Source organism: Channa argus, chromosome 10, assembly GCF_033026475.1.
Source record: "Channa argus isolate prfri chromosome 10, Channa argus male v1.0, whole genome shotgun sequence".
Taxonomy (NCBI): Eukaryota; Metazoa; Chordata; class Actinopteri; order Anabantiformes; family Channidae; genus Channa; species Channa argus.
Genome location: NC_090206.1, coordinates 25125864 through 25270042, shown reverse-complemented (window position 1 = coordinate 25270042; position 144179 = coordinate 25125864). Strand labels below are relative to the sequence as shown.

General features: G+C 41.0%; 1 protein-coding gene across 5 annotated transcripts; it reads left to right on the top strand.

The window, feature by feature from the left end:
* Positions 1–40476: 40476 nt before the first annotated feature.
* On the top strand, positions 40477–139576 carry glra1 (glycine receptor, alpha 1). 5 transcript variants are annotated; one of them, XM_067518381.1, is made up of 10 exons: positions 40477–40966; positions 66082–66206; positions 74027–74065; positions 93557–93624; positions 101377–101600; positions 106541–106623; positions 107162–107299; positions 116169–116383; positions 119268–119414; positions 134186–139576. In XM_067518381.1, exons 1-10 carry the CDS (start codon positions 40914–40916, stop codon positions 134492–134494), a joined length of 1401 nt encoding a protein of 466 aa, XP_067374482.1. In that variant the 5' UTR covers positions 40477–40913; the 3' UTR covers positions 134495–139576. The 5 variants fall into 5 exon arrangements, with proteins under 5 accessions (XP_067374482.1, XP_067374484.1, XP_067374483.1 ...); XM_067518382.1 differs by having other exon boundaries at positions 40478–40966; positions 134210–139576; XM_067518383.1 differs by lacking the exon at positions 74027–74065.
* The last annotated feature ends 4603 nt before the right edge of the window (positions 139577–144179 follow it).

The window sequence follows — 144179 nt, the reverse complement described above, 5'->3', positions numbered from 1 at the left end:
ATTCAAGGTTCAGTGCGGATATTACATTCTAAGTTTGTGGTTAAATATGTAGTAAATGGGGTTGAGGATGTAGTATTTGTTAGAGTTTTTAAGAGTTAAGTGGTTGTAATGTTGGACAGATGAGCTCAGGGAGGGTTTTTTTACAGGAAGGAAATGGGGCTGTGGTTGTCAAGGTTAAAATGTAAATCTCATAGCAAAGATTAATTTGGATATCTAGCACTTATTTTAATTTCAGGAATAAGCCCCTGTAATCTAACACAAAATATGACAAAATATTAGTTATTGAATTGAACAAATATCAAAAAAAAAAATCAGTTGCAGGTGAAGTACAAGCTTTAAAGGGCCTCGCTACTTCTTTGAGAAACCGATTCTTAAGTTAGCAGATTCAAAAGTTGGGTAACACGTTAAATTACTTCAAAGAGTCAACATTAGATCATATTGAAGGTAAGATTATAGCAGGTATCAGGTATGTCAGAGGTTTTATGTCTCATTTTGAGCAATAATTAGTCAAACACGGTAAATACAGAAATAATCAAATATTTCGGCTGTCATGGCAAATAAAGAGGAAGAGTGAGGTGACACAGGCAAAGACTCCTCAGAGACATCAGTTTCCTCAGTGAGGCACGACGCTCTGTGCTACACTCAGAAATCTGACAGATTCTTGTCTCAAAAAATCTGGCTAAAACAGGAAGCAGACAACCCGTCATCCTGCAGCCAGGCAGGAAATCAGCAGCCTGACAATTAGTCTGCCAGTCAGTCAGGCCCTGGAATAAGAGTGCGTTTCACTTTTTTTTCCCCCCCTCTGGCTTAAAATGAAACGCATGAAGATGATGGGAAAATGTGACATAAAAGCATCTAAACCACGCTGCATCAAATCCTTCATGTCCTTAGCTTCAAAATTCGTGAGCTGTGATCGTGAACCTCACTCAGTCGCACTTTAGACGTTTGTGCACAACATTCAGCCAAGACTCCCGGGATGTTGCAGGCTCCATATTAGTCCAACTGTGGGCTTCTGTGGTTCACAACCAAAGAGCAAAGAGGCGGCCGTTATGACACCAAACCCAAATCCGACTGTGTAACCAAGACCCAACCACAACTGAGGAGCCAATAAAACCAGAGCCAAGACACCGAACCACTTAGCAGATGAAAACTGAGTTGTTTCTCAGAAAACTGTTCAGCGCAATGATCCCACGATGGTGGAACGAGCTACCAAACGCTGCACGCTCAGCTGATTCTCTCCCAATATTCAAAGAACTGCTGAAAACTGAACTCTTCCGCATCTTCCTATGCACTTAAATCTTAAAAAAATAAATAAATAAATAAAAAACCTTTCTGCTCTCTTGCACTTGTATCTCGTGAACTGTGAACACTTCTCTGACAGGACTTTGCTTTGATGTTTTCTCCTTGACTTAGATTTTTGCTGCCTTGTACCTCACTTGTAAGTTGTTTTGGATAAAAGCATCTGCTAAATGACTAAATGTAAATGTAAATGTAAAATGTAGTATAAGGAACGTTGCGTCTCAGATGGTGGACAGAGTATTCAGACATTTTTTAGCCAATAGTAAAGTTTTCTTTGTTCCGTTTCCGATGCTCATGTACTGAGATGTTTTGCTGAGAAGCTTTAAAGTCAACCAACCAGACCATGTGTTCTTAAGTTTTTTGAAGTAGTTTAATTATTTTTAAGTATTACGTTTTTTCAAGGTCCCTACGCTAGTAGGTGGTGATCATGCATTATCACATGCTGCACCTTGGTTTGTCACATGTATCGATGATAATAAATCTCAGGTCCTACTGAACCACAACTAAACAAAAAACAAGAACTGAACAAACCAACTATGACTCAACTAACAAGAGAATTAGCAAATAGTTGTGGTGCAGCCTGCACACACACACACACACACACACACATATACACACACACACACACACACACACACACAGGACGTAGTAGAAGCATTTGTCATTCAGAACATCTGCTGCAGCCACTGATTGTTTATCAGGCCTGGAATGATGACAGAATCTCTAATGACTTGGAGACAATTAAGGAACAAAAGACCCTTTGAAAGATGAAGATTGGATTTTACTTACAAATCTGATTGAGACGAGCACATGGACCACAGCGATGCCCAAGTCTTTGTGATGTTTGTCCATCACTCCTCTCAGCCTCCCTCCCCCCTCGAGGAACAGAAGACAGTGTGGTTGTTTCATTGAACAGTCCTGTAAACAGACCAGGTGGCAGATTAGATCTGCAAGACTGAAAAATAGCGTCATACAAAAAGAAAAAATAACTTCTTGACGGGTGTGTATGGATGTCTGCATTTGCATGCAGGGCTTTTTTTTAACTGAATGAAGCCTTTATTCACGTATCCCTGCACATATTTATGTGTATGTTTCATGCATCATATTCAGTATTCAATTTGTGTGTGTGTGGGATTGCAATTCAGCAGCCGTTCGTGCAAAGAGATATTTGAATAAAAAGAAAAAAGTGAGAATACTGTAGCAGGATGCTAATGGAGTGGACTGTTTCTGGGGGAAATATGTATTCAGCGAAAGCTGGATGGCTTCTATGCATCGATAAATTACTTTGGGGTCTCTGCTGCCTCTCAGGGGCTGATGTATACGGAGAGACAGCAAAAGGAAGAGAGCGAGATGCGAAACTTGAGATGTAAAGAATTCCTGAGAAAAAAAGAGAGAAAAATAAAAGATGGTTGGAGATAAATGGAAAGAAAGAGCTGGTGAGATGATCAGTGTTAGTTTGATGCTCTAGAACTTTCTATGTGGGTTGATCATTATTATTATTATTATTATTATTATTATTATTATTATTATTATTATCTTAATTATTGTTGGCAGTAAACGAATGAGAGGAACTGAGGGTGAAGAGGTGCGAAGTTACTTTTGTCAAAGGCCCCTGTCAGCTGTGCACCACTGACACGGTGCTTTGTTTATATGACCACTCAGCCCCATTTTGGGCAGAATTAAAATCACACGTGAAGGTCAGGAAGGGAAATTTCACTGTGCTCCTCGCTGGTTTAACCTGCCAGTCCTGAATTGTTTTATCTGCAAATGACACATAACAGGGATGGACATTCAGAGGGGCACCGGAGAGCTGGAAGGGGCGAGACTGACTTGATGTGAAGTTAATGTGACTCAAAGTTTGCCCTCGTTGTCAGTCATACTGCAGTGAAGCTCTTAACTCATACTGTGGTCATTCAGTTACTTAGGTATTTGGAGGGTTGGCTGGAAATCTATCACATCAGTTCAATAAGAATCATATTCGTTGGTGTCTCTGCTTGATTGGCTGCTTGCACCTTTGTTTGATGGATAACTTCGTACCATGGAAGCTGCAATGATACAATCCTCTGAGTTGTGTAACCGAAATGTCAGCTTTATATTTCATCTCTTTACTCCGATTTCTATAGTAGCATAACCCCTGGTGGTTTTAAAACCCATAGAAATATCTCGACACTTTTTTCCTACCTTCACTTTCTCGCTGCCTCACTGTCCACCGCTGTCTCTCAGGATCAGCACTTCCTGTTCCTGCCTTCATCCCCCTAGAAGACAAAACAGTGCTGCAGAAGGACTCAGGCAACAAACCTCTGTTATTGTATGGGTGATGTATTGTGCCGCAGTCGTTCTTACAGACAAGAAACAAAATAGGTTTTGATTTGTTTGAATGTGGCTTTTGGCCTTGTTAGACTGTATCAAGAACTTTGTGACAAGCTGTCGACAGCAAGGGGCATTTTATCAAACTGTAGCTGAAAAGCAGGGACGTTGTGACAAAAGACAGCGGGTGACGTTTCCTAAAGACACTGCTTTGATGTCCAGAGACATCGGGAGTTAATGGAAACTCGGATATCAGCGGCAGTAATAACTGAGCCCTCGGTCATGACACTTTGTCTGGTATGGTCATATGGGACTTCAGGGATCAAATATATATTAAAAATATCTAAAAAAAAATTTTTTGACTTGTGGATTTTTTTTATAAAATGTTTTGTCTATTGAGGTCATTTATTCTGCAAAGGATCCAACATAACGAGAGCAACAAAGACGTGTCACGGCATCCTGTCAAATTGTTTTGATGGATCCAGTATCAGTGCTACTGTTACAGTGCAGAAGACAATAATATACATCGACCACATCAGAAGCCACTACAACTGGTCCTACAGTGCATGAAGGACGTAAGAAGAAATTATGTCTGATTGCATCAAAACCGCCCTTTGGCTCTGCCAGCATCTATCAGCAGCACCATCTGATGTTTTAACTTCACTTTTTTCCAGTTTTGAAGAGACAAGTGTGTCATGAACTGTCCTTGATTGGTTTAAAGTCACGAAATCCAAATCTTTTTTTGTTTTGTTTTGTTTTCTTTATTCACCACGAAAACAAAACAGTGCAAATCATCGTAAGAGCATAACAACAGTGTGAGATACAACAACAGGGGCGACTGTGGCGCAGGGAGGTAGAGCTGCAGCCACTGATTGTTTATCAGGCCTGGAATGATGACAGAATCTCCCAATTGTTGGCTCCTCCGGTCAGTGTACAGGGTAAGAGTTTACATACTAAGGATATAAACATGTTCTAAGCGTTTTTTTTTTTTTTTTGTCTTTTCAGCTTTTACCATGAGTACAGCTTATATTGTATAATAATTATTTATGATAACAAGAGAAAACCAGATAAGATAAGAGAGAGAACAAACACACACACACACACATATATATATATACCAAAAATAAATAAAATAATAATGTTAATAATAAGATCAATAATAATAGTAATAATGATGATGATAATAATAGTAATATTAACTAATAGGCTGAAACAAAACAAGGAATAATAAAATAACATAATATCATAATGATGAAAGAATGATTGTCTTGTCAATTTAAAGCAAAGGTTAACAATTGAAAAACCGACCTGAGGTACAGTCCCTCCCAGTCCAGCTGCAGCTCACTTTCTTCTGTCCAGTCTTATCGGTTCGTCCTTTACACTGGTCACAAATGTCCACTTGGTGGAATGGAATTTTTCTCTAGATGTCCCTCACATGTTCGAGTCAGTTTAATCCCAAGTCCAAAGGGATGTTTGTGCCAAAATTACAGACGGTCCCCTCGAGGGGTCCGGAGATATCGCTTTGTTTGAGAATGGGAGGCATAAAAATGTGACAGTGTTATTCAGTATAGTCACAGAGTTCACAGAGGGATCGTGCACAGACAGAATCGAGCGCACAGAATGTAATATATTCCCTGACCTATATTTCAGTCATTACGATAACGTGCTCAAACCCAAACCATGGTCTTTGCCTCAACGAGTGGTTTTCTGCAGTAGCTAAACTCTGACAAAAGGTGAGATCCGTTTGTTTGTAGGAGTTTGGGGGATGGAGACGAAGAATCAAACAAATAGAGCTGCTCTTCAATATTGTGATGTGTGACGTGAAGTTCTTAAAGAACGACATATGTTGTCATTTAATATCGAGAACGTGAGGACAAATAAATCAATGTATTACACGTGTCTAAAACAGCTGAGTGTGATGTGGGTGAGTAATCACTTTGGCCCCTGAACAACAAAATAGCTTTTGTTGCCGCCTGAGGAAGTGTCGTTTTCTGACGCTGCGGGATGAGAATTAACTTTTTAAAGGATGGAAGTGAGTTGGCTGAACTGCAACGCCTCCTGATAAACACACAACCCAAACAACTGGGTTTATTCAGCTGTGAAGCACGAACGCGTGCACAGGAAAGTGTCCAGCTCCTTCTCAAACATGTTCATTTAAATGTTAATACTGTGTATAAATAACTCGTCCATACATCTCTACCTTCACAGGCAAAACATTGCTCAAATTTGACACTTCCACCTGCCGTAGGTTTCACCCTGCTAACATCCAGGGGAGAAATTACACATCAGCCACAGTGTCAAAATGATTCATTTGCCTCTGCATCACAGCATAGTAATCCTCCTCGTGACTGTGCGATCAATCGGCCAAGCCGAATGCTACGGTGAGGTGGGTTCCTCCCATAATACACTCACAACAAACAGCATGACAGAGTCTGGATGCCTGGCAGGGAAAAGAGGGAAGATGCAGAAGGAAAGAAAAATGATTTAATGTTTTGCAGAAAGATGTGTTTTAGAGTTAAAGATATGCACTTACACAAAAAGTTGGTTTCTTCATTCTCAACTCTGTCTGAAAATGAACTGTAGCGGGAATAATACAAGTGGTTCAAGTGATGATGTGTTTAACTGTTCTTGCACATAAAACGTGGTTGAAATCAGATTGTGAAATCACAACAACATGCTTTTCATATTAGAAGAAATGAAATGGCATCATAAATACTGAAAATGCAGATTTAGAAACTGTGCAAGTGGCATTAAGCAGTTGTGTCAGGGCTTCGCAGAACGATCATGAATGAATCTTTGCAGTTAGTTTTTTCATCAAAGCTACTGATAAACTCTGTGCATCAAAGTCATGTTTTTGACAAACTATCTCCTCTGACTCGTTTCTTGTCTTAATTTTTTGAAGACGTGTTCTACCGTCTTCAGTGGTTTTCTGCTCCAAGCTTTTGAAACTTGTAGAATCCTGTTGTAGCAGTCGTGCTTGAACTTCAGGAACAAATATGACAAGAGCAAAGCTCAAAGTAAAAGTATGTAGTATGTATGTAGTCACCTAAAAAGCAGCAGTTCAGGAGAAGTTGAAATACAAAAGTACATGCTCTAAAATATACTTAAAGTAAAACCACCGCAGTAAGAAAACTATATTATAACAGTGTTGAATAGGAGGCTGTTGATGACGAAACTGCAGCAATCTCATCCAGATTATTTGGACATAGTGACAATAGATAAAACTTATGGCAATTCATCCAAAATAAGAGCCATATTCACCTGGCAACTCAGGGTGGAACAAAAATGGCACAGCTGATTATGCTGAAGCTGTTTTGGACCAATTTATGTGGAGCTCCCTTGAAAAAAGAAGCTAGTAACTAAAGCTGTGAAATAAATGTGGTGGAGTGAAGGTAGAATTTTCTCCACTGAAATAAAAGTAAAAGCGTATGTAATGAACAAACTCGGGAGCATCCATTAACGTGTTGTTGACTTATTTTAGTGCTAATTCTGTCACCTTACGTGTTAATGATCAGGTAAACTGCAAAAGAGCAGAGACAGGAAGTTGACATGAAACCAGGCGCTCAGGCCAGAGACCGTGACAGCCAGTACTTGTTGAAGTATTACAGACTGGACAAAGTGACAATGGCAGCTAAAATTAAAAATAAAAATCAATTTTCAGTGAGAAGATCTTTAAATGTTTAATCAATTCACCACTAACTACCCGTGTGAGTACGAAGACTGAGGTTTTAGCGCTGTGATTTATATTTAGTTGGTTTAACGTGGACTGATAAAGCAGCAAATTAGATTTTAGTTTTTTACCTGAGGCAAAGAATTTATTCCCTTTTTCAAATTGAAAAGTTCCAACAAAAATCAATGGTTACTTTGATTCATGTAAAAGATATTTTTTAGATTTTAGCATCCTACAGCAGGAATCTAGGTGCAGACTGGTTTGATTACTGGACACTAACAAGAGTGTGTATTTGTGTGTCTGTTTCACTCTGATGACACTGTGCACTAACCAGCTCATGGCAACGCTCAGCTTCATCGCCAATAAATTACATATTGATTTTACAGTGTGGGCAGAGGACTGTGGGAATAGGCTGCGCTGCTGAATTGACTATTTGGTTTTCTCTGTCAAGTGATTATTGGATTCCTGCTGTTCTCTTCTCGTATGCAATCTGCCCGCGGTCATCGTCTACCAGGGGGCAGCGTGGCGGACAATATTTAACGTCTGCACTGTTTTTACGTGTCATTTAATCTCTGTCCAGTCAAAGAACATCTTGGGAGCTTCCAAATCAACTATGTCTCGAGGTTGATATATTACATTTTCTCACTATTCTGAGAACAAAATTCCAATGGTGACTCCTTCATAAAAGCTTCTGTGTTGGGAGCTCCAGTGGTTTCCAGATGACATCACTTGGAGGAACCTTCTGTTCAGATTATGTGATCTTGTTTCTCACACTATGGAGTTTGAAATCAGGGTCAACCTGCTTTTCCCGAGCTCCCGCAGATGACATCATCTGAACTCCTAATGATGAAAAACTCCTCCGAGTGATGTCATGGAGGAGTTTATCAGCTAGAGGCAGAGAAATATTTCAACACAAGGAAGTTAGAGAGAAGTTTGAAAGCATTAATGTACACTGACCCTAAAATAAAGCCATAGAAAGCAAGTTGGAAATTGGTGAAGTCCCCCTTTAAAGTAAGAAGGACAAAAAACAAGAAAAGAAAAAAAAGGTAATTAATATGTAATAATTAGTAATAGCTTTTGTAGCAATGGATAAAAGGAAGTCAGTAACACACAGGTAATAATGTGAAAACTAACTAACTTGTTTGATTTTGTTACTTGATGATGGAAAAAAAAGAAAAACAGTATCTTCACAGGTGACATGAGGTTCACTGCAGGAGCTGGGAGGGAGCAAAGCATCATGTGAAAGGAAATTTAATAATGTTCCATTTGTTCATTCATTACAAACATCAATGCTGCATCTACCTGCAGAGTCCACAACAGGTAGTTGTGTATTTTACCATTGTCTTTCATAGTTAATACATATAAATGACCATGTGTTTCAGGTAATAACTGCAGGTAATTACCTGTGATATGACTGAATATATCCATTGCTTATACTAAGCTATTATCTGGTCGTGACTTTAGCAGAAATGAACAGCAGTTTGCAGTATTTCCCCCCGACCTTTCTGTATCACCACAGCTCCCTGGGAACCTGGGTGGAGGTGATACCAAGTAGTTCCAGCATTCACAACTTTCCCCCAGTGAAAAAGCAAAAAAAAGGCAAGTAGAGTCCAGCAGGTGAAGCAGCTTTAAAGACTGTGTGCATCTTAATTTAGCCCATGAAAATTCTAACTTTCCTACAAGAGATTAATATGACAACAAGAATATTTGTTGTTTGGATATTCTGACTCTAATAAAGGCACCGGAAAGAACTTGAATCTGTTTCCTTTGTACTGTGCTTGCTGCTCGTTCACACAGCTTTAGTTTGTATGTGTCTGCACGGCATGCAGGCGTATGTGTGTGTCCAAACATGCTGTGTGTGTGATTACAACACACCTTGCAGAAGTGTACTTAGGACATCATGCTGCTCACCCCATTCGCAGGGATAATATGATTAAAAGCCACCTATGGCGCTTTGTGAGTGTGTGGGATTGTGTGTGTGTGTGTGTGTGTCAGTGTGGGTTGGAGGGAAACTGGTCAACTGCCATCTTAATATGTGCTTCCTGCTCGTGCTCCTGCAGAGCTGTAGCAGTATGGCGCACGTGTCACGCAGAGCTTTGCCTTCAACCTGAGCCAAATAATCAGCTATCAACCCGCACAAGGTTACATTAACACTCTGAGGCATCCAATCACATACTGGAAAGTTCAGTCGCTAAGATTAAAGCTCCCAAATACTAGGAGAGAGAGCGTCAACGCCGACATGGCAATTTCCGCTGTGACTACGTGTAGACCATATTTCTGTGTGTGTGTGTGTGTGTTTCTTGGAAATAATTAACGTAAAGTATTAAAAGTGATGAGATGAATCCACTTTATACATTCAATCTAATAAATCTGTATGGCTATAAAATATGATGGGGTTTAATGTAAAATGTTGCGATGCTAAAGATGATATACAGCCATATAAAATATTAGAGACACTTAGTTCATTAGGTGTACTGATGAGGACGATTCAGGTACGGTACAAGTCTTTATTCCTAATAAATTCCCCTCATTAAATCTGTAATAATTAAAAAGGGGGAGATGGAGATAAAACGTCAGAGTCATTAAGAGAGGATTTTTTTCAGCAGCAGTTGGATATTTTGGGTGGAATGTGCTCAATTCCTTGTCCAAAAATCTATATCCATTTCATGTCTGAGCTTTTAGGTAGAAGACAACTTCCTTTGTTCAAAAGTCTTAATAAAGAAAATCAAAGCAGCAGTGTGGAGACATTGTCACTGTAAGGACACTGTGAAAATGTCCTGGCAATGTTTGGTTAACTTTACTCACTTAGCAACAACAGGCCCTTTTTACTAGTTATCATCAAGTTAGAGCTATAATTTCAGGGCGAACAAACTCATTTACTTGTTGTTTTTGAGTGAAGTAACAGTAACTTAAAACACTGAAGTACAGTAGCAACAAGTGAGGAAATGATAGTGCTGCACCAGTGAGGAGCAGCAGTTCACAAAGAGGGGCTCAATCTGCCCCATTATTGGGTCCAAACGTCCTTGTGCAGCTCATAAACCCAGTGCAGTTGACCATTGATCTTTTTGCCTTCGCAACATCCTCTGGTGACAGTTGCTAACGATAGACGGAGCTAATTGACACAAGAAGCTCTCACTTGTGCGCAGCAGAGAAAGAGAGAGACGGGGGGAGATTGAAGGGGTTGAGGGGTTGGAATTGCAAGAGCTTAGCTTAGTACTATAGCCTGTAATAGTGCAGTATTGTGGAGTAGTCTGGTAATGCTTCCATTCTGGGGGGAGCGTGGTTACTGGAGACGATGTGCATTCTCACAGGCCATTCAATGTTTTAGGCGGCATATCTGAAAACAGCCTGTGATCTTACACAATTGATCATCATGAGCCGGTTTTCCACATGAATGTTGCTGAGGTTTGGAAACGCTGAACCCAAAACCACAGTGATGCAAAAAAAAAAAAAAAAAGTCCCTTTGTGCATCACTCCAAGAAAAGAAAAAATCATTTAGAAGGAAAAGAAAGTCCAAGCACGTCCTTTGTTCAGAACACAGGCTGCTGCTAACGCAAGGTCAAAAACAAAGTGAAAGGTCACTTTGTTTTTCTGTCTCTAGGAAATGCACTTGTCACAATGAATGAAGAAGAGAAAAGCTCCTCTTGTTTAACATGAAGCTCTGTGTGTTTGCAAGATTCTCATCAGGGAAACACGTTTTCTCATGGTGTCGGCTTCGATGACAAAAGTGTCCAAAAACAAATAATGACGATCATTTAATAAACTGTCAAACCCCGCATCAGTCCTTCAGCCTGCTCCACCGCTCATCCGACGTGTCAGCGACAAGAGTGACAGGAGAAGAAGAAGAAGAAATGTCGTTTTCCCGACTGTGTGACACCACAAGTTTCTCCTGCGGAGCAGCTGTCATCACACGTGTACCACTGATTCATCATCATCATCATCGTGTCCCCGTGAACCATCACTACACCGATCTCTGAGTCCTCATCATGAAACATCACCAAGTTCATTAACGGAGCCGTTTTTAAATCCACACTGGTTCTTCTTTTAATAAAAACATTATTGTGACTTATTTAATTGTTATTATACTTATTTAGGCTGTCATCATTTCGGTTTTAATATATGTTGGACATGAGTATAATCAATCAAACCTTTATTTATAACCTTCTGAGACACGCGTGAGATTTCATTGGAAAGGCCTGGATGTCCTCTAATGAACGCATCATGACTCGAGCTACAGTAGCTCCAATGAGTCAAAACCAATGACCACTACAGAGGACATAAATGAATAGGCTGGGTCTCAGGAGGTCAGGGGGCCAGGTGGCTCAGTGCAAAAGGTCGCAGGCTCGAATCCCACCCCACCATGCTCGGCCCCGCCCAGGCACCAATGGCGACCCTGGTGCCGGTCCCGAGCCTGGACAAAATGGCATCCGCCAAAATTCCCGTCAAAATCAAAGCCGTTGTTTGATCTCAGGAGGATAAAGCACCTCTCGCACAGATTGATGCCATTCAGAAGGACTTTAGAGACGTTTGAACGTTGAAGAAAAGCGTAGCAAGCAAAGACAATAGCTACAGACCAACAAGAGAATAAAAAACAGTGAAGCCGTAAATCCGTCTTTTCACAGACGATCCCTCAGTTTGCAGTAAATAGGGTCCTGTTGTGATGACCACTACTAGAAGTGAAGAACAGAAGATCTGGAGAAATGGAAATGAGCTGCTGATTATGCATCACATTCTTTTAAAGTAATTAAAGTAATCAATAAGCAGTTAACCCACAAAGTGATGACTCTGCAAATGCTGCTTGCAGAATGTGAGTTTATATCGAGTTTTTAAAATTACATTTAAATTAAAGAAATTATAAAATGATCAGGTCTAGTTCCACCTACACATGAATTGTTTTTAGTGTAAAAGGCATGTTCCTGCCTTTTCACATGCTCTGCTTCCCAGCATTAATAACACTTGTGTAGTTTCATAGACGGTGCACAAGATTACAGCCTGGTTTTCTGTTTGTGTAGGTCATTTGTTGAATCCGAGACACTGACTGCGTTTACATGCTCAGGCCATGAAATCTCTGTATACATGCGGCAGCAGAGGAACCTGATTTGTCCTCCAACTCAGACTTGTTTTGGAAGCCTGGCTCCCAGGTTTGAACACTCGGGAGAGAAAGGAGACAAAGAAGTGCAGTTTTTTTCCGAATCACGGTTTTTGGTTTTGGTCCCCGGATCTGTTTTTTTCCATCGCCCTTTTGGCCGCAACTAATCAAACCTTCCTACCACCACACCACCTCGCACCATCCCTTCACTGGGGTCCCATCACACACAAAACCTGACAGTATCACAGAAAATCCCAGTAAATGTGTACATTTGTAGTTGTAATGAGACAAAATTTCAAGGGGTGTGAATACTTTTGCAAGGCTCTGCATATGTCTTCATATTCATCTTATTGTTGTGCAGCACTCTTGTTGTTTTTTTAAAGTGCTGTGATTTTGCTCAACTAACTTTTTAACAGTCCTGTCGAAACAAACTGAGAAAAAAACCGAGCAGTTTTTTTCAAACTCTGTATCCACTGTCTGACTCTGACACATGAAACAAATCTGCTCACTGTTGGCAGCCAGCTGCTTCCTGAAGGCCCCTTCAGACTTGACTTACACAACGTACAAAAAACCTGTTTAAATAAAGTTAGATCCAGAAAAAGACGACGCGTAGGCTTCTGCTTATCGCGAGTCACACAGTGGTTCTGGCAGTGCAGACTCATGCTGCTCAGCAGATTAATGAAGGACGAAAGGAATGAATGTGCAGCCTGGGGCCTAAACAAAACATGCAATAAAGAGTTTTTATGCATGATTGTTGCAATTTCCATGTATGTAGTGTGGATGCTCAATGTAAGAAACTGATGCCCCTCTGAGAGCGTTTCACCCTCAGGGTAACTGATGACTTCCTGCTTTGTGCAGATTGATGATGACGTGACTGAAACCTCTTTGTCTTCTGTGTTTTTGTTGTCCTCTTTTCACTTCCCTGCTGTTGGATTGTTTTTCATTATCCACTTAATGCATTACATCCTCATAAAATCATAAATCTCTCAGGAGCTGTTTAATGGCTTTTTCTCCTAGAACACTCACACAAAAGCATGAAATGTAAAAGCGTGGCGTCTTTGAAGGTGGTGCGTGGACGCAATACGAGAAGGAACAGAGACAAAATGAACTGTTGGAAGTTTTTAAAACGACCGACTGCCGCTGGTTGTTGGCGGCTAAATCTGCTGTTGCCATGGTAGCGCATGTCGCGCTCTTACTTAGCATTTTGAGCGAACAGCCAATTTCATTTTTTTGTCAAATGGGATTAAAAGTCTCATTTAGCCTGAATGAGCAACACGACGTACTTAACGTAAATGAAGCAAGATTTCCTCAAAACCATCCTAAACCAACCCGTATGACTTTGTGCTTAAATCTGTCCAAACTGTGACGTTTGCACAGTTATTGTCCAGCATGTTTGACACTCAGGGAAGAGAAGCAGCGTTATTCCAAGGGCCATTTTTACTGCCTGGCAGTCTTTCAAAAGCTGCATGTTTTTACTGCTTTCTTTCCTCTCTCTTACTTCCATCATCACTTCGTCACTATATAAATGTGGATGTGGAGGAAATCGATTTCTGACAGACGTGAACAGAGGATTGAGGAAGTGCTATTGTTCAAGAGAACACGCGTGGCTTAAAATAAACCATGTGGCCGAACTGATGTGCGGTTACACAACAGCACAATTTTACAGCATAAACTTCTGCTGGTTACATAGTTCTGTAAACAAGGGAGAAACATTGTAAAAGTTCTTCCTCTTCTCCCAGTTTTCTGCAAATAACTGGCAACTTTAATGTTTCATATGGAAACAACCAACTACTTTTACATTATCAGAGTTCACAGCAGTTCTGTTGCTTTGCGTAAAGAAGGCAGCAGGAAACAAAATCAAACTCATTTTCCATATCGTTGGCCGAACACTGTTTCTCTTTCTAAACTGAGTTGCGGTGTAGTTTCAACTACAAGTGGAAAAATACCTGATCTCAGCTGAGCACAAACAGACCTTTTCTTTTTAGATAAATTCTAGGCAACATAATTTTCAGCACACATGCGTTTTTCATCATCTAAAAGAAAGCGGTTTTGGTTCAGTGTAGATATCATCAGCTCACTGCCTTCGACTGTGCAAAAGCACATTCGCAGAAAAGACAAATATTTTTTTTTAAGCGTTTCACCAAACCCAAAATTACAGAAAAAAAAAAAATTTAGCATTACTTGCCTAAAAACTATTAATTAGTTTACTCCAAAACAAATACTCCAAATATTATAATACAGAGTTGGATGGAGAGAAGGAATGAAACCAAATCCCTTTGAGGCGCCGTGGTCAAATCATTCCAATGGATTTTCACACATACGGCCCTGTGCACGATCATCTCTCCTTCTCTTCCCCCTATCTCTCCTTGATGTTGTCAGCCCTGCTATTTCTTGCTTTATGTCCTCTGAAAAGCAAATCCAGTGCCATAAAAGCAAGCAATAACAGCATTTTACAACACAGCAGATGTCACCGTGTTTCTGGGATGCAGCCTCATTTTGCAGCTGTGAGCACAGCAACTCTGCAGCATCATTCTGTCCATCATTCGCTCTCTGGGAAACAAATGAGGAGGCACATTTCAGAGATCCAAGACCTACGAATGTGATGGCTCTGTTTACAAAACCCATGCTGACACATGAACTAATAAATTCTGGAACTAGTACTTTGATTGTCTTAAAGAAGGACATGTGGGTTTACATCAGGTCCGTGTGTTTGAGAGTTTCTGAACCTTCACACTTTGATTGTACTGTAATTTGTTTTAATTTCAGTTTCAGTTCGAATTGTTTTATTTATAATGTTTCAAGCAGGTCAATTCAAAGTGTGTAGTAATCTCCATATAGTCGTCCACTTCAGCACCACGGACAGCACCACAGCCAAAGGCTTGGACTCGCAGGTTAATGCTGCTTAGGTAACAATCGCACTTGGAATCAGTCCACTCACAATGCTAAATGCTGGCACTGTGTCCAAGGTGTCCTCTGGTGTTAGCGTGTGACAGCCTTGGCCTTCTCTGATTGGTTCTGATTGGCTCTGATTGAGCCTCACTCAAATACCTTTACAACTACTAAGAAATATTCAACAAAAACTAGACACTGCGGCTTCAAGGTATTAAAAATTAAATAAACTAATATGAATAATCGGTACATTTACAAGTAATTAAGACCTTAATCAAGTGCTCTGTGTCTAAACAGAGTAATATGTTTGATCTTGTTTAGTTTCTGTGTGCTGAGAGTGCTGTGTATTGTAAAGGCAATTAACAAATCAATTATACATTTATGTTTCGTTATTTTGCAAATCACCAGATGAGCTCTAATAAATTCTCGGCATTAGGGTGATTAAAGACAAATCAAGCCAGATGTTTTGGGTGAAGTACATTAGTAGCTTTTCTTCCACCCTCGTGTTCTTTGTGGTCGTGTCTTGTTTCTGACTTGATGCTTTACGTGTTCGTCCAACCTCCACATTGTGTAAATATGCCACTGAGGTCACAGCATCAACCAAACTGAGACGAACATATGGTCTTTAACAGCTTTCAAACATTCTGCAACAGATCTTCTTGCCACGCCTGATTTTCTTAATGTTTAGATGCAGCTTTTTTGCACCACCACTCTCTGTTTCCCTGCTCCCCTCTTAGGTCTAAGCCACAGGAAAACCAGAGGCCAACTGTACGTCACGGTGCGTGGATGCAGACGGCTGCTTATACGATGTACAATTTTACAGCAGACAAGTCACAGCCAGAGTGGAGGCTAACAGGGTGCACATTTGGCAGAGCTGATTCCAGTGTAATTCACTGTAAAAAGTGTATCGATAAGAAGAGAGAAGCAATCTGCTCACAAAATTCACATCCCTTTCTCCTCTAAATCAGTTCCTCTGACGTTGCCCTTTACTTGCACCCTAACTAGTTCCTTTTCTGTTGCAAAAGAATTCTCTATCCTGAGCCGTGTGTCCTTAAAGCTGCATATTCTTTTTGGGGGGGGAGGGGGGGGGGGTGCAAGGAAAGTCCACAGAAAGCTGAAAAATACACATCCAACATGTTATTGCCAGAGCAAGTTTGGCTTTAATTTGAAGCCACGTTTGTGTCCAGCCAGCTTTTGTTCTTTCAGCTACAGTGTGGATCGAACCATCTCCTGAGAAAAAGACAATTTATTTACCTGCCAGATGCTTGACTGTATTCAGCAGCTATGCATTTGTCTCCAGTGTTGCTTCCGTGTCGTGAAAACTCGTTGGATGAAAGTTACTGCAGCAAAAAAGGGCCGAAATTAAGAATCCAAGTGTATTGAATGAGCAATGATTCCTGTTTTTATATTTATGTTTTATATCATTTGTAAAATTGATACCTAGCACATAAATGAGCTAAGAGACGCTTAAAAAAAAAACTCATGTTGATGCAAATTGATAATTTGATTCATGAATAATCTTCCGAGCACAGGAGGAAAATTCCGACTGTGAATCACTGCATGTTTGCTTGAAATGCAAATGGCGGATGCCATCATGTGAACACGGAGTTGAGCATCTTTGTTGTAATCCATGTTGCTACAAGTGACAGGACTGACATGAAGCTAGTATAACACTGCGGCGACAACAAATACGAACAAAACCCCCACACAGGATGTTTCATGAGACCCAGGGCGACGATGAATGAGTCCACATCATGTGTCGTGTCAGGCGGCACATCTGGAATCAGGCAGCTTTACATCTTTCTTTACCTTTCAGATGAAATGCACCAGACAACAGAGAGATTTCAGTGTTTTCAGGTCAAAAAAATAAATACATTTCACTTCTCTGTAGGCATGTCTCATCTTTTCTCTGAGCAACATATGGCTATTACTCAAAATCGGCCTCTGCTGAAGCTGAGTAGACGGCAAGAATTACATAACAGGTTTACTCATGGTTTCCCTGTGTGTGTGCACGTCTTTTATTTCATTTTATATCCACAAAGCTGCACATACATGAGGTCGTTAGTGGGGGGGGTGAGGGCATGTTTGGATTTAATAAGGGGATTGAAGATGCTGCAATGTCTTAACTTCCCGACACCAATACGTGTAAATCTCCCGGCAGTTGGATTTAACAACCAGAGTGGTTTCAATCATGTGGCTCAGTCATCTCCTCTGAAGAACAGCTCAGCGTTTCCCTGTGAGGTAGCAGCCGTTATACGCAGCGCATTAACAGTAAAACACAGAACATCATTTAGACCTTGTTGTGTGTCTCACTTTGTGCCAGTGCTACGCCGTTAAGCAGGTTCTACAGCTGCCACAGTGACTTAATTACCTGCCACCGTAAGCAGGAGCTGGTGTCCACACGAGCTGTCAGGTAAATGTTATAATTGAGGGAGTGAAGAGCCTGATGTGTTATCTTTTGTGGCACCTTGAGTTTTCCTGCATGGGCAGTTGGTGCCTGAAGCTTCTGACCGGAGACATTAAGGAAGAGTTCTGAACAAGGAAGCTGTTACAACAGGGCTTCAAAAAGGTAAATTAGTGTCTCCTACAGCTTGAAGTTCAAGGAGTTACTCAGTCCATTTCAACATGTTGGTTTAGAGCGAAAAATGACACGTAATGTGCGTATAATCCTAAACAGTGTGTACATCTGCATAGCATCTATAATAAATGTGTTTATGAACGGTAAAAAAATGAGGAATATACTGTTTATATAACTTTGCAGATTATCAGTCATTCAACCATTTTGGCAATAATTCAAAATACATTTGTAAGTGCAGGGAACATTGTAATTACGCTTTCTGGATCCTCAGCTCCTCAGAAGGGTGAGTGCTCGCCGTCCACAACCATCAATGTGTTCGTATTTACAGGAGCTGCGATCTTGTTCACACCGTTTCCCTCCAACACGGCCATCGGTTGTTTGGACGAGTGTGTAGAAGAAGAAACCAGTCAAAGCCACGTTATGGCTTCACAGTGTCGGTGCCTGTGCTGAGTGCTGCTCTATGTTATTGTTGGTGCATGTTTAAACGAGGCGAAGATGGGAGCAGTCGGTACGAGCTGTGATGTATGTGTAGAGACGATTTAACATTTGTGTAGTGATTTGCCTGGTTCCTCAATGATTTTCTAATGTAGATATTTAAAAGATGACAATAAGTCAAAGTTCAGCTGTTAAAGCAGCAGCTAAACTGGGAGGAGAAGATGGAACAAACCATAGAGGGTGTGAGTCACTGCATGAGCTACTGCACCTGATAAACATGGCCTGCATGTGTGCATGTGTGTGTGTGTGTGTTTGTATGTGTCTGTGTCTGTGTGTGTGCGTGTATGTGTGCGCATGTGTGGTGTTGCGTGACTGCCCGGTTTTTCTTCATCTCCAACAATTTAACAGTCACCAGTCGTCCTCTGTGCAGCCACAGCACTGAATTATAATTAAGGTGATGCCTGCAAGGGTGTTCACATGTGCCTGTGTGTGTGTGTGAGTGTGTGTGTGTGTGTGAGTGAATGTGTGAGTGAGTGAGTGAAAGAGAGAGTAGAGAAACACTGCTACTTGTTTTCCTTGTGTGCATTAGGACTAAGCGTGTATGTTTATTTGTGTGTGAAAGTCAGTGAGTAAAGTGACTTACAGATTGAGGAACAGTGGATGCGCATGTGCAGAACGTCTTTGCAAATGTGTGTGTGTTAGCGTTGCAGCGGAGAGGAATCCATCATCGTCAGGCTTCTATTGATGTGAATGTCAGAGTCAGTGAGGACTGATCACACTGAGATGCACTCACTATAATTACACACACAGGCACCGGCACACATGTATGCTAGTATGCTGAAGAACACTCGCACACACACGCACACACACACATAGATGCAGGTCATATTTGCACAACAGCCACATCATTCACATCACAGTGACTCAGAGCACTTTCTCATGTTAACCAAAATAAACAGCCTTGTCCAAAGTCACTTCCAGTGCACTACATTCACCTTGTAGCATCACACGCGAGTGTTCCAGCTGTGAGGGCATAACTTCCGCACATTCTACAACACTATAGAGCATTATCTCTAGGGGCAGAACTCACAACCGTGGGTGAATTAATGAGAGAGCCTGCCAGGCTCTGGGCCTTCTGTGTGATGTGATGGAGACAAAATGAAAACCAAGAGACAAAAATGACCAACGACACAGAGACAGATACTTAAATGAAGAGAAATGTACCACAAAGCACAGAAAAACACACAAATTGATCCACACTGTGAACCTGCTACAATGTCAATTATTACGTAAAGACGGGGTCGCTGGTTCAATTCCCTCTTCCCCTCAGCCACATTTTGAAATGTCCTGAAGCTCAATCAATATTAATCTGTTAGTGTTTCTTATTAGTGAAAAATGTTTCTCTTTCATGCTCCCATGGACAAGTGCAGATATATTAGTGGGGACAACTGACTCGCACAGCTTGTAGAAAGCTACACACTCTCGAACACAGCTGCGTGTCCAGGCCTGTGTGTGTCTGTACGCGCCGTATTTACACCTACAGCATTTGTGCGGGAACAGTTTGTAACAAATTATTCATGTGCAGGTTTGTGTTTGCATACAGTATATTACTGAACAGTCCACCAGCTTTTCTAAATACTACGAAGGAAGAAGCTCTGCTCAAAGTTTGCCTGTGGTCATATTAACATTTCGGCATTAAACAAAACACTTGAAAATACAAAATGTTCTTCTTCTTTCTTTTTTTTAACAGTTGAATTAGAGGAGAAATCTCAATCACTGCAGGGGAAAATGTCTTACAAATATTAATTTATGCAACTAAATATTCAGACAAACAGACAAAATGTCCTGTGAAGCATAAAGATGAGGATGAGAGAGGAGGAAGGAGCCACTATAGCCCGGATGAGTCATAATGTGATATTGAGATTGTATGTTATGTTTTCTTAATGCTTCCTCTGTTTAATTTCTTTTGTAATATTTGAGAGTCAGATTTGCAGAATGCATCCAGGCTCCGGTTCTGGATTCTCTGTGCCGGCTACATCTGTTCTCTCTGCCCTGCGGGAATACAGCTGGGCCTCGGCCTTCATAGGACAATGCAGAGGAGAGGAGCGAGCGAGGCAGAGAATGAGTAAGAGAGAGAGAGAGAGAGAAAAAAAAGAATCATTTCTGCTTTCATAAATCCCACGTGTCTCGCACACAGAGTCCCAGAAGTCAGTGGCCTAATGTTGCTGTAATTTAGATGAATACACCGTGAGGCCGGACAGATCCGCCGTGCAGATGTTTGCTGGGATGAACTGAGTTCACTGCTGCTGCTTCACCAGGCCTACAAAAGGTTTGACCCAGGAAGCGCTAGCAGATCCAAAAACAAGACAAAGTGTGGGGCAGGGTATAAGTCTAACTAGGATGAGGGCAACAGTCTTTCCTGATTATCAAATCGCCTTCAATCTACATGATTACCACTCCACAGTCTGAGCACCACTTATGTGTTGAATAGAAATTCCAAGGACTGGTGCCTGAGTGCTTTAGCGGGAATAAGATATAAAATGATCTGGGTCACATCAGACAATCTGTGGCTTTTGAGCATAAACGGCTCCCCAACAGAAGTTTGAGGACAGCAGTTAATACACTTTCCTCAAATAATCTGTGTTAATGTTCCTGGAAAATGAAAACTTCGCCTCTGATCCTCTAAGAGACTCTGAGAGGCCCTAGACAAAGAAGACCTTCAAGATCCCTTCAATTCTGCCCCCCTTTGTCACTTCTCCTCCTCTTGTCCCTTCGTGTCCACAAAGTTAAGCTGCTTTCATTGTGTTCCGTGTAAGGTTGGATGTATGACACTCACAGGGAGCTGACTGACCGTCCTAACCCCCGTTATTCACCTGCTATATCCTATGTAGCCTCGCAGTGGCCCCACTTAGTGGGTTTTTGGGGCGGCTGTGTTCACTGTATTGTGCCGTCATGGGGGATTTAGATGTAGTTTGTAGCTGTTGTTGCAAAATGTGCCAATACGAGTGGCCACAAAGAGGAGGAACCCAAACGTTGGATTAAAAGTTATTGATGGCAAACTTTAAGATCCGGGTCTATTTTGATTGATGCCCACATCCATGAGGTTGCACCGTGTCTGACATCAGAGACCAGAGATAAATGTTATTCTCTGGCCTGTGTTGGAAAGCGTCTCCTTCTTCACAATGCTCCAGTAACAGAAAAGTCTGGGCTATGTTGAGTAATTGCCATAACAATTTCTTCTTGCTGATGGACGTCCAGAATTCATTTGAATACTGTGGTTTTGGTGGTGGTGTGGTTATTTCAAAACAGGACTGTTGGAGCAACAACTGTTGGAGCGATGGCACACGGTTCCAACTCTTGAATTTTCAGTTTAGGAAACTTTTATCCTTGTTTGACTTATATCTTCAAGTACCCAGGCTACAGTCTCACTTCTTTAATTCAAAGAGCAAACCGAACCGAAAATCGCTGCTTGGGCCACTTAAAGAACTCTGCAAATGAAAAGACTAATAGTGTTGAACTATTTAACTCTTTGACTCTTTCCCAGCAGCCCTTTCCTGTGGCCACGCAGGTCCATAAACTCTCCTAAAACTACGCATTATACTGGTAATTTTGAAAACTGGAGACATCGAGGATCAGTTTTCGTTCTGATAGCATTTGTGTTACACATGGCATTTTGTACATAACTACGTGCAGCTCTCTAACTCGATTCACACTCGATTCACGTTCTCATCCCACAGCGTCAGATATTGACGCCTACTAAGGCATCAAATTGTGCCGCTTTGAAAATTTTGAAACCACCACCACCCTTTGGCGTTACTATTGGACTGTCCAGAAGCACACGACAGGATTGACTTTATGTGCACAAACAAACTACATTAGGGTTAGAGGAAAACAACTTCAGTTGAACCTGTGGAAAAGTCCTGTGTCTTGTACCATCCACCATCCGGTCCACCTCCCTCAGACTTCTTCTCCTCTTATTTTATGTCGCTGATTTTGGCATCAAATATTGCAGTGCAGGGATTTCTATTCAACTACGCTGCAAACCTGGGCACCTTAAACATCACCCTGTAACGCAACATGTACATTTTGTATTTTTTTTTGACAAAGCAGCACTTTTTATTGCCTCGGGAATGAGAACGGTTACACTGTGTCGTAGCATTAAGCAAACGCAACAGTTTTGCAGGATTTCTGCCAGATGAGAGATGTTTGAAGTGCACTTTGACAAAGACCGTGACACATCATGATTAGGCCCCTTAATGTTCAACGATCTGTTTGTTGGAGAAATGGTTTGATTTTCAGCATGTCATATTTTGGACAGCTGCCTCTGTCAGCTCCACACACACTAAGTCCATAAGTCAGACAAGAGGAACGCTTTGTGTGTATGGACCACAGGTCCAATGAATGATAAAAGTTCTAACAACAAGATTTTGAAGAACCTTTTGAGCTCGTAGTTCACAGAAGGAACTTTGTTGGGTGAATTGGAACCATGAGTGACGCTCTTCAGTCAAACACAGAGCTCTTATCACTTTAACCCCAAGACTGCTGCATAGTAAGTTTTTCATTGACCCTTTGAGATTAAGAATATGTGGTCAGTTCCTCCGAATTAGGTCTGTTCATTAATTGGATCTGATGTTTTCAGCTCTGTCAGGTGAGACGGTAGTGATCTCAGTAGTCTGCAGGGCCTGGAGAGCAGCCTCATTTCAGCAGAGCATGTTTTAATTTAATGCTGGATCACGTTCTAAGCGTTTTAAGATTTTAGAAGTAATTGTGGAAGATACAAGCTGGTATCAGAAGTATAATTTGTTAGTGCCACTTGCCTGAAGGGAAACGTTTTATGGCTACTTCAAAGGTTTGCAGACTCATCACCGACCAACATAGGAAAATCAATGCAAATGCAAACAGGAAAGTGGCCGGGGGGCTTTTCTGTGTGGTAGTACTGCTAAAGACAGGAATACGTTTAAAATATTTCTATTTCTATCTATTTTTGTGCGTGATGTCTATACAGAGCAAACCAATGCAATCATAACTATAACTACATGTATGTTTGTGTTTAACAAGAACACGTCTTTAAAAATATCAAGGTTAAAAAAAAGAAATCAGGCTAATCAGGTTACGGCTCACAGAACGGACGTTCAATGCTCGGAGTGAGCTGTTCTGTGACAAACGTGGACGACGATTGTTTTTTTAAATAGAAAAATAATGGCTATAATAAATAGTGGCTAAACGTAGATGTATTATACAACAGTGTACAAGACGTTTTCAGTGTAGGATCTTGTTCCAAAGTGATAAAGTGAGTGTAAACATGACTTTAGCTTTTCCTAATTGCATGGCTCCACTTTCCATTGTCACTTCACTCTAAAGTGAACGAATGAATGAATGAATGAATGAACATAACCACAGTGGCTTCTGGTTTCTAATAGATGCACTGCACAGCCTGTGCTGAGACCAACAGCTGCAGTTAGCTATAAATCAGTTCCTCTGCTGTGGACAGAACCACCATGACACTGTGCAGAAGCTTAAATGCAGGAAAGATGTATCAGTAAATCATGTGCACAGATCTCCAAGATCCACCATGTCTTCATACAGGTAATGAGGCAAACATTTAGGACCTCAGCATCAGCCGGGCCTGAACCTTTGAACGACTATCTGTCCCTGAGATGTAGGGATGCATAGAGCAGCTCACTTTGGCTGGACTTCAGATTCCACAGGACATGATGTAACTCCTTGCTGTGCTATTTTAGAAAAGCCTCTAGGAAGAAAATCTGGCCGGCGTGTTGAAAGAAACAGACAAGTAGATGAGGACAAGTTCATTTACTGGGGATCTTAAGTTATTACAATATTTAGGTTTTTTTTAAATAATGTAATTTGCCTGATGTCACAAAATAGTAAACACTGCTTTGCCTCCGTATCACATTGTATCAACATCTCAGCTAAAGCATTAAAAATCCTCACAGACCAAAATGACTTCATATCATGTGACTGTGATACACGTGCTGCTTAACGTTTTAGCCAAAGTTCCTGTGAGTTACATTGACCCGTTTCATGTTTGCAAGCACTAGTAGGTTTGCATGCAACCCTGAGGCAGAAAGTGTGCACAGACTGCCGCTCTGACACTGACAAGGTCAAAGGTCATTCCACATTGTTCTGTCATTTGTTTTGTCATTTTTCTGCCACAATTAGTTATGTACCTGAGGCTACATTTACGTTTTTATAAAATATATTGGACAGCCAATACATTTCCAATGAAATGGTATCTATTTAGCTAATATTATCATAAATAACTTATTTTTATACTATCATCCTGTCATCACTGTGGCCTCACAGCAACAGTTCAGTGGCATTAATAGCTCAAAGTGATGCTCCACGCTGTAGTGGAGTTTATACAGAATTATCCAGGGAGCAAATATGTAGTACTGACTATTAATGTAATGATTTGTTTATGGCTAAGGACCCAGGAGAGATGATGGTGAAAACGAAAAGGGAAACAAACAGGAAATCAGACTCACTAACTGAGGCAACAATACTCGGCAAACAAACAGAAGTGAGAAAACTATTAATTAGTAATAATGTTTAACCAAGAAGGGTGTGCACATGCAAAACATGCAGCTCTAAGCGATTAACCAAAGAGAGCGAACATTAAACTAAACAGTGGGCACATATGGGAATCGATCACAGCCAGAAAACTATTTAACTGCACACTCGCACGGGGGAGAACAGACAGGGATTTAAACAACCAAATCAAATGCTTAGCAGAGACTGACAGACAGGGACAAACAGAAAACCAAACTCGTGACTAACAGAGACTAAACGGATAAGCAAAAGTAACACTGGAACAGAGATAAACAGACAGAGACAAATAAAGGACCAAACATCAGACAAAATGGGGGAACCAGACTCCAGCTGAAGGGGCCATGAGTCCCAAAAGACGCAAACAAGGTGACCAAAACAGGACTAACAGGCGGGGAGCTGGGTTAAAATTAACAGGGGAGCGGGTGAAAATAATTACGACTAACGAGACCAAAAAAAAAAAATAAAAAGACTTGAAACAGGAAGTGGGGCTGAGGTGCTACAAAATAAGTGTACGTGACAGGAAGTAGAGAGAGAGAAAAGAAAACAAACTAAAGTACAGGATTGTGACAATCAATGCGTTTTTTGTTTGTTTGTTTGTTTGTTTGTTTGATGTCAAACAGGCTTGAGTTCAAGTTTTCTGCATTATTCTGGACTAAAAAGACTCATGTAGCTACATCTTTGGAGTCAACTGAAAAATATCTCATCCCCTCTCATTCTCGTGAACACAATATCTCAAGATGTCTTTAGGGAATTCCACGAAATTGGCAACAAGATAATATAGTTGAATTGTGCACAGGTGAAAATTAATTAATTATGTTATTTATACTGTTTTTGGTAGAACCTGGTCAAAATGTTTCGCCTGGTGGAACATGTGAGATTGTGGATTTAAGTGTATTTCTTACAAATCCACTCGGACTCAAGTATGAACTGACTAGATTGTGGTGGCAAATGCCAGTGGCTCCTCAGATCTCACACCGTCTCTCCACGTCTCCCAGAAAGTCCAGGAGCAGGAATAACTGTACATGTGTGTGCGAATGGAAACTGTCAGTGTAACAAGTTTCCAACAGTGATCATTCTACAGTTTCTGTTGTTTTGATGTTTCACACCTTTCATAGTGGAGTAGATCGATGTGATGTTGGTTTTCTAAAGCAAACTTTTGACTTTGTCAATTTAATATTTTTCCAGTACAATTCAATTCAATGAGCACAAATAATTACCACCAAAGGAAAAATATCATGCCATGTTTTCGGCACAAGCCACCATTCAAAATGCAAATTAAACGACATAAACGACAACAACACACATTAACCGACACAGAAAATCAATACAGGCTCCATTGTTTTCAAAGTCGTGACTTAGATAAATTGATAAATTTCAGAACACTACTACTTTCTATAAAGTATAGTAGTTATGAATGTCCAGACCCCCACAGCAAGTGAAACCTTCCTTATCAGACTAATAATTGGAAGCGACAAAGCCAAAAGGCCAAACACTGGATTATCACCCTGTTCCAAAGAAGCAGCAAAACATTTAAAGCTACAAAGGTCACAATAAAAGCACCCAGTCTGTTTTAATTAACTCCTTATCGAGCTGCAGTCTTGGACTATGTAAGGAAGAAAACCGCCACATAATTATGAAGAACGTCGGGATCTGCTCCCCAGACGGCCCCAAAGTCTCCGGTACATAATCCTAAAATTAAACTTTCTTCCGTTTCTCCTTTCTTGTCCAGCACTTGAGCACCTGAGGGAAATGTAATTGCATCCTCCTCATAGCAATAATACAAGCAGAGAGCGGCCTCATGCATTATTCATGGCGTCTAATGTGGCACGTTGGAATTTTAAATGAGAGGTCATCCTGCGTTGGGGCTCAGGACACCGTGGGAATTGCCTGCTCCACATAAAATGGATGTGTGTGTGTTTGGCTTTTCATTAATCAGACAAATATGAGCATGTGAGTTTCTCTTTTCTCACCTGACTGCACGTGAATGTAGTATCCTGTGTTTGTGTGCTGTTTGTTATCTCCCTGCTGGGATTAAAGCGCACGCTTCTGTTTGCTGCATAACACATTCTTGATATTTGCACCTGAGAGCATATGGCCTCGTGACCTGACTCGTGTTAGAGCACCATCAGGTCACTTTAGTGTTAATCTGTTCAGTCTGGCAGGGCCAAGCACACAAGGTTTAAATACAGGGGGCACAGATGATTGCATCCATTAGGTTTTATGACTTACATTTTCATCTTCTCTCAGTCATGTAGCGTCATAATGAACTAGAAATCATTTGCAGGAAATTTAAATATGGTTTAATTCATGTGTGAAAGTGTTAAAGTTTGTTACTGAGAAAAAAAAAGTTTCGACTCATGGTTCACTTACCATTTGTTCTGCAGAAGCTTTAAGCTACATATACATTTTAGGTTAAGGTAGTTTTTTTTTGTATATGTTAGTGCTGACAACTCTTCTCCGTTTGCAGCTGCCGAAAGTGAGAAGAAGTCATCTGAAGTGGACTGTGAGATTTCATTCGTCATAAAAGGATGACATGGAGTCAGTGATAATATACCGATGTACTAAACCCAAATGAAGAAAATGCTGCATTTTGTCACCGTTAGCTCGAATTATGCCGACATTACAGCTGCAAACAAAGATCAGAGAGTTCTGACAAGACTTTGTAAAGAAGTTGTTAAACTTTAATATAATTGGAACGTTTCTGGGTCTTATCGCCTCGTCATTTTTCTTAATTCTCCAGGACTGGGTTTATATAGAGACAAAAACTGTGTTAGGTTCAGGGAAAACCAGTTCAGGTCAAAGCTAAGTTACAAGACACAGGGACAGTGGCACACAGGATCTTCCTATTGTCGATCATCACAACATCTTTGGAAAAGTCCTGTGTCTTCTATCGTCCACCAGCCTATGAGAATATTTCACTTTTATTTCTATATTATATCTTATATTCTATGTCATGCTGCGAGTGTCGATCACCGATGCAAACGGGAAGACACCTCGGGAAGGAGGACAGGCTAGTCTTGCATAATTTCATTTTTCGTTTTAGTTTTTTTGGGTTATATGGAATGAAGATGATCTGCTGATTAGGTCACAAATGTGCTCACTCCCCGACTATCAACAACATACCCAAGAAGGAAGGTTCCTACCTATATACCTGTCCTCAGTCAGAGCAGCACGTATGCAATGTGACGTACGGTTGGAAGAACATTGAACCAAAATGGACTTTCTGCCCTGACTGGCAGTCTGCCATCTTTGTTTCCTAGCAGCTTCCCTTGCAAAGAGCTGCAAGTAGCTCAGCTTTGAGATGGCATGTAGATTTCTGGATGCATGACATTCAGCTCCCATTCATTCACACACATTTGCACATTGACATAAATACACATACAGTACAAACATGCTGGTGCATGAGCATTTCCCAGCTCCCTGTCAGCCTAGACATGTTTAGTGATTTTCAGCGTGAATTCACACATACAAATCCTGTCAAGCCTGTAGTAGGACAAACCGTGGATGTATGGTCCTCTGTCAACAGCACTGAGCATGAAGCGCTGCAGGACACAGAGCTCCAACACCTGTACGTTCATCCAGCAGCCGCTGGGGTTTTTTACGCCCACTTGGCAGAGCGGCAGGTTTTCATGCAGCGTGTCAGAGCTGAATTGTGCTTCAAGACATGATTCAATCAAGTCTGAGGTTTGTGCACAGGTAGTACACACAGTACGCTGTTTGACATGCTCCGTGGAAATCTGTGGGGCCCTTTGTGTGGCCTGCATTATTTAGCACACACCTCAGGGAACAGCACGAATCATGAACTTCATGACTTTTAGCAGCAGCGGTGTAGAGTAGCTACGTACATTTACTAAAACAAAGTACTCAAACGCAGTTTTTAGGTTTTTGACCTAAAGTATTTCCTTTTCAGGCTACTTCTCATTGTACAGTTGCTAGTTGCTTTTCAAGTTCAGATTAATAATACAAAATTAGACTTTACTGATCCCGTGTTGTTAAAATATGTTGTAAGCTGTAACATTTAAGCTATAAACACATTAATGCATAAATCATATTAATCCATTAACATCATATTCACTAATGTGATTCTGCATAAAGTACTTTTACTCCTTCACTTAAATACTTTTTGTATTGTTAGTTAAGTCAAACTTTAAATGTGTTACTGATACTTTTATTTAAATAGCTGTTTCCTACACCGCTGTTTTGGACGTTAAGCCGGTAATTTTTTGGCACTTTACCTGCATTTCTCACTTCAGTAGAAAAGCATGAAAACACTCATTACTCTTTAATTACTTTAGTGACGTTTAGTGTCGTTGGCCCATAAGTTCAGTCATTCTGATGTTGCACTACTCCTCCATTGTTCCTCTTCTGTCCTTCCTCTTCCTTTACGCTGACAGTGCAGCGGGACGTCAGGTCCTCCTGCTGCTCGTTGATCATGATTTTCCTGGAGGATCTCTCCATAACTCAGCGGGCCCTCATGCACCATGAGAGTGCAATTAGGTCGACTGACAACTGCATTTTTCTCCTCAGGCCCGACCCCTTGATATTAATCTCAATGGAGATCTTGACTGATGTAATGAATGGATGGCTCGCCGCTGAGCTCGGCTCTGCCGTACGGTCGTACTCCTTCAGTTAACCTGAAGTCAGTAAGAAGATCTGAGGAGTTGTGTTTCTAAGAACTAAATGTTTCGAAACATGGTCAGCAGAACTTGAAGGTCGTCACACACAGAACTAAAGGTCAAAGTTTTTTTTTGTGCAGCGCTGGGGCCTTGTGCATGTCTTTTTTACCATGTCTGCTTGAAACTGCTATTACCTGGTTTAGTTCGCTTCACTTTCTGAGCATATCTCCTGTTTACTAAGAGACACGGTGGAAAGAGGACAGTTCTATGCCAGAGTTGTGACTGTGCATAAATCATGGAAATACTGTAGCTGCTCATGTGAGGCGACAGTGGGCTTGTGAAACTGCACTGTGGTGAGATTTGTTTTCTTTAACACAATCATTTAAAATCCATTCTCAGTGGATCAGGTCTGTATACATGCCCTCTGTCTGTGTGTTTGCATTGCAGGTGTCTGTGTGCTAAATGTCCTGTCCTCCTGAGAGCCAGGGTTTTCTGTCCCCACAAGAGGACACTTCATATTTGACCGAGCTTGCTGCTGTGGCTGTGCCTTAAAGAAGACAGCAAATGTCTGGTCTTCTTAGATTCAAAGTTAGAGAATTTTCCTTTTCCTCTTTCAAATTATCTGTGCACGATTAGGACACGTGCACACTACACTAAACATCTGGACTTAACATATTTCAACTCAAAACTACCATAAGAAACATTTGGCAACATCTATGTACAAGGTTCCAGGCTTGACCTTCTCCGATTGGTTAGAAGGGTAAAGCTCTACTCAAAAAGCTTTAGAGGTTGATATCTGGGCCGTGGTGTCGGTGCTGTTCTGTCAGTCTGTGGCACCTCTCCACATTAGGTTATGCATTAAATCATTCCTAAAACACTTTTTTTTTCCTTTAATGAGGTTTCACCTGAAGAGACATGACAAACTGAACACACCACACCGTGAGTAATGCGTAGCATGGAGGTTTAAGTGCTGCTCCTGGTTGGTGACTCATCATCAAGCTGTAAATAATCAGCCTTCTCATTAGTCCCATGCAGCTTTCTGACATGAAATGACCTAATGAATAAATGTGACTTTTCTTTGCCTGAGTGAAACTGTAAGAAACCTAGAATGAAAGATTAACACAAGGAAAGGTGGCTCAGCCAAGTCCAAAGAGAGAAGGTCAGAGGTGACATGCAGCTGCATTTCATCAGTAATTAGCAGCTTCACAGGCTGCAGCTCAGCAGCAGAAACAGTCTCCACCAACACTTTTTTTTCTACTTTTGTGAAGCACATAATTACAGTTCAAATGCTGAATATGCAACGTAAGCACCACTTTCAAACAAACTAGCAAAGACAAAATCAAACTTATATGATGCTGTTGCATTTCTCTTGTTTGATATGAGGTGGAACCGAAGAGTTTCTGCTTCTATTTTGCTGCTTTCCACCATTCAGGCCTTTTTTATTTATTTGTCTTTAAATTTGATTGATTGTCTTAAACTCAGAAGCACCTGATGTTCAGCCATAATATAAACTGCCTCTGTACTGACTCCACGTTTTATTAGTAACAGGAGTGTTTTCACCCACATTACCGTTACATGGTGAGTGACAGTAGTAAATACACTCAGTAGCAGATCATTTGATTTCTTGTTCTGATCAGCTACTTGATGCTGCAAGACAACTAAGGGCATCTCATAATTCTGAGAAATCTCAAGGACAAAGCTTTAAAAAAAAAGTGTTCATGCAAATCCTTAAAGTCTGTTTGAATCGTTTTGGTTTAAAGTGGTGATAACTTGTGTCTAAGAGTCTGCTTCTTGCTGGATCTCATCAGATGTGACTCTGTAAGCACATCGAGGGTTCGGATATTGATTTCGGGAGTTAAGGGAAGCTCGTGGTCGACCTACGAGGAGCGGGTAGCCGCAGGTTACTCTGGCCGTCTGATTTTTCAATCCATGGAGGGAAACAGCCGGCCATGTCAAGGACATCGGTGCGTGGGGAGGGGGGTTGAGACAGGAAAACTAAGTGTGCAGAGAGAGAGAGCACAGGAGTACAATTCATCAGTCTGGCTAAATTAAGCAGATTGCTAAATGTGGTCCCCTGTGTAAATATGAAGAAATGTGCCTCTTAATGTGATTGCCGGTAGCAGCTACGCCATAACTCAAGGTTAAGGTTGGATGATGTCTGTTTGGGCAAACTTCTATGCATCAAAAACCACTAAGATTAAGATATGGAAAATACAATAAAATACACACCACACTGCACATACCACAGTAACTTAGAGTAATACACCGAGTGATTAAATCACACTGTCCAAACTTCTTTGCAGATAAATTTCATAACTTAGCATTCATGACTTGACAGTCAGCTTAGTCGGACACAGCTTCCATCCGTTTACTACAGAAAAGGTTTTGTCTGAGTGAGCAGATTATTTGCAGCCTGCTCACTAAGCTAACGAGTGTCTTTCTGGTGACTCCAGCAGAGCTGGACACATACTTAGTTAGCTAACCTATGAGAGGGACAAAGTTTTAGATGGTCTTTTGCCCCCAGGACCCTGCCATGAGCACTTTTCAGTTCTTTTTTACCAAGAGTGAGTTGTTTGGCTGTCAAAACATGAAGAACTGGTGTCAGATGTACCAGCTGTAAACTAGTCCTCAAACTGTTTTAATGGAACGTGATCTCCTGCATCCATCCACTAAACATCTGTACAGACTGAACTTAACTTCAGCCTCCTGCACACTGGAGGATTCTTTAAATATTAAAAAACCAAAGACATGAAAACAGATATAACTGATTTCTAATGTCATGTGCACATTAGTCTGTCAAGGTCACACACTTAATGTTTATGTTGAAAGGATTTTTAGGCGGAACATGAATCATATATGGAGGCCGTTGTGAAGCCGTGTGGGCCTGAACAAAGGAATCTAAATTTGAAATGTTCTCACATCACACATCGGACACGGGATTTAAAGGACGACTTCATCAACGTTCAACTTGCTCTGTAGGGCTTTGGTTTAGAGTTTAAACGTACATTAATGCTTTGAAACCTCCCACTGATCTCCCTCTTTTAAAATATTTCTTTGCTTCTAGCTGAAAAAACTCCTCCAGATGACATCACCCGGAGGAGTTTTTCATTATTAGAGTTCAAATCAAGTCATCTGTAGGAGCTCTGGATAAGCAGGTGAATTCACATTCAACTCCGTAGTTTGAGCAACGATGTCATCTGGAGGCATTTTTCAGCCAGAATTAGAGAAAGATTTTGATACTGGGAAGTCAATGGGAAGCTAAATGGTGTTTATGTACATGAAATACTCAAACTATATATAAAATCAGTGAAGGCGTCCAGAAAAAAAAAATGGTTTACACCTGCAGCTAAGGGTGGTTTTAAGAAACGGCAGACGAAGCACGTTCATGTTTTCACAACCTGTTGTTGCTTAATCGCTTTTTTCTTCTCGTACAATACACTTACCTTTCGGTTTATCTTGTGAGTTCAGGGTCACCACCGCGGATCATTTTGTCCGCATGTTGATTTGGCACAATTTTTACGCAGGATGCGCTTCCTGACGCGACCCTCCTCAATTTCTAACGTGCTTACGACCGCTCACCAATGGAGAGAAGCTAGTGAAGGTGAAATATGATCTCTCTTGCTGCAGCATTTTGGATTAACTGCAGACTTTTTTTCAGGGAGTTACTGGGGCACCTCGAAAGTAGGGAATTACAGTAGTCCAACCTAGAGGTAACAAATACATGGACCAGTTTTTCGGCATCACTTTGAGACAGGATGCTCCTAATTTTGGAAATGTTCCGTAGGTGGAAGAAGGCTGTTCTAGAGATTTGTTTTATATGTGAGGTAAAGGACAGATCCTGGTCAAAAATAACTAGCTGAAATATCTGGGAGATAATGTCACATCATCTATTCAGCCAATTATCCACAGAAGAAAAAAAGAAACATGCACCGAAAAGCCAAAAGGGCACAGAACTGTAATGAATGTCACTAATGGCTGGTTATTAAAGTGGCCATCGCTGCCGTTTCTCTTACTGAGGTCTGGGACACCCGCAAAACTAAATCCTACACAAAAACTAACCATGAAACCTAGAAACCAAACCATGTCCTTCATACTTCCATTGTAAAAACGGTGACATACTACTAACACAATGCTACACATTGACAGTGATTGTAGAACAAAGTCATCACCAATTACTCTTGTTAGGGGCCCGGGGGCAGGACCTTATCCCAGCTGTCAAAGGGATCCACCCTGGACAGGTCTCCATTCTGTCTCAGGGCCAACACAGAAAGACATACACAGACAAACCATTCACACTTACTGAGAATCAACTTAACATGTCTTTGGACTGTGGGAGAAAACCGGACAAACTCCACACAGAGAGGCTGCAGCTGGATGAGGATTCAAACTTGCAACCTTTTAGCAGTAACCCTTCCACCGCTGTGCTGCCCTAGAACAAAATCAAATAATTGCAAAAGAAAACAGACCAAGATAGAATTAATATGCAGGAACTACTGCAAATCAATGTTAAATACAAACAATACAGTATTAACTGACCGTTGGGTGAAAACGTTTGCGTCCCCTTACGTTGGAATGAGCAAAGGGATGCAAACTAAACCCTAAACCTAAAATATTAATAATGTACATTCAGCTAGTACCAATGTTCTTTTACACGCTTTTGCAGCCAACTGTAAATACACTAAACAGTTACAGCATCACCAATGAATTATCAACCTTCCTCAACCTTCTTGTTTAAAGGTGTTTTAAGGGTGAAGCAAACTTTAGAAACTGACGCTTCAGAGTGTGTGTGTGTACTGTATGTGGGTTTATAGTCTGGAACATGGGCAGTGAATGCTTGTGTGAACATACACTATTTATGTGCGTCTCTTGTGAAATATGTACGAGGAGCTGGTGGCCCAGTGGTACAGCATTGGGTTGGGATGCAGAAGGTCGCGGGTCTGAATCCCACACCACCATGTGTGGCCCTACCCAGCCACCAAGGGCCACCTTGGTGTGGGTCCTGAGCCCAGATAAAATCGGCGGGTTGCGGCAGGAAGTGCGGGCGGCATAAAAACACAGGCCAGTTCAAAGTGCGGAACACGTGGAACTTTGATCGAGTAAAATATGCACAAACCGTTAAACCAATCCATCATCTATTGTTGTGATATTGCCGTTTATAAATAAAGCAATGTCTCCTCTAAATGTGATACTACTACGCACTGCAAATATAAAGGGGGGGGGGCTTTTTCTTGTGTCGTTGACATTCAAATATCTTCCACTTTTCCTGTGAAACAAACCAGCCATTGATTATCTGCTCTGATATGATAAATGCTCAAGTTCAGGCCTTTTCCTGAAGTGTCCCCCTGAAGACAGGGAGAGTGGACACGATGACCTTTAGTAAGAGATAAATATTGCTAAGACACTGCCTCCATTACAAAAACTGTAGCTATTGATCTGTCCTGCAGGCCTGCTGCTGAATATCCCCCTTACGAGGAGCTCGCCTTTCAGCAGCAAGCACAACTGTTAGTTGATAATCTGTGGATAGTATATTACACCACTGAACAGGCAGCACAGACGAATACTCTAACAGGACCTATGAGTAAGTTCACCCAATGCGTTTGTTGCAGACTCCTTAATGATTGGACCACACCAACTCCCGGTCTTCAGTCACACCAATCAGCTGCAAAGACTTTGCACTATTGTTGTTGCACTAAGAAGCATCACATATCCATATGTTTTCCTCCTGCAAACTCCACGGCCGTCTCAGTTTGTTTTAACCAATATGTTAAGTCTCAGGACTGTTTGTCTATCGGCCCTGTTTATGTTCTAGATCATCATCACAGTAGAAAAATATGTATTTGAACTATAATTCATTTTGGTAGAGTATGAATACGTTTTAGTAAGTCCTGCCACAGATTCTCAGTTGGATCTAGGTCTGGACTTCATTCTAACACATGAATATGCTTTGATCTAAACCGTTCCATTGTAGCTCTGGCTGTACATTTTAGGTCGTTGTCCTGCTGGAAGGTGAACCTCCTCCCCAGCCTCAAGTCTTTTGAAGACTCTAACAGAATTTCTTCTTCGATTGGCCTGTAAGCGCAATGATCCCATGACAATGAAAAGCCTCCCCACAACATGATGCTGCCACCACCATGTTTCACGGTGGGGATGGTGTGTTCAGGGTGATGTGCGGTGTCACATATAACGTTTCATTTAGGCCAAAAAGTTCAATGTAGGTCTCATCTGACCAGAGCACCTTCTTCCACGTTTGCCGTGTCCTCCACATGGCTTGTGGGGACGTCTTATGACTTTCTTTCAACAATGGCTTTCTTCTTGCCACTCTTCCATAAAAGCCAGATTTGTGGAGTGCATTAGTAATAGTTGGCCTGTGGACAGATTCTCCCACCTGAGCTGTGGGTCTCTGCAGCTCCTCCAGAGTTACCATGGGCCTCTTGGCTGCCTCTCTGATTAATACTCTCCTTGTCCAGCCTGTCATTGAAGGTGGACGGCCATGTCTTTTAGGTTTGCAGTTGTGCAACACTCTTTCCATTTTCAGATGATGGATTGTACGTTGCTCCATGAGATGTTCAAAGCTTGCAATACTTTTTTTATAACCAAACCCTGCTTTAAACATCTCCACAACTATCCCTGACCTGGCTGCTGTGTTCCTTGGACTCCTAATGTTCCTTGGTTCACTAATGTTCTCTAACAAACCTCTGAGGGCTTCACAGAGCAGCTGGATTCATACGGAGATTAAACGACACACAGGTGGACTCTATTTACTAATGAGGTGACATCTGAAGGCCATTGGTTCCACTGGATTTTAGTTACTGCTATCAGAGTAAAGGGGGCTGAATACAAATGCACGCCAAACTTTTCAGATATTTATTCGTAAAAAAAATTTGGAAAACTATTTATCATTTTGCAATTTGTTTTGATTTTAACTCAGTGGGACAATTTGACTCTGAACGGAAGAAATGTCTTGTGTTTCCTTATCGATATCACTAAAAATGTTAAATAAAATGTAAAAAAAATCTATATCATGTAAACTATTGCATTTAAAAACGTTTTAACATGCATTTTTCATGAGAGTTTAGTAAATTCACCTCACTGAACCACAATCTGTGAGACGTGAAGAACACCACTGCACTAAATATTGATTAAAATGGCTGGTAATGTAGTTAATAACGAGATATAAACAATGTTTACTGGGATGTTTCAGAGTGGGGGTGAAGTGGTTGGAGCTGGTGCCTCGCAGCTCGAAGGTCCACGGTTCAAATCCCCCTTCCGGCCTTTCTGTGTGGGGTTTTTTGTGGGTTTCCTCCCACAGACCAAAGACATGCATGTTAGTTTAACTGGTGACTCTAAATGTCTGTAAGTGTGAATTGTTGTCTGTCTGTGTGGACATGACACATACTGGAGACCTCTCCAGGGTGGACCCCGCCTCTCCCCCAATAACAGCTGGGATAGACTCCACCCCTGAAGAGTGAAAGCAGTAAGAGGTAACACCGTGTCACTAGCTGCTTTTTGAGCACCAACCTGGATACGCTTGGTTTCTGCTTTGCTGCATAAGGGACACACAATCTTCTGCAATGACACTGACTGTGATTGTATCAATGTGGACATGGGCCTTAGCCTGTACTATAAAGTTCAGGGAAATATGTGCTAGTTCTGTTTTTAATGTGGCTGCTGCTGCCAGTGCCTGTGTTGACAGGTCTTTTCAGGTCTGAGTCTTCTTGCAGGAGTTTGAAGTCTGTTTTCCCTGAACACTAAGGTTATGCACATAAGGGTTGTGTAGCTTTTTCCTGGGTAAGCTTTACATCCTGAGCCTGCAAAAACCTTAGATTAATCCTGTCTCTCCTCCAAAGCCTGTTACCATAGTCACAAAGGTGTCTGATGGGTTTGGAGTTTTGGACTTTTTGTGGCTTGTTTTCTTCGGTTTCATTGATGCATGATTTCTATTTTTGTTTTAATGCATTTATACAAAACTGTGGCCCACAAATTAAATTGAATTGGATCTTTATATGAATTCATATATGGACACAAAAACACAATAAATACGGCATGCAGCTCTTTCTCTGCAGCTCAGAGAGAACTAAATTCTTCCACAGAGATCGATTAAAGTTAAATTCATTAAAACAGTGACAGGCAGATGTTTTCCTGCATTCACATTCTCTGCAGCACAATAAACAAATCAATAAAATCTATTCACAGAAATACAGTCAGCTTGTCGATTGAGAAAGTTGGTAAAAAGTTCCCCTGCAGAAATACATTTTCATACAGAATAGCTGCTGAACTGGGGCGAAACCTGAGTTCATTCAGTACAGACTTATACTGGAACAACATACATAAGGAAACCAGTGTTTGGAAAAGGGCTGCATCTATGGTACGGTGGTGTTTTAGATTTTAGGATGCAAAACAGTCAAAACTGAGGCGTTGTAATAAACCAGAATCTATATTTTTTCCTGTAAAAAAACTGTTGGCTCCAAGTGATGAAGACACAGAGTCACAGAGAGATTTTAGAATTCAGGTTTTTTGAGATTTCTGCAGCATCTGAGTCTGCAATGTTAGCTAATTTGAAAGTGGATAGTGTTTCTTCCTGTGTTGAGAGAGTTTTTCCGCCAGGGATTCGAACCCACAACCTTCCAGTCACACGGGAGTCAGACAGTCTCTGCACTGCCTCCGCATGCACCACCTTCTGCAGTGACGGGTCAAGTGGGTGGGTCAACCCTCTCCAAACAGTGAGTGAAGCCAATTACAGCCTGCTGTGAATAAATAACCGCCTGCATTTACATAAAGAGCTATAATGGCTGTGTAATGGTTTAAATATTCATCAAGCTTCCTTTGCTTCCCATTCTTCACGTCCCACTTTCCAGTGCATTACAAAGCTGTGCTGTTGGTGACCAACACAGGAAACTACCCCCTCAGCATTTTAAGCCATTCAAGCTTAACCTGTTAAAGGATACGTGTCATTTAGAGTCACTAGTTAAGCTTAACTGCATGTCTGGAATTGTATGTTAGCATCACTCAACCACAATAGGCATTAGAATCAGAGACATTTCAGTGGACATCTTAGTGTGTGTGTGTGTGTGTGTGTGTGTGTGTGTGTGTGTGTGTGTGTGTGTGTGTGCATGCATGCGTGTGTGTGTGTCACAGACGTTAACAGAGCACCACAGAAATATACTGCAGTGTCACTTTAGAGTCATTTTTCGGTTGAATACCAATCGACTATCGGATTACTTTGTGTAGCCCCATGGAAAACTGCAAAATAATCAATTTTCAGATGATGCAAAACTGCAAGAGATAAAAAACACGACACAGTGAAGGTCTGTGTAATAAAAACATCACTACTGAAAGAAAAATAAAACTGTAAAACCACAATAACGGGAAACAGACCACTTAAAAAATGGTTTTAACATTTCGTGGCATTTCGTACGTCCAAGTAGTGGGACGAAAAATGTAGCTTTTACTGAGACTGATGGTGGGAGAGCAGGAACTGGGTTATTGATATCACATTTTGTGTACCATAATCAATCGTTTTCATATTTTATTATTTACAGTACAAATGAAAATGTGGCCGGAGGGAAGCTGTACAGCTGATCATGCACTTTATAACATCAGCACATGTCATCGGTTAACTGTAGCGAGATATCACAGTTATTTCGTGCTTTAAAAGTCCAAATGTATTTATGATTTGTAAGATGATTCTTTAGTGGTTTTGTGCCTTTTATCAATAACTTGAACTTCTGCACTTTAATTTCTGCTCTTTGTGTAAAAACCATTGGTAAACTGCACTGAAACATTAATTTAATTCATTTAACTGTTCATTTTAAGGGCTGTGGTTCTACAGCGTTTCATGTGATTTCTTTGTAAGTTGTGTTTGTAAATGTTGTTCTGCACATTTTATTCCTTCCACCTTTGGTTGAATACTGCTAATTCTTGGTAAAAGATCAAATGTTGAGCACGTTCGTTCTCTCCCTATAATATCATAGGTCTGTAAAGTCAGGCTAAACTCAACAATAACTTCTTATTACTCGTCTTTTCCTTGGGGGGGGATCAATGCGTTCGGGCAAGAGCTGGAGTCAAGGTAGTGACAGCCCTGTCGGCCAATCAGTGACGGGATCCAGGAGCGCGTTGGCCAATAGCAGCATCCTGTGGGCGTGTCCCTCCCCTGCGAGGTGCGTTTTTGGAGTTTGCTAAATGACTGCAGCAAGAAATACAGTGTCGGAGCGCACCGAGCTCGGCTCTGCTGTCTGTACTGTATCGCTGTGTGCGTGCGTGTGTGCGCGCGCCGGGCAGTGTCTTTGCTGATCTCCTGCCATGGACGAGACTCCACATCAGACCGACGCGCAGGTGTGCTCGTTATTCTAACAGTCGAAGCTCTTCTGGGGGATAGTCCGTTTCTTTTTCGCGGTACCAGTGGTCCGGATGGGAGCGGATGCGGAGCGCAGCAGCGGCCGCCGGTGCGTCTCCAACTTGACCACCACCAGACAATGGGAGTAGCTGAGCCGAGCTGCAGCAGCGCCAAGTGTTTCTACTACTACTCGCCCCTGGGAGACAACTACGAGAAAAAGCAGCAGCAGGAGGTGAAGAAGAAGGAAAAGCAGAGGACGGAAAGGAGGCAGACTTGTTCTACCTGCGGACCTCCGTCTCTGAGCAGCAGAGCCGGGACTCCCGCACCTGCCGATACGCAGCGATCCAAAGCGGCGCTCTGGTCGCCTCTGGGACGCGTGTGAGAGAAAAGCTGCAGACCTGAGAGAAAGCACCGCTCCCGGCGGAATTAGGGAATATGACACACATGCACAGTTTGTCAGTCCTCTGGAGACAGTGAGACGCAGCCTGAACAGCCCGTGATTCTCCCCCCGACACAAGGAATATGTCTTATTTTGGCTTTCACCGCCGTGGATCGCACAGACTGGACTTGAGAGTAATTGGGTGTAATTGCGTGTCAACTATCAGCAGCCTGTGAGCGGATAGCCCCCCTTCTGCTCCTCCTCCTCCCCTCTCTCTGCCCCCCTCCCCACCCACCCACCCCCCCCCCCCCCCCCCTCCACCCCAGAACCTGGACGAGCTTCCTCCCCGCAGCCTGCCTGCCTCTGTCCGTGGACCTGAACCCAATTTCGTTGTGGACCTGGTGGATTTTCTTTTTCCCCCGGCACCGCTGTGGCCCCGGCGCTGGAGGCGTGAGAGCGGACACAAGCATGATTTCATGGCCGGTGAGGTCATGAGCATCCCGCGGCTCGGCACAGGCGACTCCTGGATCTGAAACACACACTCTCACTCACACACACACACACACACACACACACTCACCTTGGAGGTCATTAACCATAAACACAACCCCCCCTCCCCCTCCGCTCCTCTTTCTCCTCCTTTTCCACCACTAAGGGATTTTGGTTTTCCCGGAGGGGAATTCATCCTTTAAAGAGTGTGAGCCCCCTCCCCCCTTTCAGCAACACTTCCACACCCCCTCCAAACAAAATGAGACTAAACGCGCTGGGGATCTATTTGTGGGAAACTGTAGTGTTTTTCAGGTAAGCACAGGCATGAAATGAACTTCCAGAGTACAAATAACGATGTGCATGAAATGTGTGTGCAACAGGAATCAACAGTTTGGATCGATCCCCTCGAAGGGGAACAAACGGAGAATTCAGGTGAAAGTTGCCTTTGGGTTTGAACGTGTTGTTGCTCGTGTGCACGCTTTCTGCATGTTCTTCAGGAAGGATCGTGTGGGGAGCAAACAGCGACCACTCGTGGTGGGGGTCTGCGGTCATGGCGTGTTTCTCCACAGTGTGCGCAGGACAGTCCGACGGGACCACATGTTGTGGGATTATGTGACGGTGGTGTTTGTGACTGCTAAAGATGCGGTCACACTCACATGTTAAGGCCGTGTAGAGGATGTCAGACAGGTTTTGATCACGGTGGAATTTTTCAAATACAGTGAAAATATGAACTTATTTTATTTATTGTTTAGATACTTACTAAAAAATAAAAAATAATGGTGGTCTCACTGGTTCAAGAGACCTTCGGATGTGACAATTCATCACATAACATACATTTATTTTTCTTCCAGTGCAGCTGCCCACTGGCTGTATGTCGAGAATAAAAGCAAAAGAACCAAACATAAATGAAATTATAAATGTAATTTTATTTTAGGTTGCATTTTGATTTGAGTTCATCTCTAATTCCTCTTCATGCTTACTCATGTTTGTTGCCTCCAAAACCATCACGTGCACCTGTACAAGCTGTGTGCAAACACGTCCTCGTGACAGTGACACTGTGCGTTTATTATTCAAAGCACAAAGTTGCAGCAGTGGTTGTAGTGGTGTCACTGTCAGATGGTGTTTCTGGATGATTTACTGAGTTTGGTATTTGGGGGCCTGGTGGTTCAGTGGTAGAGCATTGGGTTGAGATACAGAAGGCCACGGGTTCGAATCCCACCCCACCAGGTGTGGCCCCGCCCATCCACCAAGGGCCAAGCCGGGATAAAATGGGAGGGTTGTGGCAGGAAGGGCATCGGGCGTAAAAACACACGCCAAATCACATTCCGCTGTGGAGACCCCTGAAGGGACAAGCTGAAAGCCGTTGATCTTTGACTGAGTTTGGTATTTGTTGGTTTTGGTTGACAGAGACGTTCCTGTAAAGAGACAGGACAGATGTGTCCCACAATGACATGATCCGCGTTCAGGTTAAACAGTAGTGGCTAATGGGGCGATTCTCCAGTTGGAAAGTTGGAGCACAGTTCTAGAGGTGTTTGGCTGCTGGCCTCTGCAGACTCCCAATGCACGATCAACAAGGTGAATGCATTAAATAAAGAGTGAAAACATGGCGGGTGTCACTGCCCTTCACAGGCTTTCAATTGCTCTGCTGGGACCATAAACGGCAGCAGCAAGTGTTGACGTTTGTTGGGTTCACAGGCAACGAGAAAACTACTCGGTTTCTGAAGACTCGGGATTTAACAAAACGCTGTAAAAACACAACCTGGAAGTACTCAAACAAGCAGAAGTCCCACAAAGATCTTACAGTCAACACGAGATGCATCTAAATGATCTCACTGCCCGAGGTGAAGCTCATCTGAACACATTTTTAAAAAGAACTCCACTAATTTTGCAGTGTTTTGTGTCGTCTGTGGATGTGGAGGATAAACCCTGATCCACTGTTTCCAAAGCTCAGCATGTCAATGGGAGTCAGAGTCAGGGTATCTAAGCCCATTGCTGGATGACACTTTGAAAAATGTGTAATATTTTATTGGAGGAGTCAACCTGTACTATTTTTATACTCCCTGTAAGATTATTATATACAAGATTCTTATATTATTATAAATTAGTGTGTTTCTATAAAACTGAACTGCAGTCACAAACACGTTTTTACAGAGACTGTATTACATTTCCTATTAACATACGTCAATCAACTTAAATGGTAGGTTGCAGAAACCTTAATTCTGAATATATCTATAAACTCTACTCTGATAATCAATGTATTACTGGCAAAACATCCAGTTGATAACTGCAGTCTTTCTCTAATCTTAACCAAAGTGCTTCTGTTCCCTGAACCCAACCACACACCGTGAAACATGGGTATGTTGTCATTTTAATGCTCTTCATCCACCCACAACCTCTGTGTGACACTTTGTATATTCAAAAATATCTTTAATAGGAACATTATTATAATTATCCCATTTCCAGTTTGGTTGCATAGCAACATCATTTTTCATGATACAAAGTTGAACAAAATATGTCCTAAAGACAGTTCACTGATGAACAGGCAAATATTTCCCCGTTTAAACTTTTATTAGATGATGAGATGTAGGACCTTAGAAATGTAAATCTTCTGATCTGGTAAAAAAAAAAAAAAAAAAAAAAACAACTTCAGCCACTTTTGCATCACTAAAATAAGGGATTTGTAAAGCTTATTTCAAGTTAATTTTATTTTGAGGTAGTTTTTTCCTTGGTAAAACTAAAACGGATGCACTAAAACAACAGGCCTGCAACGAGGCCTCCGGTCGTGAAAGTGACAGTGTTCAGTTTTTGCTGAAACAGTTCAAGAGAGGAGCTGAAGAGACTGTGTCATCATGTTGGAAGAACAAGTTTGCTGCTGTTGAACTCAGTGGAAGATGTTTTTCTATCCAATTGCCGAACAAGTTATTATCATTGATCACAGTCACTTAGAAATAGAAGCAACACCTCTGTGTGTGATGCTGCACCAGTGACCATAGTCAAATAAATGCAGTCCAACAAAATCCTATTTACTTCATCTGCATAAATCTACCTGATTGCACTTACACATTTACTAATGTTACTTCTTCCACTCGGCATTTTTCAGTTACTAAATGGACGTGTTCCAATTATTTTTGTGTGGTGACAAGCAACAAACTGGGACATGAGTACGTTTACAGTCGCTTGTTCTTCCACATTTACTCTGAAAGCTTCTCGTATGCAAATACGACATCATTTGTGAACATTTTGGGTGCTGCTTTGCATTTACCCACCTGGAGCCACTGTACACATTTCGCTTTTATCGGATATTACTTCCCCGCGTGGCCTCAGAGGTGTTTCATTATGTGGACTATCAAAGACATTTTCCTACCTGCTGCAGTGACTCCCTCATTTCCATTGAATGAAGCAGCCATGTACATTTGGGACGGATGGTGCTGGTGTCAGCGGGGGCGGTTGCGGGAGTTTTGCATTCAGCACACACGGTTTAGTTAATGAACCAGAGTCAGGATATTGCCATCTCAGCTCCCCGGGCTAGAGCTCTGCAGCTCCCTGGTTAATTGATATCTCTGTCTCCTCCGTCCCGACCCAGACCCCCCCTATTCCACATTCAGCATTATTGCTAAGCATTGATTAGCCTGTCAATGGCTGAGGCCAGACCTGATGAATACACATTTAATGCTCACACATATCTCTCCCCTCTCTCGCCCTCTCTATCCTATTATTCATCAAAGTGGCAGAAGAGGAGTGCTGAGAATTTAGATGGAGATTGAACCTGGAGGAAATGTTCATCTCAACAAAACCTTTCATCTTGTATTCATACTTAAACCTTTGAATTTTGTTGGACAGGTGAAAGAAAGTGGCAGGAAGGTGAGATACATTCCCTTGTTGCCCGCACATCTCAAGTTCTTTCTACTTTAGATTTTTTTAATCAAATGGTATGACTGATGTGAGCACCAGCTAGTTCAAATGTGTGCAGAGAGAATAAAAATATGATTTAAAGCTTAATCCCTGAATGGGATTTTTATTTGGTGTCACATTTAGCTGCTGGATCTTACAAACAAGACATTGGCCTGTGTGAGCTGACAGAAGCACCAACATTTCATTTTTAATAAAATTAAAATCTCCCACCACATTTATAAATGGTGGAAGAAGTAAAAAAAAAAAAAAATATATATATATATATATATATATATATATATATGTATATGTATATATGTATATATGTATATGTATATATATATATATGTATATGTATATATGTATATGTATATATATATGTGTGTATATATATATATATATGTATATATATATATATGTGTATATATATATGTGTATATATATATATATATGTGTATATATATATATGTGTATATATATAACTTGCTCATTGATTAATTTATTGCCATGGAGCAATGCTTAAAGTAAAATTAAAAGAAGTACTAATTTTTCTAATTATGGTGCTTTTCTACCACCAGCTGTTAATCAGGATATAGGTTTACGTGCACGTAAGAAACCTGGTTTCTTATCTTGGAAGCGCGGCACACAGATTTTACCTGTATTGTGAGCAATATTGCTGTTTTAGGACAAGAGAATACGACCGAGGCAGCTGGTGCTCAGTCCGAAGGGTCTGAAAAGCAAAAACTACTTATTAAGACATTGAGGCACCTTATGTTAGAACAAGGTGGCATTGAACTTTAATGCTCCCTTCCTACATTCAGCCTTTCACTCTGCTGCTCACACTGTCTGCAGCCTTTGTTGGGCACATGCACTTTTGGAGAAAGCCGACTAGAAAACCAGCTTTAGCCTACACTGTACATGGCAGGGGAAGCTGCGATCTCTGGGAGAAATCAAATGGGGGAAATGCGGTTTCTCTAATTCCGTTCTGCAATTTCCAGCCAGTTTCCCAGTTTACAGGGAGATGCACTGAGTCACTGGTGTTCTCAACTACTGGATTCATTGGGTTTAGTTCAGGGGAGGAGTGACATGCAGGAGGCACAACATGGGAATATGCTGCAGAAATCTGGGCTGTGTTTGCACCATATTGGTTTCGCACAGCTCACATGATCGAAACATCATCAACACGTCCACCTACTCAGGGAATTCTCCAGACAAATTACAACAGCTTGATAACTTAGTAATCCTGATAGGTAAATTCCTTGTCCGCAAATCCCTCCCATCCCTCGAACCGTGAGTTATTTAAGTAGAACACTATGTTGAATCTTTACTATATTAAAACGGTTGCAAAACAAAACACCTCATCAAATGATTGACGTTTTTGAAGAGGCATTTGGCAAAACGTAGCCTTGATCTCTCTACATTACTCTTGATTTACCTTTACTTATTTAGGTGTGAATTTTTGTTTTGTTGCTCCATTTTTTCCCTCTCTCGTCACTTTCCACTCACCCCAACCGGTCGAGGCAGATGGCCGCCCACCCTGAGCCTGGTTCTGCTGGAGGTTTCTTCCATTAAAGGGAGTTTTTCCTCTCCATTGTTGCCTATGGCTTGCTCAAGGGTTTTGACTTTATTGTGTAAAGTGCCTTGAGATTGTTGTGAACTGGTGCTATATAAATAAAGTTGAATTGAATTGAATTGTCATACTATTCAAGTGCTTCAGACATTTGCGTTCTCAGCTCCTCTGGGTGATGTCTAGATAAGATCAGGGTTCCCGTGCATAACTATAGATATGTAAATTACAGTACGTTAACCTTTAGGATCTACTGAATGACTTATCAAAGAAGTAATGCTAAGATACTGCAGCTAGTTGGATAACCAGTTAACTTCTTACAAAATTCAATGCAAATTTATTTCAATTCAACTATATTTATATGGCGCCAATTTCCAACAGTCAGTTGAATGGGTAGTGTGACTGTTATGTGGTTGATTTATGCAGTCATACTGTACGTTACCTAAAATACACCACTGTTTTACATATCTGAGCCACATTTGTAGAATAGGACCAGACTTCAAGGTGAACGTGACACGCTCATCATTCTCCGACAGTATCGACTGCTCATGCAGGAACGATCTGTTCAAAATGGTCAGCGATGCAGTGAGAGAATGCACACTAAGAATAGCAATCAGTCAGTCAACGTGATTGACAGGCCTTCCAACAGCTGCTGACTCTGCATTTACTGGCAGGGGGTGGTGGTTGTTGGAGCAGCAGGACAGGAAGCTTTTGGGAAGACCATCCTCTGCAACCTGATGGTTGTTTGTGTTTTTAACCAGGTGACTTCTAGATGCCTACATTCATATGTACATGTGAGTGAGCCACCAACATTTTTTGTGTTTGTGTGTGTGCGCGCGTGTTCGCACTTTGCAAAGGAGGTTTATGCTAAAACTGGAGCATATGTAGAGTTTGTCACAAATCCCTCTCAGGGGAAATTTGTACTCAGTGATTTAGATGCAATTATGAACTGGGTTTATTATCTCACAGTTGAGCTGAAGTGGGAACAATAAGCAGAAGCTTGTACATTTCTGTTTGCACCTTGTGTTTCTGACAGAAATCTGCCGTTACTTAGCATTTGTGGAGAGGCTCTTGTGTGTTTTTATGGCTGTTGCACTGCGACAAATGAAGTATCTGCAGGTTTGCAGAGCTCATCTCCAGAAAAACAAACGTTTCCTTCCTCTTGTGTTTGGATGCTTTGCTTATTTCACATGCACCTCGCTGTGATGAGGCAGATTGATTGCCCCTCATGTTTCCAGGCGATTGCACGGATCGTTACCACGCACACAAGCATGCAAACTACCCATCTTCACCGCAAACGAAATATGCACAGAGTAACCTTTTCCTCTATAGATTTCGATATTCAATAAAACTTTATTCCCTCAAGCGGGAACAGAAAGAAGTCCACATGGACACATAATCTGAATAATTCACCTCTGGGCTAAAATATGGCCGTCACTGATCTTTATCGGCAAAGCCATCAAGTGCCTGTTGAAGGGGTAAATATATAGAAAATCTATAGAGTTAATCTATAATTTGTCTTAGCTGGGTGAATATTTAGTTGTGCTTGCAGCCGTTTACCTGTCTGCTGCTGCAAGGTAACCTTGAGCTGGCCTTGAAAAAGCAGCTGCAGGGAGGAACACACACAAACACACACACCTCCAAAACGTCAAAGGGTAAATTAAATATGAGTGCACCAGTTTATGAATGAAATGGATGTTGAAGTGTTGTGATTCAGAGGGAGACGTGCATCAACTTCCTTAAATTATTTCAAGAAAAGAAGCTCGTGATGTCAGATACTGCAAGATATTAAATACAAGTCCTTGTCCTAAGCTGGCAAACTGGGACAGGTCTGACTTTTTACATGGAACAGGGTGCTTTGTTCATTCAGAAAACACAGAACAGTGACAGTATGACGCCATCATGAGTGATAATTAATCATTAGCTGCGGATGTGTTGTGAATCAGTGTTTCTGTCATCAATATTTAGAAGTTGCTGGCTTTCTTCTGTTTCCTTACACCCAGATTGTAGGTTTGACCTTACAACTTAGAACATGCTGAACAGCAGGGAGTCTCTGTTCGCAGTTGTTTGTGTGAAGCACAAGGTCGAACCTGAAGTGAAAAAGAATGAAAAAAGACTTTTTCCTCTGGCACTGTTGCTCACTGGGGAAAATGCAGCACTGTTGCTGCTTTTATATCATATTATTGTAAATACTGCAGCTGTACACTTGAGACTCAAAACTGAAGACGCGAGACTTGACCTAGACTTGACTGCTGATGCTTGACTTTGTTTGACTCCCTATAGACTGAATGTATGAGGCAGTGACAGCTGTGCTTTGTATCAACACACACCAGACTTTTTTATCTTGACTTTGGGTTTTGAGAGGACTCAGTTTCAGCTGCAAAAAATAACTTAAACTCAAATTTTGCATTTGACTTTAAAATTATTAACATTTTGCTAACAAAGACGTCACTTGAGACTTGGGTTAAGAGTTTCAAACATACATGATACATGCAAGCAGGTTTTTGTGCCAGTGTTTGTTATTTTGTCCATTTGTCTGTCTGGCAGTTGCTCGTTATTATTGAATCATTTCGCATCTTTTTGTGTCTTATGTTTGAGCTCTTTCAAACAAGAAATATTAACAGTATCTTTGGAAGCTCTGACCTTTATCTATATCTCTATATATACCTATATATATATAGAGAGAGAGCTATAGCATCTTCTACCAACTGCTAACAGAGACTGGAAGACTGGATTCTTGCACGAAGCCCAAATCCACCGAACTGGCTCTTATACGAGCTCCCTTCAGATGTCGGATTGTTTTTCTCTTCTACCAGTGCAAAGTTACCAGTGTAAATAGAAGCAAATGTGGATGGTTGAGTGGATCAAAGAGAACCAGAACCTAGAATATAAGATAACCGTTGGGGTGAATTAAACATTAAAGACGTATAAAAGGAAGGATGATAAAATGAAGTGAAGAGCAGTGAACAAACAGAATTATCTCGATGTGTAAGTTGGCCTAAGTTGCAAATTTTTTGATCCCCTAAAGAAACAATGCTGTCTTTTTCTTGTTTCTGTGAACATGAAAGTCAGAAGTCACAGTCAGAGATCAGTGTCAACAACTGAACAGTATCTCTGGAGACAGCTGGGATTTATTGCATTGCTTAGGGACACTATGGAATGGTGGAGAGCTCAGCACACACATCTGCCAGTTTCCTCTTTCGGAAATCATCCGGTGTCAGTTCCCTTTTCAGCCAAATTAAAGTGAGTGTGTTATTTATGAAGATGCCCTCAGGTTTTTTTCTGCGGGTTTCCAGCCAATATTTATCACTCACATCTCCCATCATAACAAATCATAACATATATATTTTTTCCTGTAATCAATTTCCCAGAGTCCTCTAATGAAAAACAATCGACTGCTGTGGTGCAGTTCGCTACCATCTCTACAGTAATTAACTTCTGGGCAGGTTCATTTCTAAAACTTGATGTATGATAATACATTATTGATTAGCAGACAGAGACAGATTTGCACCATAAATAAGAGAGGGGATTATCAATTGCCTCTCAGCACTGTACCTCAGCTGCAGTGGAAGTGAATTCCTGGAAATGTTGGAGCCACGCTGCATTTCTCTAAAGAGAGCAGAGCTGGACAGAAAGACGAGACTGATTTCAGGTAAGTATTTTCTTGTCGGAAACTCGGATTAATCTGCAAACCTGTTTTGTATCATAATTTTTCATCATCATGTGATAAGCATTGCTATGGTTCAAAAACGGACTTTTTGCAGCTTGTTTGGTTTTGCATTTAAACACCGAATGTTAGTTTAACAAATAATTTTACCAGCCTTTGCCATAATACTGCATGGGTTTGGTTAAAAGAAAGTCTGAATAATATCACTTATAAAGTAGCAAAAAGAGTTCAGATTTTAAGATAATCAAACTTTGCAGCAACTAAAAGACTATTGAGGAGGAAATTGAAATATAATAAAACCACATTCTGGATCATGTACAAATTAGGCATTCATTTGTTTTTTTCATTCATTTTTCATTCATTTTGGATTACTAAATATGAATTATGCAAAGTTCGGCTACTTGGGTAATTAAATGTAAAATTGAAGTTTCATTTCCGACTTGCCTCGAAGCTTTTTCATTTTTGGAGCTTTAATATAGCATAAAACTTGTTGCAGTCGGTGGTATCCGAAGCATCCGACGTACCTCACATTATCACAAGTACATGCATTTTTTAACACAGTGGAAATCAAACTCCAATCTTTGCAACATAACCTGCACAAACATGCTCAGCTTTGCGCATAAGTGGTTTGATTGTTTAGCATAATTAAAAGTGGTATTTCTTAGCCAATTTTTTCCTGGTTATCAAAGAGCTGCATGAGGTGAATTAGTCTTAATTATAAAAAAAAATAAACATTTTGGAGATGAAGCAAAATTCTTAAAAGGTTGCAAGAGTTAATAAAATCCAAAGAAAATATTTGATTTAAAAAAATATCTGGTAGTCCACTAGTTCAGGCTGTGTCCATCAGCAGCTCTGTGTTCAGTCCAACAGACATATTTATTCCCAAAGATGCAAAGCAAACCTGTCTCAGGATTGAGACAAACCAGAGGATCTGAAAGCTTCCGGTTGGACGTCAATGAACAGTTGACAGAACGAAGATGTTGGAGGAACATGCACAGCTAAAGTCTGAGTTTACATTATCAGGACTGGATCTGGGCCCTGACAGGGGATTAGCTTAGCTTAACATAAAGACAGGAGGCAGGTGGAAACAGGTAGCCAGCGTCTCAGCAGTTTAAATTGTACTTTAAGCTGTAGTTACTGTACATGTCTGTTTTTGTAAAGAATAATCAAATAATATTTTTTCAATCAGAAAAGAGAAAAGGATGTTCGTTTGCTGTGAGCGTTTAACAACAAATTTAACAACCTAGTTGTGGTAAATGTAAATGGCTGTGACTGAACCCTTATGTGACAAAAACGCATTCAGTCCAGACACAAACAGAGGAATCATTTTTTGAGCTAAATTTAAAATCTTACAAGAAATGTTTTTTTTTATAATCATGTTAAACTGTTCACATTGTTCTAAATATACATATTTTATTTAAATTCAGTGTTTACATAGAACAGCGGTCACTAATAGGCGGACTGCTGTCTGGGTCCAGATCCAGACTTTCCTTTCAGGACGCAGAGCCAAAAACAGTTTTGGTGGAGACAAGATTTCGACCGGTGACTCTTTTGTGACATAGTTTCTAAACCACTACTCCGCAACAGGGACATCCTACCTGTCTCTGATTGGTCAGTACTCGTTGCCATTGGTTTAGGCATAAGGACTGAGATTGGTCAAGGTCAACCAATCACAGCCAGAGTAGGCCGGGCCTTTCAGGGAATAGAGGTGTGCAACACCTGCATTTCGAGTGAAAACAGCTGCTGTGACAGGGACAGGAAAGTGTAAAGTGAGAAGACATAACTTGTGCTAAACACAGAAAACCGGGCTTTTAATACGGAATGGACTGAGGCGTACATGTTCACTTCCTGTACAAAGTTCGAAACCGCCGTGTTGTGACTGTTGGTCACCATGGAAATGACAGGAATGGCGCACACGTCACGTTCATAGATTTTTATTTTGAGCTTGGGCTTAAACATAAGTTGGTTGACAAGGAATGTGGTTTTCACGTAAATGAAGGACACCTGAAGAGGACACCAGTAATCCATGTTCTCCGCATTTAGCGTGGATCCATCGGTACTCTTGCTCTCGTGAAGATTTCCCGAGTTCTGCAGTGGGTTCCTAGCAAAGTCAACCACGTCCGCCAGGTCGCCGCTAAGGTGTCTCTCACTGATGTGAAAAGTGCAGTAAACACAGCGTCGCAGTGCATTTTGGGTGAGAAAGCAGATTTTTTTTAAAAACAGAAACTAACTGAGCTTGCAGAATGTTAGAAATGTTGGCCAACGCGAGCCACTGCAGCAGCAGCAGCAGCAAGGAGCCTGATGATCTGCATCTCAAACTAATCTAAATCTAACTAACTAAATCCCAATGGTTTTTGGTCTGTAAATGTGAAATTGTGGCTTTCTTGCACTGGTTTCTGTTGCTGTGTGACGCGGATCAGCCGTCTGAGTATCAGGCCTTGAGCAAGTATTTTCTTGGTGGACCAGGCAACTTACAGTGCCATGACAAAGTACTCATACCCCTTGAAATTTGCCGCGTTCTGTCACCTTACAACCACTAAATGTAAATGTATTTCATTGGATTCTTATTTGATAGAAAAACACAAAGTGGTACATAAATGTGGAAGTGGAAGGAAAATGATAAATGTCTTTTACAAATTAATATCTCAAAAGTGTGGCTCGGATTTGCATTCAGCCCCCCTGAGTCAATACATGGTAAAAGCAACCTTTGCTGCAATTACAGCTCCAAGTCTTTGGGGGTTTGTCTCTACCTGCTTTGCACATCTAGAGAGTGAAATTTTGGCCCCTTCTTCATTGCAAAATAGCTCAAGCTCGATCAGATTTGGGTGGAAAGCGTTTGAACAGCAATTTCCAAGTCTTGCCAAAGATTCTCAGTTGGATTCAGGTCTGGACTTTGACTGGGTCATTCTAACACATGGATATGCTTTGATCTAAACCGTTCCATCGTAGCTCTGGCTGTATGTTTAGGGTTGTTCTCCTCCCCAGTCTCAGGTTTTCTTCTATTTGGCTCCATCCATCTTCCCATCAACTCTGCATACAAATGGACGACACACTTTTCAGATAATCAATTCTAAAACATCTTAAAATCTATTTATCATTCTCCTTTCACTTCACAATTATGTGCCACTTTGTGCTGGTCTATCACACAAAATGCTTGTGGTTGGAACATGAAGGGGTATGAATACTTTTGCAAGGCACTGTGTATCTGTTAGTGCCAGGGAAGTGAGAAGCCCTTCAGTCTCCTGAGTGTTACTCATTGCCAGGATGAGATCAATTAGGGATTTGGGTCTTCAGAGGCTTTAGGAACATAATGAGGAACACTTAGGGCTAATGATCGGAGCCTTGCATTAGCCCACACCTCGGTCTCGCCTTTTCTTTTTTCCTCGCTGTGTGCACATTAGACACCGGCACAGGACGATTCAGCTGTTTTCTTCTTCTTTGCTGCCTCAGCGCTGGCCGCAGTGGCCACGGCCAGCATTGATCTGAAATAATTAAAGCAAATCCAGACTTTGATCACAAAAACCCAGAGAACAGGACGCTCAGGGGCAAGAATAGCAACAAAAGCAGATGAAAAGGCCATGGACTGCTTTCCAATACATGGGTCCGTCGATTGTAAAACACTACCATCTAATAAAATGTGTATTTACATATGAACTATTAATGAAAGTGTATTGACAATGTACATTTTTTTCAAAGTTTGTGCAACAAACAAGAGAATTAGTAGTCGACAGTGTTAACAGTAATAGCTCAAAGGTAGAGCTTATGTAAATGTTATCAGCTGTACCTACAAATCTTTTTATGAGTCTTTTTACTCATTTCAAATGCAGTATCTTCAGCGGTGGTAGCTGCTGAAGTGTTGAAGCTGTCACACCGTATCTAGACCTCTACAGGCCACAGAGGCAGCATTGTGAAGACAATAGTGGGAAAGACATTTCACAGGGAGCCACAGCTGGAGAGAACGTCTCATGCGCTGAGTAATTAAGTGAAGTAGCCGACAAAAGACAGAGTAGTTGCAATAATCGTGTCCTTTTTGTTCTGGAGCTGTTATGATGCTGTAGGTGTGTTACAGATTTCAAAGCGTCCACATCAGTATTTTACTGCAGGAGCTTGTTTTGCTTTAAATCATATAAAAGCAGGGTGGTTATAAAAAGCACCAACCATGAATGCGAATAAAGAACTTCAGGTGGCCGATACTTGGCCCTGTGACCCAACTTATATGGTAACAAAATGTGTCGGCCATTTTGACTTCGTTTTAAAAATGTATCGATACCAGTAGCATATGCTCATAATTTCACATAAACATATACCAAATATATTTCTGGATGTGTTTGTATAGTTTCTAACTATACGCTGACCAGGTGTTAGAATTAATTAAAATTCACATGACTCATGTCTATTTGACTTTTCTGAACTGAGAAAGAGAAGAAAAAAAAAAGCGTCAACATTAGCTTTCACCTGCAAAAATGCTGTAGTTTTAGAGAGAATGTTGGATTGACTGTTCGTATACTGGTTCATTTAACTGCGGCATGGCTGCAGGGGAAGAAGTTGATGAGAGACGATAAGATGCTTGATTAAAAGCTGCATACTTTGGATTTTGTCAGTGCTTGTACCAGCTCATCCACACTCTCTCCAGCCACAGTGTGTAAGGATTTTTGTCTTGATACTTGTGCACCGACAGCAATACTAGAATCTTATTGTCCTACTGAAGGGGCAGGATTATGCAAACGTAGACAGGAAAAAAAAAAGTCCCTCTTGTCTGGATTCATGTGAGGACAGGTCTGTCCACAATTGTAGCATTGAGATTGTGTGAGGAGAGATGTTTTTTTTTTATGTGCAGTTTACAACAGCAGTGGAATATGTGAATGCAACACAATGTGCTGTTTATTTGTTCGTGCTCAGTGAATCATCCAGGGTTGACTTGTACACTCCCATCATACAAATAGGGGAAAACTTTTCTGACTTTTATTTTTTCCCAAAACCAAAACCCAACAGAAAGCAGATTGGTCACGTCACCAAAAGTCTCAGACAGTTATGCTGTGTCTTCAGGTTTTAATTGCGCTTTTGTAATTGCTGTGGTTTAAAACGCTTGATTTTGCAACAGCTTTTCTAAAGTATTATGATGCACATTGCAATGTTTTGATGTGCTTTTAAATTGCAAGATTGTGCAGAATTTAAGGGATCAGTGCAATTGATTGTTGCAATTACAACCCTGGAGGCACATGTATCATGTGGTGTTATATCCATTTTTTTTTTTTTCAAATATTGCGTTAGTGTGTTTGTGTTTGTTTCTAGTGCTCTTTCTTTCATTTTCGTCTCGACTTTGGTAAGTTATCATGCGGTTGTTACCTTGGGCCTCACTATGAAATTTAAGTCATCCATCTATTTACTATCTTTAACCTCTTATCCTGTGTATGGTTGCTGGTGGCTGGAGTCTATCGCAGCTGTCTCTGGGAAAGAGCCAGGGTCTCCAGTCTATCTCAGAGCATCTTTTGCTTGCATTGTACATGCTCCCTAATGAAGTCTTGTTGAAATGTCAAAGTAATAGTTGCGAAAATGTACATGACCCAAGGAAACTTAAGTTATTTGTAATATATAAAATCCAACTAAGCTGAGCACCGGTATCAAGGAGAGAAGATCATCAAACGTGACTGTTAAATAAAATGTTTCCACAACAGGACGCTGGATCAACTCGACTCTACTCGCTTATGGTACCAGGTACTTTGTTTTCTTCTTCAAATGCAAAACTGTGGCGCTATCGCTTCTCTCTGAACAGTCAGTAATCTGCCGTGTTTTTACGTCACCTTTTGTCCTCAGGTTCCTTGTAACCTCGACAAAGGTGACACCAAAAAGCACCAGAAACTATCCATAGTTTTTGCCTGATGCAAAGGCCAAAAGGAGTCGAACCGGTACGACGCGGTGGAAAAGTGATTAAAGATAGCGATGCTCTCACAAACAATTGTGAAAATGTTGGCGTTAAAAGTGGTCCAACTGTTTTTTTGTCCACACTACTAAAGATAAATCAGGCCCCAACAATTTTACATTTCACAGGGTCAGCATTATTCGGTGTGGTCCTGTGCTCCAAATGATCTTCGTGTTGAGGATATGCTGGTGTAATCCCAGTCTGTGACTAATCTGATTGTACTGCCATCAGTCCAGCAGTGTGTTTGTTCAATGCTAATTTGAAAGCCATTTCACACGGGTCTTAAGCTCCATTGTATCATCTCTGGAACGAGTGCTGTATCCAAACAACAGAAATTAGTTTTTTTATGCGAGAGCCTGATCCTATCATAGTCCTACTTGTGGTTGTAAAGAGGATTAAGCTCAGATTCGTCACATTTGTGGTGAGAATAATGGGCACAGAGTTAATCTTTGATCCACCTAATTTGGCATCACAGAGCGAAGAAAAATATTGTGACAGTGCTCAAACACCTAAGAACGTATTGATTATATTGACTCGAGTGTGTGAGCTTTGGGAGATGCCATCAGGGGTCTATTATCTGATCATTGGTTGTTTGGACATGCTGTGTTTCCCCAGGTTGTACACTAAGGTTGTTTGAATCCGAATGTACTGACAACGACAGATCATTATCATCACCTGGCTTTGATCTCGCTGCAGTCAGTCACCTGCATGACCTCTGGAGCATTTCAACAAGAGAGGAGTTTCCATAAAACATTTAAATAGATCATTGTTAAAACTGGGATGTGTTTCTAATCTCATTGGTCACAGGAAGCTCAGATCATCGCCACAGTTAACACAATAAGACTGTACATGATTTTAATAGATGCAATTTACCTACGAGGGGGTTTCAGATCTGCTTTATGCTTCAGGGATGGAGCAGGCACCGTAAGAGGTGTGCTGATAAGGTTTTTGTGCTGTAATAATTGCATCTGCAATCTAACACAGTTCACAGACTCTCTGCAGTTCAGCTACTGAACAATTACTTTATCGGTGAGAAATATTTATGGCGAAGTGATGCACAATGTGAAGCATGTAAAGATGAGATGAGGCAAAGAAAGATGCAGGAGTTCTGCAGGAACCTTCAAGAAAAACTTCTTTATTGGCTTAAATTTAGCAGCGTGAGAGCCTCCGGTCTTTAGATGATAGAACCAGAAGAAGAAAATGGCTAAAGCAGGGAGAAGACATTGAAAGCAAAGTGTTGGAAGAAGAAATGGTCGCACGGTTGTGGAAGAGTTTTGCCTTTAGCTTTTTTGAGGTATAGAGTAATCAGGCATTGTTATCTGGCAGAATCAGCTGAAATGACTATAATCCCACCGTTCTACGGGGCCTCATAAAATATTATTGCCCCCAAAAATATGCTTTGGTAGGTAACCTTCTACGTACTGGTGGTGTGGCTGTAAAAAGCATTGGTAGCATAGTTGAAAGACAGAAAATCTTCCTGGGGCTGGATGAACGGGCATCGAGGCAGGTCACCTAGCGCCTACTGTATAGCGCCATATTTATTATGAGCGAGACGTGTTGAAAAGTGGTGACATATAGTGATCGCAGTAAATGAAATCACAAGCTTTTTCTAAATGTAACCGTGCTCTTTTGAATCCTAAACCTAAACAGCTGTGGTCGTAGCTCAGTGTTCATTTTGACCCTATGGTGCATGATGAACGACCTGCTCAGGACAGCTTTGGGATACTGCTGGAGTCTTTGGTTCACAGCACAAGTATTTGTAGGCTGTTTTCTGCTGCTCATTTGTGAAGATGAGTGTTCATAATTGTAGGTTAAAAGTGGGTCATGGGACCTTCAATGTGGTACAAAAGATGTAAAGAGCTCTTAGTTTCACATATTAGGCACATTAGAAAAGAACACATTTCAATCTTTTCTTACCAGAGCCTGAGGAGCTAAAAGCCCAGCTAGATTTTGAATTACTGCAAGTCTTAAAGATCAAATCTGTTCCACCTGAGGGTTTAAAAAAAGAAAAAAAAGAAAAAAATCAATATCAGGTTTTTTATTAGTGGCGTAACGTGATAAAGTGCAGTGTTGGACTGTAGACACACGACCTTGTGTCCCCACGACAAGGACGGCCAGGGGGAAGTCTGCTGATGACACACAGGAGTCCCCACAAAAATGTACTATGGATTCAGCAAAGTGCTTTAGACAAGTTAACCCTGTCAGGGTCAAATTTTAATAGCTATAGACATGTTTATAAAATCAAAGTGGTATTATATATGTAATCTAAGTGTAGGACATGATGTGATCATGATGCTTATGATCGTGATGTCATAGATGAATTGATGACAATACTGTAAAAAAGACAAAGAAACAGACAAATAAAAGCCCCCCATTCCTCTTTTATTAGACCCCCAACAAGGGCTGGTAGAAATCATTTGTAGTCATTCTATGTCCAGTTTTGGTTGTTTTCTTTTTTTTGTTTTTAGGATCATTATGTGTATTTTCTAATAGTTTTTTGTGTCTTTTTATTGTTGTATCTTTTGTTTTTGTACATTTTCAATCATTTTGTGGCATTTTTACAGCTTTTAACGGACTTTAAAACCATATCATTCACCTGTTGTGGCTTGGCAGGGCCCCTTTGGTAATCCATCCATGGCTGAAAGACGGGAATTACAAACCCAGGCAGGGATATAATCATCCTTCTGTTCACTGTACCTGTCCTTAAAAAACCCTCCATCCTCTTTAGTCATTGTATTTCATGTAGTTTTTCTGAGCTTCTGTCATACAAGATCATTGTATCCTCACTGATTCACTGTCAAAACGGTTTCCGGCCTTTAACCCTGGGTTGAGCTGTATGTCAGCCATCTTTGTGTTTTGATTTGTTTTGTTTTTTTCTCAGAAGTTGGTGAATGTTTATGTATTTAAAATAATACAATTTAAAATTTTGTAAGGGCAAACAGTAAATGTAACTTTTTACGTGGGGACATTTAGTGCTTCTTTTGCTCCAACGTGACATCTCAGACACCCCTGGCTTGATTATGATGCACCTTTGACACACGTTGGCTCTGTGCATTGGCATTTAAGAAATGACAGGCTTACAGAATGTGAGGTCTGCAACTAAAGGTCAACATTTCAGACGTTAAAAGGCCACAAATATTTCAAAACCTTGATTTATCTTTGTTCTGATTGGTCTGAAGCATGTTTCGGCAGCATGTTCATTTGTTCTAAATTTAAAAATATACTTCAGTGGACTCCGACTGAATCATGATGAGGCAGACTGAGTCAAAATTCCTGGTAACTACAAGACTCTGTCATTTATTCCCTCAAACGGTGACTCTCTTGCCTCTGTGTGACTTATTGTGACTTCTTTTGCTAAAAGTGGTGCAGTCAGAGTAGAAAAATGGAGGTTTTAAACTTTAGAGAACAAAAAAGGACAATTACCATGTCGTAAATCAGTCACATTGAACAGACACACATAACAACATGTCAGCATCACTGTAACATTCATCAAAGCCATGGCAGCATTTATATCTGATGTTAACTTAAGCTTCTCATTTTGCTCATAAACATCATCAGTCACGATGGCTCTAATGTAATTATGTGTGTTATGATTTATGATCATTAACATCATCAGCATCACGGTCATCATTTAACGGAACAGACAGAGTAAGCAGAGCTGATCTGTCAGCTCTGGATGTCGTCGGAGACACTATCTATTAGAGTATATGTTAGAAGTTATCTGAGGGAAAAAAATCCGAAAATAACCACAATAAAATACTTGTTAAAGATAAAATATATACTGTAATTTTTTTCTAATGTATGTCATTTTTAGACTAATCAGTTTAGACTAATCAGTTCCTCCACAAAGCTACAATGTTTTGATTGCAACAATAGATGTAACTGACCCCATTAATTCTTTGTGACCTTACATTCATAAATGTAGGTAACACTAAAGTAGTGATGGGGGCTGCGATGTTTGTCAGTGGCAGCTACATAAAGCACCAAACCTTGTCTGTTTTTAGTAGTTTACTTATGAGCTGACTTTTTGTTGGTTAGAAAACATTAAAAACGAACAGGTAGCCTATGTTCTGCAGTTTTATGAAGTTTCCAGTTTTTGTTTCTGTTCTTCAGGGATCCTTCATGTGACTGAAACACCACAAAAGATAAAAAGGCATCATGTTTTTCATTTTACCGTATAGAATATACAGATTTAGGATCAAGCTTGAGCAATTCAAATGTTATCATGCCATAGAATAATGAGTCATCGGTCACTATCAGCACAGTTATGGTTTGGCCGGTCACCAGCAGACTTTTTATGTGCGTGAGGTGTAAAGAAAGTGGCCACATTTAGTGGTCATAGTAAATATGACAGCCTGTCCCAACGAGAGACACCAATTTGTCTGTCTTATATTGTGAATCAATGTTGAATCTTTTCCGAAGTCCAACATTGTTGTTTTGTGGCTAAATGCAACCAACCAATCTAACCAATATCACATCGTAATGACCTACTGATCAAGTGGCTGCGTGGCTTTAACTGCTCGTCCACGTTAGCCAGTTTGTAATGGGACGAGTTACATTACACCACGACATGGGAGCAACATAGAAGTTATCTCTACCAATGCTGGGACCTAACCTACTGTATGTCCTTGATCATAGCGTTTGGCTTCTTTTTCTCAGCATTATTATTATTCATAACGCATCGATAAATAACAGAAATAATGCCCCCGTGGTTGGAACACTCACTAAACGAATAAATGACATAAATGACAGTAGATTGTGATATATGATCATCTAATGCCATTTATCTAATGTGTTTTCAAGAGTATCATAAATATCTTCACTTATGATCATTAAAATGCCATCATTAGTGTGATTTATTGTCGTCAACATCATCAGCATCGGCGTTGACACCGTTTAGCGCCGTAAACAGACTCAGAGGTTGTACGGCTTGGTTCATCGTTGTGTGTGCGCACGCAGGGAAGCTCATGTATCTGCAGGCAGCCTGGCCAGCAACCTGACACGCAGGGTGACCCTAGCGGCCGGTGGCACCGGGGACTAAAACCAACTTCATTTGCTGCTTTCCTGCTCCTTTCCTCCTCTTCTTCATTTAGTCTTCTCTTTACACACACAGGATCCTCCTTCAGCCCACTTTGTGCCTTGAATGATTGGTTTTTTTAAGATTTTTCACTGATGAGGATGAGTTAATTAGTGCATGTGTTTGTGTGCATAAATGTGTATGTGTGTGTGTGTGTTCATTCAAAATAATTCGAATGAGATTAGAAGTAGGTCAGGAGCAGGGCAAAGATTTGGGTTAGAGTTTTAGGGATGATGATTGAGGTCATGGTTAGGAGCTGACAAATGTAGTATGTCCTCAACACGGGAAAGAAACTGGTGAGACAAGTGTGTGCGCGTGTGCATTTATGCGTAGCAGCTTGTACAAGTGTGTTTATTTACTTTAGTGTCATGCTTGTGTGTGTGTGTGTGTGTATGAATATCTCATAAGACAAGAACTAACAAGGTATTTGTCCCTTTTTTCTATTTTGCTTTCTGAGCACGGCTTCCCCATAATTCCTATTTTCACCCAGTGGACTGCGATTCTGATCAGCAGTTTCCTGATAAAGCGTCAGCACTGACTGCATTATGTGTTTATGAATTGCTAATGCCGCTATTTATCATGCTGTGCGACACAATTTACCATATTGAAAGTCACGGTTAGCGATTTTACATTTAGGAGGTGAAAATTTAAGCGCAATCGACTGTATCATCTGTCATTTTAATTCATGAGAGATTAATGTGGCGACGGCGCTCTCCTCCCCCGCACTCATCAGGAGTCACAACAAATGGATGAATAATCGACATTCACACTTTCACGTCAAACTCTGTGTTGCTCTGACAAAAGTCTCAAGTCTAAAAGCTCGAGCCGACAGAATCAAAAGTCGTGTTGTTCCACTCGGTGGCTTGGACTCAACGTTGTCAGGAAATCGGGAAACTGTTTTCAATCATTGATACCATGAGCTGAGACTGACTGCTGCTTCACTCGACGTCTGAGTGCTGCGAATTGAAAATGTTCCAGTGCAAAATGAATAATTCCTCAGAAACACATAACTTCGCTTCTCTCTTTGAAAGATGGACACCCAAATGAAACATGGATGTCGGGCTTTGAATCAAATTTTCATTCCTATTTAGACATTTTTATATGTCACGTTTAGATTCTAAACGGCAAAGGAAGAGACTGACTTCTTTTCCAGCTGAATTTAAAGTAGATATCTTGTAGCTTCCTTCCATGCTGATTTAGATTTCTTTACATTTGCAATAACATTTTCTCAAACCACAAGCCAGAAAATTGTGTCAACCCTGAGGCCTGATTTAACTTGAGTAAAATATTTAAACTTGACTTTTTCATGGCTTCTACGCTGCCGAATAAAACTGCATAAATAATGCATGACATGTTCAGAATATTTTATATTTCTCCAAAATTCCGCCTGAAATTCTTACAAAAAAATGTTTAAAAATCTAACATCTCTTCAAAAGTTCATTGAGCTCAGCAGGGTTTCAGGACTCAATCAGGAAAAAATCTTGCAATGAATTGGGCTGTTATCAGTTGTTATCAGCCCATAATTGTGCTTCATGCTATATTCTAGTAGGTAGATTCGGTACCATTTAACACTTTAATGGATCTGATCCAGTAGGTTGTTATCATGCAGTGTGGTGTCACCCACAATTATGGGTACAGTTACAAAAGGAACATGGAAGCTCCACGTGCAAAACGTATGTGATCAGATGGCTAATCGAAAAGCATAGCTTTGCAATTAAATGACATAAATAGTTTCAAAAATACTTTACAAATAATATCCAAATGAAACATAAATAAATAAATGTCCCACTATGTAGGGACAAGTGTGAGGAGTGTCTGCTTTCACATTGTCTGCTTTAAAAGTTCCATTAAAGTGTAGTGAAGCTGTGATTCTTTCTCAGGTTTTCAGGTTTGAACCCAACATGGCTTCTTAAATTATGCTGTAGTTAAGAAGAGGGCATGTAAAGAATGAGAAAGTAATGGCTTATTCAGGACACGATACTTTCACTCAAAGACTCAAGCTCACATTGTAAATAGGCTACCAAGTTCTTCCTTTGTCTTCTTGGTTACCAAAGCTCAATGTGAAGCTGTAGTCAAATGAAGTGGGTCAGTACAGCAACTTATTTATAGGCCAGATCACACTGCTGTCCACGCTCTTTCTGCAGGCGCAGCGAGAAATGATGCAATCAGATACAAACTGCACTACAAGTGGCTACTAATGTAGTTCCACTGTAAGGCCACGGGTCAGCTCAGTCCCCGCTCAGAGTCAAGTCACTGTCAGTTCACTTTTCAGTCTAGCTGAAGCAGCAGAGCGTTTCATTTTCCAATCCGACTTTGTACATGGAAACCAACGGTTAAAAGCAACATCGATAACCGATAATCCGCGATTTCACTTACACAACTCAAAGTGAGTCCTGTGTCTAGTTGCAAGTCACGGTAAAGAAAATGCTGATTACATGTGACTGTTGCAACAACAACGGTTGTCACACACCGGACTCAAAGCCCTGTCTCCTTTGTGAAAGCCCTGCGTTTTGTGAGACTAAATTTCTAAGTTCTACAGCTGCTGATATTACAGGTCACTGTCATGCACTATGGTATGTCTGACCTTTGTACAGACACGCACAAAAACTACATTTAGCCACAGCGTTTTCTCGGTTAGGGTTAGAGGAAGAGTGTGGGTTAGGGCAAAATAGACCAGTGACCTAAAACACTGCAACAGGAACCAAACTCTGGTCTCCAATTGGAAAGTCCTGTGTTTTAACACACTGGTGTGAATCTTATCATGCTCATAGTTGATTTACCAGGTAAACAGCATTTATTCTGGCTCTAATTTATTCTCAAGTATGTCGTGTTTTTTTTTTTTTTTTCTTCTCATGTTTATTGTGGACATAATTTGAAACAAGATATAGCATCAGGTAATCAGGTATAGTGTTTGTGTGTAGTGTAATTGACTTTTAGCTCCAGAGTCATTGTGTGTCTTTGGTCTTAAGGCCATGCTGGTGGATTTGACATTAGGCATTAGAGAGCATCTAATGAGCATGATGGGCTTAATAAGGCTCAGACGTTAACTGTGTACCACAACCCTATTGTAAAATCAATGTGGCCAGCTGGTTAATTTAATTAATGCATTAGTTTGAAAAAACACCTGAGGAAAAGGAGTGTGTGTGTGTGTGTGTGTGTGTGTGTGTGTGTGTGTGTGTGTGTGTAATAACCTCTAATTCAATACATTCCAGTCAGTGTGTACTGTAAAAGTTCACTTTTAATTATTCCATTTTTAATCAAATTAGGTAGAACTAAATTAAATTACTGCTAAATGAGGATAAATGAATCCTATCTGAAGTCGTGGTGCAGACAGGCCCTGCCTATTGCAAATTGCATGCTGGGATACACTCCAGGACCAAAGCAATATAAAGAGTGGACTTAGTTTTCCACATTCCACATATTAATACACATATAAAAACTGTATTTAAATTGAATCCCATGTTAGAATAACATACATTATATTGAGAGTCTCCCATTTAAATCATGGCCTATGCACCAGGTGTCCTTGAGCCAGACACACAGGACTAACTCCCCCGGTGCCACCTGGGGCCGCCCACTGCTCCCTCCAGCAGGATGGAATAAATGCAACGATTGAATGTCCTTGTAACATGTATGTGTCCCCAATGACAACAAGAAAGCATCTGTTCTATTACTCTGGGGAAAAGAATCAATTTATTACGAGCTGTATTTTCCCTGCTGCATTTTAGAGCTACAGGAAACTTTTGAGAAATAATTTGGGGATTTTGTAAATGCAATCATGGATCATTTGTATCTTTTTATCCTCTGTTGCTCGGCCTATTATCGATACAGTATGAAACACATCAAATCAAGCCAGAATTATACTTGTAAAATCCTATTCTGACTTCAGCACAGAGCTGATTTTGGAGCGACATCCACGGGTGTTAAAGAAGCAGCAGCAATTGCAGACGAGCGTCAGCAAAAACAGCAGTGCATGGTAGTCAGTTCATTTTTGTTTGTTACGTGTCCTTATGACAAAATGTGTTTTGATGTGGGGCCCTGTGGTCAGGACAGAGACACATCAGCAGTGCCTTTATTTTCTCTCCTAGTGTACGTAACTAAAACCAGTTGGTCACGGTTAGGCCGAGATTATTTGGGGGGAAAACAACACTTGCTCTTACAGATGTAGGGATGCAAACACTGCTGTATCGTGTAAAAAGGCCCCTGCATGCTTCTTATTCTTTGCACACCCATCTGTTCACTCTGTCTCTGCAACTTTATGCAGTGCTAGACAGTCATCGTTCTTCTCTTGTTCTTGTTTCTATTGAAATACAATAGTGAGGTTGCATACCACACAGCAAGGGGTCGGGGTTATTGTTATAAACAGATGGAACATGTTGAATGCTGAAGTTGTTGAAACATGATTGGTTGAACTTTTTAGTTACTGCAGTCCAGGGTCAGGTAGGTAGTTAGTGATGTTCTGGTTTTCAGAGATTGACTCTGACAAAAGTTACGTGGAACAAGATAGAGCGAAATGTTAAATACATAACTACATAGCATAACATTGTTAACTGCAAATAGTCATAAACAAATACGAATACGCAGTAAGAGTGAGGGTCAAACTACATCCTTTGCATGAATAATCTGCCTGGTTGCATCTGCTACAAAATTCTATTGTGACAAAATATATGAAACCACCATAAATGTACACAACAAAATTGTCTTTGCTTATAGTAGTATTTGATTTCAGCTTCAGTATTGGTCTGTTGTTTTTATTCTGAAAGTCCTACAGCAGGTACCAACTACCTTATGGCAGGGGGTTGGACCTGGGGGTGGTGGCCAATCACACTTTGGTGGTGGCCACTGCCCCCTTAGGACAGCAGCCCTTTAGCTCTGCCTCTGCCTTGACTTCCACACTCGTCTTTCACTTTCTGTATCGGATTTATATTCATTTAAAACTCATTTAAGTCATGTTTTGTCCCGTCCTCTGAGCCAAGTTGGGGGATTGTCCCAGATAAATCTGCAGGTGATTTGTCTGACCGTCCGCCACTACTCTTATAACTGTTGTTCCACAACTTGACATTGCCTCTAATTTAAAGTTATTGCCAAAGTTTAATGAAAACTTCAATCTAAAAGGTAAAGGGGCATAGATGAGCATCCATGTCTATTGTTTTCCACAAACGGTTTATGTGTAAGTGCTTCTCCAATGCTTTGAATGAGAAACCGATCCAAAGAAGGCCGATGTATTATGACTCTAATCTAATCTTGCATCTAACTTTCCGCTTGTCGAAAGCTCTCTGACTAATTCTATCTTTATCTCCTCCAGTTTGGCAGCATCAAAAGAAGCTGCGGCACGGAAAGCTGCCTCCCCAATGCCGCCCTCAGAGTTCCTGGACAAACTCATGGGCAAAGTTTCGGGTTACGATGCCAGAATCCGACCGAATTTCAAAGGTAGGAGTTGCCACCAAGACACAGTCGGATAAGATGGGAATGTAGCCAAATGTTACCCCGAAACGTCCCGGTACTGTGTTGTCTCTACATTTTGTTACCTACTTCAAATGCCTTTGTCAAGGGTTTAGCCAACATTATCACCAAGAAAGGTTTGTATTCATTAGTTGGATTTGAAAGAAGAAAACAGCATTTATCCATTAATGTTGGTAAAGTCTGCTGCTCTCTGTTCAATCATCTCATTGTTTTTGTTTGTTCTTAATTTGTCAATTTCTTCATTTGTCCATTGCAGTGTGGAACAAAGGTAATTCTGCTCATTGCCAAACATGCTAAAGAAAGAATTAGGATGTTACGGCCTCCAAACCTAATTTCCTGTTTATTAATGAACCCTGTCACTCCACCTTGACTCCTGATTAGACTGTAAAATTAATTATTTTAGGAACTCAACCATAGTTGCCATAGTGCTAGTTGGCTACATTCCTTGGTATCCACACACTATCCTGAATGCTTGTTTTGGTGGTCAAGGTAATGTGCCTCTCTCCCACCAGCGTGCTACTTCAATATTATGATGATGATGATGATGATGATGAGAATATAATCTTTAGTGACCTTTCCCTGAATGGAAGCTCCCATAAAGACGCATGTCAGAGGTTTCTACGGTAAACTCTCCCATTAGGACGCACATTCTGGAAATTGATTCATTTGTATGACACTGGTGAACTGGGGCGACCCTCCACATTCATTAAAGTGTATGACTAATGCATCCGGTTTTAATAAATCATACATCTTTCCAAAAAAAAAAAAAAAAAAAGATATATTCCAAGCCTAACTGGAACAGGCAGAAATCCCAGTGCACAATCACAAAACTGGTTAATAGGATAAAGTGTTATGTTTTAGCCTTGTTGCATGTTAAACACTCCCTTAACTAGTGTTTCCAAAATGGATGCGAGTCATTTCTGTTGCCGTATATTTAGTTAATCTGGTTATTTCTGTATCTTAAGTGTACAAAATATTAGTACCCCTGCCATCCTCCACCTTTCAATGTGTACATCTCCCCTCTAATCCAATCCAAGTGGTAAAATCCATTTTACATTTTTATTAGATGACACTACTATACCTGCGTTCTTTACATCCAAGATAACTTACGAGTGCAGGTTTACTGTCGAGACACGTTGATCCTTGACTTATTAAAATCAGAGCAGTTTTGTCTGGCAAATAACATTTAAGTAAAGATTAGTAGCGATGTAGGTTTTGTAGCGACAATATGTGTATGTGTCAAGTTTCTACTTCATGTACTTTGGCTTCACTCGCTTATTCAAATCTAACACCTTCATACGCTGCTGCTCGGCTTTTGGCAAATCCAACTAGTCAACAGTGAGGCTTAGACGTTACAGAGGCCTCACAATGGTCCTGCAAACCTCCACTTTTGGATGTGGCAAAACCTGGAAGGTTGCTGCACGGTATCTGATTACTAAGCACAGCACTGCCAGCATTGTGCACGGGTTGCAAGTCTCTCCATATATTGACTGTGCATTGTCTTCTTCATCTCTAAAGCCGATATAATAGGTGAAATTAAAAGGTGTCCTAATATTTTTTACACTCCACACACACACTGTATCAGAGTGCTAGACTGTGCAGCAGTGAAGCACAACGTATGTTTTTGAATGCTGGCATGAAGCTTTTTTTTTTTTTTTGCTGAGACCATAATGGTAAAACCTATTATATGGTGATCTTGTGGAATATCTAAGCTCATGAAAGATAGAATTGGGAGAGGTGGAGGGGTTTTACACTGAATAAGTGTGTATTATTAAACCTGCCGTGACTGAAGACAGCTGGAACAGCTCATCCGTCCTGACCTGCCAAGAATTTGTTGGGGTGTTTTGTCAGTTGAGACTCAATTTTGGAAACCATTTCATATTTTTTTAAACGCAATTTCACCTTAGCTCAGGTTGGCAAAAATCCAATGTGACTTACTGAGTCCATTTACTACTGCATTGACCTTTACAGAGGGATTTAAACAGGCTGACAAGGCAGTTTTTTTTATTTGTACCTTTTGTGTTTTAGACCCTGGTCTAATGCAAAAAAAAAAAAAAAAGGAAAGAAATTAAGGTAAATGCAGATGAAAAGACTCGATCAATTTGTTAGACATACAGAGAATAACAGAAATTCACCAAACAGAATTTCAACACAGAAATCGTCTTTTTGTCCTGTCGGCTTATTTTGCGAGTCACCACAGCGGATCATTTGTCCACATGTTGATTAGGCACAGTTTAAATGTGCGTAATAGTTTATTTAATTTTCTTTTTTGAATAAACCTAACAATGATGAAAATATACATTGAGGAGGATGAGGATATGTAAAAGCCAATTGTGTCAGGGGCCATCGTTAGCAGTCTCTGTCATGGCTGTCAGGACGACAGACTGGCATAGTGTGAGCTCTCCAACTTGCTCATTTATGCTTTTTTTTTTTTTGTGTGTGTGTGTGTGTGTGTGAGTGTGTGTGTGTTACATTGCACCATACATTCATGGAATAAACAGCTTGACAGCTCTGCTCCTTAATAAACTCGAGGGGGAAAAAATCACAAGGAAGTCAGGGGGGAGGCAAAACGAAGGATTGGACTTATGCAACAGTTGCTTCTTAGTAAACTGATGCAGTAGTAGTTGTAGAAATAATGTGAATAATGCAGTTCGGATTTTACGATATAAATAAATATATTTTACCTGAAACACACCTTTTAGTTTTAGGCTTACAACTTAGTGATTGAGCTAGTTTGCTACCTAGATCGCTAAAACAGAAATTCTGTTACATCTCCCACTTGGCATAAAGAATTGCATAAGTGTCAACCAATCAGGCCACAAACATGCTACCAGGGCACCAACACAAGCAGTTGAAAATCAATCACATACTATAATTACTATGGTGAATATGCTAAGGCAGCTATGTGGTGTCTTTACGCCCGATTGAACTCATTTTACTACAATTAAATTGTAACATCACAATTGGCCGTGCGGTCACAACATTCCATCGTGTTCTACAACACTGCTAAAAGCCGTGCCGGTTCTAGAACACGATGGATTGTTGGGATGTTTGGACCTGTAGACGGTGAAAGGTACTGGAATGTGGTCAGAAGGCACAATGTTACAGTCACTAGATGGTAAAAGCATAACAGTGCTAGTTATTGGTAATTCAAGATGACGATTTGCTCTTCTCTTCCACCTGCACAATTTACTCACACGCACCTCATCAAATTAGCACTGGCCCTGCACATTTTGCCGTGCAGCAACAGTAATGGGAGGGATGGGGAGGGAAACGAGGGAGGGAAGAAATGAGACGCGCCTGAAGCTATGACTGTGCCAGCACGGGGAGGAAATTACACCAGTCGTGGCCGGGGGTCCACTCCATGGGCAAAAAGCTTCCAATTGATTTAGCAGGTTGCTCCATGGGAAAGGGAGGGCGAGCAAACACTCCTGACACATTCGGGACAAGTCATTTATACTCCATGAGTGCATCTGTACCTTCTTTCTCTTATCTGGTTATCTCATTTATTTCTGTTCATTTTTTTAAATTCTCAGCTCCTCCATCCGTCTTTCATGCACCTGGCTCATATTTTGATACCTTTCTTTATTACTTGCTGCTCATCGATTGTACAGTTTCTTTCCTCTACCTTTCCTGTCCTCCTCTTTCTCGACATTTTCTTAATCATCACCTACTTCGTTTCCTATAAATCCTTTCCCAAACATTGTCCTCTTCTTATTTATTTTGGAGCTGCCATCTCCCTTTGCCACACACAGTTCTTTGTTTTACTGTTTTTACTTCCCAACCTTTTTCTTCAATTTCCATTTTTCTCTTGAATGGTTGAAAGCCCCGATCATTAATACAATCACCCCATGAATCTTCCCTCCTCCTCTCTCTATTGACCTCCCCTTCCCTGCTTCTTCCCTCTACTCTTTTCCTCAGGCCTCCTCAGTAGGCGTATTGCCTAAAACCGTGAAAATAATTTTTTTGAAAGAAAGAAAGCTGAACAGTTCTTCAGCGGGAAAGGGACACGACAGAAGAACGAAATTATCAGGCCTTTCCGACCTTCTAGCCTTGGATGGGGTTTTATAAACGTGAGATCGAACCCGTGAGGAAAAGGCGTATTTGTGTGATTCCTCTCGTGTCCTGTTGTGTGTGTGTGTACGCACACTTGATGAATGGCACGGACTACAGCTGTGACTCCCCGCTCCCTCTCTGCCATAACCTTGTCCTACCTCATCACTCAAGATGAGCGGCAACGAGGACGACGGCCGCGAGTGAGCTTCTGATTAGTAGCGAAGACGCCTATCCATTGCTCACCCCCACCCTGCCCCCTCTCACCTCCTTTCCCCCCTGCAAGACAGGAATTGGTGAAAAGACCCCGAACGCATCCGTAAACTCAAACTGGATGTGCACCACAGTTGTGCAAGTTTACTGTCCTTGAGCAGGTTTCCATCTTTAGCTCTCTTGAACAGCTCGGCGTTGCCTCTGTGAATACGATCCTTTTATTTCACGCTGCTCCCATGGTTGGTTTGGCAAAGCTCCCTGCTTCTCTCTGCTCTTACATCCCAGGGATGATTAGTGTAAAAGCCCTCAGCTAAAAAATCACAGCTATGTCACTTTGTTTTCCAGCTAAAGGAACCGTTTTTTTTCCTTGAGTAAATATACGTCCTGCAGTGCATTTACACATTTGCCTTCCTCTTCTCTCCTCCTCCTCTTCCTCAGTTGCTCCACAGCTGTAGTATTTCTTACCACAGAAAGATACACTACTATACATACGCTATACTGCACTTGTGTTGTACTGCGTCCTCTCTGCTCCTCTATGCACTTCTTTTTCTCTTAGCCAGGGTTGAACGTGCCCAGGTTGGACTGTAGTTATTAGCTGTCGGAGCTTGACGTTCATTTGGCATTATCAGCACTTGTTTAATGACTACTTAATGGGATTAATGGGCATAAGGTAATGAGTGTGGGATGGAAGAATGGCCGCAAGAGGGAAAAAAAAAATGGATGGTTGAAGGCAGGAAAGAAAGAGGGAGGAAGGTGGTATTACAAATGGCTAACTGACTTGCAGGGATTTGCTTGCGACTGGAAAAAACCTGCAGAGGGCAGAAGTGCAGTCCAGGAGCTCACATACACAGAATGTTTTCCATTAGCTTATTGCCAGAATTTTAATGCTGAACACAGATCCCAGTGGGCTTCAGTAGTGCTCAGTTAGGTAGAACACTTGCAGCAGACATGAATAAGCAGCTCTGAGATACAAACCGGAAAATCTACCCTATTCTCCTCCTCTTTATTTTCCCGAGAGTTACTTTCAACCATAGGGCAAATACAGGAATGTGCCTAGAGTGACGGGGCATTCTGGCCTCGTGGCTCTTTTAGCATTCTAGGTAAAAGCCACATCGCTTCCAAGCCTGGAAATTTGGATGGGGCCTGATTTGCACAGAGGGAGGAATTTTAATGTTGTCGCAGAGGTGACTCTCCCCTGAGTTATGACAAAAATATTGATCACGCTTCAACGTCTAGCGAGGGGAGGCATAACGGCAAGGGCAGCGAAGAGAGGAATATCAAATAGGGTAACGGTAAATGGAAGCCAAAGTGACTGAAAGGCCAAGGGAAGGATGGGAGAGAGGACTGGTTAAATGAGAAGGAGCAAGGATAGTTGCACAACTGAAAGCTAAAATAAAATGATCAAACTGCTAATTGGAGCAATGTAAAACTGTTATCAGAATAAGTAAAATGAGCCTCCCTCTAGATGTACACACACATCACATTATTTAAATTTAGTCTTTATCTAAAGTTGCAATATGCTGCAGTCTAAATTTGTAAGTGGGGGAACACTTGAAAAAAGGCTTGATGGGGAGGTTGACATATTTTTTACTGCTGGTCCACAAACACAAATGTGGTCTGCTGCTGCTTTCACTCTACATCGCAAACTTGTCTAATGCACACAGCCCGGGAGGACACAGAAAGACGAAAACATTTAGGGAAAATCCCTGTACTCATTTAGCAGGAAATGCCTTTGTTTGTACTGTACATCTCCCCTGCAAAGCCAAGCGAATTGATTCTGCACAGCGCTAGTAATTAGCTGGTGTTATGAGATCCCTGCTGCCAGCAAAGCAAAGCCCGAAAAAAACCAAAGCTGCTGTGGTTTTAATGCCAGGATCAGGTGTTCAGATGTTCGACAGGCTGCCTGGCCCGCGGGGCTAAGCCCGGGCTTAGCCCTGACACAGAGAGATTGCCGTGCGCAGAGGAAGGAGGGAAAATTGCCTTTCATGGATTCAGGCAGATTATAGAGTTTAAGTCACCTGTCTACAACAGTTCATAGTCACAACCAATACTTTCCATCTATCTTAGGAGCCATTTCCTTTTTTCGCAGGCTGACAATGACAGATTACAATATCGCTCCCACTCTGCCGCTCGGTCTAGTCACCACTCTGCACAATGGACGTTGTCAAGTACAGCAAAACCGGACTGGGCCCGTTTAACTTTGATTTCAGTGCAGATTGGAGGCAAAATAGGATCAATCAACAAATCTGAGCTGTGAAAGGAAAAGAAACTTCTGGAATCCAATAGTTTCCCTTTGGACATAGTTTAATGAAACTGAAAATTAGTAAAGATTTTCATTTTATAAAAAACCTGAGAACAAATGTTTTTTTCTCAAAGCCAGTTTTATGTTTGCGAGTTTTTAGATCGATTCGATCTGGAACCAAAATCTGAGACACTTTAGGTGAAAGCGTGTGAAGCTGTTGTGGACTTTTATCTCCAGATCGAAGGACTGTAAAAGGTTTGTCCGCTTCCTCTACTTCAGTATCAGTTTTTCCTGGAGTTAACCGGAGGAAAGGCCTTGCCACTTACCTTAGCTCCCACTTCCTTGACTTTAGCAGGTCTGCATTTTTCCTTTATAAATCAGCATCTCTGCAGACTAACAGTTTCCCTTCTGTGGTAAAATAGAAAGTATTTGGCCCATTTTGAAGATGAAAATGTACATTTTTGGGGGCATACAGTACCTGTTAGTCATCCCAATGGGCTCCGTTTCAGCAAATAGCTTCAAGTTAATGGTCCCCGTTTAAGGGAAGAAGTAGGATTTCATTGGAAATTTGGAAATCATTCATTCATTCCTTTGGGTTTACAGCTACGTTTCTGTAGCCAAAATCAAATTATTGCCAGGAACAAAGAATCCATTTGGAGAAATATGTTATCGGGCCGCTTCATTTAATTCTGAGTCGGTTAAGTAATTTGCTGCAATGCAACTCACCAACACGTTCTGCACTATATCAAAGAACTAAAAGTGTAATTTCCTCCAAGGCCAAATAAGGCATAAACATTTAAACGAAGCCATTTTGACATGTAGTCTTTGCATCCCTCCTCCTTTTCCTTCTCTGTCTCTCTGGCCTCTTGCATCTCCTGTAGTGCATTTTGCTAGTCAGCTGATCTTGACAGACCTGCATTGCAACCCTCTTCCTCCTCTTCATCTCAGTGCATTGCCTCTTCTCTCCTGCCCGCTGCAGTATGGCAGTAGATTGTTTCTCTACAGATTTGTGCATCCCTCCTTCCTGCTATTGCCTTCACAGTATGTTCCCCACCCCCCTTTCCTTCCTGCGCCTCCATAGTCTCCTCCACTGCCATACACTCACCCCTGCTGAGTGTTGGCAGCAGTGCGACACCTTTCAGATACTCTAGCCTTGCTGTCTTGTTCGCTCCTTGATAGAAAAAAGCGGTTGTTTTCCTTAATGGGGACAAACAACGTTCTAGTTGGTAACATGATGTTAGAATATGCTGTGTTTAATTCTGATCCTTTTTTTTATTAGACCCCAAAGGCTCCAAAAATGAAGCTACTCACAAGAAAGGTACTTTCCTTTTCTATCCCTTTTCTTCTTTTCTTCCCTGTCCATAGTTTTGCATTTGTCAATCACACATGCAATGTTAAGGCATTTTGCAAATGTTGGCAGATTTAGGAATATCAGGGACATGCCTGTTTGGTGTAAGTGTATAGATTTTGTCATGTGATGTTGTAGATTATGTGAATTTAAAGGGCAACTTCACCAATTTTCAACTTGCCTTCTATGGCTTTAGTTTAGGGGGTAAATGTAAATTAATGCTTTTAGACTTCCCCCTGACATCCCGATATTCGAATAGTCCTCTGCTTCTAGTTGAAAAGCTCCTCCAGATGATGTCACCGGGAGGAGTTTTTCATCATTAGGAGTTCAGACGATGTCATCTGCGGAAGCTCTGGAAAAGCAGGTTGACCATGATTGCAGCCTCCAAGAGCAACAAGATGACATAATCTAAACTAAAGGTTCCTCCAAGTGATGTCATCTGGAGGCGGTTTATAAATAAAAGCAGAGAAATATTTGTATGTAGTCAGAGAGAAGTTTAATGGCATTCGTTTACATGTGCTACTCAAACTAGAACTAAAAGAAGGAAGTTCAACATCAGTGAAGGCGTCTTTTAAATGCTCCAAATGTTAATGTCTAGAAATGATGGAAGAACGTCTGGTGACATGTGCTATTATGAAAAAAGTGTGTGTCAAACATCAGCAAAATTTTGTGTTGATATAAGAATTCTACTCCATTAATGCTATGCATAATTGTTTATTAGTGGCAAAACAGCAAAAAAAAAAAAAAAAAAGCAGCAGATATGAAGCCTTTTATCCTTTTATCCTGGGCTCAGGTGTCCCTGCCTCCGCACTGCCTCACTGTTAAGTGTCAGTTCCTTCGCCAACACATGAGCCTTTCCTGTGACAGAAATGGGTTTTGTTGCCCTCGTGCACATGCACCTCACCCCACCTCCAAACCCTTCTGCTGTTCAGAAAGCAGCTTTACACGAAACCTTTTCACTTCATAATGGTGGATTTCTTCTGATTTCTATTATTACGCTGCAGATATACATGTTCTATGACACTAAGAACAGAACCCGACCTCCCTCGGGTGCCAAATATTGGCAGTTTGTTAGTGAGTCATGTGAAAATAATAAATTAATAAAATAGTGAATGACTTCAACTCAGATACATTGTTGGCTTTTATACAGCATTTCAGTCAAAACTCTGTCTTCATTTAATTTTAACTGGAGCAAATATGGTGCTGGAGCACATACATTTAATTTCCTGTAGCCCCAGTGTTTGGTAAAAAGCCTAGTGTTCTTTTGGTTTATCCTTGTGTCACCCATCAGCTTGTGTACCTGACAGCTGGGAACTGCCTTTACCACACACCATTACTCAGCCTGGCTTGTTACTAGGCTCAAATATTTTATCTACAGCTACTTTTCAGTCCTCATAGTCTCCAACAGACACAAAACAAGTCAAAAGAAGTTTCTGTGAAAGAAGTTTCACAGAAAAATTCAACCGGCCATCTTTCCACTCTCAGTGCCTGATAAACTGTGGCATATAATAAAATGTATTAGTACTGTATAGTACTAGTTGTTGTGTACTATAGTACAGTATTAACAGTATAGTCTTGTGCATTGTAGTAATATTCTCCAGTATGTATAGTATAGTACAGTAAAATACGGTGTATTTATAATAGCAGTAGCAGTAATTTATGATCATAAATATTATGATCATAAATAAATCTATAGTTTTTTATTTAGTGTTGTGTTAAGTAGAGTACAGAAAAGTAAAGGATTTTATATACAGTATCACTTTTAATAGGAAAGCTCATATCACAGCAGGCCCTTAATGCAGTGGCTCCTGTCGGTCGGAACTAATGTGCACAGTATATGGCCCTAATTCGTGTGCACGAAGTGGAGGTCAAAGCGTAAAACCACACACCCCTGACACATAAACACAATGGTCCATTCTGCAATGAGTTCTGCAGGACCTTCCAGACAATTACTGTTGGTGATGGAGCAAACAGCAGATGTGATGCACTGGCCATACTTTACACAGCCAACACAGCTTAAGGCTTATTTTAATCATTCCTGCAAACATATTACTTCCTCCTAGTTATAGCAGTAATACTATGGAAATATCCAAGGTCCCATTGCCCCAGTGCCGACTCAGTCCGAATCCTTCTTAAGATGATTAAAACAAAAATTCTGCTTCAGCAGCGTCTTTATCCACAGTACTGCTGATATGATCCTTTTATGTCTGATTACTCTGGGTGAATAATGCTATTGAGAGAGACTCTGTTGGTTTGCACACTAAAGACCCCAATTACCTTCTGAGCTTACTCTGCTGGCCAAAATCTTTTATATTAGCAGTCTGCCTGCCTTCAGGCTGCTGTGATGCATAACTTAGGATGGCAAGAAAAAAAATAAATGGCAAGGCTAAAAAAAAAAATTGTAACAATTGTTTTTTTATTTCAGTTTAAGATTTTCAGTCTTAGATCAGACAAACGTCAAATTTGACCTCATATTAGAATATTGGTAATCTGTTAATTCTAATGAGATGTGTCTTGGTTTTCGGGTCACAATAAATAAAACTGGTTAGACTAACGCTTTTTAATTAAATAAATATTAATGAGAAAGTCTACATGCACATTACAGACCGGCACAGGAGACGCTCTGAGAATTTGGTGTTTTCCTGGCCTTGAAACACATATTGCCTCTTTCATAGAGACATGAGGATCTGCATTGTCTGGAGACTGGAGTACATGGCTGTGTGGTGTTTTTGAAGGGAAACACTGAGTTTGATTGCTATCAACTGCTTGTTGGGTTAGAGGATGTGTTACCAGTTATCAGGACCCTTAACTGCTCTGTCTCAATTCAGGGGTCTCATACTTCTGAGGCTGCATATTGCATCACAGTGTTGCGACGAGGAGGTTTCATTCAAGACCCTTTCATTTGGGTTCAACCTTCGTGGTCTTAACAGTCTACAGAGGCCACATCCTTTGAAGCTACTAGAGCTAGTTTGCATACTAACCTATTTCGAGAGCACACTAATGAAATAAGAGAAGTCAGGTAAGTCTAAACAGCTAAGAAACAAGCTAATCACCTGAAAGTAACAACCTATCAAAAAGCTTTTGGTCGGCTGCAGATTAAAGCTCATTGATCCGTTCTGGTCACGGTTCTCACTTTGCACACTAAGCAATAATTACTGCCTTTTACTGATCGGACTTGATCTGCATTCCCTATCCTCAGGTGGACCCTCACCCCTTTTACATGCAGTGATTGTTATTGACATGCACCAGTTTTTCATCATCAGGAATCGTAGCACTACAAAGTAACACACAGGCACAATCTTCAACATGTTTTTTTTTTTTTCTTCTGCAGAGCTGGGTGGGTTGGGATGACTTGAGGAAATGTCAGTTTTAGAAGAGAAGAGGGAGGACAGCTGAGGAGACATGGAGGGACAAAGATTAGGTTAAAATAGATGGAAGAGAGGAAACGTGCATCGTGCAAAAGGATGAAAAGGGGGGATGAGAGACTGTGAAAGAGAAGAAGGGAAGGCAAAGGCGAGGAAAGGACAATCCACCAAAGAAAAAGGATAATGAGGAAATGGAAAAGAGAAATGAGTGATAATTAACTCAAAGACGCGAGTGAAAGAAAAAACCAACAAGAGGAGGCAAACTAAATTAAGGGACAGTAAATGGCAGGAGAGGATGTGAAAGGAAGGACAAGGAATGAGGAAAGTAAATTAAGACAAGAGGCTAGAATGTCAAATAAGGACTGTGTCCCTACCGTCCTTTCATTAACAGGACAGCCAGAGTGAGAGAAAAGGAAAATGGAAGGAAGGATGGAAATATAATCTGAAAGCAAGACCGAGAATAATAAGTAGAGAAAGGAGAGAAAACAGCAGAGAACAGAATGAATGAGTGGAAGACATCACTGTACAGTAGAGATGTGAAGCAGTGAACTCGACAGGGAAAGAAAGACATCATCGAGGGGGAGACGTAGGAGGAAGGGAAAAGGAGAGGAAGTCTTCGGGGAGGAGGGAGGACATAGCGAGAGAAGTCATCTCTTCTAGCAAGTTCAGCAGAATCCAATCAGCAGCTCAGGGACTGAAGCTTCACCACAACCAGCCTTTCTTTTGTGGGATGTTGAGCACGAGTCACCTCTTCACACCGACTCTGTATGCAGATAAATGTTAGGCCAAAGGATATTGTTCTGCCAACAGATTCTCGACTCCCACCCCTCTTGGTGCTATGCAGGGAGCCTGAGGATTCAGTAGGTCTCTGTAGATTTATCTTTATCCAAGAGTCTGGCTGCAATGCTTTTGCGTAGCTCTTTAGAGAGCTGACACTTGAACTGCAGGCTGGAGCAAATTGCACGTATTTTACTTTTTATTGAGAGCAAAAAAAAAAAATACACACACACAAAAAAAAAATCTACTGCAATGTAGATTTGCTTATCAAGTGGCCTGTCTCCCAGAGAACACCTTTATTATGTGATTTCACAATGCTGCAGAAAGCGAGCGCTGCAAAGTGATCACTGCAGGCTGGAGCACACAGTGTGGTTTAAGTGATTGTAAGGCAGAATAGCCCCCTACACAGATTATGTATCCATCCAGAGGCCTATTTTAAAGAGGAGAACAGGGCTGTATTGTGATCTAGAAAGGAAAATACTCAGGATTGATTGCAGGTTTTTCCTCCACTGGTAATTGTTCGCACAACAAAAGAAATTCAGAAAAGCCTGATGCAATAATTATATAAAGATATTTTCTATGCATTATATTGTACTGTGCTTCACTATATACAAGTGCGATAATGACCAACAAATTATTACCACTGAATAGTCGAAACACAGCTTGGATTAATTTATGAAAACAAATTGTATTAAAGAATGAGAAAATCTCATTTGCAAAGTGTAAATATTTATTTTGCACATGTCATGTTTAGTTGTTATATAATTTTCAAAATAAAAAGAGCAGGGGAGAGTCTGAAATTGAACGTTTTGGATTTCAGAGAGTAAAAATGATTTCTCATAGCCGAGTCTTTTATCAAGGTGGACTCAAATTTTAGATACAACTATTTAAATTCAACTATAGTTGAAAAATAAAATCCATGTAATACGCACAACACAAAAAGTATAAATTAAAACATGCATTTAAAATAAGAGTTAAAATATTTCAAATAAACCTCCAATTTCCAGAAAAGGACATAATACTGAATTGACCCATTTTATCAGTGGGTTTCAGAGGACAGCATGCGATTGTTGTAGGGATAAGGTGAGGGGCTGGACTGTGTGTGTGTGTGTGTGTGTGTATGTGTGCGTGTGTCTCCACTAATCACACGTGACCATTTACCTTCCTTTCAAGATAATTAAAAGCAGTGCGCTAACAACGTAGCAGGATGACACAGCGTTAAATCCCATTCCGATTTATTAAGTAGATAAGCTCCGGGCAAACATACAAACCGCAAATAAAAATGGGGAAAAAAACAAAAACAAGAAACACATGAACTCATTTACGTGCATGTGTACAGTGTAAATACTTCTAATCTTTATCTCACACACACAAGCACACACACTGCAGCATCACTGCCTTTCAGTGATCCAGTGGAATAAAGCTTCCCTCACCTTGACTCTGTTGCTCTGTCTCAGCCACAGTCCAGTTATTGATTTCTGTCCCTCTGCAGTCAGGCAGCTGCCAGCCTGTCATGTCAGTCAAAACCTGGCCTGGAAAACCCTGCGGATTCAAGAACGCTGCTTACTGATCCACTGCAGAACCAGTGATTCAGTATATTTGCATTAGTAAATAAGTTTAAAGGAAATCAAATTTTAACTCAGTTGGTGTTACTGTTATATTCTTATGATGGTAGAAAAGACACGGCCTCAAGTTCAACCAAGCTCAACTTTCAAACTGTAAAGCGATAACTGCAGAGGTGCCGCATTTGCCGGCCACATGTCTGCAAATGCATGTTTTCTGTTCAGTGTAAAAACGGAATAATTGCCACTGTGCCTCGATCTGTTGGTTCTGGCATCTGGTAAACACGTGAATCAAACACGTGAATATATTACTAACGTTCAGTCTATTTTAAAAATGTTCATTAGATTTTAGAAACTCACATTTGAATAGCACTGATGAGCAAAGGGATCAAACCTGTTTCTATACTTTACAACTTTTCTACCATGTTCATGCTTTGCATTTCTGTGGATGTTGACTTTGTAATTGCAACTGGATTCCATTTACTGTAAACATAAGGAAATGTTGGCAATTAATGTAAACGGCAAGTTGCAAATATATTGATATAGAACAGGTCACTGAAAAGTTTCCGGGCAATGTATCTGCTAAAATGTCCAAATTAGCAGTAAAACATCCACTTGTCTAGTAAAGTTGCATACAGACAAAAACAGAAATAAGCAAATCTTCAGACTTGTCAGTCTGCAGCTACAATTAGCTTGTTTGCCGTTGCTCTGGAGGAAACAGTAAAGACTAACAAGCTAAACCATTTTGCAGCTTCACAGACTGTGTAGAAGAACTTCATTTTGGGTTTTAGTGACTGTATGGGGATTTTAAAAAACACGATTCAAGAGCAAGGACGACACACAAATATGATACGGGGGAAGAGTTTATTAAAGATAAAATGTATAAAAGTCAAAATAGCACCTGCTGAATAGGAACAGCCTTTGAGAAAGCAGAAACCTGATAGTCAAATGGATGAGCAATCATCCGTCTTGGGTTGGTACTGTGAAGGACTAGCAGCTTAAGATCTAGAGAAGAACCAACAAATCCCCCTGGAGCAAGCACTTAGGTAAAAGAAACAACTCCCTTTAAACCTCTGGCAGAACCAAGCTCAGGGTGGGCAGCCATCAGCTCTGGGCTGTTGGAGTTGAGGTAATAGGTGATGGGTTCTTGTGCTCAACTCTGCTTTGAAACATAAGTAAGTAACCTGGAGTAGACATTTGGATTCTGAGGACCCAAAATTGGAAGAAAATGCCGGCTGTAGGTGAAGTGTTAGGGTGACTAACAATACATAAGGCTGAAATCACCGTGTCTAATAATTAGCGATCAAGGTAAACTAGGAATTAACCTGCCATCTCCCTGCCTGAGATAGTAGTAGTTATATTGAGCTAGGAATATACAACCTGGCATCCCAGTGACCGAGAGAGGTAAAAGTAGTTATTGTAAACTTGGAATATTCAAACCTGGCATCCCAGTGCCTGAGAAAGTAGTATTACATATACTAACGTACCATCCCGGTGCACGACGGGGTTAAAACAGGAGGTGATTAAAAATGCAAGCCCGGCATCCTGGCTTGCGTCAGGAAGCCCGTCAGTACCTCATTCTGGAAACAGTAAAGTGAGGGGGTGTTACAAACCTGGCAACCTGGTGATGTCACACGCAGGTGTAGGTGGTTAGGGACAGAGGTGTGTCAGTATGGCGTTTAACGTAGACCTGTGTGGTCGATCATCATAAGTTTAAGAGGGAGCTGTGGAAAGTCGGGAGGAAACTTGGGACGGCTGCTCGTCCTTGGAGTAAATCTGTCGCCGCCTTTGACGAAGATGTGGTTCTGCGGTGGTTCCCCGTTTTCTAGTCTGGATTACAACCGTGGGGAACGAGGCCGCAGGTCAGACGATCGGCTAGAAGAGGTGAGTTAGTCATTGCTGGTAACGTTTTTCCAGATGCTGCTAATCTGACTGAGCTTGGCCCGCACGCTCCGATGCTCCGACACGTGCGAAAAACGAGAGGACCCTGGTTTGTAGAACAAACACCGGAAGTGGCCATGTTTGAGTCTGTAGCTCAGGTGGTAAAGCACTCATCCACGGTCCACAGGGCCAATGGTTCGATATATAAGCCGAAAGGACAAAAAAAATAAATAAAAATTATGTGCAAAGTTCTTGAAACTCTCACTTTAAATTCACCCTCAAAATGAGTTAAGTCATTTGAAAAAAGAAAAAACAGACAGACAGAAGTGCGTTAGGCCATTATTGATGTGCTTTTGTATAATATGTATAAACAAGGGGAACGGAAATGCAAGTACACCCAGATAAAAACTGTGAATGCTCCCAGGCAGGGATGGCAATTTTGGGTATATGTGCATAGCCCCACACACACACACACACACACACACACACACACACACACACACACACACACACACACACACACACACACACACACACACACACACTAAGCCTCAGGTGATTTCTGACCAAGCTGCCATGCACCCATCCATCTCCCCATGCTTTCTTCTCTGTACGCCTCCCACTTTGAATGCATTTCACCTCATAATAAAACTTGAACACCCGAGGCTGGAAGAGAGAATATGAATGAGAGGAAGAGTCGAGTGATGACAAGACAGAAAAAGGAGAAATGGAGTCATGGGAAAAGTGGAGGAGAGATGGAGGAGGTGGCGGTGGAGTAAAACACATCATAATGATATTTCTCCTCCCTTGCTGGGGAGGAAGTTTTTTTCCCTAAAGTTCACTTCATGGAGAAAGTGATGATGGATGGTTGAATATGTCGGTGGGAGAAACGACCATTCCTCATCTCAGCACTCCAATTAAAATGTGACAGGAAGTGTTTTTTCCCCCCGCCACTGATCAACCACACTGTTTACTCTGTCGTTTAAATCGAAAAGGATTCACCGGTCTGTAGGAGAAGCCAGGTATACGCTTTTATATCTGGGAGTATAATGAGCGCTGTCGGTGTAAATGAAGAGGGATTGAACGCACGGAAGAAGGCCTATGGCATCTGCATGGGAATAAAGGCAGATTTACGGACAAAGACAGGTTCTCTTTTCAGCCGCTGCTTTATAGAAAGTACATACAAGAAAGTGAAAAGGAGGAAAAAAAAAACAAAGTTTGTTTCAATAGTGTTTCATTGTGTAGTCAGGAGACGGACGGCACTTTAATGTTGCACAGCCTTCGAGCATTTTCTTTTCTTCCCCTCGGCGTTTCACAGCCTTGATGTTTGTCTCCTCCTCCGCTGTCGTGTCTGGATGTAACGGAAAACACTGAATAAAACAGCAGCAGGCGCAGGAAGACTGAAAGTTATTCTCACTCTCTTTGTCCTGCTTAGTATGTACAGCAAGTCAAGAGAAAATCATTGAAAGTTTGCTCATTTGAAGCAAAAAGTAAATTGGAGGATTTTAATATTTTCAAGCTGCTGCAGCTTGTTTCCTTCTTACTTCAGATTATTTTTGTGCCTTTTTAATTGGTAGCAGCCTGTGAGATAGGAAGCCAGGTTAGATCGGGAGGGATATGACATGCGACGATGGTCAATCATCCCTGGACACAAACTGTGGACGTTCTGTTTATGTGATATGTGCATTAATTATTAATTAACAACCAGATGCCCCCAGGGTGTTGTAGTTCTGATCAGTACATTCTCTCCCTAGACTCCATATCTGACTCCCACTCCTGATACATATATTACGGCCTCTATATGTGACCAACTTAGCACCAGTCTAAATGCTGATGACAGTGGTGATGGGTAGTAGGTGGTCTACTGAACCATAGCTATGGTCGTAGCATCATCCATCCTGCTTGTTTCCTTTCCTTTGGCGTTTTAATATAGTTGTATACCGACCAGCCCCAGACACAGCGGGCAGCATTTTCAGCCATGTCCAAGCGCCATGTTGAAACCACCAAACGATATAAATGTTGCTGTGAATTGCCCTCAGCGTCTGTGCCAGCACGTGTATGCAAACACATCGCGCTGCGTTCACTGAGCCCTGCTACTGTTTATTCTTTGGTGTGTAAACCGCCAGCCATTTGCAAATATGCCCCTTCTCCTATATCCCATGATCCTTTGTGCCAGGCGCACAAAGGAAATATACTAGCTTTCACCACAAAATGAGCAGTTTGTGTGAAGTTAGAGCTAAAGTGCTTTATACTTCCTTTAAGCCCCCAGCACACTGGATTTTTCGTGGCCAAACAGCCTTTTGAAAGCTTTTTTTTTTTTTTCATTCAAGTCAGCCAAGTTTCATCTAGAATCAGCTTTATGACTTGTAGCAAACTTCTGAAGTTGAGCTGAATAATTCTCACATAAAACTCTCAGCGTCTGATAAAATGTTCATTTATTTTACTGTTTCACTATGGAGTCTGGCGATTTATGATACTTTCCAGGGAAACTTTGCTCCCCACCCCCCTCACTGGCATTATACCTCGGATGTTTATGCACGGAGGATGAGAGCTGAATGATCACCTCCTCGACCGTCGTGTCTGGACATAATGGAGCAAAAACAGCTATAGGAAAAGCAAAACAACCCTCGACTTCTTTCTGCATTAAATTCTCTCGGTCCTATTTGTAAAATGTGCCGTGTTTCTCAAACTCTAAGCATGTGTGGGGAAATATATATTAGCTCAATAAAAAGTGAAACTGCTTTCCCCTGGACCATATAGCTTACAGACGACGCCCTATAAATATTTCATGTCTCACAACCATTGTACTATTTTTTTCTTTTCTTTTTTTTTTTCTTTTTTTTTTTTGCTGAAGGCAGCTCAATTGCCAAAGAAGCAATCCTGTGTAATTTAGAGTGTTATTCATATGATTCCTTCCCCTGCTGCTCATTGCTTTGTTTAGCTCGATGCCATTGGTTGCTGTGTAATAAATTAGGCCTCACTGATGCAGCGCTGAGGTGTCACTTAGAGGAGAACAAATTGTGCATCAGGAGAAGAGAGAGTTAAGAAAATCATAGGGTAGCAGGGCCAAGAGAATCCTCCAGGTACCTGTGTTTTACAACCTTCCTAAGGTTTGATAATGGAGCGTAGCTCACTATACAGTAGCACCTATACTGCTTTTTGCAAAAGCATGAGATGTGCTTGATTAATGCCGCTTTATTAGTTCCACCAGGTGGTCCAGGTACACCACAGTGGGAACACGCTAGTAATGAGGATGTCAGCAGAGAAGGCTGATGGGTTGACCACTTAATTGGTCCCTGTAAATGCCAGAATGGTGATGAGAAGGGGGAGGGGGAGGGGGAGGGGGGGGGGATGATAAAACTGAGCCTGCCCTGTTTTGTTTTCAGCTAAATCTGCTTTTATCAGCTCTGTCCAACTTGTTTGTAGAGGCACACACTACAGTTGGCACAGTGCTTATTGCATTTATTAATTATTTTCTACCACAACACATTGCTGGACATCTGCTGTTTAAATCTCAAGACATTTCATTAAGATTTGACTGTAGACATTGAGATCCATTAGTTGCGTTGGACTAAAAACACCGTTCATTGAGTCATTTCCTACATGGCCTAACAAATTAAGGGCACGGAGTAGCAACGTGTGGAGCACCAACCCTGATAAGCAGCGTGTGTGAGAACTCTTGTTTTAATGCTTTATTCTAAACAGATTTGTCAATTGGTGAGAACAGTCTTTGAAGGCTTCAAATTGTCTTTGTCCCAAGCTTAAAGTGAGTCCCTGCAGACTGGTCTGTGTCCTCTCCTTCAAATGACATCATCTTTTTAACTTCAGATTTCAAATAAATGTTCCTTGGATCATATTTTTAACATGACAGCGCAGAAATGTGGTGTGTTATGTCAAAGGGAACGAAATAACGTGGAGACTTGCAGTCATAACAGCTACGTACAGGCTGAAATGTGTGTTGTTGTTCTACCTGGATCACCATCATAACCAAATGGTTACATCCCATCCCACATAACTGCAGCAGCCTCTAAGTTAATGTCTGGTTCAGTAGCGTTGTTGCAAGTTGTGGCCTCTTTTTGTCTCTCCCCATGTTTCCTGGCTGCCACCTCACTGTTTAGTAAAGGTGAAAAATAAGTATTAAAAAAAAAAGATGTGTGCATACGTAGTAGAAAACATCGGTGTTCGAATATGTGATTCATCAGAGTAATGTTTCGCTGTTGATCACAAAGATGTAAAAAGTGAGAGCTCACTGTATTTTATCGTCCTAGGAGCAAAAATATCAAACTAAACTAAAAGGCTTTTTTTCTGCTCATTCACGTACATCAATGGTTTTATATCTTTAGCTCTTTCATCATTGTTGCAACAACATGCACAGATTGATTTTCTTTGTCGTAGCAGTAGAACCTGCAGGGTGCAGACGCCCTGCATCAAGCTTTAGAAGCTTTAGACTTGGTGGCAAAAACTGCATGTCTCAATTGCAAGATTTATGCAGACTGCAGATGTACTGTACTAGATGGTCTGGGTTTTATCTTGTGGTTTTTTCCCCAAAATAATTTAAAATATTGTAGTAAAAGTATTTTGTTACTGAAATTTGTTTCAGTCATACTCTAAACTCTGACCTCCCCAAAATGTACGGATTTAATGCTTCTCCTCTAACAAAATGTAAATGAGCTCTTCAGACACACGCCTGCACGTTTAGCTGCCTTCATCGTCATTATGAACTGAACTGTGCTTTTGGTGCTGCAGTGTGTCAGACGCATTTTGTTTGAGAAGAGAACCAGCTATTGTTGTTACTGTTGGCAGATGGGGATCGAGCCCCCACCAGAGGCTTGACGATAGCCGCAGCCAGGACTGGGCGGATGCTGATAAGACCTCCGAGCCTCGGTGGTGCTTGATTAAGTCTGAAAAGCAGCAAGGGTGCCATGTTTGCAAGCCAGCGTCTTCTCTGGCGTCCTCAAGCTGATGTCAAGCTGCTTAAACTCAGTCTGTGTCCAAACATAAATGATGGATCTTTTTCAGCTTTTTGTTGTTGTGCTTTCAAGTGACACTGAATAAAAAAAATCTGTTGGCAGAGGTGCAACTCCACAGTGAGTGAAACGACGGCCGATACTGATTCGGTATTTGATTAAATTAAGATCCATTTCCTCAGTGATGCTTTGGACAATAAGAACCAACAAAACACAGAATTTCACTGTGAGAACAGTGCATTGTGTTTTCTTTATTGGCTTCCAGTTTTTGTTATGATGCCGTCAGCGTGCGGCAGAAATGTCTCTCTAGTAGTTGTAATTGCTGTTTTGCTTTATGTAATTTAGGTCTTAATTCTGTCTATTTAAACTAAAAATCAGTTTTTACCAGGACTGTCTTGTTTTTCTGCTAAATATATTTAAGACATGCTAAACTGTGAGTTATGTTGGCATCAGTAATGCTTTCTGCAGTCTTCATGCACCTGATGTATCATCTTCAGATCTGTCCTCCATGCAGGGTTGTGAGTGGATCCCTTTGTAGAAGTAGTAGCTCCAGTGTGAATGTAAAGCTTTGGCCTGCAGCAGCGATGAAATGCAAAACCGCCAAAAAAACCGATGTGCCTGAGTTTGTTACGTTTTCAGCAATCTCGAATTTAATTTGAGGAAACAGTCCCACAGGCTCACGTCTGAAATCACACACTCTCATGCGGCGGCTCAGGGTTGGTTCCAGCCTCAGTTGAGACATCACAGCACAGGACAACATGAAAAGTTGAGACAGAAAAACAGGTCCAGCTCTGCAGAGGGGGGAACTGTAGAACCGGCCAACTATTAATCATTTAAAAAGCAATTACAGGCACTTTCCTGGCAGGTTTATCAGCTTCTTACCACCTCTATTTAGACCTATCTATTTGGAAAACAACCAAACACTCTTTCCCTTCTGTCACTTCTGCTCTGAGGTGAAAAATAAATAGATGATGATGATGATGATGATGACCACCAAACATGACACTGCAAGAGACAGTATGGAGTGTGCACACACACATATTGTGGTGTTTATAGACTTGTTATAATATCTTCTTCATGCTGCGACAGTTAACCACCTTCCTGTTTTGTGCTTTTGATTTTTACGTTTTATCCATCGTACTTTTTTTTTCAGACCAAATGTGGATTTTTCGTTTCATTGCAAAATCTTGCAAATATTATTTATACTGGCAGAATCAGAAGATTGTGAACCCTGGCGGGTCCGTGTCAGCCGGTTTTCATTCCTGAGCCATCAAAAAGTGTCTCGTTGTCCAGTTCTTTCCGTGTTACATGCTGACACTTACTTACGGTACCTGATACTGTTGGTGAGCGACGCTCACAACTTCAGCGCAGTTCAATCGAAACAACGATTCAATATTTGATGCCTAAAGCAATGACATAGTATATAAAGTGAAAAATGTTCAACATGACACAGGACTTTCCCACAGGAGACCAGGGTTCATCTCTAGTGCGAGAAGTTACTATAGTAATGAAGTATGTGTTTCTCTGTCTATATAAAGTCGTTCCCCTCCTAGAGCATCCGATAATAACGCCCAACGTACCTGCTGCATCGTTATGATGACAAAGGATGAAAAATTTGACGCCTTGCAAAGCGTCATAATCTGACACTGTGGGATGAAAACATGATGTATGTGTCACTGGTAACATGGATGCACAAGTTACTGCTTTTCAAATATTTGGGCTTTTTTTTTACTGTATGTTTGGATATGTTGCAATGGTATAATGTGGGGGAGGGGAGAGAGGGGAATCTTCATCTGTATCAAAAACCACAGACATGGGATCTGGTACAGTCGGTGGAACACATCGCAGACCACCATGACACCGGTGATGATCATTTCTCCAAAATAAAAATAATCTAGAAAAGCCCTTTATCTAGTTCAGTTCCTTTAATGCCAATGACATGTTCTGGACTCTGTAATAAGATATTGTGGTCAGTGGTGCTAAATTCAGTGCTAAGATTAAACAGGAGGAACATGAGTTCCGGACTGGAAATCTTCAAACTAGTCACTTATCAAAAAATATTGTTAAAACCACTAGAAACAATTAAGCGATATTTGTTTTTTGCACATTTGCAGTGTGTTTAAATGTCCCTGTTATGCCGTTTGTGATATTTTAAGACTTTTAACTTCAATTACAGAAGTTCACTGGTCCTAGTTTTTTGGGTTCTTTTTATGTCTTTTAAAGCTGGTGAAACTGCAAAACGAGGGGGCAGCCAACGAGGGGCCACTCTGATGTATTTCAATGGCACAGACGTACAAATTGTTTCTTAAAGCTTTTGTTTAGCGTCTGGCAAACAGGGAACTCTTGGGAGCTCAGAGACTGTTTAGAGCCTTTCTGTAGTAAGAGGCTGCAGTTAGCAGAAGTGCAGAGCGAGCGAGTCATTTGTTTCATCCTGCTTTATAGCTGTTGTCACTTGTTTTTAATGAAAGTATAGTTCAGCCGAAGACTGGGTGGGGTGGGGGGGATTAATAGCACACACAGTCAGTGGACTTTATTGGCCTGCTCGGTGTGTGTGTGTGTGTGTGTGAGTTATAATTTGTAACTTTCTAGCTCCCATGCCAGGGGCTAAAAGACTAGGAGTTTATCTCCCAAGAACATTCACAGATGAGTCAGAATAATTCATCTAAAAATATTAAACCTTCACTAATTTCAGTGTAGATATAAAAAATAGTTCTGTTTTAATAATTTAGTGAGTTTAATAGACCTAAATGTGCATTTATTAATTATGTTTTTAAAGTACTCAGCAGCTTAATCTTGCAACAGGCAGTGAAATGTGTTGATTTTATGTGGTGTCCAGTGGCCAGCAGGGACAAACTTCCACAGTGTACATACATGCATGTGATGTGCACGTTGAAAACAAATACAACAAAAATCCCCTGTCAGGTGCCCGTCCAGCAGCAGCAGCAGCACCTTCTGTTGTGTCCCCACCAAAATGCTTCAGCCAAAAAAAAGACTGCATCAGAATACAATCCATCAGTTGATTTCATTTTCTAACCAAAACTGCTGCAAGGTCGAGACAGAGTTGCACTATGGGGACGAGTGTTTTGTTTGATGCTGTTTGGGCTCAGAGGGCTGTTTGAGGGCTACGATTTCAGCGGTCAGGTTAGAATTATGTTTAGGTGTATACGGATCAGGAGAAAATGAGACGGCTCTTCAACAGCTCCTCTCTTTTATGTGGGGGGACGGGGGTCATTTTGAGTTGGATTGTGGTGAGTTTATATCTGTTGTTGTTTTCTGTTTTCAGTTTTGTTGCACAGGCTTTGGTCAGTGAGCGCCCTCACCAGGTGGGGCGGTGGGCTTGTTCAGAGATCCTTCCATTAAGGATACATTGGTGGTTCAGGTTAAAATCAAAGTTGATGTAAAGGTTGGGGTTCATGCATTTATGCTATGGGAAATGTAATGTTGAGGGATACTTTTTGTGTCTGTGAGTGTTCTTAGAACTTGGGGGGGGGGGGGGGGGGGGGCACAGCAAATACAAGAGTGCAGCTACTGTAGCCTGTGAGTCACACTGCCAGCCTGTCCTCCATGACGATTAATGAGCTGTCATATCTTTCTCCTTTCTGCCTTTTTCTTTCTATTGCACCCCCGTCTTCTGTCTTTATTGGAAGGCTATAAAGCAAACTGTCTCTCTCTCCTTCATTGGATGGTTATTAAATGAACCTCTGTGGTTAAAAAAAAAAAAAAGGGGGGGGGGAAGGATGAGGTTTTTGGATGGTGTAGCTTCTCCACCGTGCAGTTTCTATGTCACATGTTGTGAAATGCATCAGGAAAAGTTCAGATTTATTATTATTCTGCACGCCGCCCTCCTGCCACAGAATGAGAGGAGTTTCAAGGAGGCATTTTGAACCAAGCCAGGATGCAAAGAAAATATATTAGAGTAGCTGAGTTAGGCTTGAAAAGCCAATGTGCACAGGTGCAACAGTGATAATGTCACAGCAGCTGGTTTATGGATAAACCCTCTGATGCACCCAAACACATCAGAGTTACTCTTCTCTCGGTTTGAAGAGTCTTTATACATCAGGAAGATGCAGACGTGGTGCAGGAGAGGTGATTTTTTTTTTTTTTTTTTTTTTTTTACTGAGAAGCTCCTGTAGGCCATTAATCTGAGTGTGTTTGTTTGCTGGAATAAAAAGGGCAAAAGGACTCAAACATCTGCAGCACTGGGAGGCTCCAAACTCCTCAGACGTCTTGGTTCGCATCGAGGGCACATTGTTGGATAATTCTATACACACAGATTGTTTTTGGTTTTGTTTACATCTATTTACCTCAAACGAATGCAACATTTACTGCATTGTAACCGCATCGTTTTTTTAATATTATTTTCCCCACGATCACCCACCTTTCTCCTTTACTCTTCTTACAAGCAGTAGAGGTCACTTACTGTAAATATAGCTGTGGATTGGAATATGATGCTTAGCGATGATCACTACGGGGTGTGTTTAAGGACAATCTTCTGTATCCAACTTTCCTCACGCAGACCAGTGAGTCAGTTGTTGTATGTTGTAACTAGATGCTGTAAACCACAGAGGGAACTATCTCCTCTGGCCAGCTTTAATGATTATCCCCCCCCCCCCCTTTTAACAGTATGATTCTACGCAATGGCTTAACCCCAGGTGTGTGTGTGTGTGTGTGTGTGTGTGTCAATGACTCTCAGATGATATTCCTCCCCAGTGGCCTCCGGCCGTCCTCAGACTGTGACAGGGAGAGTAATTGGCCATCTAAATAATCCAGACCCCTTCCTTCATTCCCAGCTAGCCGCCGGCAAGTTGAATTAGACACTGAGTTTAGCCGGGGAGTTTAAACACAAACTGTGTGTGTGTGTGTGTGTGTGTTGGTGTGTTAGCATGAGCTATAGTTTGACTTCAAGTCACATGACTGATTCAGCCTTAATAAACTTACTAAAAATTACATTTTATAATCCAGCCCTTTACTCGAAGCTCTTTTCTTTTACACAGTCTGATGAGGAATGAATTGGATATAATGGAATTGCAGTAATCATATCACAACAACATCGCTGAAGATTGTAAGCAGTGATTTAATGATTTCACAAACAAAAAAAATAAGAAAATTGTACGTAAAATTTACATTTGTATAACTAAAAAGTTGCATTCTGGGACTGATCTGCTCCTGATGGAGACAGCGTAATAATGAATGGAATCATACTGATGGTACTACACTTTCTTAGTCCATATATACATGTTATCGTCCACAGTAACAGGCTCAGCCTCATCCCTGCTCTTGATGTCGGGGCTCTCGATTTATCAATGGAAGCTGCGCTGTGTAAAAAGGTATGAAGAGAAAACTCTTCACTAAGAACTTTTAACATCACTTAGCAGGACTCCTTCTGGTGTTAACGTGACATCCTTTGTGAGTCCAGCTCCTGGACTTTACAGACTAGATTGACTTCTTGTCATCATCAAACCAGCGACCACCTGGATCCATGGATAAGAGGAGTTTAGAGGTTACTCCCTGTGATTTAGTTCTTAGAGCCAATATCATGTCCACCGGCTGAGAGAGATGAGAGCGTACACACTCCTCACTGCAAGTCCACTCCTGCACCAAGTAATCGCATTTGAGTTTGTACAACCTGGTAATACGGTGAATCGATGGAGCGGCCACAAAAGGACCAAATGCTATTTACTTTCACCTTGACTCGCTCATCTGAAAACAACCTTGAACGCAGCATCTCATTTCTGCGGGGAGAGGGAGGGAGGGATGCTGGTATATCCCGGATTTGACCGACAGGTGTTTCTGCAGTCTTGAAATGGAACAGAAAGATCGATTTTTCTTGTTTTTAGTTTCCTTAAGTTGTAATATGCTCTCAGTGACTAAGAACGAATCCACCCTATCAGAATGTTTTCTTCCCTTTATTTGCTTCCTGCAGCTTTAGTCCTCGCCACTGTGCAAATATTTAGCCACACAGAGTCGACAGATCCTTAATGTGAGAAACACAAAACCCCTTAATTGCCATTGGACGGTCTCTTTCCAGAGCTTTTAAACTCTATCACAAACTTTGAAAGAGCCATAAAGGATTCTTATCTGTGTCAAAAAACTATAAGGTTCAAAAATTAGCGTTTTGCACAGCATTGCATTAGGCATGTTTCAATACACCTGTAAGGAAATGAATATTAAAGCTGTTCTAATCAATATTTTATATTAACAATGAATCTCCTGTGTGTAATATAAAGCATTAAAGGGTTACAGACAATTGTCTCCTAACTCTGAAGAGAGAAGGTTAACATGTCCCAGCTCTTTCTTTTGACTGTAAAGATGATCGTTGGTTCCCTCCCTCTTTAACTGCCCAGTGCCCATCAGGAGACGAACACCGCGAGATGCTACCTCATGAACCTCATGAACAAAGTGACGCCGACGAGACTTTTTCTAAGGCATTTTTGGGGCCAATGAGATAATGTGCTGCTCTGTGTAACCTGATGCCTTAACCATAACTATTTGTAATATCTGACTTTGTGTTTGCAGCTGGTTTTGCCGCCCTGAAGTTTCAGTTTAGCTCAGATTGTCACATTTCTTTCATTATACCAAAATAATGTATTTTTTTAAGTGCTACTATTCAACTCACTGCTTCTAGAAACCACAGGGACAAACTAAAGCTTCCTTCCCAACACAAAGACAATGTCAGACTAACACGTCGGCAGTGTCATAAATGTCTTAAAAAAAGATATATTTTACCTTAAATTTCAAGCTGATGGATCAGAAAAAAATAAAAAACACCACATTAGTCAACCTCTGCAAAAAGCCTTAGTTGGTCTTGGTGTTACTTTAAATAGTTTTTAAAGTGTGACGTGATTTTATGAGAAAAACCTCTTTCTGATGAGAACTTTTCTGTGTGTTTGTCCTCTTCTCTCTCTGCAGGTCCCCCTGTAAACGTAACCTGCAACATATTCATCAACAGTTTTGGGTCCATCGCTGAAACAACAATGGTAAATCCAATTGTTCCTAATATCACTTTATAATACAGCTCCATGTGTAGATTTTGTTTATTCATCACTTGTGTGTTTGAGTGTGGATGTGGATGGGTGGGCAGCTAATGGAAACCATCACATCTTGTTGCAGCTCTATTTTGGCTCCGGCAATTTTTGCCCAAAATATGCGATTAATTGAACTGATGGCGGTGCATCGAAGTTTTCATTTTTTTATTTCCTTTTCAGAAATGAAAAGCCTTCTGCCCCCCAAGTGTTTAGAAATGTCTCCGCCTCATTGAGCCTGCCTTCTATTTCCAACACTCCATTTAAAAGAGCGCATCACCGTCGCATCCATTTGCATAACAACGCAGCGACAGTGATGCTGTTGCGCTATAATGTTTGCCAGCAATTGGGGGGCCGGGGCTTCTGCTCGTTCATTACAACAGAAAGTCCATTAGTGTTAATATAACTGAACCATCAACTTTCACAGAGTAAAAAAGGCCCAAAGCAGATAGTATGTTCGCACTGTGGTAGAACTGTGTGTGTGTGCTAAAAGGTGAACTCAGCGAGCACAAATTAGGCTAAAACTGGGCCCAATGACCTTTCTAACCTCTGCGTAATACTCGAATCATCCCTTCATCCACCAACAACACTGAGCTTATCAGCTGCATCAACCTTCCGCACAGCCACTGAGGCAAGAACTGCATCCACTCTATACAGTAAGAAGCAGAATCAGTACATTGTTTTTTTTTTTTTAGAACCATTAAAGTTGAAAGAGATAATATTCAGTTTCATTAATACTGCTGCCATGTTGTGTGTATCCAAACCATGAAAAGCACCATTCCTCTGTGCCACTGTTGTCCAAAAACTAATCCAAATACACAACCAGTGGTGATATTGGTGCACTGTGAGGCTTTTCTTTCATTATTAATGAATACACACATGGTCCTGCTGCTCCGAGTGCGAGCTACAGTACCAAACTCCAATGAATCCGCTGCAGAAAATAGTCCCCAGCAAACGCCTTATTTACATTTTCATTGGGACAGATTGAGATTGGGTGCGACTGCCACAGACTGGATAAAGAGAGTTTAAGAGACACTTTTATGAAATAAAGAAAAACAAAACAGGAAGAAGGGAAGAAATAAGGAGGCAATACTATAACAAATACATGAGACAGAAACAAACATGATACAATTCTCGAAAGGAAGGAAGGGTCTCCTGAAATGTGCACACGCACACACACACCCAAATGTTAGTTGGCTAACATGCTTCTAAACCTGCTAAAGCGTTGTTTTTCTTAGCATATTAGCATGTACATCTAAATACAGCGTAGCAGAGGACACTCATGATTTTCTGTATTAAGCTCTTGTCTTGCTTATTAAATTGACTCATTAAACCGAAACAGCTTTATAGACGTGAATTGTTATGTACAATGTTATTTTACACACTGTGACTAGTGCATGTTCCCTCATCCAATCAGTGGCCTCGGTAGGTGTGTTATGTTTTTGAAACTGTATATTTCGTTGAGGAAAATATGATTCTGAAAATGGAATTGAGTGTCAGAGCTCATATGCAGATGGAGACCTCAGGGCCTGGTCACTACCTGTCTGGCAAAGATAATGTTGGGTCCCCCCCCACTGAAGACCACAGTCAGTGTCGCTGCTCTTATCTCGAAAAGGGGGATTAGAAGCAGAAACAAAGCGCTGAAATAATTGGTTTTATCAGGTTTTATCAAAGCAGAAAATCCATTTCAAAGCCGGAGAGGCAAAGAAAACACAGACTAAGCAATAAGTTTGATGTTGTACGGCTCCCACTTTAAGGTCGGACCACAGCAAACCCCCATCCTCAACACACACACGCTGCACAGAGAGCGAGTGCTACTGGGACTGTAGCACAGTGATAGATGGAGACGGTAGAATGGCGCAGTGGTTGTTGAAATCCCAGTGGTACACGGCTTTATTCCTGTTTCTACCCCCCCCACCCCCAGCCCCCCACCCCCACCTGGCTCACTGTCTCTAAGTTTCTCCTTCCTTTTCTTAGTTTCCTCCTTTCTCGCTTCTGTCCCTCTCTGTGACTCTGTGGACAGTGAAATAGGCTAAAGACTATTCAGGGTAAAGATATATTCAATAATAAATGTCCAATAAAATATGTCCTGTCTTCCACATTTATAATTTCCTAATTCCATGATAAGTACTCGAAAATAAAGGACAGATTTAGAAAACATTGGTATGAAATTCCTCTAAAATAATCTAAACATTATTTTGGTGAGTGAGAAGTAGGACTCACTCATTTTTCTGCTGTCTCATCACAGAATTCTCAGTCTTTGTCCGTCACACGTAGAAACTGAAATAACTTTTTATTCCTGTGTTTTTCTCCTCACATCAAGCAGCTCATTCATTCCCTCTGAGCCTCCATCTGAGGCTTTATGAACACATTGTTACTTAGGTTGTCATCGCCAGCTTCATCGCTCTCCTCCTGTTTGTGAGATAGATTTTAAGAGAAGCGAAACCAAAATTACGTTTGCACTTCCTGTCGCTATTCACATTGTCACAGCGCTTTAGTGCTGGTTTGTCTAAAAATCTGTTGATTCTATGTTGCGTCTGCACATATGAGGGTTTTCAAAAGTTGGCATGTGTAGTACAATGTGCACGTCCAGTCTGGGTTCATAAATATTGAGTCGACATTCTCCTGAACAGGTGTTTACATAATTCAGACCCTTGTAGTCACTCAGGACCCTTCAACTGCAATTATTCATTTAGCAGATGCTTTTATCCGAAGCGATTTGCATGTAAGTAGCACAGGGCAACTTGGGATTCAGTGTCCTCCAGGTGGAACATGGACTTTAACCACTGACCCTCTGGTTTGTGGACAACTTTTTAGGAGGTTCAGTCTATTTGCCTACAAAGTGTGTGATTTTGACACCATACACTGCAATTCACATCCTCTGTCGGATCAACGCCCATTCCCTCAAGAAAATTGTTTGCAAACCATAAATGGCATATTTGAGCAAGTAACAATTTATTGTTTAGTGGTTTTGCTGCGCAGTGTTTTAACTAGAAATGTGCGGAGGGAGAATACAAAGATTTGCAGGTTCATCCAAATAATTTTGTATTTTGTTGTAAATGGTAGATAACATGAAACATGAAATACTGAATACTCATTGTTTTATGAAAAGTATTTGCTAATTCTGAATCTGATGGCAGAAACCTGTTAGGGCAGGAAGCTCGTTTGCCACTAACAGTCCTCTGTATAGGAGTTCAGCTTGTCAACAGCTCTGAGCCTCCTTTGTCTTACTTTTCTGCGTCATAGTGCAGCAAATGTTTTTAACGGTAGACAGTTTTGGACCTGGACTCTTTTACTACGGAGCCATGCTGTTGTAATGCAGTAAGTGCAAAATCTGGTTTGGCATTGTGCTGATGAAATAAGCAGCGGCTTCCCTGAAAAGCTGCCATCTGGATGGCAGCATATGTTGCTACAAGACCTGGATCTGTCATTCAGCAGTAATGGTGCCTTCACAGATGTTAGCCATGCGGTGTGGACTAATGCAAACACATTCTCACATGGGATCAATGACATTTAAAAAAAAAAATCAAAACAAAAATCTAAAGGACAGTTGTCATCTGTTGCTGATCAACCGTATTAACTGTGAGATGTTCTGCAAGAAACTTTGCTGTGGTATTACACAATTACAACCTTTTCAAACGTGCTGGCATCGAATTCACGTCGAGCGTATGTCGTATTCTATATGACATATGCTCGGTTCTATATATTATATATTTGATATTCTATTGAATTTGATTTTATATTCTATATAAAATAAGCTAAAAAAACTGAATTTCTTAGTTCCAGCATTTGATATTTCGTGTTTGTACTGTAAAATTTCTTTCATTCGTTTTCATTTACTTGTTACAGTGAAAACTTGTTTGGAAACAAAGTTTTTAGTATTTGTAGAATTGCTGCAACGCATTTTAGTAATTAGAAACATATCCTGGAATTAAAACCTAATATTTCTGCCATTTGCTAAATCTGTGCTACTGTAAATGTCAGCTGCTGCATCACTGTGGATCTGGTAATGTTTATTAAGTTATTAATGTGTGAAACTGCAAGTCTGCAAAAATGAAAAGGCTGTACCTTGTTGTTTGATGTACCGCAATGTTGGACCTGATGGTTGTCCACAACATGATAATGTTTAGTTTTAATTCTGTATTTTCTATAGGTATTAGACACCAGGATTTAATTCATTACGCACCTTTTTTTGCTAAATATGATCTTACTGATCTTTTTATGAAAATACAGACACTTAACATCACCAATGACCTCTAATCCATCAGCCCTCATAGATTTTAACCTTGAGACCCATAGAGAAGATTGCTGTTGTAAATTGACTTGACACCGTGTAGTGCTGCTGCTGCTGCTGCAGATGATGATGATGCTGCTGCTGGTGGCTTGTTTTTGTGGCCATATAGTGAAATGAGCACCAAAAACAGATCTCTCTCTTCCTGTCACCGTATAGTTGCCTGAGCAGAGCAGATGTGCTGCCAGAATGTGTGAGCCTCCATAACCTCCTGCCTTCTCTTCCTACCTGAGCAGCATCCAGGGAGCCGGGAGGATGTTATGACAGGCGTGTGATTAGAATACGGTTGCTGCTCTTTCTGTAGTTATTGCAGTTGCGTGTTGTAGGTGAAAAAGAGGAGAAGGAAGATTGCAGTCCTTCACGCATGCTTTACTGCCTGAGTTTAATACACGCTGAAATGAGTGCGTTATTGTGTAACTACAGCATTTCCACTGCTCAGGGTTTTGTAGCAGCGTGGTGGTGGTGGATGGTAATTTCAGGCTAGCACTTAACAGTCCAAATGCCATATGTCAGGATATTAAACCATGACTACGAACCTACTGCCGTCGTAGGAGTCCCACTTTTTACTGCACATATGCTGACGTCCTGCAGCACTTTTTGCTCTTCGGAAAAGGAGGAAGCATTCAGCATGAAGCTGCCTCAGTGTCAGCAACATTTTTAATGACATTATTCCTCAGATTAGTCATCCGTTTTTCTACCAACTGCAAATGATTCTCGGAAATCAGTCACTTGAATCACTCCTGGAAGGTAGCTCCCTACATTTTCCCTCTGTGGTTAATTCATTTAATCTTCATCCGTCTGCAGCCATGAGGAGCCTCTGACCCATGAAGCTGATGTTTTATGGTCCAAATTACAAGTGCAGGCTGACTAGTTTTTTCCAGTCGAACAATTAACTGCTAAAACCATTAGATGCTTTTAAGAGATGTCAAGATAAAACAACACTTTAGAGATGCTGCTCAAAATGAAAAGGAAAATGGAGGCAATCTTCTAACATGCTCATGAAACAAAAATAAAAGAGAAGAAATTACAACTTTGACTAATCTGTATCTAACTTGTTAAGTGTAAAAGATTCCATAGTAAATTGAAGACTTTGGAATGTCCAAAAAATACTTTTTAATGTGGCGGATCAACAGATGTACGTATATAGACTTTAAACATGTGGTGTCCATGAGACAAGATAACAGTGTCTGTGTCAGTGGGGGTCCCACACTTTGTTAATGAGTCCAGCTGCAGCCTGGAGGCCACTTGTGTCTAGTAACAAAGTTGTAGTGAGATACTCAGAGTCACACTGATAGCTGGAAGTTCATAAAGGAATCAATCAGCTGGTAGATGAGCATATGGCTGCAGCTTATTTTTAATGTAACTGATTTTCAGAGTTCTTCTGCGATAGTTGCACATTTAGTTGCTCATGTTCCCTCCTTTGTTGTTCTAGTTAAACTAAAACTTATACTAGTTAACTGATGAGTCAAAATGCTATTAGTCAAGCTCAAAATGATCACTAATTGGTGAGTTTAAGCTTGTTTCAGCTCACTGTATAACTACTGAGGCCCCAGATGTTTGCATGGTAGCAGTTCGTCAAATCTGTGCACTTTGTTAGGCATAAACTGGGCATAAGCAGGTAGTGACTAGTGTCCAGTTATGACAAACTAGCTCAATCTGAACGTTGACTAACAATCTGAACTTGGAAATATGCAACCAGTTAACTAGTAAGGTCAAAAAAATCCCAACGTGAGCAGTGAGCTGTTTGGCTGTTACTAGTTCAACCAGGAAACATTATCAGCCTCACTTGACTGGTAAAGTTAGACGGACTTAAACTAATTTACTAGTGACAAACTTGGCCTTGACTAGTTAGCCAGCGAACATTTTGGATCAGTAAGAGTTTTTATTCAACCCATGTGACCAAACGTCCACCCAGTGCAAACCAGTAGAAGAAAATGACATCTGATATTACGTTATGTATGAAAGGCTCAAACAAAGTGGGGTGTGTGGGATGTTTTTAATGCAATTTCATCTCTTTTTGCTCATGTTTTACTCTTTTTTGAAGCTGGTGTCAAATCCCTGGTTACTGAGCTCACACCTCCCCTCTGTATTCCCTTGTCCCCTCTCTCCATAAGCGCAGCCTCATCTCTGTGCCATTTCAGCGTATTTATTATTTTGTCGAGCAGAAGAAAGAGGGAGTCACTCATGAAAGGTCGAGCTCATTTGTTTCATGTGAAATATTGAGTTTAATAAACAGTGATAAACTGCGTAGGGGTCTGACGGAGGCTGATTGCCATGTGACCGGATTTCACACAGCCATGCATCACCGGGGCTGATTGCTTCTTTAAATGCCACCCGTTGGGGTTGCTGGCCTGGCTGCACCACAGCCCCACGAAGTATTTCTGCCACGCCACACAACTTAATGATGGCTCGAGCCTGGGTGAAGTGGCCGAGCTCCATATTCTGAGAATAATTGACAATTAGGAGGATGGAGGGGCAAGCTAAATGCCACCCCGTGCTGAATAAAGAGACTCCATCTCTGACTGCGAAACACGGAATGGTGGAGGGGGTGACACAATAAATCCCCGAGGGAATAGTGGTTAATATCGTCAACCTGGATCGATTGCACTGCACCGACACAGCCTGTGGAGAGCTGTATGAGACAAACAGGCGAGAGGGGAGGGGGGCATTTCCCACCCTTTAGACAACAAATCAACTGAAAACTGAAGTGAAAGCAAAGTATGAATGCAAAAAGAAGTGTGTATGGGTGTGTTTAGGGCTGATTAGCAAAATAAAATGGGCCACCTTGAGAGAGAAGAAGCCCCTTTTGAAAAGGTGAGGACGGGACAAAATGTCCTCATAATCCAAAATGTCAAGACTGTTCAGTTATCATGGTGAAACTGCAGCTCTTTGTGGCCCTGTTGCACTGGGGACTAACTGATCTGCATGTTTTGGAGCCAAGAAACAGACGCGTTGTCCTTCTCTTTTTTCTTTCTTTCTTTTTTTTTCCTCCCAGTACTTTGTGGGCTGGATCTATGCATTTCAAACTTACACACATCATCTGCGAGACATACTCCACTGACTGCTCTAGCTTTCCTTCATCTCTCCCTCTGTCGGTCTTAGATCTCTCCATCTCCTCATGTAAGACTAAAGAGGGAGCACCAGCTCAATGACCTTCACCTGGATTTAAGCTTTGCACTTGGACAACTGTCCACATCTATCTGCCTGTCCTTCCTGTATGTCCCTCTGTATCTGCCAACTCCAATTTTGTGCCCTATCAATCAAACAACAGTGAGCACCAGCACTGTCCTGTAAATCCCACTAGAAGTTAAATCAACTGCTTTAAACTTAGCATCGGTTGCTTTTTGCTTCTTGAATTCTATCGTCGCAGCATCTGTCTCCCTAACATTTTCTCTGTCCTCTCTGTCTTTTCTCAGGACTACAGAGTGAATATCTTCCTGAGGCAGCAGTGGAACGACCCTCGGCTGGCCTACAGCGAGTATCCCGACGACTCACTGGACCTCGACCCCTCCATGTTGGATTCCATCTGGAAACCGGACTTGTTCTTTGCCAATGAGAAGGGGGCCAACTTCCACGAGGTCACCACCGACAACAAGCTGCTACGCATCTCTAAAAATGGCAACGTGCTGTACAGCATACGGTGAGTGGAGGAAGTGTGAGATCTGATATTCTAAGTCCTATTCTAAAGCCTGGTAATTAAGTGATCATTGCATGGAAAAGCCGCTTCATTCTCAGTCTTACCATACACTTAGAAAGAAGCTGATGATGCCCCTCACTTTTTGCATGCTTATTTGTGTGTTAGATTTAGGTTGAAATAATAAAATGACCCTTTTACTCATGACTTTACATTCATTAACACATGATGAGAAATTGAAAGCATATTTTTAGAATTGTATGATTTATCAGAAATCAACAAGTGTTCACATTGTTTTGTTTGGAACAAATTGGGGTAAAGTGCATTCGTCTTAGTTTTCGTTGAGGTGTGCGTTGAACTTGATTGGAGTCCTCTATACTAATAGTAAAAATGGAACCATTGTGTAACCACCAGGACTCTTCCTGGAGTTGGCCGCTCGGACAAATTGAGTAAACCAACAAGGCTTTAGGACAAGACTCTGACTTCCCTTTAGTGGCCCAACCAACGTCCAGATTTAAACCCCATATAAAAATCTGTGGAGACGCCTGATGATGGCAGTTCACAGACTCTCTCCATCCAATCTAATGGAGCTTGAGAGACTATCGGGAAGAATGAGATAAACTGCCCAAATCTGGTTGTGTAAAACTCTTAGAGCTTTGAGCCAGATTAGGGCTGGAGGAGGAAAACCTCCAGCTCTAATCACTGACAAACTGGCTTCTGAAAATAAATGTCTTAAAACCTCTAAGTAGGAGCCTTCGGTTTTGGGTTTTGAAGCTTGTGTATTGTATATTTCTTGCCGTTAAATGCATCAACAGAATGACATCTCTCCTAGTTACCAAAATTACAAGCACAGTTAGAATCTGTTGATCTCGTGTCTACAAAGATAACTTCAACCTTAAAGAAACCCACAGAAGGAAAGATGGAAAAAGTTTTAGCAGGAGATCTGAGGTTATATTGGAATAATCAGTCATAAAACTGTGACAGGAGATCGAGAGTGACTTTGCCGCTGCTCTGACTTCCTGTTTATTGCGTTCCACAGGCCTTTATTCTTTGCTTTAGAGTTTTCTTATTGCATCCAGGTTGGATGTTTTTATTTCCTGCTTGGCTTCACTTCCTTCTCTCTTTTTTTTTTTGTATCTATAAGACATCCCATTCAAGGCTCTCAGAGTTATAGCCGCCTCCAGTCGAGAAACCTTTTAGCCTGCCAGGGCCTCCTCCCCCTCCTCTTTGCTTTATTGCCTTTGCTCAGGGGCGAATGAGAAACCACCAAAGGGCCATGGTAATCTACTCAGCGTGTTAGTATTCCAGCAGCGAGGCAGATCTGTTATCAACCTCAGTTCTCACCTTCATGTCAGGCAGGAGGAGGAGTGAGACTTGCTTTTTTGTAAATACCATCAGAAAAGGGATGAATTGCACACTCCCCCACCACCGCTTTCATTTCTTAACTTGACAACACGAGAATGAACCCCGCCGTTGATCAGCTTGATCTCACAGGCGACGAGGCAGCTCGGGATATTAAACTGTCCCTGGGTAAAGGGGGGGGGGAGAGAGTTGGTCTGGTAAATGTTATTTACTCTGTTTTCTGATGTGTATCGCTCGTGGAGCAGTACAAGGAGAAGTCATGACCGATCGCTGCACCTCGTCCGAGATGAAAGGGAAACGCTCTGCAGTTGGACAAGTAGATTTACATGTAGTCCAAACCGAAGCACAGAGCTTAAACTGAACTTGTCCCCAGTTTGCTAAATCATATGTACAGAGAAAACTCAGGGTGTAGAGAGAGAAAAGGAGAGAACGTCAAAAGCATCGGGCAGGTTGGTAGGTACCAGTGGCTACGCACTGGAAAACGCACGGCTCCAAGGCCGGAGACACCTGCAGGGAGGGACAGAGAGCCGGAGACAGAGACAACTACGGTAGAAAGAAGACACAAAGTTAGTTCAAGTTTCAAACCACTTCACTGAATCCATAGGGAAATTGTGTTGCCTTGATGCAGCTTCTCTCCAAGTGAAAAGTAGAAAAGAAAGGAAAAAACTTCCAGCAAACCAAGACAACTACTGATCAATAAGTAAGAAAAAAACCAGCTAGAGGAGTAAACAGAAATGAAATACAAATAATAAATGAAATAAAACCAAATCTATTTGTACTTACACTGGTGACATATAAATGTGGGATGAGAGGACAAACAGATTTTATGTTTTATACCTAAATACAACCTCAGGGAGGGAAAAAGAAATATTTTTCTATTTGATAGATTCCAGTTCAATTTGGGCTACGAACTGCTGAGCCTCAGGTGAACTTTGTGTGCATGTTTAGAGGCACGAGGTCTGTACAGTGTGTCAGTCTTTGCAGCATTGTTGTGTTCATGTGGAAACATTTGCGAACACTGAAAAGCAGGAAATCAACCCTTTAACAAGCAGTTACAAAGTCCTTGTTTAATGAACGTTATAACTGAAGACTTTGTCTGTGTGTGTTTAGTTTTTTTTTAAGTATTAAAATAATCCAGTAAATATCTGGACTTCGATGGGAATATGCTAATGCTAACAGCTAATTCAGCATCAAAATACAAATGAAGTAATGTTAGTTATTTTACACCGCACATCGTAAGTCACTGACTCCAATTCTCATTGATAAGATGCCACTTGATTTATCTCAAAGCAAATTATTGTTGCCTTTTTTTATTATTTTAAGCTCAGAGATGGTTCTAAAAATAATAAGAATGTAAATAGTGTATGTTTAATGGTGGCAGTAGTTCATGTCAGCAAATGAAGGATTTTCTATGTTCATAAACCCTCATGTAGCGGAGTAAATGCACAAAAGCACCCGCTGGGTTCATCTCATGTTAAGGCACTAACCTAGTCAGCATTTGGCATTTAGGTGTCACGATGCAGCAGACACAAACTCCAGCACTGAGGCTTCTTTCTGAGAAAGTGAGGCATCTGCGGAGACGACGCCTTGTGTGTATTACATATTCAGCATCCTGTCAGGGACGTGTGACAAAGTGCAGACGCGGCAAAGTTTATTTGGTACATCAGGCCAACTGGACGCGTGTGTGTGTTGTAACAGCGGGTGTCCTGTTAGAGCAGAACAGGACTGAGCGTGTGCAGTGAAATTACCTTTTGCACATCATGACAACATGCTGACGACCAAAACTCTGCAGGGGGGAGAAAAAACTGACCTGGATATGGAGATTTTTTTCAGCTTTCCAAATGAAATCAGCGCTCTCGAAGGTAACACTTTGTGATCTAGAGATTAGTTGAACGCTGTTGATACACACAGTAGAGTTGCGCTTTTGGCCATGACTTCATTTGACAGGTAACAACCTTCCTTATTACCACAGTGTGTCAGCAATGAAGCAAAGCTGCATATAAATTAGTTCATAAGTTGCAAAGTCTTAAACATTAAATTCACTGGTAAGATTGGGATTTTTCTGACCAAGGTGGTGGTGTTAAGGTTCAGCATTCATTACTGAGCATATAAATAACAGCAACACAACAGAACTACATAGATGGAAATGTTGTTTCAGCAATTAGCCTTTGTAATAAATGTGTTACAGCTAAGTTTTATGTAGCAAATTGCTGAATTGATTATTAATGACAATTACGTGATATACTGATGAATAAATATGTTTGCAGTTGAACTCTTTTCAAATAATAGCTAAATCTAAATTTCATATTTTTTTTCTCCTGTCAAAAACAAACATGTGACAGCAGTATTTAATGTTTGTGCCTGAGACGTTTCACGGAGCAGCTTTGCATGAAACAACCTTCATTCCCATGTTGCCTGCTTAGCCACAGGTTTTCATCCCGTTAGTCCTTCAGCAGTGAAGACGACGAGGTCACATATCAATTGCTATTTGTCGTTTTCCACTACGGACGGACAACAGTGAGCAAGTGACAAACATGGAGCTTTACCAAGTGTACGGCTCACTGCTTTTCATATTCTCATTTCCTCTAAAGCTTTAAATTTCTTCTTATTCAATTTGTGTGGATTTGCAGCAGTGTTGGAAGTGCACATAAAAATGTCAACAGCCACCAGTGGCCATTTTCTTATTGATGGCTCCTTTTTTGGCATGTTGTCACCATATTTTGAAGGGAAGCTGGAAGTGGCCATGTCTTTGGAAACATACAGTTCTTGGGTGAATTGTTGATTTTTAAAACACAGGTGATGTGTTTCCCCGGATTAGTATATGGAGAATCAGGGAAACGAGTGAAATTCAAGTAATTTAATAATGCTGACTCTGCATTAAACTAAGAGTGCTGCTGACCAGCGGCCAGTGTTTAAGCTGCAAGCGACGATCATTTTAATCTTCAAGCAATAGATTTTTATTTTTTTCATGAAAACAAATAAAAGGGATTGTTTCTTCAAAATCTAACAAATCTTTTTCTCAGGTCCTTCAAAAACACATCAAGGGGTTTTAACAGCGTTTATTCAGTTGTCTTAAGATCCTTTACCCTGGCTCTCCCTCCTCCTCCTCCTCCGATGATGATGATGATGATGATGATGATGATGTGACATATGTCAAATCCAAAGACGAGGTGCAATCACCAATTTAAAATTTTTAAAACACTTCATGTTTGGCCTGATTTAATCAGATCAGATTTTATCATTAAATTATTCGTCTTTCAAATCTGGGACATTAGGATAATATGATGGATTCATGCTCTTTCATGTAAATGAATTAAACTCTTATTTGCTGTGCTGAAATGCAAATGAGTGATGATGATAAATGTGTAGTTTTGTTGCACTTCTCATTCAGTCTGGATAACATCACAGGCTGGTGATTTGATTTGATTTGATTTGATTTCATACCCAGAAAAGAAGAAAACATTTTTATCTTGATCAATTTCAAACACCTGATTTGTGGGTGTGTGGCACTGCCTGGTTGAGTAACACTGATAAAGCTCTGAATAATCCTCTTAGTCTAAGTGATGCTGCATGTGTGTTTGCAGAATAACACTGATCCTGGCCTGTCCCATGGATCTGAAGAACTTCCCTATGGACGTCCAGACATGCATCATGCAGCTAGAGAGTTGTGAGTAATCACACACACACACACACACACACACACACACACACACACACACTGAGAGTCAGGGGGTGTATGGAGAGCATCAGTCACTGAGCAGCTGGCAGGGTGAGAGATATGATATAGATTTCTGTGCAGCCTTTTCATTCTCTGAACAGACGTGAGAGGAATCGCAGAAATAGAAGCTCAACTTCAGTGATCACACAAAAGAGAACAATAAAATTCTCTGTAACGGCAACATACGCAGCGTTTCAGTTGGGAAAAACAGAAGCTTCTTGATGTTTCTGTCTGACACTGGGATAAAAATGTGAATTCTCTGTGTTGTTAAAATGTCTTAGAGGATCCATTCAACCTTAAACTATCAAATGACAGTGGCTAGTAAGAGGAGCCAACCTCCCACTGGTTAAGACGAGAGACAGAAAGATCATTCTCCTCCCGAGGGGAAAAGAATAAAATAAAATGGCCGGCACACTGACAAAAACAGTCTAACCTCTTGCTTCCCCCCCCCCCCCCCCCCCCCCCCCCCCCCCCCCCCCCCCCGCAGTCGGCTACACCATGAACGACCTCATATTTGAGTGGGATGAGAAAGGAGCCGTGCAGGTGGCCGATGGACTGACGCTACCTCAGTTCATACTGAAAGAGGAGAAGGACCTGCGCTACTGCACCAAACACTACAACACAGGTGAGGTCGACTCGCGATCTCTCTCCAGCTTTCTGCCTTTCATGCTCAATCTGTGGGGTGTAAATTGTACTTAATTCATAGAGTCAAATGTTTTGCAAGGGGGACGGTGGAGGTCAGGTGACAAAACACAACTGTTAAGGGGAGAGACATCAGTTTATTTGGTGTTTCTCTATTTTAATACAAACCACAATTTTTCCTCGTCTTTTTTCTTTGCGTCTAAATGGTAAATAGTCTTATATACACTCACTACTGAAAAGGATGCTTTTTAAAAGTTGCTTCTTCATAACAGATTCACACACGATGATGGTAAAGGTAGCTAATGTGCAGGAGGTACCTACTGGACCATAGATATGGTGCTGATGACAACTGGTTTGGGCCATCAAATGGTGACAGCTCTGTCATTTCAACTCCATTACATCAACTCTATTTTGTGTTGCTAACACAAATGTGGAAAAGCTGCAGCAATAAATAGTTTCTGACACAAATCAAATATTCCGAATAATTTCCTTGATTTTAAGTTATGTTTTATTCTGTCTTTTTTTAACAAGTTGATAAATTCTTTGAATTTGAGAACAATAGCGACAAAGAGATAAAAAAAAATGAACATGAAAAAGAGAAGAAATACACTTTACTTCCAAAAATGTACATATACGTTAAAGAAGGATGAAGAGACAAGTGATGATTAAAAATGTGCACAGAATGATCTCAGAAACTCAAAAGAAAAGGGAAAAAATGAAACAGAAAATCATGGCCTCTGTTCCAAGGGGTCTGCTTTCTCATAATCCATCCAAAATAAATTATTCATAATCTGTCAAATTAATCCATTTGTGTGTTTGTGCTTTAGAGTTTGTGCCTTTTAAAAAAAACTTGGTAACAGTAAAAGCATAAAGAAATTGGACAGAAAGTATTTGATAAGATACGTCTTTAACATTCTGTTCTGCCGGCTCACGAAGAACAGATTGTCTGAAGGTTGCAGTGATTATACTCGAGGTCTCGGCCCACAACAATACTGAAGCTCAGCACAGTGCAGGGAGCGACAGTAATAACCTACTTCTAGAGGAACATAGAGTTGGAGCTTATAGGTGGATGCTGGGGTGGAGGTGGCAGCAGCAGGAAAGAACATTACTTGGGAAGGGAGGCAAAGGGAAACATATTTCTTTTAAAATAAATGGAGAAATATGTTCTAAATAATAGGTGTAATTCTTTAAATTAATAGGGAGAAACATGGAAATGTTGTGAAATCCTGCAGGAGCCAAAGTCAGAATTATTTTCACTGAATATTTGAACAGTGGAAATAACTGAGGAAAACTATACTGAAATGAAAACATATATTCCCCCAATATTTTTGTCTTTTATTTCCGTGTGTCATGAAACTTTCAATGTGTCTCAGAGAGCAGAAAAACGCAGTGGGCTGCAAAGTTTGTTTCAGCCACAAACTCAGAAATAACTCTGACATCACCTTTTTCTTCTAGTTTCACGGTTTTTGTTTGAGTTAAATCGCCACAGCAAATATGAAATAAGCATAGCAACATAGATGGATGCAGTGTAACATAAGGAGGTAAGAGACAGACAGAAGAGAACAAACTGTACTGACAGGTGATGACGGGGAAAACACCAAAGGTGAGCAGGATTAGAAGGAAAGCAGAAAAAAAGACAAGTGAGGAGAATCTCAGTGAGGACGGGGGGGAGGACGGGGGGGAGGACGGGGGGGAGGACGGGGGGGAGGACGCCACACTCTGGTTCTCCCTCCAGGTCCTCCAAGTGTGGCTGAAAACCATCTGTCCACTCCGCCTCGCCACTCCATGATTTTTACACTCCAGAGGAAACCGAAAAGAAAAACACAAATAGAGCTGTCGATGTTTAGAATGGAAATAAACGAAACTTCACATAATGCTGCTCATTTATTCTCAAATTAGAGAACTTGACTTATCTAAGTACTAAAATAATTTTTAGTTTATAACAGTTTTGTAGCTTCAACCTTGACAGAATACATGTTGGAATTAGATGATAGAACAAGACAGAGACTGCAGCTTTATTCTTTAAAGAATAATGATTTCTGTCAACAGTGGCGCAAAAACTTTTAAAACTTTGGCCGTTTACCCCAAAAAATTCTTCATCACAAGGGTGATGCACTAAAAAGCTGCTACACTGTGACTTTACATGTGTATCTGTAATAGTACAACACAACAGGAGATGATTTCCTCTACTAAACTACAAGAAGGACGGGGGGCAATAAAATATGTACAACATCAAACCGTGTGTGTGTGTGTGTGTGTGTGTGTGTGTGTGTGTGTGTGTGTGTGTGTGTGTGTGTGTGTGTGTTGATTAGTTCAGATTCAGAGCCATCACTCACACTGAGGTTGACATCTGCTGTCGCCGCTGAGGAGATGAACGATGCACTTCCAGACTAAAAGCCTTGACACATCTATGCACTCACACACAAAACAAGTCTGTATCCCTATGCACACACACACAGACATACAGTAAATGCATTGATCAGCATTTTATTGATCAATTTTGGCCACTAAATTCCCGGAGAAGCTGATAGACACAGGTTGACTTCCTTGCAGCAGGAGTATTAGGGATTTTGCACCACTGAAGCACAATATCAACTAAGTCAGTTTCTGCATTATTAGCGAATTTTGTAGCGTTTCCTTTTGTTTGTGCCCCTTTTTCTATGCAGCGTTTTATCGACAAACTTCGCATATTTTGGTTGTGAAAACATCGCTAATAATGAACTAACACAAAAATGCTAAAGACATGGGAGGAGCTTAATATGGACGCTAGTGTGCAAGGACATGAGGCACAAACAGAATCTGACTTAACTACATTTACAGAAAACCACTGCATCTGGGGGGCAACTGTGGCGCAGGAGGGAGAGCGGTCGTCCACCAATCCCCCAGTTGTTGGTTCGATCCCTCGAGCTCCTCTGGTCACATGTCAACGTGTCCTTGGGCAAGACACTGAACCCCAACTTAATTGCTCCCATTGAGTGTCGGTGTGTGGGTGTGAATGGGGGAATGACAATCAGTGTAATAGTGCAGACTATTTACCGTGTGAGCACACACACACACACACACACACACACACACACACACACCTCGCTGCTCTCCAATCACACATTGAGGGGGAATTAAGGTGTCGTTTTTCCTCAGATTTATTAGCTTCAGTCCACTGTGACTCTGAGAGACAAAGCATTTACCCCGTCTTTCCTTCACTCTCACCTCCTGTTGTCTTTTTTAATTTTTTCCATCCCTCCATCCACTCAAACACACACACTCACACCAAGAAAAAGCCCTGTTTGAAATACTAATTACGGTTTCTGCTGCATTGCAGGGCACTTTTGTTTTCTGGCCAGTGACTATTTGAAGTGTGTCTGGGTAGAAGAGGTGTTTGCTTCCTAACACTTGCAGGAACTGATGTAATTCCAAGCTTCTCACACAAACCTTAACCAACAACCACATTTGAAAACCCCCCACCCCAATGCTGGAAGCACATTTTAACCCCAACCAAAAACCAAGTCAGGCCAAAGATGAACCTGGCTCTAATAATGTTTATACCACAATTCTCATAACCAAAGATACAATTATTATTGCCCACATAATATTTAATTTGCTAAGACTTTAAAGTTAAAGCTGGAGTGTGAGAGGATTTTCTGAGAATTATTAACAAATGTCACCATTTGCAGTCTGTTCAATTCCTAAATTAATGGGCCTTAATAAAGAAAACAATGGACCACAATGTTGATTCATGCAGGCCAGCTTTCACTCTGAACATCTGGTTTATTAACGAGTGAGCTGGATAATAAACCAGAAAAACTGAAAACAGCCTTTTCAAAAGACGAGGACATGACGAAAGAGCCTTAGTTTACTCACTACAGTAGCCCGTCGGTGCAAAACACAACCATTTTAAAACAAATTTCACAAAACCAAATATTTCCAAAAAATATTTACAATTGTATTAAGATATTAAGTTTTGTGAAATGATGTGTTTTGCACCTACACGCCGCTGTACATCACTTTCCCAAAGTGGCAATTATATGGAAAATCTCTTTCCAAAAGTTTGGTCTTAAGTTGTCTAAACCTCAAACCAGCATAGAAAAGTACATGAACACACACCCAGAGTATGAATGAATGATGAATTTGAAAATGTTCACACACCCATTCCCACATGTTCTACACAGCGAGACTCGGCCCCCACAATGAGAGAGGGGCCCGGCTGAGTGATTTCAATCTTCTTATCAGATGGAAAATATGGACGGCACTTAAAAGCTCTGAAGTGTATCACAGCTATATATCAAGTCCAGCCCGGTCGACCCTCCTCCTCCTCTTCCTGCTCTCTCATTGTCATTTCCTTGTTTCCTCCTGTCCTCTCATACCTTCCTTTCCTCACATTTCCTCCTCTTTCTGTCATCATTTTCTTCCACCCACTTCACTGGTATTCTGCCTCCTCTCGTATTCCGTCTTTAAGGGTTAACTCTAATCTTCAGTACAGTCTTATTTGATTAAACGGATTGCGAACATATTGCTTCCTGGCTCTCTCGTGATTTTCTTACTGAGACCCAGTGTGCTCATTACATTAAGGGGAGAGAAAGAGGGACATTTGTTGGTGTTGCTACTGTGCGGCAGTGTAGTGCAATGTGGCTTTATTTGATTCTCTGTTGCAGTTTTTATGCACATAGTTTGTGTGTCCATGTTTTACATAACTGCACCAAAGAAACGTCATATGTTCTTCCATTACTTTAGTTGTCATCTCAACCGACAGCAATATGTTTGAATAGACAAATGAAAAGAGCCTCAACTAAAGAGCCGTAAAACCCAAGACAGACAAATGAGCAGGTGGTTGCTGGGACGTGCAGGAATTTAAAGCCAAAAGCAACGAATTGTTGAGCACCAGAAATTTAAGCCGCACGTACGTTTAAGAAACTCCGCTCATGTAGATCTTTACTCACAAGACACACAATAATAATAATAATGCAACACATTTCCTGAATTCTCTGCTTTTCCACACAACACACAAACTTTTAACTTTTCCTGCAAAATCGCTGGACTCAAAACTATTTGAGCTTAACTAAACCCTGCTGTCACATGGCACAAAGCCAGGCCGTGCTCCACACGACACACTGTGTGGAGAAAATGCGAAGCACTGAGCTCTTAGCAAAGCAGCATGAAGTCTTTTTTTCATTGTTTTTATATTTTTGTATCAAAACCTTGGAAATCACAATTACACTGAAGTTCCCATATTTTTGTAGCTTTGCATTTTCTGAACACACTCTCGGTCAATTATTCTGCCCTCAGCATCGTCCCTCACGTCTGGGGGCTGAAGCCACAGGACAACAAGTGGCCATGTTTCAGTTTTACAAACACAGGTCGTTTTAGAATATTAGAGATGTTCATACTGTAATTACCTGTTCTTCCTCCTCTTGTCTTTAACTTTTGTGGCCTGTGTGTTTCCGTGTGGCATCAAAGTGCACAAGTGTGACTAACTAACTGCCGAATGTTGTGGAAGGTTTTGCAAAAAAGACTGATTCATTAGAGGAATGAGGTTTGTGTTTTGAGAATAAGGTTAAGTGCTTTAGACCAACTGTATGAAAAGGAGCATTAAGGACTAAAAGAGGATGTGGGAATTTCTGCTGTAAGCACAAACACAGTTACTTTGCCTCCACATTCTCCCAAGGACTAACGGAGCTCCTGGCAAACCGCAACCAGCAGATGCAGATCACTGTACTGTCAACTGCAACAGCACAGTTTGTGCAGAATCCTAGTAGGAGAATGCAACAAAGTCAAGTAAAGGTGCCAAGAAAAACAAAGAGTTTGACACTTAGGTGGGGAAGGATCATTTCACACACAAACGTTTGGAAAGACCGTTTTGAAAGGAACAAACAAGCTATTTTATCATTTGTGTATGAGGGCGTAAATGTTGAAAGAGCAGAGAAATCCCAACAAAACTCGCCTTGGTACAAGCAGCAGAGTAGAGAAGCTCTGTAATTAATGGTGTTGTTATTTAGCCAAACAGAAGACAGAAATGTGGCCTCTGTCCTCTGAAATATGACAAATATTCCATTTGTGCCAGCAGCCATGTAGCACGTGGACAAAGCAGGGGCCTTTTCCACAGGAGCCTGGGGATGGAGTCCTTTGTGAAGCAAATCCGTGCACGTGAAGAGCAATTTGCAACCTATTACCAGATGTATTCTTGTTAATACTCTATATGCTGTATCTATAATAATAATAATAATAAAAACCTTTCTGCTCTTTCTTGCACTTGCATCTCATGAAATGGAAACACTTCCTCTGAAAGCACTTTACTTCAATGTTTTCTCCTTGACTTAAATTTTCGCTGCTTGTATCTCACTTGTAAGTCGCCAAATGACTAAACGTAAATGTGGACATAGTCGAACACAAAAGCTTGGCAGGAAAAGCAGATGGACTGGTGGGCGACCAAATGGAGACTTTCAAGGGGGCGTTTGTTTACCACATGCAACTGTAGAAACTTTACTACTTTTCACTCAAATCAGAATCTTTCATTAAAGCTAACCCGGATGTTTTTGTGCTCAAACCAAAGTATGGTTCTAATTCTTCAAATGTTACTGGAACCATGTCAATAACAGTCCCGGGCACCAAAGTACATCCGAACAATCTACTGGGAGGTAGTAGGTGGCCTGCTCAACTATAATTATGCACTGATAAAAAGTAATAACGGCCCATTGACTTAACTGATAATATTCCAATCGGGTGATGAGTTTTTCGAAGGGTGATCGGTTTGTTGATTTGAAGTTGAAAGATGTTTGTGATAAAAAAATCTGAAGAGACTACTACGTCTGGATTGTCACATTTCTTTCCCCAAACGACCTAATGGCTGTTTGTTTGGCTTTTTTTCGGATGTTCAACCAGCCAGAGTATTCGTGTCTCTCCTATTTTCCTGTGCCTGATGAACACTTTGGCTTAAGGTGTGTGTTAAAGAAAGATGACATTCCTTTTGTCTCTGAGCTGTCAAATTCATCTTCATCCCCTCTATTTTTCCCTCCCCAGCTCATCCTCCTCCTCACTGCCTGTCCAACTACTGATCCCCTCACCTAACCCCTCTTTCTCTCTTCTTTATTCAGATCCTCCTTTCAGTTTACTCCGTCATCATTTCCACCTGTTTATCCAGGGGGCACGATTGTGTCAGTGTTTAGATAATGTGTCCTTTCAAATGAGGCTAATAGAGAATTCAGAAACATCCCTCACTGCTAATGAAACTGCGCTGCCTCTGGGAAACGGATGAAAGAGCATTTTGCTTTTAAGTAGAGTTTAAACATTCACCAACATTTCTGCCAGCAGTTTTTCCCTGGTATCAGCCTTCTGTGCTTGATGTGCTGTGCTGCGATTCCACTCATTTCCAAATGTAACATCCGTGTTGAAAAGCAGGACACCTACTGTTACAAAAAGCTTGTCTGCATGAATAAAAAACTAAGAAGTGAAAATCTTTGAAGCTGTCAGTATCATCAGCCGTCTCATTACAATAAAACGTTGGTCGAAAGTAAAACGCCGTCAGCCTGTAGATCTCGACAAAATGTGAGCCTGTTAATAGAAGAGTTTATTGTTAAACCCTGATCCAACTGCATTTTACTATACAGAAATGTTTAGACCCCAGACCTGGATGTATATAATTAGTTTTTAGTATAATTTCTGCCTTAGGTAAGTTTTGATCATTTTTATAATCAGAAGTCTGGGATCTCTCTTTCCAAAAGGGATTAACAGCCTTAAGTTTGACTTTTGTATTAGCTTCACTAAATTTCACACTCGGAATAAATGAAAGCAGAAACCTGCTCTAGTTCCACATAAATTAGCATCTACCACTGTACAGCGCTGCACATTTGAGCACTTGATTGTGAAATAATTTAGCTACCATGTCAGCTCCTGAGGCTTCTACAGCTCCTGTCCTGCTGTCAGACCTTTGTGGGAGCTGTAGAATTCCAACACAATGCTGCCTTTGCTGTTTCAGAGTTCAAGTCCAACACTGAGACTCAGGTCTGATTCTATGTGTTACATACTACACTTTGATAAGTTCATACAATTCACTGTGAGACTGTGTGTTGTGTTTCATATGGTCCACATTCGGACTTATTGAGTACTCTGGTCACATTTGGGAAAATAAGCAGAAGCATTTTATTCAGAATTGGGGCAGAAAATCTTGGAATAAGATTCATTTTTTCAAAAGAAGAAACACTCAATATGACAATCTCGTTGCCAGAGGTTAATGGCAACGAGATTGTCATTGATCTAAGGTCCATTTCAAACAGAGATGAGTCACAATTTTCATGGTTAGATTAGAATCTTATTTCGTTTTCTTTACTCTTCCTCACAACCAAATTCCTTCTTTTCATTTAACTGGAAATGGTCTGTAAAACGTTTTTCTACCTTTCATGTAGTTAAAGTGATTTACAGTTTCTGCTGACTCCCAATAACACACACACTGATGTAAAATGTACGTCGTTTGTACAAGCAGGGATAAAATGAGCAGTATGGATGTTTAAGCACAGAAATGTTTGTGAGGAGGAGGTTGGGGGGAGGAGGGGGAGGGGTCAACAAAGCAGAGGATTTCAACTGCAGTGTCTCATAACTTCCTGTTGCTTATTCTAACTATAGTTATGTGATGTGAAAATGAAATTAAGCAGAAACCAACACACACACACACACACACACACACACACACACACACACACACGGGGTGGTTCTTAGGACAGGGACAAACAAACTAAAGTCTAAGGGTGTGGAGGACTTGTTGCTTACTTCTTTCGATCATCCCCCAGACTCTTTCTCTTTGTAAACTGACTTGTAATAAAAAAAAATTATCACCTCTCTTCTTCCCTTTCTTCCTCTTCCTCAAGGTAAATTTACCTGTATTGAGGCTCGTTTCCACCTGGAGCGTCAGATGGGTTACTACCTGATCCAGATGTACATTCCCTCGCTTCTCATCGTCATCCTGTCCTGGGTTTCCTTCTGGATCAACATGGATGCCGCACCTGCTCGGGTGGGATTGGGCATTACCACTGTGCTGACTATGACCACACAGAGCTCTGGATCCAGAGCCTCCTTGCCCAAGGTGAGGACAAATCAAGTGCACTTGTTGGAGCGAGCTTTTGTAATAGTCACATCAAATCTTTGTTAGAACTGAAAATCATTTGGTTCAGATTTACATACTTTAATGTTTAATACAAGTGGAGGAGAAAATACAAACTGATAGAAAAGATAAAGATGTAAAGACTAATGGCTGTTTAGATGCAGGAACAAATGAAAGAGGAGGATGAAAATACACATTTTTCAAACAAGTATTTTCCTGTGAATGATTTTTAGATTAACTGGGTCAAAAAGGGCCGGAGCTTGTATGAGCCAGTAGATTATATAATTATGTCCATGGAAACTGAAATCCCCAACACACACACTCACACACACAATGACTGCTGTCATTAGATGAACCGAGATTCCGCTGCAGTTCAGCTGCCACAGTGATGATCACATAGCACAGCTGATCTTAGGCGGACATACTGCTTACACACACACACACACACACACACACACACACCCTTCAAAGGCCATTATGTTTACATACCTCCACAGTTTTTATTGAAAAAAATAATTTCCATAAAATACATTTGAAGTACTATTTGACTCTTAGCCAATGAGATGGGTCAATGATTGGCAGCAACCCAAAAATTGGTGCATTTTTATTTTATTTTTATTTTTTTCCAGTGTCAAATTTAAAAGAAAAACTCACACATTTGTTCCTAATGACAAAAAATGTCACCTTCCCAAAAACTGCTGTAAAAACATCAGTATTTTTTTCCACTTTAAATGACTAAATCTTTTAAAAACAACTTCAGGCTGAAATATACTTTTTATATTTTGGGTTTTTTAACCCTTTTAAAAGCCATTATATTTACATAACTCCACAGTTATTGGTTTTGTTTTTTAAATCAAAACAAAGTGTGGCCTCCTTAGAGAAAACACTTATGAATTTACACACACACACACACCATCAATCCAACATCTGTAGTGACACACACATCATTTTATTAGCAAGGCACCGTTGCAGAAAACCGTAAAAAGCGGGACGTTTTTCTGCCATTTTCAACAAATGGTGGACAAATAGAAAAATAAAAAATAGAAAGCTAGTAGTACAAAATGAATTCTTAACATAAACAAATGCATTCTTTTATGTTAAAATAAATGTGGGATAAAAAATGGCATTTTCAGTGCAACTTTTTTGTGTAGCGTAGCCATTTTAGGCTAATTTAAGGAACTCACACGAGAATTGTAAACTTAAAAAAAAAAAAAAAAAGAATATCCTGTGGCAAAGTTGAGCGATATTCATTCAACACAGCCAAAATGGCTTGAAATTAAAAAAGCTGAATGGCACAAAATGTCGCTAAGATTTCTTTAGGGTTAATGTTTTGTAACCAGGCACATATGAAAGATCCAGACTTTTAACACTTTACATAATCTCCAATACAACAGTTATGCAGTGGGCATCCAAGCGGCTTTTTCTGTCTGAAGACGAGAGAAGTCCATTTGGCATAAATCAACCTTCGGACGTCAATACAAATTGAGAATAGAACATTCTGGTATATACGTTTAGAAGCCTCCTTTTGTTTTTCGCTGCAACACTTCAGTCCTTCTACAGCTCTGGGGCGAAATCGGTGGGGAAAATGGAAAATCAATGTTTTCATAAGCTTTGGACTCGGCACAAACGAGCATGATTTACATGAGGGACGAGCAGCGAAAATAAGCCCCGTGTGTTTGTGTAAAGTGATCTAAAGTCTTAGTTTAATTGGATTGTAAATGGCTGATTGTGGGATTTCTTTCGCTCGGTTTCGGGGAATAGAACAGGGATCTCCCTCTCAGCCTGCACAGTGTAATTGCCTGTGTTGGAGAGTTGTAATGACAGGCTGGGCTGAATGCACTTGAATAATGGTACTTGGTGTGTAGATAGCAATCAGACAATGATCCAGCCAGACTTCATTTAGCCCTTATTATCTGAACAGTCCTCACACTGTCCATCTTGCTTCATACTATGCTTGCTATGCAAAGCCTGAATGCATCTTGTGTCAACATACAGTGTAGACGGGGAGCATCACAGTGATCTAATCTCTATACATTTCTGTTACATTTTCACCTAACGCAATGAAAGCGCTCGTCCTGTGTAGTCATTTTAAATGAGCTTTGGCCCAGAGAACACGATGCTGTTTCTGGATCGTGTTCACATGTGGCTTCTTCTTTGCAGGATTCAGCTTTAACTTACATTTGTGGATTGAACAGTGAACTGTGACACTGATTTCTGGACGTGTTCCTGAGCCCATGCAGTGATGTCCAGTAGAGAATCAGGCCTGTTTTAATGCAGAGCTGCCTGAGGGCCAGAAGATCACAGTCATCCAGTGTTGAGCTTCAGCCTTGCACAGAGAGATTCCTCCTGATTCTCTGAATCTTTTGATGATATTATATACTGTACATGGTGGGATCTTCAAAGTCTTCGCAATTTTACGTTGAGGAAAAGCCTTTTATTGCTCTTCTTCCAACTTTTTGGAAATGTGTTGCTGCCATCAAATTCAAAATGACCTAATACTTTCTAATGGTAAAATGTCTCACTTTCAACATCTGATATGTTTATGTTCTATTATGAAAAAATTATAGGTTGATGAGATTTGCAAATCGTTGCATTGTGCTTTTATTTAAGGTTTCACATCTTCCTGTCTTTTCTGGAATTGGGTTTGTAGAATGAGTAGCTTATTAAGTACGTAGCTAAAGTTAATTGCACAAAATATGAATTTGATGGAACATCTAAACAATTCTCTGGCCACTAACCAGATTCTACTCGTGTTTAACCCAAAGGAATGAACAGTTCTTTCAGTGACACATTTGTGATGCAACCACAAACCCTCTAAACTTCTGCCCTTTGCTGAAGTTTCCCTATTTTCTGACCCCACTTACAGGTGTCCTATGTCAAAGCCATTGATATCTGGATGGCTGTATGTCTGCTGTTTGTGTTCTCGGCCCTGCTGGAGTACGCCGCTGTCAACTTTATCGCCCGCCAACACAAGGAGCTGTTGCGCTTCAGACGGAGGCGACGACACATGAAGGTGAACACACTCGTATCTCAGATGTAATTGCACATTCACATTATACATACAATACATTTGTCGTTGTTTTTAGAATTTATTTTGCCCAATTGTGTCTTTGTGAAGTGCGTGAACAGAGATTTTGATGGATGACTGATAGAATAGACCAAAGCTTGGTTTTAAAGTTTATCTATTGCAGATTCAGTGTTGTTAGGTAGCGTTAATTACAGTTTGTATCACACATAACTGCTGCACATTGTGGTCACACCCGGTCGTTGTGGTAATGTGCTTGTTGTTGGGCTTAGTGTTGCTTGGAAAGTGGCGACCGATACGATGTGTTGGGAAGCAAAGTGGTTCTCAGAAGGTCTGTTGAACCAGTTCTGACCCTGATCCATCACCACCCACTAGCAACTAGTTCATGTTAGTTGAAAAAGGTTAAATTAAACCAGATTTCATCCATTAATAGCACGATGTGAAGAAGTAATGAGACAAATTTTGATGCAAAACTTAATGATTGTTTTCACTGCACTGCTGATCCATAATTCTCTTTACTGTCCCTTTTATCATTTCTGTATTGGCTGTTTAAAATGGCACAAGGGGACAATTTGGGAGCAAATACTACAGTATATGTAAAGAGAAATTAGTTTTACTAACCACACAAATTCCATGTTCCAGTAGTTAAACATGAGCAGCTCAACACTTCTTTTATCCACATGAAAGCCTCGAATTCTATTACTAACCACCCAAAGAGAAGATAAACAAAAACCTAAACCCCAAAAATGGTGTTTTTATTGTAGGGATTCAAAGTTGTACCACTGTGAACAGCATCCTCTGCCGCTGGGCAGCCTCACGCTTTTAACAGGGGAAAATAAACATTTCAGGTTGTTAGGCGGATGCTGAGGTAAGGTTTGGTACTGTAAACACCAGAATGCAGTTTGGATAAGGATCCCTGGTCTCCTCTGTCCTCGGGCCTCCTGAAAAATTCACTTAATGTTTGATATTAGCTTTGTGCGATGCTCATCACTAGGCAGAAACATAGGGCATCAATGTTTCATGGGCAGAGCGTTGAGCAAGATTAAAGGCTGAGCCACAGAGCAAGCGGAGACCAGGCTCATAATGGATTCAGAAAAGGGGGGAAAGAAACAAGAAAACAAGAGAGGAAGCCTCTAAGGTCTGAAACTTTTGTTTGTATAAATGCATCATTTACCAGAAACGGCAATGAGAGTGCTGTGATATTTTTAGGGAGAATTTCCAGCTGTGACTCAGTGTGTCTCCTCTTTGAAATTGGCCATTTTGGACATGATGTTAAAGTTTGTTTGCTTTTTTTTTGTTTAAATTTCTTTCCTTTCTCACATTGGAAACTGAGGAAAGAACAGTTGAGGAAACAACTCTGTTTTCCCCCCGAGACCATGAATACTTACAATGTACATGTACATTTGTTTGTTTGTTTTTTTTTCATTCGCAAATTTATTAGAAAATAAAAGATTTCAAACAGACTTCTTTCACATTGTCATTATGAGGCATTGTTTGTAGAATTTGGGGAATTTGATCAATTTTGGAATGAGGCAGAACATAACATAAATGTGTGTGTCTGTGGATAATATGTATGTGTGAAAAGTGTGTGTATGATTTTATCTAAAAATGACCAGTATTTTAACAATGTAATCACATCAACAAGCCTAATATTTCTCAGTTTCGATATTGCTGTGAGGGCAAAAACTAATATCAGCCTCGAAAGCAACTTTAATTTTTTATGAACCGTCTAAGAGCCTAAAAAGATTATGTGGATGAAATGAAGAGCAGAGCTGAAAATAAATGGCTGAAAATAAAACATACACTTTATTTAATTTCTCAGATCTGCTATGGATATATTTATCCAATATATTTGGATATATTATACAAAGCACAATTTTTTTGCGTTTTCAGATATATCAAGTTTTTTTTTGTTTTTTTTCTACTTTCCTTGGCAGGATTTGTCTTTGAAGCATTAATCAGTCAATTCTGTCTGTCCAGTTGGATTTATCAGTCCCAAGCTGCTCTATTGAATAAGGAGTAAAGCTGTCAAGCCTGCAGGGAATATTGAAGTGCTGGTTGATTGTGAAGCTGGTGGAGGGAAAAAAAACCACAAACATCCACAAGAAATGCAGCAACGACCCAGCAGCAATTCTGTGTGTTTGTGTGTGTGTGTGTGCATGTATTCGTGCCTGGTGTCACATTGTTAGAGCGTGAGCATCTTCATACAGTATGTTACTGTATTGATGAGGATCTCAGTTAGTGGGAACAGAGGTGCTGCAAAGAGAGGACGCTGTGCCGAGAGTCCCACCGCGGGATGTTTTAGCTCAGGGTCTTTTAGTTTATTATAAAACACTTTAAAGAACAAATTATACATGTTTAAATTCACAGTAATTGAATATTCGAGCATAAACTAAAACGGGTAAAAAAAAATACAGCCTACAGAAATCAAGCTCGCATTTGATGGAAATCGGTGTGTGTTGCACATGTAGATTATTCTAGGGAAGCATAAGAATAAGTGTCCACACTGTGCACTATACCTCTGATGTTCTCTAAAAATCATTAAGAGCACTGATCCACTTTATGACATATTTCTTTGTTCCAAACTGTGGTTGCCGTATTTTAAACAAATGCTGGCCCATGTGCTCTCAATCAGCATTTCTTCTTACAGCAGCGTTACGGCAGTTACTGTCAGGTTGGACGATGTTTATGTCGACCTCATGTTTTGCAGTGATAACATGTGTCCAGTGCTGCAGTGTGTCTGGCTCATGTGTTTTTAACAGTTTTGGGGCAATAATGACCACAGAGTTACAGGAAAACATAAGTTTAGAAGATTAAGTGTTTTAGCAGATGAAAATAGCTCGTTTCCATTAAATGCTAGCTTTCACATTTCGGTTTCCCCCATTTTAGTTGACGCTGTAAATCACTGTAAATTTCTTTTGACATTTTTTTGAACATCTGCGACTAGAGCATCTTTACATTTGGTAAAACTGGGCAATCACTGTGCTTCTTATTAAAAATTGGCCTCCAGCTCAGTAACCAGTTTCCATAGAAGCCAACTGAGTCGTGTTATTCAGTCCTTCACATAACTCCCCTCTCACGTACAGGTGGAAAATCAAATAAACTAATTCCTTGGCTTTGCCATAGTACTTTAATTCTGTTAACTAGCTATGGTCCACATCAATCTCAGCAGAGTAAGGAAGAGCCAAGAGGGGGACAAACTTTGGAAAAATATATAAAAAAAACATAAATCCTCCTAAATCCCATTGTTGTAATCCGCAATCCACTGAGCTGTGATGGTGGGTGAAGAGGTAGATTAGTGGTCCGGCTGGCGCTGCACTTTCAGGTGAATCAGACGCAGGCCACGACTGCCTCGCTCACTCTTTTCATTAAATCTCTCGACCCTCTCTCAGCCAAAGAACAGAAGTGTGGCGGGAGGAAGGGCGAGAGGACCACAGGCTCAGGATTGACCCACATCTGGCTCACCAAACCTTCACATTTTTTTGTGCTGGTATGATGAAAGCAGGAGGTGAATTCAGGCCATTGGTCTGTTACGTAATTTGAGTAACGAACACATGACCTGACTGACTGTAAAGCTGACAGAAATTTTATTGCCAAGCAAAAGAGGTACATTCTTTTTCTCAGGTTCTTGCATAATATGATTTGTTTTTGACTGTGAGGCTTTTGTGACATGTTGCGTAGCAGCAGGTGAATTGAGCGCTGAAAGGTTTTCTATCCCGGCCGTGAAGCAGGAAGCAAAATGTAAATTCACACATGATTTAAAATCTGCAAAAGATGCAGGCCGTTTTAATGAAAGCGTCACCCAAATGACAGAGATGTTACTGAAAGTGGAAACATCGCCTCAGATTGGATGAATATTTAATGAGAAACATTACAACACAGACATGAAGAGTTTTGCTGCAGAGCAAAGATTCATTCGATGAATTCATCAGGCTGGATAGAGTTCAGTGAAAAGTAATCCAACAGATAATTACCAGATAAAAATGAGAGAAATTCACGTAGACACAGATACTTTAATTATCCCAGCATCACCCTTCATTTCCATTCAATGAACCTACAGGGTGCCTAGTTAATCTTTTTTATCTTATTAAGTTAGATTAAAACAAATAATAAAGAGATTGTATTTAAACCATGTATTAGACCAACATAAGATGATAAAGGAATAGTTTGACATTTTAAGAAATGTCAATTTTTATAACCTGACAAAATTAAAACATTGCTTTATATACAATTGATGAGAAATGCGGGAAGATGTTTTTATCTTAAATCGATTTCCAGGTAATTAGTTTGTGTAGCTATGTAATACTACTAATACTATAACGTATAATTACCCCATTACAAGCATTACAATTACATATAAGCACATATAAAAGTATAAGTATGAGTAAAGTATGAATTAGTAGGATAAAGCATGAAATAGAGCAAAACCTCGACAGATGCAAACATTAAGAAGGTTTCCTGCTTTCAAGTGCAAAACTCCACTGACTTTTAAAAGCACTAAGAAAACAGGGAAGCATTTGCATTTGAAACAGGATTGTGCCAAGAGGCTTGTAATAATGTGTTCCAAATGGAGGAATCATTCAGAATGTGAAACTGTTCAATCAGCTCCTCAGGTCTTGTTTTACTTTATTTGAAGCACAATTTAAAAAAAAAAAAGAAAAAGAAAGAAAGAAGACTGGCATACAGTATTAAATGTGAGCAGCCTCAATAAGATCACCGCCATTAATCCCGACTGCTCGACTATGAAATAATTCCAGTGCAGCTGAAGCCCCCCTGACACGCAGTGACAAAGAGCGGCAGTCCTTGGGCGTCGCACGTTCTTCATTAACCTCTCTGGCCAGTCCTTCTAATGCGAGCTTAATGTGATCTGCAGCCGCCCATTACTGCTCAGAGAGAGCTATCAGTCAGGTGTCTGCAGAGGAAACTGTCAGTGTCGGCCACCGGCGTCTTTAAACCCTCCTGATGCCACTGAGGTGCTGCTCTCCACTGCCCACTCACTTCTCTTTTTCCAAAAACAGAAGGAAAAGGAGATGCAGAGAGTCGAGGCAGCTGCTGAGACACAAGAAACCATGACAGGACATTTTATTGGTCACTGCAACAAACATTTGCAGCTGAAATATCACTGCTGTTTTATAGAACAGGTCCAGCATTAACCACAGTTATGTTACAATGAGGTGCAATCAAACCCCAGTAGAACTACAGTAAAGACATTAGTTTTAAAGAGACGTAGGACGGGAGATTAGCAGGTCATGTAAGAATATGTTGGTATTCAAGCATATTTGACAGACAGTACTGACTGAATCAAATTCATACATTTGCCTCCAAACCATCAACATTACTGGGTTGTATTGTCCAAACCTTTAAACACTAGTTGTTCTGACTTAAAATGAGTTTACACAACCGATTACTACGTTTTAGAACTCAATAATAGTTTTTAAATCATAACGAAACCCAATTAGTGCAGGCTTCCCACAATGCATTGTTTCAGAATTAAAACTCCTGAGACTTTTTTTTTAAGCTGTAGTTTGAAAAATGATTGAACAACGATGTATTTGTGTTACTTGCACATAATTGTTTGGACACAGGAAGTGCGACTACCTTTTTAAGCCGAGGAATATATAAGGAAATTTAATATGCTGCTGCTTCTCTGTAAGATTCTGTGTCAATACAACTAAAAGTTCAAGCAGAAATTGTTGCTTTTCTATGATTGGTCAGTAGCGTGAGTCTCGTGTAAACGTGTTTAGAAGTACTGGCTTCCACCAACACTCCTCCACATTACGATAAGTGTTGTACCATATTCCTAATAAAACAAGTTGCTAAAAAACATGTTATTTGGGTTAAGAGTGCACTAGCTCACCCTGTACACATGCCACATGTAATGAAAGCCCTTTTCTGAGTGTGACGCACTTGTGAGCAAGGTCTTTCGCCAAAATGACGTATCCACAAATGAATTCACATGAGGTCAAAGGTCCGGAGCAAACACCGGAGAAAACTGGAATAAATGAAGCATTTCACAGTGTAGCTAAAACGTAACAATTCCACACCCTCTGCTGCCTCGACTTAGCAACCAGCGTGTCCGTCCTTGGCACAAGTAGTGTGATCGCCAGGCACCGCTGCAGCACATCATTAGTCCAGCAGCTACACCCTGAGCCCAGCAGGCTTTGTTCTGGGCTGCAGAAAAATGAAAACATTGCTCCTTGAATTTTCTGTTCTTTCTGTGCAAACTTTTACAACATCTTGCTAATGGTTAGCAAGAACATTTAAACCTCACAGATTGTCAGGATCGCTGTTATCGGGCTGGAAAGGACACAACCACGCTCCAATTTACACTCTGTGTAGCCTCATACCGGCTGCACTCATATGGCATTTTGAAGCAGCATTCAAACCGTCTGCGTAACCCATAAATCAAGACGGCAGATTAATTTCTGGATCTGTTCATTGCAAATGCAGCAGTGAGATCTTTGGAGTAGATTATGTCTTTTTGGGGAACAATTACAGATCCACATGTGCTTGTGAAACCTTTCCTCAACGTGGAAAGTGGATACAAACACGGCAAATTCGGTCTGCACAACATAGTTAGCGATGATTTATGGGAATTACACCTTCTAGTCGGTGTGGATACAGCCTTATGATGGCGTAATGTATCGGATTAGAAAACCATTTTCCCAGACTTGTTTTCTCTGAGTACAACCGCAGCTGAGATGCATTTCTATGAAGTGGAGCTGAGTACAGTCTTTATAATCTGAGTGAAGAATGTCCTCAAGGGTTTTATGGCTTTTATGCAATTGCGGTGATGCATGTGTGCTAGGAAAGTGCCCTTTGAAGCAGAGGAGAGCACATATATATATATATACTGTAAGACTGAAAGGAAACAAGAAGGATGGCAAAGTAGTTCTGTGTTTCCGGCAGCAATAGCTGAGCTTTTCTGAACTGAACTGTCAGTGAGATTGTGCGGCTGATTTCTAAGGCAGTACAGTTCTACCATCCAGGCTTTGACATGAATACAGCGCTGTACTTCAACCTGTCTCTCAGTGCCGGACGTGAAGTTGTCATTGCATTGCAGATAGATGCGGCAGCAGCACTTGAAGCAGTCGCACTTGTGCTGATTTCTGTGGTTTCCACCGTGCTGTCTCATCGATTCGTTAGTGGCACTGATTGTCCAGACAGAACGAGACAAAAGGGGGAAGAGTGAGAACAATCGGACCGAGAGCACGGGCTTCAGGAGGCCGTCTAATTAGAAAGACAGGCCGAGAGGGCATCACATAGACGGATACCGCAGCCCAGTGAGAGGAAGGAAAGGTGAGCCGGCTCCTCCGAGCTTCAAGGCGGATTCCCATCCCCCCCTGCTGGGAGACTGAAGCAACTGCAGAGGAATCAGATCAATAGTGCCACTCATCCTTGAAGGATAGACCCGCCTGGCAGGAGCTCGCTTGTTTAACACAGACGAGCTCTCCAGACTGGAAAAGAGAGAGCCCCTTTAGAAATCAAAGGGAAGTCCAACATTGCTGCCTCTCACCCCCATTTTAATCACAGCTGTGCTCAGCGAGGTTCTGGATGCAGAGTGCAGATAAGTATTTTTTAGATCAAGACTGACTTTTCTCGAATTTAAAATACATATTCTTTTAATGTGCGAGGTACTTTGGAGGGTAATCACTGAAGTGTGATGCATCAAATATCTCTGGCCTACATGACGAATCCCTGCTACCATCCTCTATCATAGTAAAGTAAATCATAGCACATAAGGTTCATTTATCCTGGAGGCAGAAAACTCCTAAACCTGACGGCTGCTTTTTGTCTCCTCTCAACATCAAGAGCAAAGAAATAAGAGCGACCGCAGAGCCGTGACACGTTTCCCCCCCGTAGCTCGGCTCTCTCAGCCTTCTGGGAAAAAGAGATGTGCATTTGGAGATGTGGTCTGAGAGACGTGCCCACCCCCTACAGGTACCCCCCTCCCCACACTGTTTAACAATGACAGGGCCTTATTAGGGAAACTGACTTTCTGATTGATCGGCTTTAATCAGCTCGTTAGCTGTGATTAGACGTTTTTCGACAGGGAGAAGCTCGACGCGCTGGTTTTTCTCTAAATGCCTTGATCTCTCAGGCTGTTTGGCAGCCTTTAGAACAAAGGCAGATAAGAGAGCGTGGGGATTAAGAGGCCTAAATAAGCGAGGAGAGAGATCCACGATCTCCGCGGGCTCAACTCGGCCTCCAGATTGGCAGGTTGGCTGTGAAGAGGCGAAAAACATTCACGTTTTCCTGATTAGATGAAGGTGCACAGATGAAGAGTGGACGACCCTGTAGAGGGACGTCTTTGTTTTGCGTTTCCTCAAGCTTCCTGCTTTTATGATACTGATTCAGAATCACAGTTCCCTGTTCACTAAGGAAACACCTTGACCTCTGTCACTTATTATGCTCATAAAAGCATTGCAAATATTCAGTACACATAATACAGATGTCCATTTACTCCAATTAACTCCATGCTAGTATTATGTCCATACAATATCAAAGTCTAAATGTAGTCCTACATCAAACCAGAGTAATAGCTGACCTTTATATTTGATGTTTGAATGCATGGACACTGCTCTGAAAGGAACCACATGCTGAAAGCAGAAGAGAAAGAGGACATAGACAAGAGCTGATCATGGGGATAATCAATCTAGATCATTGGTTTGGTGAGCAAGAGGCATTAACGTGCTATAGTTTAATTCAGCTGAGGACTTCAAATGGAGGCAAATGGAGGAGATGGAGAGAAGCAGTGATGTGGAGGAGGATTTTCAGATTTAGAATCAAAAACTTTATAGCTGAATTTTTCAAAATCATGATCAGAAAATATCAGAAAATTAATTGATGGAAGTTTTTGAACGGACAGCTCAAAGAGATGATGTCACTGGCCTGTATGTGGTGCAGTGCGCTGACTTTGCATTCAGATTTGTTGAACTTTGACAAAGACAGACGACCTATTTAATCGGCAAAATGAGAGCATGCTGCTCACTGCATTAGCATTGTAGCTAATGTGGTAGCATTGCAGAGAGTTGCAGTGGGCTCAACCGCATGGTTATCTAGTGGTCACCTGCGATATTGCCACAGAAGAACCATTTAACATTTTCTGTACTGGCCACAATGATTAAAGAAATGGCTGTAAAATGTGACGGTGGAGACAAATCGTCTGCAAAAACAAGCCACAGAAGTAGTGAGACAAGATGTGAGAAAGACCTCTTGGCTCGTCCATCCATCATTCTTTCCTCTCTTGATTGAAACATTGAAATCTCTGCCTCTGAGGACGCGATTAATCGAGCAGATTGTCAGGCATCGGGCCTCCTCACCATACATTACCATTGTATACGTGTTTTTACATATAACATGATTGTCCACATGAAGTGTCAGCCCAGACTAATGCTGGCATCCGTCTCTCCTGAAACAGTCCACAGCAGGAATTCCCTGGCCTGCGTTTGGCTTTATGATTTCCCTCCCGAAGCAATTCCAGCTGAGCGCTGGGGAAGGAAATAAATAAATATTTCTATATAATATATTCTGTTGGATTCATCTCAAACCATCCTCCACCCTGCTCTCCTTGTCTGCCCTCTGCCTCTCTCCACGATTAAGGCCATTTGAGGCTTTTCAGGATGTTTCAGTATCAATATGTCAGCGGTGAGTGGATTCTGTGGAGCTGAGAGGAATCTTTAAGTAGATGTGAGTTTCAAGTAATGTTCTCTTTAAGTCTGCAGTTTTACCATTTTGTTTTTTGTTGGAGCTGCTCCTGACATTTTCTTGACATTAATTTTCTTTTCATTTATGATTCAAAGTTGACTTTAAAGTAGAATCCTGCTTTCTTTGAGATTAGATTCTGCTTTAGAATTGTTTGTCATAACCATGACTGCCAGTCATCCTGTGAGGACCTGGTCACCTCATCGTGTGCACATCGTGTTTTCTTTAGCTGGGCTTTTTCATGTCTGTGTAAAGAATCTAGTTACAGATGCACTAAAACAATGACAGACATACATAGACGTCCTATTTTCCATGGAAACAAAATGTTTTTAAATGGAAAGAAACCATTGAAGCCAGTGAGCTGGGAGGCAAAATATATTGTCAACAATTAAATTGAAAAGATCATTTAAAAATGTTTAAATTGATAAAATTCTTCTTTCCCATAACTTTAATTAGTTCTTTCTTGACTCTTATCTGGTCGGTTTATCCAGACTCACCTCTTTATATCTGGATTTCCAGTCTTGTCTTTCCAATCTACCTTTTTCTATTTTTCATCGTCTCTCTCCATTCTTTGATTAGTTCATCTCATTTGTTCGCTTGTTTTTGTCTTTCTTCACCTTTGTCATTGATCTTTCCTTTATCCTGCATCTCCCTATACAATTTAGCTAAAGGTCGTTTAATAGTGCAAAAAAAGATAACTGCAAAAATTGTCATTTACGTTCACCGTGACACAGTTGCACAAAGGGACGAGATAATAACTGACCTGTTTGAAGACATTGTGGAGGCCTCACATTAGAAAAAGGGTTGATGTGAAACATTTATTCCTTTACTCAACTGATGTTGTTGAATTCACACAAATATACCCTCAGGTTTTTGCAAACTAAATGTATTTATTTGGCACCAATTCACAACAAAATCATTTCAAAGTACTTTACATAATGATGTTAGAACTAAACAGTTTCGTAGATAAACCCACCTCCAAACTTTCTTTGAGGGGTGAAACCTCTGAGAGAACCAGGCTCATGGTGGGTGGCTTCCATTGGCAATGTTGCAAAAATGAATGCAAATAAAGCAAATTAGACCAATCTTTGTGAATTCTGTGCCACCTTGCAATTTTATTTAATCACCACAATGTCTGCACAAACCTGACCCACTCTGTATGTCCCAGAATGCCTTGCACCAGAGCTGCTGCTGAGAGCTTGCTAACACCACATGGTGTTACCTTCTTCAGATACAACCTGGACACAAAACCAATAGATAGTTGTAACATTGGTGTAGAATAAATTACTTTATTACTAATTACTAATTAATTAGTGATAGAGGAATGCTTGGTGTTTTGCAAGACAAACTGTGTGTGTATGTGTGTATTACTGTGAAAATCAGCAATGACGTTTATTGCCACTCGAACAAGTTGATTCGATTTTTAATTAAGTATATTAATATTCAATTGCTCCCACAATTTTATTGCACAAAACACCTAAAAACAGAGAAATATATATTTGAATACTTTAGGTGCTGCTGCAAAGTCAGGCGTTTTAAGCAATAACCCTGAAAAAATGTCAATGACATGCGGGAGGGACTGCAAAATAAATGCCAACTGGCAATAAATACAGGTGTCTGCAGAATGCAGAGCGGAAGTCACAGTTTCTATCATTTAAACTGAGTGATGTCTGGGAAAAGGTCACACTCTGCCCTTTCCACTAAGACCTGGATTCCCCAACATTAACAACGTGCTAGTTGAGTTGTTGTTTGAAGTGTAATTGTGGAGTTGATCTGTTTGGGGACCAGGGTCTATTGGGAGGAATTTCCCCGTTATTTCATTGTGGTGTTTCTACTGTGAAGGTTGAGTAGATCAACAGGCTAATCAAGAATAGTAGAAGCAGGTTTGCATCATTAGGTCCTGTCAGCAGTGGCAGGCTGGCTGCTACCAAGTTGAGGGAGGATAAATGGGAGATTAAATATTCTCCATTGAATAGAATTATATGGGGATGCAGGCACAACCACTGTCACTTTGCAGCGGTTGCAGTAAATGAGATATTTAGTCTTTATTTCGCCCATTATTTATAGTAACATATGAATTTTCATGTGATTGAGCTCAGCCCATGCTTACCTGTGCAGGTGGTAGGTTCCACTTAGGTGAGAGCATAAAATGCAAAGCAGCGTGGAGGAGGAAAAGGTTTTTCAGCTTGCTGTGAGGGTGGGGTTTCTAAACTATGTCTGTTTGGGGGGCGGGGCCTATTTGAGTTTGGTTTATTGCCTGGGATTTTGCTTTTGCCTCTGTTTAGTATTTGTAAGTTTTCCAGTTCCAATGTCACATCATCTGCCATGTACATGGGGGCAGCCTGACGATATCACACATATATAAGCTGCACATGCACCATTGTTTATTTTTAAGAACAGATTTGCTCATTTTAAATGTATTACCAAGCACAAATGTCTGTTTGGTCCCAACTCATAAAGTTTTATTCCTCCCACTCTTTAGCTCCTCAGTCATTCAGACACGAACGGTACAAACTCAGCCATGTTGTGTTAATAGAGGAAGTTTCTAATTAAGAACGAGTGCAATCAATCACCATCAGGTCACCATCAGGTCTAGGCCTGGTTTCAATGGGATGGATCTTCTGACAGTAGGAGAGCTTCTGTGCCCTGAACAGTGTCTGAAGGCTGCAGAGTTTAGTTTTTTCCTTTTTCTGCTATTGTTGTCCTCCTCCCTTTGTTTACCTCATCGCCCCTTCTCCTCCTCCTCCTCCTCATTGCACCTCCTCTTCGTGTCCCTCCACTCTCCACATTAATCACATGGCAGGAAGAATAAAGCAGAGCATCTGTAATAGTTTAGCAGCATCGCTGAAGGACGAGCAGAGGTCAGCTAGCATCACGGCTAGTGTGTGTGTGTGTGTGTGTGTGTGTGTGTGTGTGTGTGTGTGTGTGTGTGTGTGTGTGTGTGTGTGTGCGCACACACGTACGCGTATTAACAGTAATAGATGAGCTGGGCTGGATGCAAGGACAGAACGGGGACACGAGGCACTAAAAATGGATCACTACCTGGTCGTCTAACACACACACACACACACACACACACACACACACACACACACACACACACACACACACACACACACACACACACACACACACACACACACACACACACACACACACACACAGGTAGTTTTTGCCCTTTTTCAATCTTATTTAAAAGCATTTTCTTCACTTTTTCTACAATTTCATTGATGAATATTATTGGCCAACTGACTATATGCTTTGCCTTTTTCCTATTGCTGGAACTAGCGGCTGCTCTGACTTTAGAGTGTTAGGTGTTTTTTTTTTTACTGGGCGGTTGATTTGTTGTTGCTGCAGAGGTTTTGCGTCAGTCGTTAAGTTCCCCAGCTGCCAACAGTTCCTCCTCCTTCAGGCTGATTTCCTGCTTTTTTTTTTTTTTTTTTTTTCCCTGATCACAAAATGCTCATTTTTGTCTTCCCCAGAAAGCAGTGCAAAGATCTCCCACTGATGATCTGCTTCACAGTGTCCCACAGGGAACACAAGTTGCTGTCATGCATGTTTTTTTTTTTCATCTATCAAATATGTGAATGCAAACTGAGATAACTTGTAATTATCAGAGAACTGTTCTCTATTTTCTTATGTCATGGGCATCGTTTTAGCTTTTTTAAAGGGCACGTTGGTGTGTCTCCACAGTTTAGTTTCCACACACGTCCACACATGCTCAGTGCCTCTCAGCCATCCCAGTGTTTTTGTAGTCTTTGGATCAGATAAGGAAGTCATGGTGTCTCCTGTAATGAGAAGGCAGGGTGACGGTACAGATCAGAGTTCCAATATCTCACCGCGCTCAGGTGAAAACGCAGCGCACATGCCGTAACCCTGAGGTACAGTGCACGTCAATCAATCGGATCCCACCCTCACTCACTCCCCTTGACGGTGAGATCAACACACCCTGTGCTTGGCTTCAGCTCATATTGATGACTTTTTTACAAAGGGGAAATGGCTGCTCACTCTCAGTGCTGGATGTTGTGTGATCAATCATTTACACTTGTGAATCCTGTAGCTCCAACTATGAAGGAAGCAAACCCTTTCATTACATGAGGAGCAATCCATAAATTACCACCCACATTAATCAGCCACAGCTGACCATTGGAAAACTGCACCAATACTGCAGGTGGCATAGTGTCACTGTTTATGTACTGATGTACCTCTGTAAATGTCACAGAAAGCACTGCAGCTGCAGCTCCCTCTGTTTTCTGAGCACTTTTTTTTTTTTTTTTTATGTTGTGCTTCCCTTGTGACCCCCCCATCAATCCCATCCCCGGCTGAGCGGACACATGTGCTATATTCCTCCAATAAACACCCGTTATACCTTCACTAACTGTTTCCACCTGATTCACGTGGACCAACTGTAGCTGCAAACTTCACAATTTCTGAAACGTGACAGCGTCAACTGTATAGAGGGTAACAACAGGTTTTATTTTGAAATGGCGATGTCAGACGGGGTTGATCATTCAGTCGGTTGGTTGGTTTTGTAAGATGATTCCTGTTGGCTAACTCCACCTCAACAAAACCACTTTTCTTTTCTTGTCATAAGTGCACCTGTCACTTGCCTTTATGCACGTTTTTGTGCTTAAAGTAACACCGCATGGCCTTCTACATCTTTCTGCATGTGTGTGGCATTTAGTGGCAGTACACAGTGTAGGGCATCAGTGTTTTGAAAGTTCCCAATAGCCCACACACTAACTCCCCCCGACAGAAAACACCTTAGCCCTCAGAAAACATAGCGAGAACCCTGAAGGGTGTGAATTTCTATCATTAGACACTAGCTGTTTTACACTCATCTGTGAAAATAAAGCTGAAAAAATAAAGATTTGCAGTGAGTTTAGGATGTAGTGGAAGAAAAACTTCGACTTCTTGTCATCTGTTCTATTTCCTTTTTATTGTGTAATTGCTTCCTTGTAATGAACCTGACTTCACACTTCCATTCACACACTTACACCAATTTATTGACACACACACCTCCAACAATAACATCTTTCTGTGGTTCCTAACAGCCTGAGTCTTGGCCTGTGTTGCAGGAGGATGAGACGGGCGAGGGGCGCTTCAGCTTCCCCGGCTACGGCATGGGGCCCGCGTGCCTGCAGGCCAAGGACGGCATGGCCATCAAGGGCAACAACAACAACGCCCCGACCTCGGCCCCGCCCGAAAAGAGCATCGAGGAGATGAAGAAGCTGTTCATTAGCCGGGCCAAGCGCATTGACACGGTATCCCGTGTGGCTTTCCCGCTCGTCTTCCTCATTTTTAACATTTTCTACTGGATCATTTACAAGATCATCCGCAGCGAGGACGTCCACAAGCAGTAGTTGAAGGGAGGAGGAGGAGGAGGAGGAGAGTGAAAATGATGCGAAGAGGAGAATGCAGAGAAACAAAGAAGGAAACGGAAGGACGTGATTTTAACAGGAAATATTGTTGCCCCCTTTTACATGCCAGCCAAGCTTCCTTTCCTTGTCCTCTTCCTTCATCTTCCTCTTTTGGTCGAGGATAAGTTGCTTATTGTAGCTGTCAGCAGCCCACCACATCCCTCCAGCCAACCTTACCTGACCCCTACTAGACATTATTTCAAATGTGTATTCTTTTCCCTTTATTCTCCCCTCCTGTGTCAAATTCCACCCGTTTCCCTGTTGTTACACCTCCTGTTTCATCATGACCAGTGCAATAGCAATGCAGTAAAATGCATGATATATGAATGTGGCAATATACAGTATTAATGAAAAGATGAAAAATGAAAACGTAAACACTGACTTTTGCAGACATCCAACAAACTGTTTGGGTGTGGATCAACTGAAGGAAAGAGGATGAAGAGTCTTGTATTTGATTTTATTTTTGTGTGTGTGAAGACAGAGGCATAATTCTATATGAAAGAAGCGATGTGGGGGATGTGTGAGACGCATACAAATGTGTATTATATTCATATATCTATCATAAATGGTAAAAAAAAAATTAACTTTATTTCCAAAGGAAGGCATCTGGACATGAGGGATTTTTTGACCAAAAAAAAGGGGACGAAGGCGGATCAGTGCTTCCATGAAATAAAGCGTTGCAAGGATCACACATTCTATATATCTAGATTTGCTTCAAACGTGTATTGCAAGCAGTTGTTTGTGCTTTTCCTCCCCCCCACTCACCCCCCCCCCCCCCCCCCCCACCCCCCACCGCCCACCGCCAACACCTCAAGACCTTGAACTTCAGAAACGCTTTGTGCAGGCTGCCGCAGACCTGACTGGGCAAGAAAGACAAAGAATTCAAAAAACCCTGGACAAGCAGTGCTGAAGATTGGCACAAAAAATAATTTATCTGTGGTCAACGTGTTCCTATACTTGTTTCTTATTTATTTCATATTGCATTTAGTTTTTGGTTTCTTTACGTGCCAATTAAACGTGTGGCTTGTGGCTGTGCAGTGCTCTCCAGCCTCGACCTTGTCATCAGGAGGATGGGGGGGGAGTTTCGACGTCGGCCATTGCATCAAGCGGTGTCTCGTCACATGCGTCTTCTGGGTTTTTCTTTTATCCTTGAGATATTAGTTTGTTTTCATTGACTGGAGAACGAGTAAATCAATCTTGGACAGAACTGCAGATCCTCGTTTGCTTTCTTTGTTGTGTTCTCTGGGACTGGAACCTGGATATGTTTACATCCTACTAGTGCTTCCCTTGCTTTGAGCCCACCTAAATGTGACACCCCCATCCAACCCCGCCACAGCTGAGGGCACATTATACAAATTATTACACCTGTTCTACCTTAATTAACTGTTTCCACCGCATCCACATGCACAAACTGTAGCTGCAAACCTCCATAATTTCAGAAAAATGACGCCATCATCTGCATAATTCCTCAAGTCACTTGGTTTGGAAATTTGTAAGAATTATTATTAGTATTTTTTTCCCTCTTTTATTTTGCACCAGGCTTTTTTCTATGCAATGATCAGTATATGCCATTATGTTTTTCTTTCCTTTTGGCTCCATCTCAACCCTATTTTTCGGAGTTGCTTTCTTGCTTTCTATTCATCTTATCGCTAACCGATAGTCTTTTATGCTTACTGGTAAATATGGAAGCAATGGAGGAGGCTGAGTCAAAGCTCACTAGAAATGAAATTGCAGAAAGATATATATGTTTTTTTCCAGTTCTGTATCAATAGTTTGTTTTTTTTGTCATCTTGTCAAAACTGCATCATTCACACAAATAATCCCAAAGTGCTTTTTTTTTTTTATTTATTTTTTTTTTATAACTTTACCAATGACCGAAATTGGTAACAGATTTATAAAAGGTTCTTCAAAGGTTAAGAGCCAAAACTTAAATGACCAGTTTTGTAGCAAAGTAAAACTTAAAACCAATAACTCATTAAGAATTTTTGCCTGCGTGTGTGTGTGTGTGTGTGTGTGTGTGTGTGTGAGTGTGTTCAGGAAGTGTGTTTAGCATGAAGGTTGCAGGGATTCTACAGTATTTCAGTGTCACAATTATCACTACTTTCACCACACTCATCAAAAAACTGGAACATTTAGAGAAGTAAACATCTTTGCTTTCTTTGCAAGAAGAAGACGACAAGCTCAATACTATTCTGTGGTAAATGCATGCTGGGAGGTGATTAGCTTGACGTAGCATAACCGATTTTACCTTTTTGGTTTTCGCACGGACACACAATCACTGTTACATAATCGAGATGTGGGTATTCGGTGATGAAGGCCGGGAGTTTCCATATTTTCATTGTTTATGCTACGCTAGGCTAATAGCCGCCTCATAAAGCTGGAACGATTTCATCTACCTCCCTAACAGAAAATCTATAATATACTTTCCCAAACTGTATCACCTCGTCTCTGAAGAATCATTTGAGTCCTACAGAGTCCAAGGTTTAAAACAAAATGAACGACTGGACTTCTATTGTGAAATGTAAACGTTTCACACCTAACACAACGATAAACTACTTCCTGCATTAAGACCTTTTGAACAAGTGTTGACCTTTGCAGTATTAATACAACAGTGTTTTATTTTAACTTCCTGGAACATCACGTACAGGGAAACGGCTGCTCCACAAAATATTTCAAATGTATCTACTATGGTTTAAGAAAACTTTGTTGTTGTATCTGATTTTAGCCAACGCACCTTATTCTCTACCCTCTTGTTTTTCGTTGCATATCGAAAAGGGATCATCTTTACAGTACATCAATGCACATTTGTCTTCAGTTAACTTCATCCTGTTGTAAATGTAATAGTACTTTTTGTGAGTGTTAAGATTGATGCAAAGGGCTACAGCACGCACACATGCTCTGTTGGTATTTGAACCTGTTTTAACTTTAAAGTAGAAAGTGCCATAAAGTCAGAAACTATGCATTTCACTCACTCAGTTGTTCCCAGATACACTGATGTAGAACCTGTCAAGGTCATGATCACAAAGGATGCATTTAGATTTTTAATTAAGTTGTTCACAGCTGGAGTTTTGTATTTTGACAAACAATTTAGCAAATCCAGAGGGAAGATTTTAACTTGGTGGAAAGTGTGTGACAATGAGCTAAAGTTTCCAATGTATTAATAACATTTTATAAGTCAAATAAATGACCTTTCGAGCATTTGGGAAACAGTTTCTACTAGATGCTATGTAGCAAAACACAGGGTGTAGGAACAGAATTAATTCAATTAGGCTGTTTTGTGAGCTCCGCAAATAATCAGAAACTTGGTTTAGTTAGCTCGCTAGTTACCCTGAGTTTTGCGATTAGATAAGTAGGAGCAGCGTGGCAAAATGTGAGGACGATGTGAACGGCGAGTTAGGGAACATTCTAGTTCTCGGAAGACGAATTACATCCGTTCCTCTGTTGTAACAAAGCAATCGCTCCAGATAAAGCTCCCACACCAAAACTCCTGGCCTGCTTGCAAAGGAGCCCAAACGAGCTCTTAGTCTTTTATGCTCACGTAGCAACGTCGCTAAATTTGTAGTCAGAAAACCAGCACACATGCTACTTAGCTTGCTCTGTAGAAATTGTGTAGATTATTGCTCCTCGTTTTTCCAAACTGCAGCTCGGACTAGTTTTAAACTTACTTTGCTAGTAACTCTTGTAACACCTTCATATGTCGAGATAATGTAGCAAACACATGAGAAGTAGCATCACTTGGCTAGTTGGCGCGCAACCCTGCTCTTTAGCTTTAATGCAATTTGGCGTTTATTAGACTCCACAGATTATCGTGTGCATACATTTGTATGTGTAATTGCGTCTTTTAAGACTTGTGCTTTTTAATAATTCGTGGATAATTCTGCAGCCCCAAGCTCATCTTTCATTCTCTGTAGCAGCGCCTCCTCTGTGATCATGGCCTAAAACCCAAGTCGGTTCGGGTTGAGTAGATTTTTGTGCCATAGACACTGCATCTGGAAAAAGTCAGAAGCAGTTCTGTGCATCAGCCTCTTTGCCAAAAGCAGTCGTCCATTTTCTACTTCCACACATGTCATTTTGTGCCATACGGGGTTGAATATGCAACTCAAAGAGGAAAACCTGAAAGCATATCATGCCGTCATTCAGCCACCATTTTACATCCAGTATACATCCACGTGTTCGTACTTTTCCCTCAGGCATGTTGTGTATCATTAATTTTAGAGCTCAGTCATCATCGTATTAATCATGTTACACTGTATGAGGCTGTGGGAGGAAAGGGTTCAATACAGTGGAAGTTTATATGATCTGGATTTTAAAGTAGCATGGTTTTGGATTCATATGTTATTTATGATTCCTTCTTGGTTTTAGGGGCTTCTGTTTCTCTTGTAGTTTATTGTATGTATTGTACAATCCTATGCCCTGAAGGAGAAGGAAAAGAACAGTGACTCCTAACTGCTGTGAACTAAAGGAAGAATTATTATGATTATTATGATTATGATTATTATGGTTATTATATTTATTTATTTTCTTTGCACAAATTGGAATGGCCTTAATTTTGCTTTACTTGCTTCTATTGTGTATTGGCACCAAGTGCAACCGTTTACTTTGCAGAAATTACAATGCTCATTACGATGCTTATAATCCGAAAGTGCACATCGAAGCAGGATTTAAAAAAAAAAAAGAGAAAAAAAAAATAGCAAATCCTTTTTAATTTTTCATTAATCTGAGAAACAATATTTTGCATGAATATAAATACAATGGCAGATATTTTGGCTTGTACAATAAAATGTGAAGCAATTTGAAGAGGAAAAAAAAAGAATGTACCGTTTCTGCTGTATCTGTATATATCTAAATAGCCTATTTATTGAAAAATGTCATACTACTAATTCTATTAACGATTAAAGGTTTTCTGAACAAAAATCTCTTTACCTGTTTTTGAACATTGTCAAGATTGTTGGAGTTGGATCTTCTGCTTTCTGTTACTCGACTCAAGGATCTGTGTAATCATTAAAGAAAAAATATTAAAAATTGCACAGTGTGTGATTGTGTGTGTGTGTGTGTGTGTGTGTTTTACATCCCTGTTACCAGTAAATATCTGTCTCAACAGTTGTGCCTTATTCATCCTACATTTTTTTTTACGTCTCTCCAAAATGTTGGTAAAATGTATTTGTTTCATTATTCCCGTGTTCACGTCATGACGCCGCCAAGTTCGTCAACCAACGCCTACATCCACACGCAGCAGACACTGAGCAACGTCACCACAGCGTGAGTCTTTCATTTATCCACCGTGATAAAAAGTCCTGTTACTCACTCACTGGCCACTTTATTAGGTACATCTGTACAATCTAATATAATCCATTCCAGCAGCTCTGCCAGATATAATTTCTCAGCTTTGAAATTGAAACGCTCACAAAGGTGATAATTCTACTCTGTTTATTATTGAGGTCATGGTGGTGGAGTGTACTTAAGCACTGTTTTGGCCCCCTATTTAAAATGAGTGAGTGGGGGCCAAAACATTAGAGCCACCTCCTCTTAAAATGCACTTCAGTACAACTCCACCACCTGCTATGACCTCAATAATAAACGCATAGTAGAATCATCAACTTAAAAACTACTGAGAAATTATAACCTTAAAGAAAAATTCATGGCAGAGCTGCTGTATTGGATTGCCAGGAGGTGTCCCTAATAAAGTGACCAGGACTCCTGGAGTGGCTAATTATCTGATAGGAATCACCTGTGTGCAAGTGTTTAAAAGCCCATGAGTGTGTGGACCTGCTCCCTTGTTAATGATGCTCTTTACTGCACAGATCTGTATCTGCTCCTGCAAACAGCGAGTCCTTCAGTATGTTTTTCAGTTCATTAAAGAGGCGAACACACACACACACACACACACACACACACACACACACACACACTGCAGCAGCAGCAGCATGGATTCAGACTGGTTTTCTACATATGAAATCAGGGAGGATTTTTTTTTAGTTTTTGTAAGAAGCCATCTTTTGTTGTGTTCATACGGCAGCTAGAACACACGAAGACAATCAAAGAAGCAAACACCTTGAGTGGGTAAGAGCTCAGCGGGTGAACTGGGTCTGGATACAACAGAGCGAACAAGAAGATTTATATGAATAATTATTCCAAATCCCACAGGTTTCAAGATGACCTTAAATCCACATGAAGAATTATGAAAACACTGCATATTTTAAAGGACAAAACTCTATTATGATATTTGGACAAGACAAAAATCTGGTCCTCACTAGTTTAAGTGTGTGTGTGTGTGCGTGTGTGTGTGTGCGTGTGTGTGCTGGCCGTATGGTTGGAGCCTCAGTGCCAGCTGGACCAGAACAAGCTGGAAGCCATGTTGCTCCACAAAACCTAATGTGTCTGTTCACAGCAGGAGGGTGACGCTCACACTGAATACTAACGCTGAATACTACATGCAGAATCTAGGGGCACAGGCTCGTCTGTGAGTAGAGAGTCACTGGTTCAAATCCTGCAACAATGAGTCCATTAAGAACCTTGTGTCCTTGAGCAAGACACCGACCTGCCCTACCTGTCTGAACTAAGAGCATCAGTTGCATGTAAAATATCTTTTTTTCAAAGATTGTTATTCAGTTTATAATGTTACTAAACGTTTAGATGATTAAACACATGCTAACACCTGCAGCAGGCTTTGTCCTGCTAATACGTCTTCAGTTCATCCTGAGTTCAAATGAAATGAGTAGAGGGAATCAGTTCTCAGAGAGACACATGAGGAGGTGACACACACACACACACACACACACACACACACACACACACACACACACACACACACACACACACACACACACACACACACACACACACACACCGACCTACCTAAATTCACCTTCGTCACTCACCTTGTAAAAGCCCCGGCTGCTCCATGTGCTGCATCTGAAAATGAAGCAACTTGGAGTCCAGTGAAAAAACAAATCATGATATGAATCCGATAAGTTTGTATGATTATCTGAGTCCAGAGTTTATGGATTCACAAACACAATTCCATATTATTTTGTGTACACATCTGCCAAATTTAATTTCTACCAAACTTTTGTGTCAGGGACGTGTCTCTGTTCTTCTGCCCCTTAGTGTCCAGAGTCAATCTGGCTTTAAGTCTTTATGTCATAAATATGAATGTGTTTTCATCCCTTCACTGTCACTTTCTCTGGGTTGCACTTGTTGAAGTGTTGATGCATATATAGTTATTTTATTATTATTTTTCTTTTTTTTTTTTTTATACCAAAACCAGGATCCTCTCCTTAAAAATGTTTCTACACGACTAAAGTGCAACTGCAGATGGAGGGAATGTAAATGCAACCACGTGGTACTTAGCCTTCATCCAGCTGCCTATACAAGTTAGTTTTAACTGCTGAATTTTCTTTGACCATGATCATCAGGAACAAAGCTTGGTTTCTACCCAAATGCAATGCAAAGCTTAATGCAGTAGACACTGTGAAGACATTTGAAAATGCCAAGCAGCACTTTTGTAAAAAGGGGTGAAGCATGATTCTCACCTGGATGGAGGATGAAGTCATTAAGAACAAGCTGACGTCCTGTGTGCCATCCATCCATTATCTGTAACCTCTTATCCTGAGCGGGGTCACGGGGCTGGAGCCTATCCCAGAGAGGTGGCGTCCACCCTGGACAGGTCTCCAGTCTGTCTCAGGGCTGACACAGACAGACATCCACAGACAAACTGAACATGCAGGTCTTTGAACTGTGGGAGGAAACCGGGGAAGTTAAAGGATAGAAAGTCAGCTTCAAACTGGAGTCGTGGATTAGAATGCAATGGCAAAGGATCCTCTTTATCCTGGTCGTTATTTATTAAAGTTCAGTTAAGAGATTTAGAGCTGTATCACAGAAATGCACTTAAGGCGTAGGAAGTCAGAGAAATCAGGACTTTGACACCTGCGTGTGCTGCAGCGCGGCTGCTTTATTAACAGGACTGAGATTAAATCAATGTTCAACTCACAATAAGACATTATGATCCACCTCCTGACATTATTACGGGCGGTTTATCATTAGACAACTTCCATTAGAGAAAGGTGACACAATGAGTCCCAGACCATATTTAGACTGGACTTTCATCAAAACAAAACCAAAAATCTTAAACTTAATTTGTAATCCATACAAGCTTTGCAGCCATTGACAGTAAGTTCACACATCCTCAAGAGCCTTTATTTTATTCTCTGACATACAATCCATGAATAAATACCTGCTTACTTTGTCTTCGAGCTTTTACACATCTTAAACGAGGCGGCTGCTAACGAGGGGCTAAATGAAACTAAACCATCACCGTAGCTTTTTTCTCTTTACGTAACCAGGTATAAGGTACATAATAATTACTGATAAGTGTTTTTTAATGTCACAATAAGAACATTGGCGAGTCACATGTCGAAGTTTCCTTGAGCAAGACACTGAACCCCAACTTAGTTGCTCCCGGTGAGTGTTGGCCAGCTGCAGAGCAGCTCCTCCATCGGTGTGTGTGTGTGAGAATGGGGGAATAAGAAGCAGTGTAAAGTGCCAATAGGTAGAAAAGTGCAGAACATGTACAATTTTCCTGTAGATTTTACATGACATATAATACATTAAATATGATTTCATGATGTACATGTCACGTTTAAGGTCACTGCTTGAAGAACAGTGCATCTTCAGTGCTCCTGAAGGCAACATGGCTTCATAATTCGGCTGCCTCAGCAGAAACTCCATCGCATTAAAGCTGTGATTTATTGAAGCTGCTCGTCTCTTTCTGGCACTGTGTTCATCCTCCAGAGGGAGGAAAAAGTCAGCTTCTTTCTTCCTCCACACAGAGGTCAGAGGTTACAGGACAGAGGTCAGAGGTTACAGGACAGAGGTCATGCAGCTAGCTGGCACTCACCTGATGAATCTCAACGTGAGGAGTGCGTCGAGTTGAAGATTTAGATCCACTGTCACAGCCAATCATATACGTCACTTGTATAGAAGGTAGGAGAGCTGAGAAGACCTAACGCAAAAAGGTTATTCCACTTTGCTCAAGGACTCTGAGCAGGGTGGCAAATTGTCCATGAATCTCTCAAGATTGTCCACATCCTGTCTTAGGTTTTCAGCTCAGATACTGTACTGAACATTTAACGGGCCGATTTGACAGTTACAGTGCTTTAAATTTAACTCAGGTATTTGTATAGCTCAAAACACTCATCTGTGTTGTACCCTGAAACGCAGGGACTCTTTTGAACATGATTTACATTTCTTTGAAATATTTATCTGCTCCACGACTGCTGAGCAAACAGCTGAGTCTACAGGGAAAGACCGAAGAAGACGCAGCAGAGGTGAGGTGATTCGTGTGAGCTAACATGTAGAAGCTGTGCAGTTTATTTTAATTGGTCTCAATCAACTTAATGCAGCTTCCTACAACAGAGGATGGCGCTCAATACATTTGTATAAATGTTGATTATTTCACAAAGTGCCCTCTTAAGGAGAAGCCTTTTTGATTTTGGTTTACATGGTTGGTGCACGCTGATGACAGAAACACTTAGCAGCAACATACTGTAAATGCAGACTTCATTTCTGCATCAAGGTGAGATTTTAAGCCTTTGCAACAAAGCCAGAAGCTTGTTTTAGTACTAAGCTA

Bases quoted from the DNA above. Each gene is read 5' to 3' on its own strand.
- glra1 (XM_067518381.1), top strand. From the start codon at position 40,914: ATGAGACTAAACGCGCTGGGGATCTATTTGTGGGAAACTGTAGTGTTT. The intron at 66,207-74,026 runs GTAGGAGTTGCC...TTTTTTTATTAG, and splicing joins AATCCGACCGAATTTCAAAG to ACCCCAAAGGCTCCAAAAAT. The intron at 101,601-106,540 runs GTGAGTGGAGGA...GTGTGTTTGCAG, and splicing joins AACGTGCTGTACAGCATACG to AATAACACTGATCCTGGCCT.